This window comes from Lissotriton helveticus, chromosome 9 (assembly GCF_964261635.1).
Source record: "Lissotriton helveticus chromosome 9, aLisHel1.1, whole genome shotgun sequence".
Classification (NCBI taxonomy): Eukaryota; Metazoa; Chordata; class Amphibia; order Caudata; family Salamandridae; genus Lissotriton; species Lissotriton helveticus.
The window spans coordinates 635,575,618-635,690,080 of record NC_136070.1 but is presented as its reverse complement, the minus strand read 5'-3'; the positions used below and the strand labels follow the sequence as shown (position 1 = coordinate 635,690,080).

The 114,463-nt window shown below is 45.3% G+C and overlaps 2 protein-coding genes across 2 annotated transcripts; both read right to left on the bottom strand.

Annotated features, from left to right (window-relative positions):
- Nucleotides 1-23,541: 23,541 nt before the first annotated feature.
- LOC144782890 (transmembrane protein 272-like) lies at nt 23,542-37,198 on the bottom strand. The gene is made up of 6 exons (XM_078662143.1): nt 37,151-37,198; nt 31,682-31,811; nt 31,193-31,238; nt 28,301-28,363; nt 25,892-26,071; nt 23,542-23,765 (listed from the first exon to the last, which is right to left on the bottom strand). Exons 2-6 carry the CDS (start codon nt 31,712-31,714, stop codon nt 23,542-23,544), a joined length of 546 nt encoding a protein of 181 aa, XP_078518269.1. The 5' UTR covers nt 31,715-31,811; nt 37,151-37,198.
- An 8,239-nt stretch (nt 37,199-45,437) lies between these two features.
- On the bottom strand, nt 45,438-112,759 carry LOC144783233 (uncharacterized). The gene is made up of 6 exons (XM_078662317.1): nt 112,712-112,759; nt 107,398-107,527; nt 106,913-106,958; nt 104,018-104,080; nt 98,564-98,743; nt 45,438-45,601 (listed from the first exon to the last, which is right to left on the bottom strand). The coding sequence occupies exons 2-6, from the start codon at nt 107,428-107,430 to the stop codon at nt 45,438-45,440; spliced, it is 486 nt and encodes a 161-aa protein (XP_078518443.1). The 5' UTR covers nt 107,431-107,527; nt 112,712-112,759.
- Between the last annotated feature and the right edge of the window lie 1,704 nt (nt 112,760-114,463).

Below are 114,463 nucleotides of genomic sequence, written 5' to 3'. Positions count from 1 at the left end.
ATCTTGCATCTTTATGCTCATTGCTAACTTTTATTCTGCCTCTTTCTGCATGTTTCTGACCTTTATTTTCCATCTTTCTCCTCTTTCCCCGGGCCCCTGCAGTCCCAGCTGGCTCCCGACTCCTGTGGGAGCCGGCTACCACAAGCAGGGAGCTGCTTGAAATAGCAACTCCATGCTTACGGGAGAAATGTTTTTATCTGTTTCACTGCACACATATTTGCATGCAGGGAAACAGATGAAAACTCCGCTTTTTGCAAGTCTGAGCTATTTGACTGCTCCGGCTTGCAGAAAGTGAGTTATGTTTGCTTTTGCTTGGTGGAAGGAAGCAAAATTAAACAGCTACATCCAGATGGTAGGCACCTCAGGACATAGCAGGAGCTGGCCCTGGGTGGTCGTGGTGCCTAGGGCCATCCAGGGCTCCACAGGGGGGGTTCGCAGCCACCCAATGTTTATTTAAGCCCCGGGGAGCTGGTGGTCCCCAGGGCCAGGGACCTGCAATGGAACCACTTCATTATTTTCTTTGCACCCACATACATATTATATAGTGCCCTGTGGGGGTGATGGTCCTTGGAGCTGTGGGGGCATGGGCGCCCCCACATTTAATTGACATTGTTTGCCCTTGGGAGGTATTGATCCCCAGTCCCGCATGCATACATATTATACAGTGCTGAAAATATCATTCAAGGACTTAAAATTATAGTTATGATAAATCCAACAATTTGCCACTGTTAGATTTATAACTATCACAGAAAAGAAGTTATTAATCTTTCTTTTCTGTAAGCCAAAATCCAGCCTTCAAGCTGCTCTCCCCTGATTGGCTAGCCTGAGTGGAATTCACTTGTAACAGGAGTAGGGAATGTATTGTGTTTCTGGATGTGGAAATTGTGATGTCTAATAACCAGGTAACATCGAGATTACATAAGAAACTCACTGTGGTGCATTAAGCAATCACCCGAACCAGCTTAACTGGAGAATCCCCTATGGGGAACTCGTTTGTGCTAAATGTAATTTCAGCAATGAATGACATTTCTTAGTAAAACACAGGATCAGGATAGAAAGATTTTCTTAGCACGGTTAACCCATATAGTTCCTGGAGAAAGCACAACACAGAATCAGTACACAATCCAGAATTGAGATTTTGGACTGCCCCAAAAGTAAAACTGATGATGTAATCAATTAATCAATACATTTGTAAAGCGCACTACTCACCCGTGAGGGTCTCAAGGCGCTGGGGGGGAGGGGAGCTGCTACTGCTCGAATAGCCAGGTCTTGAGGAGCCCCCTTAAGGTTAGTAGGTCGTGGGTTTGCCGTAGGAGGATGGGGAGGGTGTTCCAGGTCTTGGCAGGGAGGTGGGAGAACAATCTGCCTCCATTGGTTGCTCTTCGGATGTGGAGCACGGTGGCGAGGGCGAAGTCGGCGGAGCGGAGCTGTCGATTCGGGGTGTAGAAGGTGAGTCGTCTATTGAGGCATGCCGGTCCGGTTTTGTGGAGCACCTTGTGTGTGTGGGTGAGGAGCTTGAAGGTGATCCTCTTGTTGACGGGAAGCCAGTGCAGGTCTCTCAAGTGTGGTGTGATGTGGCTGTGGCGCGGGATGTCGAGGATCAGGTATGCGGAGGCGTTCTGTATGCGTTGTAGTTGTGTCAGGAATTTGGCAGAGGCTCCTGCGTAGAGGGCATTTCCGTAGTCCAGCCTGCTGCTAATGAGGGCCTGTGTGACTGTTCTTCTTGTTTTAGTGGGGATCCACCTGTAGATCTTGCGGAGCATGCAGAGGGTGTTGAAGCAAGAGGAGAAGATGGCGTTGACATGCTTGGTCATGGAGAGTGTTGAGTCGAGGATAAACCCCAGGGTGCGTGCGTGGTCGGTGGGTGTCGGTGCTGTTCCCAGGGCGGATGGCCACCAGGATTCGTCCCAGGCTGAGGGTGTGGAGGCCGAGGATGAGGACCTCCGTCTTGCCGAGTTCAGCTTCAGCCGGCTGTTCTTCATCCACTCAGCAACGGCTTTCATTCCTTCGTGGAGGTTGGTTTTGGCAGTGAGGGGGTCCTTGGTGAGGGTGAGGATCAGCTGGGTGTCGCCGGCGTAGGAGATGATATTGAGGTCGTGCAGTCGGGCGACGTGGGCGAGCGGTGCCATGTAGATGTTGAACAGTGTCGGGCTGAGGGATGATCCTTGGGGTACGCCGCAGATGATGAGGCTTCGGAGCGGAAAGGGGGGAGGCGGACGCTCTCGGTTCTGCCAGAGAGGTAGGAGGTGGTACATTCCAGAGCCTTGTCTCGGATCCCTGCATTGTGGAGGCATGTGCGTAGGGTGCGGTGGCAGACAGTGTTGAACGTGTCTAATAGGTCCGGGGGATGAGGGCCGTGGTTTCGCCGTTGTCCAGCAGGGATCTGATGTCATTGATGGCAGCGATGAGGGCAGTCTCGGTACTGTGGTTGCCACGGAACCCGGACAGGGACGGGTCCATAATGTTGTTCTCTTCGAGGTAGCTGGTCTGCTGTCTGTTGACGGTCTTCTCAATGACCTTCACCGGGAACGGGAGCAGGGAGATGGGCCGGAAGTTCTTGAGGTCCCTCGGATCCGCCTTGGGTTTCTTCAGCAAGGCGTTGATCTCGGCGTGCTTCCAGCTCTCCGGGAAGGTTGCAGTCTGGAAGGAGATTTTGATGGTCTTGCGGAGATGGGGTACGATGGCGGCGCTGGCTTTGTTGAAGATGTGGTGTGGGCATGGGTCTGACGGAGAGCCGGAGTGGATGGTGTTCATGATTTTGATGATGTCGAGGTGAGCAGGGGTTTATGTGGGCGGTGGCCGCGTGGTCTGAGATGTTGGTGGTTGTCGGGGCGGTCAGGTTGTTGAAGCTATCGTGGATGTCTCTGATCTTACGATGGAAGAAGGTGGCAAGGGAGTCACACAGGTCTTGCAATTGTGGGATGTCGTTGGTGTTGTAGCTGGGGTTGGAGAGTTTCTTCACGATGTTGAAGAGCTCTTTGCTTTTGGGCGCGTTGTTGTCGAGTCAGTCCTTAAAGGAGGCCCTTTTGGCGGATCTGATGAGATGATGGTATCTGCAGATGGCGTTCTTGTGGGCTCTGTAGCTAGCTGTTGTCTGTTCGTGGTGCCATTTCATCTCCAGTGTACAGCAGATTTGCTTGGAGGTCTGCGGTGAACCAGCTGGCTTTCTTGTTGGTCTGTCTGTTGGAGGGTTTCTTGATAGGGGCGAGAGTGTTGGCGCAGTCGTCGATCCAGCGTCTGAGGTTGCGGGCGTCGGTGTCAGTGGGGTCGGTGAGTGTGCTGCGGGCAAGGGTTATGTTTAGCTGGTCTTCGGGGATTTTGCTCCAGCTGCGGCGGGGGACCTGTTGAGTGTGGTGGTGCGTGGTGGGTTTTCGGAAGGTGAAAGGGATGCAGCGATGGTCAGTCCAGTGGAGTTCAGTGGTGTGGCTGAAGGTGACGTGGGTGCTTGCGGAGAAGATGGGATCAAGCGTGTGGCCGGCAGAGTGGGTGGGCTTTGTGACAAGCTGTCTGAGTCAGAGTTTGGCGAGGTTGTCGATCAGGGTGGTGGAGTTGGTGTAGTTGTTGTTCTCGAGGTGGAAGGTCAAGTCTCCGAGGAGGATGTAGTCTGTGGAGGCAAAGGCGTGCGTGCTGACAAAGTCGGTGATGGAGTCGCTGAACTGAGGCCAGGGTCCGGGGGTCTGTAGACGAGAGTTCCTCTGAGGGTGGTGTTGGGATCGGTGTGGATCTGGAAGTGCAGGTGTTCGGCAGAGCTGAGAGTGTCGTCGCTGCTGGTCGAGACCCTGAGGGGGCTCTTGTGGATGATGGCGATTCCCCCTCCTACTCCATTGGTGCGGTCCCTGCGGGTGTTCTTGTAGCCGTCCGTGATGGCTATGACGATGTCGGGTGCCGAGGATGCATTCATCCAGGTCTCTGTCAGGAAGGCGACATCCGGGGAGGATGTGTCTAGCAGGTCCCAGAATTCGACGCCGTGTTTGCGTGCCGAGTGGGTGTTCAGTAGTATGCATTTGAGGTGGTTACGTCCTGTCACGGTCGGCGGTTTGGCGGCTCGGAGGCTGGTGAAGCCGCAGCTCCGGCAGGAGAAGGGTCCTTTGGTTTGCTTTGGGGCGTCCAGGAAGCAGGTGTGTGATCGTCCGGTGTTGAGTGCATGGAGGGTGCTGGCATCGTAGCGGTGACAGGCGTCGTGGCGTTCGCAGGGGCCAGGGGGTCTGGCGCTGGGCGCGGTCCAGGCGAGGACAGGCGCAGACAGGCTTGCCTTTGGCACGCCAGAGGCACGGCACGCGTGTAAAGGAGGGTCCCATTAGAATAATGACGACTTTTAACAGTGAGTTGAGTACAGTAAATAGTATTCTAACTAAGAACTGGAGTCTATTACAATGTGTCAGAAACTCTTACCTATGATTTCCACAGAAGTAGAATGAAGACTGTTCCCAATGCCTAACTTATAACCTCTCAGGCCTCCAATTAACTGGATGACAAGAGGGACCCAAGGGGGGAATGCAAATGGGGAGAAAAGAAGAGACGGGCTTGACTTCCTTCAGTTCCTTCTCTCGTCTAGAATAGTTCTATTCGCTGTGCGAGTTGGCACTGCGTGTTTGCTAAAGTATTTTTCCTTAAGAGAGTGTAAGAAACTGCATAAGAACAAAATATACATTACACATCCTTTTTAATCTTTCAGTAGCTGTAATCTCTAACTCAATTGAAAACACTAAATAGTTGTATATGCTACATAGGCCAAGCGTCTACGGCTATTGCTCATCTTCTAATCTGTGTTCTTCCTGCAACAATCTTATTAAATTTCGTTGTCAATTTGTTCTTTTTAATTACACATCACTCAACCTTCATGTAACCCTTTGTGCATAAGTAATTTCTCATTGATGTGCTCTTATCATTGTTAGTAACCTTTGCATAGATTTCTTTTCTTTTCACATTTAATTTGTGTGCGCCATGAAGAGATGAAATGAGATTAAGATTCCTCGGTTTCCTCAGGTAAGAGTTGTTTATTAAAATTCTTATTTAATTCAATCTCCTGACTTTCGTTTTAGAAACTAACCCACAGTCACCATTTAAACGTTTATACTGAGAGCTTTTTCCTTCACTCTACTTGCAAGGCATTTGACCATAAATATTATAATTAGAACTGTCACTTACCTATTATCCTGTCCAAATGTTCTAAAGGAGTTGAATGTAAGAAAGTGGCTCTGTATATACTGGACCAAAGTAAGGTACAGTGTGTACAGAGTCCACAGTCCCCAGAGGTTTGGCAGAGGCTAAAGTTAGATATAACCTAACTCTCTAAAGTGGTAGATTGGTCGAGCAGTAAGGCAGTATCAGAGGACAGCGTAAAGCATTTGTTGTACACACTCAGTCAGCAAATGGTCTCACACACTCAAGAACTGAACTCTAGGCCAATTGTTTGTATAACAATATATAGTTGCTTTTATTTTAGAACCAACAAAGTATCAAAGTATACTTTCTCAGAATGAGTTACTTTAGTTAAGTACTTTTCAAATAGGCAATAGACTTTTGAGTGCAATATTTACAGTTGTTGCAATAGGCAACACAATTTCAAACACAATATGACATTGAGCTCAATGGGAATTTCTAGTTAAATGCAATTAATTACTTTATGGATTACTTTTCTAACCACAGGACTGGATCCTAGATTCAGTCCTGGGACATCTCCTGTAAACAGTTGAGTAAAAGCGTTTTGGTTACAGTAGTGATTTTTAAAGAAATATTATTGTATTTTAAAAGTTGACACTTAGAAACTTTTTCACATAGAATCACCAATGTTATCCTATGGGAGGAAATTCACTTAGCAGGTAAGTAGTCTTAACGTTACTTTTTCTTACTCAGTGTTGGATCCTGGATCCAGCACTGGTGTATCTCCTGTAAACAATTGAAAGAATGCGTTTAGGTCACACAGGCGATGTTTAAGGAATATTTGTAAGTTTTCAAAATCGACACTTAGAAACTTTTCTGGTGAAAACCAGACAATGGATTCATACGGAGGAAAATTGAGTTAACAGTAAATCACGGTTATAGTTACTTTTCAGGTTCAGTGCTGGGATCCGCCCAGGTCACTCAACTATGGCCCAGTGCTTAAATCTCTATTTGATTATAGGGACGTACACCATGGCCCGATCTGGGTCCATCTTTATGGCCTTCATGGACCTTTCATCCACCTTCGATTGCATTAATCGGGGAAAGTTGTGGCGATCCATGGAGGCAATGGGAGTGGCACGCAACCTGGTGGACTTCCTGAGGGATCTCCATAGAGATACTAAGGCCAATATTAGATACTCCAATGACCTGAAGGTATCCAGCAATTTTGACATTGAAAGGGGGGTCACGCAGGGGTGTATATTAGCCCCCTTCCTTTTTAACCTATATATGAATGATCTGGAAGGTTCTTTGCTAGAAACAGGGGCCGATTATCCGTATGTGGGAAGGCGAGGACTGCCCGTCCTGCTTCACGCGGACGACGCAGTCCACTTGGCACGCACCCCAAAGGGGCTTCAAACCCTACTTGATGCATTTCACGGTTTTATGGACAAGCGTGATCTGTCCATAAACAATACCAAATCTTACGTGATGCAGGTAGGGCCGCGTCCAAAAAGACAGTACCCTTTTGTGGTGAATGGAGTGAGGGTGCCAAACTGTACAACATTCTCCTATCTGGGTGTTTTGCTAGATCACCGGCTTAACTGGGCTGCACTCTTAAACAAAAAAAGGGGTGAGGTTACCAGGGCAAATGCGGCGCTATTTGGATTTGCAGCCAAAATGGGTAACCGACCAGTGGCAGCTATGCTAAAAATGTATCGGGCCAAATGTATATCCATAGCAAGTTATGGAAGCGACCTATGGGGATACTGTGGTCTCGAGGGTCTCCAGGTGACAGAAAATAACTTTTTAAAGCAAGTACTGAGCGTCCCAAAGGGGACTGCGAATCTGTCAGTTCATGAAGAAACCGGAATGCCCTTCATAACTGACATTTTGGCCTTAAGTCCCCTTACCTTTTGGCTGCAATGTTGGCTTAATAAGCACCTAGGTCTCACTCATAGTAGTCTAAGAGAGGCCGTGAGCCTAGATCATATGACGAACATTCCCTGGTTCAAATATTTAAAAACTTGTTTTAGTGAGTTGGGACGTCCGGACTTGTTTTTAAAACCTGAAGGTATTAATAGAATGGATGTAGCGCTCGTAAAGTACTCCTTCACACAACTAAAAAAAATGGAAACAGAGGAGAAAGAATTGCTGAAACCTAGTGTGAGGACACATTTGATGCTTAAAACCTCCCTAGATATGGAGCCGTATTTATCATGGCCGTTGCCAGCATGCAAGCAATTCTTATTAACCAGGTTTAGATTGAACCTTTTTCACTTTTTATTGGCAGTTCCAAGGGGCAGTCATAAAGGGAAGGTGTTAGCACCCTGTGGCTGCGACAATAAGTCTCCACAGGACTTGCTTCACTTTATGTTCTTTTGTAAATACCATGAAATGCCCAGGACTTTTTATTTAAAATTTCTTTTAAAAAAGCTAAATTTTGTGCAAGTATGTCCCGCTCTTTTTTATTTGCAATTACTTAAACCTGATTGTATCCCTTTTTTGGCCGGTTTCCTGAAATGTGCAATGAACTACAGAAAATGTTTGGATTTTTAATGTTACAGTGTTTTAATGGTTTTATTAATGGTCACTCTAGACTCCCTCTTCTTTTGTGTTAATGTTGCTACCAAATCACCACTATCGTTTTTATCTAGGGTAACATGTATACTGTGTTTATAATTAGTGAATGTGCTGTATTTTAAAGTGTAACTTTTATGGTTTCTACCAAAAAATACCGAATAAAGTATTTTGAAATTGAAATTGAAAGGAATAAATGGTAAAGTACCCTGGGGCATATTATCAAGGGCTTTATCTCCGCTTTTTTGGCTTTAAAAGCCAAAGAAGCGGAGATACAAATATCGCCCTATCAATAACAGGGTGCTAACATGCAAAATCGCATGTTAGCACCCTTTTTCACTACGCTTCCCTTTGCATCTCTAATGAGATGCAAAGTGGGAGTTCCAGAGCAAAATAATAGAAATGTTGCTAAGCGACATTTCTCCTATTATCGAGCTTCACTCTAACCCTGTTAGAGACAAAAAAAGCAGCTCTAACCACGGTTAACGCTGCTTTTTTAAATCTGTTAATTTTCAGACTTAGCCATGTAATCCAATGGGAGATAAATTACATGGCTAAGATCACCCTGCCCTATCAGCAAGGCATCGCTGGTTGCAGTGTGATTATTGCTGGATTTCCAGCGATAATCACACTGTTTAGCAGCAAACGCATGGATTCCTATCGATTGGGAGATAAGCGTTGCTCATAGCACGCTATCTCCGCGATGGAATCCAGCGTTAGCCTGCTATAATTATCCTCGCGCTAAAAGCGCTGAGCGATAATTATCCCATGACCGTGCTAATATGCCCCCCTATTTTTATGCAGACTCTCAGGGAGTGTTCTAGTCCAGAATTCCTACAATTATTTTCCGCAAGAACAGTTTTTCTTATTCGATTGGATTTGCATTTATGTTTGCATCCAGACTTTTTTTATTTGAATCTTGACTACATACCGCAAAGAAAGCAAAAGGTTCGCTCTCTCCTTTCCTGAAACAGCATCAAATATATATCTCAGGCAAATATTTTCTATCACAGCCGGCAGACAATAGAAAAGTTGTTCTGTTTAATTTTCTGGCTCATCATTGCTGCCAATTTAATATGCAGCTGCCATTGAAGTTTGTACAGTACGTTACACAATTAGTTACAAAAGTGCATGATGCTTAAGTCTTACTTGAACCTCCAGTGACACCTCCCACTAAGTATTCAATGCACATTGCCCAAATCAAAACACACATTCTTAAATATCCGGCTGATCATTACTGCCAACGAAACCTACAGCTGCCGTTGAAGTTTGTACAGTAAGTACACACTTTGTTATTAAAGTTCATGGTGCTTAAGTCTTACTTGAACCTCCAGTGACAAATCTCCCACTAATTAGTCATTGCACATTGCCCAAATCAAAACACACACTCTTCCACATAAAAGCTGCTCTTAAGTTTCCTAATAACACGTTGTGCTTGTTCGCTATAGGGCCAATGCCCATTTGTAATGAGTGAGGTCAATCTAAACAAACACCTCTCAATCAAAGATTGTTGCACTTTGTTCATATATCGATAAGTGACCATAGCCAATATACAGGCCATAAGTTGAAATTCACGAACCAGTGGTGCAATACAGTTTTCTACCCCTTTAAGTAGTAGGGAGAAAAATTCCACAGGAACTTCCTGAAGCCAATTAAAGTGCGTTTGTATCAGACCCAGTGAAAGGAAGGTATATACATTTATCTTATACCAGGGAAATATGAATATAATCTTGGATTCAAATATTCAATTCTTCACCACCCACCCTCGAGTAAGGCTCAAAACATTACATGGAACATTGCACCAACTACTCGAATTTTCCAATGTCGACATGGAGGCTACCGACACCGAGCTCTCTAAAGTGATATGTGCCAAATTTACAACCAAGGATTGAGATAGAATGAACTATACAAATATACATAGTAGCATCTAGAATTCAACAAAGTTCAATGTGCAAAGATACATAGGTCATTGGGAAAACACGAAGGCAATAATATAAAGCAAATAAAATATATATGTAGCAGCATCTAACAACAATATGAAGCGCAAAACCTATATATTCACACAAAAAAACATAAGTTTCAGCCACGTTACAGTTAGGAATTAGCATTTTAAAAAAACCTTAGAAATTCATTGAAAAAAACATAGGTTTCACCCATGTTATAGTAAGCTGGACATTTCACTCATACAAAACCTTTGAAATTCCCCCGTTATAGTTAGTTCAGTTAACTATAACTCGCGCACCCGCATAAACTGCTGATGACATCACATATTACATCACTCATGACATGGTCAGTGACATCACTCATGACATCACTGATGACATATCACATGACATCCCTGATGACATCACTGATGACATCATCCAGTGAATGTGTGTCTTTCTGAAAAATAAATAAATATTTTTTATATATGTAGTCTAAAGGTCGATGGAAGAATAAATGGGTAAATAAGTGTCTAAATGGATGTTTTTTTGCGTAAAATTGATTGCATAACTGACTTATTAAGTATATCTTAGTGAATAGGTGTATTAGCGAGTAATCTTTAAATCTTTAAATATCTGTATCAGTGTCTCACTTAGTATATAAGTGGCTGCATGGGTTGGTCAGTAGCTACATGAGTGTGTATATGGGTTATTAGTTGTTTTTTTGAGTATCAGAATGAGTGTCTGTATGGTTCAGTGGGGAGTATTACTTAGCGCACAGATGCATGAATGACTGACTCACTGTTTGTATGTGCTTTGAAGACAGCATGTGTGCAGGACTGTATGGGTGGATGAGTGTATGTATGGGTGTGTTAGTGAGTGAATGACTGTCTCAATACTATCTTTATGAGTAACTACATATGTTTTAAACTAGTATATGTGAGTATTGATGTATATAAATGAGTATATGTGAGAGCGAGAGATTGTAAGAGTTCCTGTGTAAATAAGTATGTGTTTCTATAAGTGATTGTTTAAGAGAGTAAGTATGTGTACGATTCTGTAGAAATTAGTGTAGTGGTGGGTGTATAGCTGTATATGCAAGTAAATGCATGCTTGATAGTTTATTTGCATGTGTGAGTATGTGTGTGAGTAACTCTATAGATGAGTGTCGGTGTGTAATAAGATGTATAGGTGTATGAGTACATATGATGAGTGAGTACATGTATGAGTGCCTACATAGAACTGTTAGTGAATGACTGGATGTGTATGTAGATTTTGGAATTACTGAATAGGTTGTTCTAACTGGAATTGGTATCGCTATTTTTTTTGAAAATTTTAGTTTCTATTTTTGATCGTGTGTATCAAAGGTTATATTACGGTGAGAGGAGGTCTGCCACAAGGATCATGTCATCAGTGATGTCATCAGGGATGTCATTTGAGATGTCATTAGTGATGTCATGAGTGATGTCACTGACCATGTCATGAGTTATGTAATATGTGATGTCATCAGCAGTGCATTGCGGGTGCGTGAGTTATAGTTAGCTGAACTAACTATAACGGGGGAATTTCAAAGGTTTTGAATGAGTGAAATGTCCAGCTAACTATAACATGGGTGAAACCTATGTTTTTTTCAGTGAATTTTTAAGGTTTTTTAAATGCTAATTCCTAACTATAACGTGGCTGAAACCTATGTTTTTTTCAGTGAATTTCTAAGGTTTTTTAAATGCTAATTCCTAACTATAACGTGCCTGAAACCTATGGTTTTTGCAGTGAATTTCAAAGGTTTTGTAAATGATCATTTTAAAATGTATTAATTATTATATTTCTTTTTTTATAGTAATTTCCTACATTTTTATTATAAATACTTATATTTATTTTATTTTTGAAGTTACATTTCATATTTTTAATGTAAAATAATAACAAAAGTAAATTCAAAAAGAATGCACTGCTAGTGAAACTGCCTGGGTGAATTTGTAAGTGTTTGTTAGGGGCAGATTTACAACACCCTTGTGCCTCTTTTACACCCCCGTTGCATCACTTTTCTGATGAAGTGGTGGTGCAAAAGATGCGCCATGGTATATGGTATTTAGAATGTGACGTCTCTGGGAGGTGCGTCACATTGTAAATCCCTGTACCCGAAGGAGACATTCCTACATTAGGGAGGGTGGGGGGGCATCCAGCGCAGGAACACCTCCTTAAAGTGGCTGAATGAAATCTACAAGATTTCACTTTGTCACTTTTGGGCTCATGCTGTGTCAAAACCCTGCACTAGCTAGAAGCAGGTGTAAGGATTGACACAGCATTCTCTGCATAGGGCCCTCAGAGCATTGCTGGAGATGCGTTCCACTTGCAACCTAACTCAAACAATGCACCACCTTTCCAGCACAGATACATTACATATATGTGCTATTTTTGGCCCATGGTACACCGCATTGTAAATACGGCACATCCATGGTGGTGGTATCACGGAGCACAATAACTAACATATTCCTGGGGATATGCCAGTAATTATATATGTGCCCATTAGTGTTTTTATGTAGTGAATGGATTACTACATACCGATAAATGACTCACTACAAAACTAAAACAACAGTGACAGAGTGTTTGGAGGAAGTCTAAGGATACAGACTGGGAAATTGAAGGCATAAAGCACAAGTTTGCAGGTGCATACAAGATTGCATGTATACTCCATACGAATTTTAACCAATCCATACCCTCGGACCCACTTTGCATATTTTACATCAATACAAACATTTAAAGAATATATAACTGAATCTATAAGTGCTTCACTTTTAGTACAATAAATACATTAGTAGATAGTGCTCAAACGTTTATTATTTTTAAACAATAAATTTATTTTTGTAACATCTCATAATGGAACAGACATTCCAACACAAGTTCATCAGATATGTCATTCAGATCAATTGCCTCCTTAGCAGTTTCTGAATTAATTTGTTCTAAAATTTCAACATAATTTAATACTTCCAGAAAATCTCCATCAAAGCTTTTGTCTTCGAAATCACACCTCATTTCTCCAGCCCTAATTTCCCCTTCTTCACTCTCATTGCCTGTGACAGATACCATTAATTCTTCAATTATACTCAAGATAATATCCAAAATCTCCTCAGTATGAGCCTGTTCCCTTTCCATAATTTTTCCTTTATGTTCTTGATCAAATATAAACACTAAATGTTATCACTTTTCATAAGATATAATACAAAACTACTGTTTTCACCTATTTTGGCCTACAAAAAATACAATATAAATACTATGATCTAATAACATTCCATTACTAGAGTTTTACTCCTTTGCAAAGCTATATACATATAATTACATATAAGAATATCCTGTTTTTACCTTTTCTTAAATTTCGAAACCAGTCACTCCTTATGACTATAGGAAAAGACTCAGGCTATTATACTAAAATACACTACTAAAAAATGTAGAATATATCTATTCGCCCTTACCCATTCCAAAATAATACATGTGTTTTAGTCCTGATCTGGGTGGCGCCCGGGTCCCATTTGCCATCCAGTACGTGGAGGCGGATATACACGGCAGGTACCTGCTCCTGCGGGCGAAGCTGGATGGCAGAGATCTTACCATACTAAATTCGTACGCACCCAACATAGATGACCCTGGGTTCTTCCTGACCCTGCAGGAGGTCCTCATCCCTGACCTGGAGGCTCCCCTGCTTTGGCTCGGGGACTTTAACTGTGTACTGGATAGGTTTCCACCCCGTGCGGGCACAAAGCCGCGTATGACAGCGCAGCTTCGGGAGGTAATGGGGAACTTAGGGGCTAGAGATGTTTGGCGCCTGAGTAATCTGACGCAGAAACTGTACACATGTTTCTCCCCCACTCATAATACACATAGTCGATTGGACAGAGTTTTGGCTGCACACATAGACGCTGCTATTTCTCTGGAGATTACACATCAGGCCCGCTTTTTGTCTGACCACTCCCCAGTGGCATGCGTCTTGAGTTGGGAGAGGCAGTCCTCCCGCCCTCGGACTTGGAGGCTGCCGGCAGATCTCCTTCAGGACCAAGTGGCGAGGAACCATATAGATACCGCCCTTACCAACTATATAGATCTGAATTGGGAGGAGGGAGAACTCACCTTCGCTACCAGGTGGGACGCCCTGAAAGCAGTGATACGGTGCGAATGTATGGGCCTCACCTATGGGGTCCAGAAACAGCTTCTTCGGGACCTACAAGAGGCAGAGGATAATCTCCTGCGCCAGGAAACGTTGTTGGACCCTGAGGACTTGCATCAGGAGACGGAACAGGCAGCCCGGTCTTGTGTGCATGACATCTTAGACCGGCTAGACAAATACACACTTGGCCAATATAGGCAACGTCTTCACAGAGAAGGCGACAAATTGGGCCGACTGTTGGCCTGGATCCTTAGGCGAGAGTACACCCCGGAGCGGATCGTGGCCCTGCGGGGACCTACGGGTGGTATGGTCTACTCGGAAGTGGGCATTCTCCGAGTCCTCCAATCCCACCTACACATGGTATGTGCCACAGATCCCGCGGTCGCCGAGACCTCGTACTTACAGGGGTTGACCCTGCAGTCCCTCCCTAGGGCGGTTCTGGACGAGATGGATGAAACACCGACACTGCGTGAAGTGCGCATGGCGATGGCCTGCTTGCCGAGGACTAAATCTCCGGGGAGCGATGGCTTCCCACCTGAATTTTAGCAGACATTCGGAGATACCCTTTTTCGCCTCCTCTTACAAGTGTATTTTGAGGCGTTCGATCGTGAGACACTTCCGCCAAGTATGAACCAGGGCGAAATTTGTATGATTCTGAAGCCGGGGGGAGATAAGTGCAACCCTTAGGTGTATTGCCCCATTACCATGATTAACACGGACGTGAAGATTTTGACCAAACTCTTAGCCACTCGTCTGGCACCGCATATGGCCCATCTGGTCCACCTGGACCAGTGCGGGTTTATCCCGGGGCGCAACACTGCCATAAACCTGCGGCGGTTGAATCACATCATACACGAGGTTCGCGACAGGGAGGATCAGATGGTCTTGGTGTCGATTGACATCGCTAAAGCGTTCAACACTGTCGACTGGGGATATCTGCTAGAGGTCCTCCGTGGGATGGTGCTAGGCCCTAACTTTTGTCGATGGATCCGCATACTATATAAGGCCCCCCGTGCGAGGGTGAGACTAGGAGCGGCACGATCAGAGGAGTGGCAGGTGGGACGAGGTACACACCAGGGGTGCCTTCTCTCGCTGCTCCTGTTTGCCTTGGCAATAGAACGGTGATGGATCAAGCCCTGATCTGTTGACTGGGTAGGAGTGTTCTGATTAACTCAGATACTCTGTCCATCACCACCCCCTTTTTGAATTGCCTTGGCAATAGAGCCTTTGGCAGTTCGAGTCCTTACGGAAATGGCGCAGTGGGGCATAATGGAAGGGACACGTGCAATGTGGTTTCCTTGTACGCGGATGACACCCTTTTTTACTTGATGGCCCCGCAGGAATCACTGCCTATCCTGCTACAACACCTGGACCACTTCGGCGAGGCCTCTGGTCTGAAACTTATTTGCAGTAAGTCTTTAATCTTCCCTCTGGCGGGATATGGTCCGGGGCCGCTGACAGATCTGCCGAACCATGGGCTGCGCCTGGGAACAGGAGGCATTCCGTTATCTCGGAATTCAGGTGGCCCCAACGGATGCCCAGCTGTTGGACCGGAATGTCGATCGGATTCTTACGTCCTTACAGCAATCGTTGTCCTTTTGGAACTTCCTGCCACTCTCCCTTATGGGACGGCTAGCCGTCGCTAAGATGGTAATGCTACCCAGGACGCTTTACGTCCTCCAGAATTCACTGTGCCCTCTCCCCCCATGAGTATTCCACACACTAAACACGTTGCTTACGTCCCTACTTTGGGCGGGACGGCGTAGCAGGGTCCCCCTTCATACTCTTGTCCGAAGCTGGGAGGAGGGAGGTCTAGAGGCGCCGCGATTTGATTTATACTATTACGCAGCACAACTACTGCCGGCAGCACGGTGGTTCGCGGGCGCAGACACTTTTGGCCGGTAGAGCAAATGTGCGGACACTACAGGTTGCATTGATGCAGGGACGGGGAGCTGACGAGGCCCTTCCATATGTGGTACGCCACACGGCAAGCATCTGGCAGCGGTTTGTGGAAAAGATGTTACGACGGGCCCCCTTCCATAGGGAGCTGCCGGTTTGGATTCTGGCCCTTATAGTTGCCATGGAAGAGCACATGTCCTTTCGAGACTGGCGAGCGGGAAGCGGTGAGACCTTGGCTGACCTCTACCCCAGCGAGTCCTTCCTGTCTTTTGAACAGGCCGAGGAGAATTTTGGACTTGGAGGCGGGCAATACTTACATTACCGGGGGCTCCAAGATGTGGTGAAGGTGGCCTGGCCCCAATTCCCGGCCGCGCATCCGATGCCCCATACCCTGAACATCCTTATTTCCTGTGGTAGAGGGCGTAGATTGATCTCCCTACTGTACTCAGCTATGAGGCAGGACTCAGCCCCGCCGGTCCCGCCTTCCTGGGGGGCTTGGGAGGCAGATATCGGTACGGCTCTGGAACAGGGGCAGCGGAAGCGTATAGGGAGCCTCACGCGCAAGGTATCATGCAATGCGCTGTTCAAATGAATACACCTAAATTTCATGCATCGCACCTATCTGACTCCAATTTCATTGAAACGCTTTTCTGGGGATAGGGGGGACAGCTGCCCTAGATGTGGTATGGAGGGGGCGGGATTCCTGCATTTGGTATGGGACTGCCCATTGGTCAGGAGCTTCTGGACGGCGGTGGTGGAACGTATAACCTCTGCCAACGGCCTTCGGATAGTCTTGAACCCACTTCATTGCTTGCTGGATGTGGTCCCAAAGCCCAAGAAAAGGAACCTTTCCTACAAACTATTGCAACTAAGGTTAGTACTGGCTAGACGGAGGGTAGCGACTACCTGGATGAAGCGGAGGGCTCCCGAGGTGCCTGCCTGGCTTAGGGATGTGAGGGAGTGGTCCCTGGCCGAGGAGACACATATGCAGCTTACACGCAGGGACGAGAAACTACAGGATGATTTACTCATCTGGCGAGTCATGTGTACTTCGGGGTTGTCTCTGAGTGACTCTGATGGGACGAGTGATGAACTGTTTTCGCCAGAGAGGTCGGGGTCTGATGGGGAGGGGGAGGGGGAGGGGGACTGTTAGGTCTTTCTTATTGTGAGGGATTGTCTTGTGCTCAGTTGCTTCCTCATGCTCCTTTTCTGTTTATTTCACGCATCTGTCATTCCTAATGGACTCAACTTGTCCCTGTGACTCCTGTACCCACCAGTACCATAATGAGGTCATCAAACTGTCTACACGTGTTTTTATTGATGCCAATTGAAGGGGGGAATTTTTCTATACATGTTGTATAATCAAAAATAAAGTTTAAAAAAAAAATTATACCCACATCAAGCTCTTTGAAAGTTGATCTTTCATTAAAATCTCCCCCTACCACCAACAAAGCATCTGGATAATCACATATCAATGTTCCCACAGCATTAACCATACTCAAAAATTCACAATCTGGCAAGGGATGAATTGGAGGAACATACGCATCCAGACAAATTTGAGGCTGTGACCTAGACTCCCTTGAACTAGGACAAATCACGCCCATTCTCAAGAAACCAGGGGCCGACCCTAAGGATCTTAACAACCTCAGACCTATCTCAAACCTCCTATTCCTGGCAAAAACATTGGAGTCATGTGTTCTCCACCAACTCAATAAACACATTGATGAGTTCAATCGGGTTTCAGGAAAGGCTGTAGCACTGAAACAGCCATACTCAACGTCTCGGACGACATTCGCAAAGCCTTAGATGATTGTGATGCCTGCCTACTCATCCTCATTGACCTATCTGCGGCATTCAACACGGTTAAACATCCAGCTCTTCTGGAGCCCTTGTCGAAGGGCTCCGGCAAAAATGGCACTGTACTAAAATGGTTCACCTCTTTCCTCCAGCATCGCTCGCAACAAATTAAAATCAACTCCTGTCTCTCGAAGCCATCAAAGGTAACACTTGGGGTACCACAAGGCTCGATCTTCTCCCCGTCCCTCTTCAATCTCTTCATGGAGCCCCTCACAATCGTCTTGAAAAAAGCTGGAGTGAGTTACCACCTTTACGCGGATTACACCCAAATCTATTTCAAAATCAAGTCCCCCGATGACATGCAAACACCTCAATACCACTCTAACGGAGATCCAAACCTGTTTCAACGTCAAACACTTAAAGCTCAACCCAGATAAAACGGAACTGATCCTATTCTATCCAAAAAGCAACCATCGTCCTATCCAAAAGTGGCTCAAGAATCTGGTTGCCCTAAACTGCCCCCTCGTTCTATCCGACTCAGTTAAGTCTCTAGGCATCACCCTTGACAAGAACCTTTCGATGGAGGCCCACATCAAAAACTCTGCAAAAAGTACTCTATTTTCTCTAAAACACCTCAAGAAATTGAAACCTTTTCTGCCCATGAGGACTTCAAGATAGTAGTTCAATCCCTGGTTCCCTCTAAAATCGATTAAGGGAACGCCATCCTTACAGGGACTTCAAAAGCTCACCTAGCCCCTCTTAGGGCAGTGCTGAACACGATATCACGTCTTCATTCCAATAAAGTATCTGGCGTCAGATACTTTATTTGAATGAAGACGTGATATCGTCTTAGGAGGAAAATACCCAACTCATATTTATGTGGAACATAGTACCATACAGCTGTTAATAAACACGTTGGAAAACGCGGAGATCTGATTTATCAAAAATGCCAACCCCCTGCACACCATAGTTGGGGCGACAGGGAAGAAAGTATCACAGATTGAACTTAGAGGAAACAGCCTTGAAGAAGTCTGTGGCTAAACACCATTACAGACGAAACACGTGTCGGCTAGAGAATTTTGAGAACGTTTACCACGTGAAATAAAAGAAGAAAAGAAGAAAACAGCGACTTGTTATTTGTTCATCTTACTATTTTTTTGGTGTTAATACTGGGAGTATTTTTTGTGTATTTTCATACGTTTGTCCCCATAAACCTTTTTTGCCACCCGTGAACTTTCCTTGATTTCTTAAATTGTCCCACTTTCTTTCTCTGGAAGTTTCCCTGACCTCTCTATGTCTTTCTTGCCCAGCTTCCCCTTAGCGGTTAGTTGTTTTCACATCTTAGTTGGAGCCCTTGAAGCTGGCAGCTTGGGAGGATCTAGGAGCCTGGCTCATGAACTCCATTCCATGTGGCCTTAAACAGCACCTATGCTTTCTACCTACCCTCCTTTCCTGAGCTCTCCTTCTCACCCCAGGCCTCAACAACATAGTGAGGCGACACTTAGATAAGACCCTTTGTTGCCCAAATACACTACTCTTTTTTTGAAAAAAAGGAAGGGACATCTAGAAACATATATCTCATCATTTAAGGTGCGAGTAGATAAAGGGACCGCTCAATAGGAGAGAAGGAGAACTAGGATCAGTGATAACACCATTTAAATCTCCTTCTAAAATCGCCTCCCTAGAACCATCCTTTGGTGATTTACTAATACTTTCGAGTAGTTGGATAAGCTTAACATTTTGAGTACTGTTCAAAACCAGTGCCTTTAACATTCCCTGAAAGGTTGTTTGCATTAGGGAAGGGAGATTCCACATTGACAATTCTTGGGCAAAATCAGAAGCATTTTCCAGGAAATCAGTCTTGTTTGTTAGTTCATGCTTAACATGCTTATCATCATCAACGTCGCCGGTCCTTTTCCTGGGCCCAGGGGTCGAGTCCTTGCACTCCTCATACACGGCAGTAGAAATACAATCCGATTGGCCATTATACGGTGGCTCAGACATGGTTACACCAGACCCAACTCCCCTCCAAATTGTTCGGGAGGAAGAAGTTCCTGGGAGTCTGGCTCCTAGGGCTCCCCCTTCTGATACTGGAGGCCCTCAATCAGGTCGGAGAGACTTGACGATTCATGCCCCTCAGAATGTCACTGACTAAGCTATGCTCCTGATTGTATGTGGAAATCCTGTCAAATGTCCTGAACATTGGGAGTTGGGGGGTTTAGCACTAGATGTTCACTGCTAATAAAGGGCACACGCTGCCTCTTTGTACAGTAATGTTCCACTTTTCCTATTTTGCTGAGTAAACTTGTGCAGACCTCACATAAGCATACAAGTGGTCCGACTAATCTCTGACACCATACAGTTGTCCATGTCATTCTGCGTATTAATTTGTGATCATATAAAGTCTGGTACATCCATCAGTACCAGATATGGATTGTGTCCTGCAGTATTTTGTTACAATCAAAGGACACAGGCGTCCTGACAAAACTCTGTTGCTGTTGTCTGCAGGACTGTGGCAACATTTGTTTTCCTTTTGCACTGGCGGGTGTGAGTGGTGGAATCTCCTAATGCAGCCGACATCACATCCGGTCTCCTGCAACAGCTCCTGGGGTTTTCCCTGCTCTCTGTTTTAGCTGTAAAGAACATCACTGCATCAACTATGTTCATTCAAACAAGTGCACACACAAACATAGTATATTTCCTTGCCTTTGCAACCATGTCTCTCATTCTTGTTGCACTGGTCAAACCACTAAAGAAGGTTCAAAGGCAAAACCAGCTACACTCAGGCTCACTTGAGACCAATGGACAAACTGTAACAATTATCCAGCCCAGCACCAAGCCTACAAGTCGAGCATGATGCAACTCTGCAAGATCAACTATTCTTCCAACTCCAAATGTAAATCTAATAAATAATGCCTCTACCTTATTTACGTATGATTAACAATGGTTCTTAAGAAGCTGATCACATTTTGGGTAATTCCACCACTTGACGGCCAGTGGGGTATGTATGAAATCATGATATTATAAAGGGGAGAATAGTCATTTATATGGTCTGTTTACCTAAAACACTATGCATTAATGGTTTGTAGAAATCATCGACTTGAAAAAATACAATGGCATATATGATACATTAGCAGACGTTCTGCTCAGGAAGTAAAACGTCCAAGAACTCAAAAGAACATTTAAGAACAAAAATGCGACAGTGTCTGTAAAACGCAATCTTTTAATTGTATTTGTTCACCCCATTCAGATCTACATGTGAATTATTTAAAGGATGCCAGTTTTCCAAACAAATTAATTTATTGAAGCACAATAACAACGACAACAAATAATAATCATACCTTCATATATGATTTTGAATGTGTTAACTGTCACATTTTCTTTATTAGTAAGAGGAAGTGGGGTACTGGAAACATCTATTTGTTATGCATTTTCCTACCGCTAAAGTTGTATGTCAATCATTACCCTGTCGCAAAGACGTTAGACACCTGTGATTCCATGACCCCCAAATGTTTTAATTTTGACTTGTCACATTATGATAATATACTAAAAGGAAAAGCAATTTAAATACTATTGTTTTGAATAGAGAAATGTTTAACTTAAAGCATTCAGCAATTCGCCTTAGAGGTACTTTATCACTTTTTATTTCATTTTATTTTTTTAGAGTTTTATATAGCGGGAACTTGACCCAAAGGAATCAGGTATCAGAGCGCTTTACATGAGCACCAGTTACAGTACACAAGGACACATTCATTTCTAATTAGGTCTATTCTTATACCTTTCTTATTTGAAATACACATTTAGGGCCATATGTATCAAGGAACCAATTTGCGATTCTGTAATAGCGATTTTTAAGAAATCGCTATTTCAGAATCGCAAAATGGTATGTATCAAGAAAAATGCAATTTTTTAGCGATTTCTTGATATTCCTTAATTGCGAACTTGCAAATTGCGAATTCGCAATTAAGGAATACTTTCCCATTTCTTGCTATGGGCCAGGAGGCCCATAGGAAAGAATGGGACTTTTTTCTCAATTTGCGATTCGCAATTTGCGAATCGCAAATTGAGAATAATTTCAAGGGTGCAGGGGTGTCCGAAGGACACCCTGTTGCACCCCTGAAATAAGCATGGGTGCACATGTGGTGCACATACATGCCCTAAGGGCATGTATGTGCGTCACATGGCACTTTGAAAAATGCTGAAATGTGCATTTTTCAAGGAAATCGCAACTTACCACCAACTAGAAGTTGGTGGTAATTTTCGATTCCTTAAGGGCATTTTGGAATTTTTATTTGCTTAATACATTGCATTTAAGGAATCGCAAAATGTGCGATTCCTTAAATGCAATCGCAAAATAAGGAATGGCAAATTTTGCGATTCCTTATTTTGCACCCAAATTCTTTCATACATACCATTTTGCGAAAATGAGTTCGCAAACGCCGAAATTCTGCGAATTTCGGCGTTTGCAAACCCATTTGGCATTGATACATATGGCCCTTAGTCCCAAATGTACACATTTTTCACCCAGCGCAGCATAGCACCCAGTTTATTTTCGAATCTACCAAGATTGGCCTTAAACTGGTGTAGCTCCGTCTGATGAATCTCAAAGGGCTGGCTGCCTTGCGTGACGCCCAGCGTCACATCATGGTACATCTGTGAGTGTTCATTGTCTAGCATAGGGTTTATATTGGAGACATACCATTCCAGAACTAATTTCTACGTGTAACAAATTCAGAAGGCTCCAGTGCATGGGATATGTGTTGTGCACTGCATTCCATATGGAATGGAATGATTTTTCTGAAGAAAGAAAAGCAAATGTTACCTTGCTTGAGCCTTTTTCTGCTAGACAAAGCCTGGTCTTGAGCTTCATAGACGCGGCTTGGCGTCAGAACCTGTGCATGCTTGCATTGATCCACCCTAGTAATGCCACCTTCAAGCCACAGTTTGTGTGATCTGTAACGTTCACCATCCTATTGGAACACACCTTTTGCTCTGAATAGTAGATAACATGCGCCACTTTGTGGATGCATGCACAGGCATAAAGCCTTAGTAAACCTCTGCCTTCTTCTCTTTCCAACAAACGCTTCCATCTTACACTATTTCAACAGTGTGGCACATTTTTTTCTATTTCCCAAAATGTTGGCTGTCTAGGATCATCATACTGATCTGAAAAAAACCTTTGTTGTGAGCCGTAGGTGGTAATCATTTATTATTTACCATGGTAGTTCTCTGGTGCACCAACTTTTGCTCATTGTTGTGTGCCGTACCGGCAATTAACAAAACTACTCTAGAAGAAATGATTTCCTGTGCAAATCTTGGTGAAGAGTTTACTGATTTTGTAGTCAGTAAACTAACTTGAATCGCAACATCTGTTATTTTTTTTTTGTGACAGGCAGCAACCTTATATAAATCAGTATTAATCCTCCTTCAATAGGAAGAATGCAGTCCGAATTGCTGGAATACACGCCCTTTAAATGGAACAACAGCAAACCCAGTAAGTATATTAGTTCTGTGTCTCTAGGATGTTCAAAAAACAGTTAATTACTTAAGTGGAAAAATAGTTCATGCAACCGCAGCCCGTACAGGTATGTGTGGTGGGGTGGTGGGTCCGGGTTGGGAGGGAATCAACAGGTGACTGCGAGGGAAAATGCAATAAATAATTATTTTTCCCTTGTCTTCATCTGTCGAAATACCCCTCCTCCCCCACCCGGCCCCAGCGCTCTTACCTACACGGGCCGCGGCGGAGTTCATGCCATGTTTTCTGTTGGAGCTATACACGCTTGACACTCTCTCAGAGCTAAGGTTGACCTTTGACCCCTACATGTGTCCTGCTTTTGTGCAAAATCAGGATTCACAACACCTTTGGGTATCATGTGGTGCTTATTGTTACACAATGTGCCTAATAATAATTGTGTTGGGCCATCATCCTGGTGTCTAGATGATGTGTCAGTCAGAAGGAAGGGTCATCTATTAGCAATTGTGAATTTACAAAATAACCAATTTCTTCCTTGAGTCAGCATTGTGCAAATAGTCCATGGAACTGCAAGTTTTCTAACAAAATGTAAGGATTTTGGGGCCTTAAGTTCATCCTTTAGTAACACAGGAAACGCAAGAGGAGCACAGAGAACAAAGACAGCAAGAGGAACAAGAAGAACAAGCGAGGAAAGAGGAGAAAAGTTTGACAATGATCGCAGGGAGGGACAGCGCCAAGACGATCCACTGGATGATCAAGATGGAGAATGTAAATAGGTAGACGGTTCTGTTGCAGTTTGTGTAGTTGGGGTACAGTGGGAAAGTCCAGACGCTCCCTGTTGGGTGAAAAAACGGAAATTTATCATATCCCCAACACTGATATCAGATCCTTGCCGACCGATCTTTAAAATAATCCTACATTTTTGATTAACCCACATTTCCACAAAACCCATGAGTACAACAGGCACCATGTGTCACTTAAAACTCTACATATGTATATAACTCTCTTTTCCTGGCATAAGATGTAATCTCCAGAAGGTACATTGATACCAATGATAAAACTATGAATCTTTCAGTTAAAAAGTTCTATAATATAAGCTTAATGACAGTATATTTGATTTACATGAAACAATTTGACCAAAGACCTCTAACGCATGAGGGGGGGATTAGAGGACTATAACATTAAATATCACAAAATATACGTGTAACATTTCACTTTAAATATTTACCATGGAAATAACAGAAAGCATCAAGATGCATTTAGATAGCGTAACCTTTTTGGCGAAGAAATGATTTGCAATCAGGAAGTCCCAGGAAGCAGTCATGGGGTGGCTACAGTAAAACTGGTTGCACCTTAGCAGTACTAAATGAGATGTGTCACTGATTACAGAAAATCTCTCCGAAGTCCCTTCTTCAGGTGTTTCACTCACTTGGGCAATCTATGACCCCACAGATAAAAGTTCGAAACTTTAAGGTTATTTTTAATGTTAAAATGGCTTTTTATCAGTGGTGAGTATGGTAAGGCTCTGTTTGAAATACTTTTTGAGCAGGATACATCGTTTTTCCCTTTATCATGGAGCTCGGCCTACAACTGATGGTAAACTCCAGTTTACGATTTAGAATAGAATTGTCATCTCCGTGCTGGAAAAGCGCCTTGGACACTTCAGTCTGTATGGTAGAGACCTAGTCCAATTGTTTTGAGAAAACAAACTCACTCTAGCCCAGTGGATCACGTTGGCCTCATTGCTTAACACGCCACAATCTGCATCTCATGATAAATAACGTACTTTTCAACTGTTAAATCTGGCTTGCCAAAATTTTACGAACGGTGTGGACTATATTTCCACTGGTAATTAGTGAGTGCTGTAAACTCCGTACAACTCAGAATTCCGCCCCTTGCGCAAACTCTGACTCGCTCACCGCCAGGACCTGCAGAGGAACTACATGTTTTGAGCTTATGTTTGAGTTGTGATTGATGCTGGGTTCCTCCATTCCAGTAAAGGCCTAAGTAAATATGTACCTATCTGCCTTTATAGACCATTGAATAATAACTGAATGAGGGTGTCAAGATTCGAGAAACAGACAGGTGCCAAACTCCACTGCCCTTATCTCCACGAAAGAACTGAAACTCTTCACCTTCTCCATTTACTTCTCTCCCTACCCAGTGTCCCCTCCTGGCCAATCCACAGCACCTCCTATCAATGTATGCAGATCTCAAAGATTTTTCTTCTATGGATTTTACCTGCCCACACCCAATTTGTAAGTTAACCAGACATTGTTTTAAAGCTGCATCAGTCAGTACAAAATATCTGCCAATGTAAAGCATTGCGGTAGCCTCTGAGCCTACATAAACCCTATGTAAATAACGTCAATAAAATGCAAATAATAAGAGATCTGGAAGCAGGAAAATACAGGTATTTGGAATCAATTTATGGAACAACCTGCCCCAGGAAATTTGACTTGGTACACATATGTCATATTTTAAACGATGCTTCAAAAAATTACATCCATCCCAATTTTAGAAATCACTTTAAGTGCTCTTAAATACAAAGTACACTATGAATCTCAGTTTTTTTACTCAGATATAGAATGTATCACTTTTCTTACCTTGCCCACAAATTCTAATCCTGGTGGGTATTTTATGTTGTGATGTTAATAAATTGCACAACTAGCCATTCAGAAACAGGAGCCTATCAGGTCACTTTATCCGTAAGTATATTGATAATGATAATCAATATACCCACCACTTCATGCTCATTCACCATCTTGTAAATGGCTTATTGTGCTGTGCGCTCTCATTTTAAAACCCTTTTTTCATCTACCATCTTATGGATGGCACTTTGTGTTTACAAACTATCTTGCAAATGGACTGATAATTTTATTAGTTATCTTGTGATTGATAGCTTCCAATTGTTTGATTATGATTTTCCCTAGAACTATACGACATAATTAAAAGTATTACCTGTGATGAGCCAAGCAAACCAAAAGAGGCTCAACAGCGCAAGGATGCCATAGACAAGCTTATTTGGCCTCAGTCCAGCCACAATAGAGAGGAGGGACATGATGATGACAGTGACGCCATTGACGATGAGGTAGATAGGGATGAAGCGTTGCGCTGGGCATTGTTGCAGATAAACAGAACCTGTGAGTATGAAAACAACAGATCAGTGAAATAACTACATTAGGTGTTGCATTATAGAGCAATGCAAAATTGCCAAAGAAATCTTCAGTAGGGTGGCTCATATTAAGTTTGATCTTCTACCAGCAAATAACACATTGCCAGATATTCCAGACTCACCTGATAGAAGGAACTAGTCTTATTAAAATGTATAGAATGCAGACAGTATGGCCTCTGGTCTCCAAGACACTAAGCACAATCCTGGACAAAACCATGCTGGGATTTGCAGTTATGAGGTTTGTTGATGAAAGACTATGGACCTCCTTGCAAGTTAAGTCAGTTAAGGCATTTACCACACTTGGTAATACCATTATCCAAGGATGAGGTATTTACCACCCCAGTTATGGTAAATGCCTACTCTTCCTAGTTTTCATCTTGAAACAAACGTAAGATGGCAAAATATTATGGTAGCACAACAAATTCTGGTTTGCTTGTGTTTCGGTTCAGGGGGGGTCTGGCTTGGCATTTCGGACTGGACTGTTCCTATTGGAGCAGAGAAATGGTTGATTTGCATATAGCTGGGTCTAAACTGAGTCGGCATTGTGTGCAAAATAACAAAGGATTGGGATGCAGCCTGAGTGATTACCAGTGCCTTATATTAATTCAAGCATTCCATTCAGCACTGTTTTGTATGCACACAAAATTCCACATAATTTGGCATTACTAAAGGCATTTTCCTTAATTTAGGGAAAGCTGTGAGGGTATGTTTAAAACACACCCACCGAATCCCCATCCCTCAGTTTACATGAGATCAGAATGTATCAATGAACTTGTAATGGGGCCCTAAAGCAGTTTGGCTTAAAAACATATGATTTATAACACCTTCTGACTTGACTCTGGTTTTCCTTTAAGACCACCTGTGCCTTGTCACCTACTTTTTCTCATTCTTTTCTCCTCCCTTTCTCCAATCCTCAGCCTCACCTTTGCTTTGTTCTTTTGCTCTCATTCTAGCCCTCTTCCAATCAATCATTTTTTATTAGACCCTCTCTTTCTCTTTCTTTCTCTCCCTGTCTCTCACTCTCACTCTCTCCTCTCACTCACATTCTCACTCTGTCTTCCTACCGCTCAGTTTCATGTTCTAGCTAACTCTTTCAATCTATTATTTTAAATGTTTTTAACATCTTTTCTTATAACTCAGCGGATCATTTTGGGATCACATGATAATTCATGACTCACGCTACTGACTCAATTGTAAGTTGTGAGGCATTATATAACACGTGCAGTCACACCTCAAAGCTCTCACAAAAATGTGACACGAAGAGCTCATGCTTATCAGCAGAGTCATAGCATGAATGTCAAGAGTATATGTTTAGGTTGGTTGAATCTAAACACAGAAACCAACGTGATTCCCTTCCGATTAGTTACCTGCAATAATTTCAAGAGGTTAGGTGAGGTGAGTCACATCCTAAATATTGACAGAGGTTCCCTCAACCTCTTGCCTTTGGATAACAGTCGGGGAGGTGAGAACTATTTTTAAGAGACACTCAATTAACTCACTATGACAGATCTCTTTAGGCTATGGGGAAACATTTAAGTCCCTCCTGGCTACTCATACATGTGTCTCAGTGCATTTTGGTGCTGGATTTTTGTTCTTCCAAAAGAAAAGAAAGTGCTGAAGGGCGAGTAGCATTGGGGTTTTGGCCAAAAGAGGTATTTAAAAACGAACTATCCAGAGATGTTGTTTGGGCCTGTTTCCAACAGAGACTACTTTACATGCATTTATTGAGTTTCAAAACATAGCAAATGGTCAACAGTCCAGAGATATCTCCTTTAGAGGGTGAAATTAAGAATGCCTTAGTTGGTGGAGAGGTTGGGGTGGGCCAGTCACCAGAGATAACCCCTTGGTGGGGTGTAGAATGGACTTAATGATCTACCACAAACCAAAGTGTCAAAGCAGTTTGTCTCGAGTTCTAACAAAATCTTTCTTAAAAGAGATGGGCAAAGATCAACCATTTCCTAGTTAATGAGGTAGATACTAATTCACATGTCATACACCAAATAAGGCATTACTAGCCAACAGGTTATAAGTATGTATCCATTCAGCATAAAATAATCTTTCGAGGGGTGGTATATCCTAATCTCATGAGGTGAACTGGAAAAAGGGATGAAAAGAGGATAGAAAAAGGGATGCACATGTCAGGGTGTTGGGGAGACGAAAGAGTACAAGGAGGCAATGAGATCCTTTGATCTTACCAATGACAATCTCAGCGATGCTCAGCGCTATCCAAACAAGTGACATTAGACCAAGAAGCCATTCTGAAAAAAGAAGAAAACATATCAATCTCTGAAATGCCTACTGCTACTCATCTGTGATACTAAAGGTAGAAGCTATTTAGAAGAGCTAAATAAACAAAAAACAATTTTCAAATTAAATGTTCAGTCCCTAACCACCTCACCTTCTCGCCAACAACATGTTAACATCAAAAACAGAGCTGATTTAAAGGCCATTAGGACCCACTTATTTATATCATTCTCATCTCTTCCTGTTTTATAATTCTCACCCCTTTACTTCTTGTAATTCTCAGCGAAACATGTTTCAAGCCACACAGCAAGAGATTTTTCTTTTTAGTTCATTTCAAACATATTTTTTGCACATTTATTGCTCTTTCTTAATTTATTTGAAGCAGTGAATTATAATTTCCAATTGCAAAATAAGTTAATACCATACTGTTACTATACTTTGTAAGTTAAGAATTAATTAAAAATGTTTTTGCCAGCACTCGTTTCACTCTGGGTTTCACTACCTGTGTACTCTCTGAAGGCAAGTCTAGGCATCCGACTCAATATGTGCCTTTCGTTCCAAGAATATATCAAAGGAAACCCCAGATCTCTCTTTTATGTTGTTACCGAATCGGAAGATTGGTTTGCGATTCGGTTTGTGGAAGGGGAGTGTTTAGGGCATTCCTTCCAAATAGTGATTCACAGTGGTATGTAATAATGTTTTGGGACAAAATTTTGTTCACAAAACATAAATATTGCACCACTAATTCAATTGAAATGGATACTATGGGACCACTTTCCCTTTGAGAACGTAACACAAATATTTTTTAAGAGCGGGCAGTGGTCCCATAGACGACTGCCTACTCTTAAAAAATTAATTTTGAGCATTTCACTTTTTCCTTTTGAACTATCCCGTTTTTCATAAAGTTAAACAGCTGAATTTCAAATTAAAAAGTGTTGCTTTAACGCAAACGCAATCACAGACAAGGCGGACCATAGCAAGCCATCTTCCCTCCGATGGCTTTCATTCCTAATGGGTCGCAAGCTGCGACCTACCTCATTAACCTTTATGAGGTAGGTCACTTTACGCACAATTAGGAATCACTAATTGAAACTCAACAAGTTTCATATCATCGGAATAGTGATTTCCTAATTGCAAGTTGTAGGAAATCGCAATTAGGAAATCACTATTCCCAATATTTGTACATCTGGCCCATAGTGGACTCCACCATCCCCCTAAGAAGGCAATTCTCCATACAACCACCTGACTCAGTGTGACCACATCATCCCTAGCTTCTGGGCTCCTCTGTGGCTCCCACCCCCATTATGCATTACATTCAACTACTAACTAGCTGAAAACAACCTTCTTTCCAGGCCCCAGCCTCAACAAATAACTTCTGTAAATCATTGATTGAATACTAACACCCAAAGCAGTGGTATCCATTCTTCTAGAAGAAATAGTGTCTGAGGGTCAGCTTTCACTTTGCAAATGTGGGCTTTTGGGAATGGGAAGCAGCCAGAGTTCCAAGGTACTGCTGCATGCACCCAGCAAGGTATTTGCCAAATGCGTATTCTATTTTTTGATTGCAGCTCCTGTTCCTTTTTAGCGCAGGAAGCGGATTGATAAAATAATTTTTTTTTAAAGAATGTAAAGACAGGTTTGAGGTCCTCTGCCTCTTGCACTCCTCCATCCCTACCACTCTGCACCATTTGCAGGCTGAAACCTGCCTCATTGATGTTAATAGGACAGGATTCTGCAAATCCTACTGAATGTTCATTTTGTGCTCAAGAGTAATATATCTATTACAGTTGAAAAGGAAGGTATGGTAAGAAAGCGTTCAGTGTGTACAAACACCAACCTACTTGAAATTCAGCCCATAGTACATCTGGGCTCGTATAACAAATATGTTGGCTTTCCCTCTTTGTGCAACGGTGCACCTTTAAGTACGTGCGCCGTGCGCAAACAGGGATACCGCACAATATTTCCATGAATGCTCTGTCCCCAGGGCAGCCGCGAACTAGTGCTGCCCTGGGTACAACGCATTCAAGAGAAATAAAGCACAGCTGCTTCAAAGCCGCTCTGTGTTTCACTGTGCAGGTGGCACCCCCTTGCACTTTCAAGAGGGGTGAGAGATCCCCTTGCAGGTGGGTGCAGTGAGTGACTGCACCAGCCTACAAGGGGATGTCTTTGAGGTCCATGGGACCCCCTTTCTCCCCTCTAGAAAGCTGCCTTCCCCAGGCGCCTCCTATAGTCATGTTAGCCTCTTGTCTATGTCCAAAATAGCGCGCAGGGGCAGAGGCAAAGTGATTCCCTCATTTGCATGGATTCACGCCTCCGTGCACATGAGGAAACACCCTCTGATGATAGCGCTGGTGTTCCATGTGTGCCAGAGCTCTCTGTAATACATAATGGGCTGCAGACGCGTCTGATGCCCCTTCTGTAATACCAAAGTGTCCCTGGGTGCACCAAGCTGGCACACATGCCCTTTGCACCCCAAAGGCACTCTGGGTAATACGGTCCAGGTCCCCAAAACCACAGGGACCTGGAGACTGCAATGGCCGTTCATCTGTGAAGATGTGTGTGCCGCATGGTATGTCAAGGCATGAATGGAGATGAGAGTGGAGACTCCATCAGTGATCCATTCATGGAGAAGCTCAGCAGTGCCTAAGCGTAAAGGTGGACCTAATTCATGTGCATTTGTGAGAAAAGCAGTGACAGGAAACATATTATTTCAGAATAGAACATTTCCCTTTCCAGAGGAACTTAACCATAAATCAACAAGGATACCCCAACACCAAGAAACTCCCAAAAATAAAATGATAAACTTAGTTCATTTAACTGCAGTATAATAACCAAATACTCACTGAAACACTGAGTGGCACAGCAACAGCAACTCTTGACTGATGTATCCTGTGCAAACATAAGACATTGACTGCATTAGAACTGAGATCAAGCTTGGCATTTAGCAGCTTTGGGTCTGCTTTGTACTAGCAAGGGGCAGTGATAGGCGTGCATTGATGCTGCCTTTAACCATGAAGAGGCACTACTGAAATGCGCTACGAAGCCTCAATAAGGGTGCGCTATACAAACGCTAGTTAAAAATAACAGTAAAGAACGAGATGAATTTGCCATTGAGATATGTGTGTGTGCTCATGCTGTACCACACATCCTCTTTGTGTTTCATATTGGGATTTGTGAGCATCACATCTGCCCTTGCACAGCCAAGAATGAATGTTGTGGATGTGAAAGAGAACCACACTTCCAATCTTCTCTTTCAAGTATACCAGAAGCCCTTATTGATTCCATATGGATACTTTTTGATGTTTCTACGTTTTTTACATCTGTCTATTTACCTGGCAGTCCTGATGCACTCTGTCTTGGGCCATGACTCTGTTGTTTGTTGGCTTTCTTCGGATTCAGTTCCACAGCACACCAAGGATGTCCTTATGAGCTAATGATTGACTGTTTTTCTTGTTGGCCGACCTGTAGAAAAGTTAGGATTAATTAGTTTGATAATCCCAAATGCACAACTTTGTTTGACATATTTTGTTCAGCTCAACTCCATTCTTTCTTCCTTTTTATCTCCCTTGCCATCTCACTCCTCACTGCCTTGAAAACTCTTTCTTTGTTGTCAGTGCTTCTTTCCCTGTTTTATGCTGCATTCTGCCTCTTTCTTTCACTCCTTAGCTTGCTTTACCTTTCTTGCTCACTTTTCCTTTCACTTGTATGTCAGAATATCGACCAAAAAAATATCCTGCTGCAAGAATGTTGTAGCAAAAAATATCAACTACCAAAATATTGTGGAGGTAGTCCAGGGAGGAGGTAGAAAATGAAAATACCTCCACTTTAACCATAACTCTGATCACACCCAGCATGCCAAGTGAGCAAACATTCCCTTCAGTGAATGTTGTTTAGCTTCTCATCCTCCTTCCATCAATTCATAAATTCATGCTTTCCCCATTTAAATATTAATCCAATCATTCATCCATCCTTCCTTTCCTATCGATCCTTACAATCTTCCCCGTCTGCCCAGACTTCATCCTTCCCGCCATTCCCCTTTTTATCTGTTGATCATTTCACTTTTCCATCTATCCTTGTGCTCTTCCATCTTCCCACTCTTTCATGCTTCGATCAATCAATCAATCAATCAATCAGAGTACTTGTAAAGCGCGCTACTTACCCGTGAGGGTCCCAAGGCGCGGTGGGGAGTGGGGGGGTGCTGCTACTGCTCGAAGAACCAGGTCTTGAGGAGTCTTCTGAAGGCGAGTAGGTCTTGGGTCTGCCGTATGTGGGTAGGGAGGATGTTCCAGGTCTTCGCGGCGAGGTAGGACAAGGATCTGCCGCCGGAGGTTGTTCGTTGGATGCAGGGGACAGCGGCAAATGCGAGGCTGGCGGAGCGAAGCTGGCGGGTGGGGGTGTGGAAGCTGAGGCTGCTATTCAGGTAGGCTGGTCCGTCATTGTGGAGTACTTTGTGAGCGTGGGTGAGGAGCTTGAAGGTGATCCTCTTGTCGATGGTGAGCCAGTGTGGGTCTCTCAGGTGGGGGTGATGTGGCTGCGACGGGGGACATTGGCGATCAGTCTGGCGGAGGCGTTTTGGATGCGTTGTAGTCATCGTATGTGTTTGGCTGGGATTCCTGCATAGAGTGCGTTGCCGTAGTCCAGTCTGCTGCTGACGAGGGCCTGTGTCGCCATTCTTCTTGTTTTGGTCGGGATCCACTTGTAGATCCTGCGGAGCATGCGGAGGGTGTTGTAGCAGGAGGAGTAGACGGCGTTGACCTGCTTAGACATGGAGAGGGAGGAGTCGAGGATGAATCCTAGATTGTGTGCATGGTCGGTGGGTGTTGGTGCTGTTCCCAGTGTGGTCGGCCACCAGGAGTCGTCCCAGATTGAGGGGTGGATCCGGGGATGAGGAACTCCGTCTTGTCCGAGTTCAGCTTCAGACGGCTGCTCCTCATCCAGTCGACGACGGCCTTCATTCCCTCGTGAAGCTTGGTTTTGGCGGTGTGTGGGTCCTTGGTGAGGGAGAGGATGAGCTGGGTGTCGTCGGCGTAGGAGATGATGTTGAGGTTGTGATGGGGGGCCACTTGTGCGAGGTGGGCCATGCAGATGTTGAACAGCGTTGGGCTGAGGGGTGAGCCCTGGGGGACGCCGCAGATGATGTCGGTGGCTTTGGATCGGAAGGGTGGGAGGCGGACGCTCTGAGTTCTGCCAGAGAGGAAGGAAGTTGTCCAGTCAAGAGCCTTCTCTTGGATTCCGGCTTCTAGGAGGCGTGTCTTTAGAGTGCGATGGCAGACCATGTCGAAGGCGGCTGACAGGTCCAGGAAGATGAGGGCTGATGTTTCGCCATTGTCTAGTTGGCGCATGATGTCGTCTGTGGCGGCGATGAGGGCAGTCTCGGTGTTGTGGTTTCATCTGAATCCGGACTGGGACGGGTCCAAGATGTTGTTGTCTTCCAGGTGGCGGGCCAGTTGCAGGTTGATGATTTCCTTGATGACCTTTGCCGGGAACGTGAGCAGGGAGATGGGCTGGAAGTTCTTGAGGTCCTTGGGGTCCGCTTTGGGCATCTTGAGGAGGGCGTTGATTTCGGGATGCTTCCAGCTTTCCGGGAATGTCGCTGTTTCGAAGGAGATGTTGATGACCTTCCTTAGTTGGGGTGCGAAGGCTGCGTCTGCTTTGTTGAATACGCGGTGTGGGCACGGGTCAGACGGAGATCCTGAGTGGATGGAGTTCATAAGCTTGCGTGTCTCGTCGTCGTTGACGTTGTACCAGGAGGTCAGGCGGTTGGCGCTGGTGGTGTTCACAGGGGAGGTGGAGTCTGGCGTAGTCAGGGCGGTCGTGGTGTTGAGCTGTTGTGGATGTCAGCGATCTTGCGGCGGAAGAAGATGGCCAGAGAGTTGCACAGTTCTTGTGAGAGCGGGATGTCGTTGGCGTAGGCGCTGGGGTTGGAGAGTTCCTTTACGAGGCTGAAGAGCTCTTTGCTGTTGTGTGCGCTGTTATCCAAGCGGTCTTTGAAGGAGGATCTCTTGGCTAATCTGATGAGGTGGTGGTGTCTGCGGGCGGCGTCCTTGTGGGCTGCGTAGTTGTCTGGTGTGCGTTCGTGGAGCCATGTCTTCTCCAGTTTCCTGCATGCACGTTTCGAGGTCTGGAGCTCATCGGTGAACCAGGTGGCTCTCTTGTTGGCGTGGCTGTTGGAGGGTTTCTTGAACGGGGCAAGGGTGTTGGGCAGTCGTCGATCCGCTGTCTGAGGTTTCGGGCTGCGGCGTCTGGGTTGGTTGGGCCGGTGGGTGGGTTCTTGGCGAGGGAGGTGATCAGCTGATCTTCGGTGACTTTGCCCCAGCAGCGGCGAGGCTGCTGTTGGCTGCGGTGGTGCATGGTTGGTTTCTTGTAGGTGAAATGGATGCAGCGGTGGTCGGTCCAGTGGAGTTCGGTGGTGTGGTCGAAGGCGACGTGGGAGCCTGTGGAGAAGATGGGATCCAGCGTGTGGCTGGCGGCGTGGGTGGGTGTGGTGACGAGTTGTCTGAGGCCGAGGTTGGCGCGGTTGTCGATCAGGGTGGTGGAGTTGGCGTCGTTGTTGTTCTCAAGGTGGAAGTTCAGGTCCTCGAGGAGGATGTAGTCCGTGGAGGCGATTGCGTGGGTGCTGGCGAGGTCGGCGATGGAGTCGCTGAACTGAGCCTGGGATCCGGGGGTCTGTAGATGAGTGTTCCTCTGAGGGTGGTGTTGGGGTCGGTGTGGATCTGGAAGTGCAGGTGTTCGGCGGTGTTGAGGGTGTCGTCTGCGTGAGTGGTGACCTTGAGGGTGGACTTGTGGACGATGGCTATTCCTCCTCCGGTTCCGTTGGCGCGATCCCTGCAGGTGATCTTGTAGCCGTTCAGGATGGCTATGGCGATGTCGGACGCCGAGGAGTCGTTCCACCAGGTCTCGGTCAGGAAGGCCACGTCTGGGGCGGAGGTGTCGAGCAGATCCCAGAGCTCGACGGCGTGTTTGCGAGCGGAGCGGGTGTTGAGGAGTATGCAGCGGAGGTGGTTGGGTCCAGTCCTTGGAGGTTTGGTGGTTCTGTCGCAAGTGAAGCTGCAGGTGTGGCAGGAGAAGGGTCCATGGGTCAGTTTCGGGGTGGCCTGAAAGTAGGCGCTGAGTGCGTGGAGGGTTCTGGTGTCGCAGTGGATTCTGGTGTCATGGCGTTCGCGGGGTCCTGGGGTTCTGGCGCTGGGCGTGGTCCAGGCGTGGACGGGCACAGACGGGCTTGCCTTAGGCACGCCTTTGGTATGCCAGTGGGCGCCCACTGCACGCGTCTGCTGCGCTGCCGCTTCTCGGTCTGCATATGAGGTGGCTTGGAAGGGAGGAGCAGCTGGGAGGCGGGAAGGCGAATGGGTGTGCAGGGGGGCGGGGCCGCGGGGAAGCAGGGGCAGGAAAGTGCCGGATCGGGAGCGGCGGGTGGACGGGGGGAACTGGCACGCAGAGGGGAAGGGAAAAAAAACCCAGGAAACAAGGAGGCAACAAGGAGGCAGGAACCAGGCAGTCAGGTGACGAGCAGCGGCGTGGGGGCGACCTGCTTGCAAGCAGGGTCAAAGGTCGCTCATTCAGTCTTTCACCCTTCCATCCTCAAAGGTCGATCCATTCAGTCTCTTACCCTTCCATCCTACTTTTCTCCTTTTTTTCATTATATCTTTCGACATTTACTTCCATTCTTGCAACCTTCCTTTGCCCACCAGCTCTTTCCTCTTTCTTTCCATCTACCCATGTTTATGTCTGTCATCTCATGCTTATTTTGTTCTTTCTTAGTACAAACAGTGGAAAAGCTGATAGCCCCCCCATGCGTCGCTATCTAGGAGCCCGCCGCCAGTATAAGACAGCCTGGAGGATCTGTAGAGTAGGTACGTCCTCTGTAAAAGTTTCTCTGTAGGCAAGCATCTCGAGAGAATTTGGCCCAATCGGAGAAGAATCCTCTCTGTCCCTACTTCAACCAACCTAGGCCTCGGACTGGTCAGACACAAATGTACTTTAATGTATAGTGCGGTTTTATTGTTTTACTTAACTAGTGCTATTTTTGAGTACGTAATTCATCCATCTTAAATGAATTGTTTTTACTCTAACGATATCAAAGTTTAACATTGTACTGTTTGCGTTTATTGTTTTTATCAATCTAATGCTATTACTGAGAATGTAACACATCCTGAATTGTTTTCATCCTTTTATGGTATAATGTATTTGTACTTGCACTGATGAATTGTTACTTTAATGGTCTCTAACCGAAATAAAGTAACAAAATGAAATGAAATGACTAACTCAGATAGAATACAAACCACCTTAAACCGTGGGAAATAACTGTCTATATACTTCTGCTGTAGGGTTGAGACACTGGGTTACACTGAGAACATGTCGATTTTCTTAGATTCCACTGCATGTCTTAACGGACACTGAGTATATAGTTCACTATTCACTTTTCTAGACACACTACTTCTAACTCTGAACTAATCCTACCCGAGAGCTTGATATGAACTGCTTTCACCGGGTTCAAAAAACCTTGGAATACAGATTCACAAGAATATCCCCAAAACACTTTTAATAGCACGTGCATCTGTAGATATTACAGATCAATAAGATGAAGGGCGTTTTACTCACACTCTCATGAAAATTCTTCTCTTTGGAAATAGAAATTAAGCACGTAATTATCGTCTCGTCAGATTTTCAACACAACAATAGTACACATTCCAAATGTAGTTTGTTGAAAACTAAAAACAGTCGCCATCTTACATCAGCTTCAAATCCCAACATGGCAGCAACCCCACCCTCAGCAGACAGAGAGGGTACATTCAAGCACTTACCTTCCTGTGAGTTTGAGGATTGTTGGCAGAGAAGGTGCCGGGCTCTTTCAGTGCTTGTAAATGTGTGTCCTGTAAAGAGGTTTTATAGCACCACTGCCACGTTGCCCAATATGTAATTAACAGCACACACCCCACACGAAACCTCATGCATATTTATCACCTGCAAGGAAACAATGAAACATGTGGGCTACTGAAGTAGGAATGTTAAAGAGGAAAGTCACGTTTATACTATCAGCCCGACCAGGACAAATTCCGCAAATTGATTAGGTACAAAAAAATCCTAGAAACAATGGATTCTTAGATTCATCACCCACCGACACGTGAAACACGAGCAGCACATTCGTACGTCTCAAGCAGGGGCTAAATTCGAAATCTGTACTTTCTGTTAGACACTTTGAGAGTGACATAGTACCAGCTGTGAAATGAAGGCTTTTAGGAAAGAAGCAGGGTGATCAGGGGTTCTGTATACTTGTCCATCTTGGGGGCATGTTTTCTTCCTTCTGAGGTGCCCATGTAATGCCATTTGTTACACCACAGCGCACTGGAAACTGTAATTCCCATTTAAAACCTACAATGTCCTTGGTTCAGACAAGAGGGTGTATCACCACTAATTCTGCCCACTGTAATGGAGTGCCTACTCTGGTATGGTGGTCGTCAATAACACCATAGAGAGAAGAGTGTCCCTCCCAATGCATCGCCTCCTTTGAAAGTGGGGATATGGGAGATCATACAGTAGAGCGCCATGTTTACCCAAGTCCTAATGTTTTAGGAGCAACTTAGGGTTCCCATGAGGGAGGGTGCTGGCCTTGACTGATCCTCGCCCTCTGGAGGCCCTCAAGCTCCCTCACAGACTAAAGCTGTGGGTGCCTATGCATATGTACTGTGTGCACAGTCTAAAAAGTACTCACAGACTCAGTGCCCCTGTGGCCAGCCATCAGATGTGACTGAACCCATGTGAGGGGAGGGTCTTTAAGGGCACCTCACAGTCACACCAGGATGTTGGATGTTGGCAATGTATGTGTGATCAGTGTCTAGTTTGTCTCCTCTGGTCCTCCTTGCACATGTGAATGCTGCCTTACTAGGAGTATGCGCATGCGCAAAGTGAATTCCCTCATTTTCTTGGGGTACGGCTCCGTAAATCAGAGAGCACTCTTATTTCCAAGGCATGAATGGGCGCTACCCTATAGACTTTCTCGTGGTCAGTATTACTGTGAGAATTCTTGTCTCCACTTCAGTGATATCAGATGTCAGAGGGTGTGCAACCTGGGGTTCCACTCTGCACAATTTCTGCAACATCCAAGAAGAACATAACATTACTGCTTAGGTGCAATCATTTGAGTGCCTAAAGTTCAACGGTTAAACTTGGCGGTTTTAGAACAAAAAACATTGCCTTAGCACAACTGTAATAACGGCAGCCATTTTTTTATTCATTGCTAACCAACTCTGCCAAGTTCTGCCTTTCTCTGACATGTAAACCTGTATCTCATGTCTAACACCCTAGCCACACAATTCTTTTTTTTAACATCTTGTTATTGTAAAAGGGAAAAGAAAAAGGACTAAAGAGCACATGACAGCAGTGGTTATCACAGCCAGTGTCAGATCACAATTACGTGTCTTATAAATATCAGGACAGTCATCTCTAAGTTCTGACGCTTTGCTCACCCATTTCCCCCTTTTCAGATCTCAACAATATTGCTATTGTACGTAATCCTCAGTCCCTTCCAAACTGTGAGGTCTTCCAACTGGCTGACAGGGCATCCCTCTACTTCCATTCCAGCCCCCCAAAATGTTTGTCCATTTGTGTGGGCAACCTCTCCTTTCGTAAACCACCTTCTCTGCCTGCATGCACTAATCCATGTTGGTTTCCCAGTCCAGGACTGTGGGCCCCACCTCCGCCCTCTGTTTTCTATCTATGTTACGTTTGGCCACCATGAGGCCTAATGTGACCCACAGTCATTGCCCGGCTGTTAGATTTGTTGTCTCCCAAATATTTAATAATCACCATTGAGGAGAAGCCTCCTCCTATTCCCAACACAATATCATCAAACGTTTTACAATTGCCTTCCAGTACGTTTGAATCATTGGGCAATTCCCCCACTGGTGTAAAAACTGTGCCCTCCTGGCTGCAGTTCCTAGGACATTGTGTTGACTCGAGTTTTCCCATTTTTACTAGTGTTGTGCATGTACAATATGACCTGTGTAGGATGTTTAGTTGGACCAATCTGAATTATGACCATAGGCCACCTCCCAGGTGAACACAATTACTCAGGTCCCCAGATCTTCCCCATGTTTGGCCCGCACTTTCTCCAAGATGTTGGGGTATTGTTTAGTATTTTTGAATAGGTTAGAGATATTGCTTTTTCTTTCAGATAGTCATCTAGCAACCTATCCTCCAGAGGGGAGGAGACCGGGAGGTCGGTACCCTTTGGAATGGCAAGTTGTAGAGCATGCCTTATCTGACTATAGCGGAAGGAATTTTACGACACCAACTCATAGTCCCTTTGGAGGTTCACTCACATGTCACCTACCCTTGACCAATAAGGTCCCATTTATCAAAAACTGGGTGGTTTACTAGAAATCCCAAATGCGCCGTATCTGATAGGGGAGTGGCTTGGGTAATTTTCTCTCACCGCCCTAGAGCCGCTGACGCTGTATGCCATATCATGATTGAGCTTGATGTTGGTGTTTGCTACTGGTGTTCCTCATTTCCCCCCATAGATGGCCCTACGGAATCCCCTCAATCCCATATTGTGTTTATCCATCCTATAGGCCGGTTCGTCATGTAGTGTATGTACCCACTGATTGATCACTATAAGCTGCGCTGCCCAGTAATAATATTAGTCAATTAATTTAACGCTATTCGTGGAGTCCCTCCATCCCAGAGGATTGTCCGTACCTTCGCTTCAACTGCCTGAAAGTATGTGTGAGAGACCAAGTAGGGTGTATTTTGCAAAATGTATAAGAAGCGTGGAAGTGCCATCATTTTGCATAGGACCTGCCTATCAGCAACAAGGGCAAAGACCTCCAATGTTGTACATCTTCCCGAAGCAGTCTTAGTGGGGGACTAAGTTGAGGTTCATAAAAGACGATGTTGTCTCTAGTGACATAAATTCCCGGATATTGGAATCCTTCTGTTACAACTCTTGCTGTGCAGGTTCTGGGAAGATTTGGTCTTGGGCCATAAGGTACGTATATAGCAATTTATCCCAGTTTATGGTGTAACCGGAGTAATTTAGAAACAGGATAAAGATATGGAGTACCCTGTATAGGGAGGAGTAGGGTTTCGCCAAGTAGAGAAGGATGTCGTCTGCATGAAGGGAGATCCTATCCTCCCAATCTACATCCCTTTTAAGTCCCCTAATAAGCGGGTCACACCGTATCCACACCAGATAGCCCAGTCAGAAGGTATTTGTTTGAACCACCTGACTTTTTTGCACTATTGTTTTTAATTTTGGAGGTGCATGACTCCAGAATAAAGTAATAATTGTATGCACCATCCAATCTTACACTTATTATTTTTTACACTCATTTTTTGTGCACTGCTCACAGTTACGAAAACTCAATCTACCAGACATCCATCCATCACTCCGTGTCTCCAATATTGATCTATGGAGATAGAGTGGTGGTGAAACTACTGTGGAGTAGACCAAATGATGTACTGGGTGCCCAAAATCGCGTAACTGATGGACATTTTTCACAGTGGTTAACTGTCCAGTCTGTCTTCTATCTTCACAGGAGTAGCAGACACATAGCCAGCAACACTGAGCATGTTTTGAGCTCACTATTAGACCCACAGTTATTTGTTGTTCTTTAATACTTGTGTGGGGGGTATAACTGTGCTCAGGTCTCAAAACACATCCCTTGAACCCTAGAATAATTGTTAGTTGATTGTAGATCCTATCCTCCCAATCTACAGCCCTTTTAAGTCCCCTAATAAGCGGGTCACACCGTATCCACACTGCTAGTGGCACCAGGACCAGAGTGAATATCAAAGGAGGAAGGGGACATCCCTGTCTCGTCCCTCTTTGTAATTTAACAACAGCTGAATGCCCCACATTTACCTTCACTTGTGCTCAAAGTTCCGCATATCGCAGTCGGACAGAACTTCCCACCAAACCCCAGTCTCTCTCTCTCTCTCTCTCTCTCTCTCTCTATCTCTCTCTTTCTAAGACAGCAAATAGGAAGGGCCATTCTATCATATCAAATGCCATCTTGGCTCCCAAATACACCACAACGGCCACTTCTCGAATGCTGTCAGCTCTCCCAGTACTCCCTGAAGACGCCGCAAGTTAAGTGCAGTATTTCTACTAAGCATAAAGCCTGATTGGTCGGGTGGATTAACTTGTTTAGCATTGGAGCCAATTCGGTTGGTAACACTTTTGCTAAAATCTTGACCTCTGCGTTTAGCAAGGATATTGGTCTCTAAGGCGCACAGCTCTCCAGTGGTTTCCCGGTCTTATGTATCACTACTTTATTTGCGAGTCTTTGGTTTTCGGGTAATTTCCTGATTTTAAGACTTTCCTGGTACATCTTCACTAAGTATAGTTTGTATAGTTAATCGGTAAGCGGTTCGGGCCCATTGCTTTTCTGGCTTTTAATGATTCGATAGCCTACACTACTTCACAGTCTGTAAGGTCTGATTCTAAATTATCCTTGTCTGCTGCCTCCAGTTAAAGCATATCCAGAGTTGCTAATAGTTCCATCGCTTCATGTTCTGTGATACGAGCCGATAGTGTATATAATTGCCTATAGTAAGTTGCGAAGGCATCTGCTATTCCCTGCCGATCCCTCCCTGTCTCCCCCCATCTAGAGTGATCTCAAATACCCATATGGAAGCTTCTTCTCTCTTGTCCAACCACACCAGAAACTTGCCCGCTCTGTCCCCCACCTCGTACAAGCGATGTATGGTCGCTAGGTGTTTGGCTTTTGCCGCATCCTCGTCAATATCTCCATTTTCTTTTTGTTTAATTCATAGCCTATGTTGTGCGTCTGTTTGATCTGCAGTAGTAGTTCAGACTCAAATTTTTGGATTTCTCCTTTTATTTATTCCGACTGTTTCCACTTTTCTTTTTGATGTCTTGTGATCAAAGAAACCCCCTGGCCTCTAACCACCATCATGTAGGCCTCCCATAAGAGCCAGGCCGATTCTACTGATCCCTCTTTTTCTTCAAAATAACAAACCTTTTGCAGACCAGCACAAATTAGCCACACAAGCCTTGAATTGTTTGGTCAACTCTGAAAGTTTTCATTTTTCAATTTTTTGAATCTGCAACGCTTTTTGTTTTAGTTGCATGATATGATGTCTATTAGATTCCTCTGTAAGAAAACAGCTACATTTCCATTCTATACTAGTGTGCTTTAGCTTTATGCTACAGTTTCCCGTGGATGCCCTTATAACCCAGCTCTATGATTCACAGACTACTTTTTTTATTTAATACATATTTTTAGTCGTGAAATTGGCATGAGCGGGAGCTTTTTTTTTTAGCACAGTAAATAACAGCATGCCAACTATTGGCTGCAAATTTGAAACTACCTTTTTCACTAAACTAAAAACAGCCTTTAAGAAATTGGGTTATTGGTTGAGGGGCATGAAACTCTCCTCAAGCTGAAACCACAATCCTTGTCAAGGTGAAGTCACAAAAACATAATCTGTACTCAACCCTCTACTAGCTTGGCATGGAGCAGTCCGACTTAAAGGCAATGTGCAAAGTATTTGTGCAGCACTTCAAAGAGTAATACAGTGTAAAACACCACACAAAAAGGATTCCACACCAGATCAAAAATAAAAAAAATAGAGTAATTAAGAAATCACGACCAAACCGGCAAAAATCCAATTAGTAGAACTAGAGATATGCAAGTTTAAAGATGTCAGTAAAAATAGCACCAAAAAGCCCAAAGTGGCAACTGCGGATATATGGTTGCGCCAGACTGGGACAAAGCCACATGTTCAGGCTGACCGTGATGGGAGTATGGACCGGCTACAAGGACCCAGGTAAGCCTGACCCAGATAAGCCCACTGAAAAAGAGTAACTTAAATCCTGCTTTATGGAGTATAGCAAGTTCCCGCTCAGAAGATGCATCGCTCAGGCAACATGTTCCATTAGTTCAGAGAAGCGAAGCTGCGATGTGAGGTCCTGCATCGTTGTCGAGGATCCTCTCGACAAGGGCTTACGATGGAGAAGTCCGGCATGGAAGATGCGTTATTAAAGGTGATGTGTGGCTTCAGAAGAGCTATGAGGCTGTGATGCAAGAACCTGTGTCGCCATAGAGGCTGCTGTCGATGAGGGTTTTGTGATGCGAAGGCCTGTGTTGGGAACGGTTCGAACTAGTGACAGTTCCAATGCAGGCTGCGGGGTAAATGCAGAGTCCTTGGATCGGGAGAACCCTCAAAGCAAAGGCAATGCATCAGTTATGAAAGTGGTGGGTCAAACAGCAAAGTCGATGCTCCGGGTCTGCTGGTGTTGTAGCACGCCGTGGTGGAGATGCATCAGTTCTGCTGACTCCATAGATGGGCTTTGGGAGTGCGTTGAGGCCCACTTTGAAGGGGCCATGAGTGGGTTCAAGGTTGTTGAAGCATTAGTCACTGAAGCTCTAGTCAGGAGGCCAGCCATCTAGCCCTTGGATTCACTTTGGAGTCCTGGTTTCAACAGATACAGGTCCAGTCCTTCTCACACAGGCAACAGGGCAGCACAGCGGGGCAGCAGTCCTTCACAGCAGCAGTCCAGCAGAGTGGCAGTACTTTCAGCAACACAGCAATTCTTTTTCCTAGCAGAGTATTCACAGGACCAGAAATATACTGACGGGTTGGTATCTGATGTTCAATATTTTTACCTGGGCCTTACTTTGAAGTGGGAGAAGCTTCTAGAGGTTTTCATTTGAAATTCCCAGTCATCCTGCCTTCCCTGTACTGGCTCCAGGCTAACTACAGGGGGTATGCAGCCGTTTGTGTGGGGGCAGGACACACCCTATTCAAGTGTAAGTAGGGCTGTACCCTGTTCTGCTCTTCCATCCTGTCAGTGATGTCCCATCCAGGCACACCTAAGCTCTCTACGGTGTGTGGCCGTCTACGAGGAACAAAGCAAACACAAGGAGACGATGGACGGAGTGCTGAAACTTTTCAGACACTCACCCCCAGTCACACATCTTGGTTGAATCCTTCATCATTCTTAAGCTCACTTCGCCACCCCAGTTCAGACCCAGCCATATGCAAATCAGTCTTGACTCTGTGCCTCATGGGAACAGTGTAGCCCGAACTGCCAAGCCTGGTCTTCCCTGGACCGGAAACATCCATGGAATAATTCCAGGGTAACACCCCTCACCAGCTAGGCTAGCTTGAATCCAGTGGTAAAGTAAGCAAGGGACCCAAGTCTGGGCATGCCCTGTCAACTTAGGGGGAACAAAGCAGAGCAAAGTCATGTATAGGCTTGTGAAAAAGTCCACCACAATTCAAGTCCACCACACACTCAGGATAATGAAAGACACAAAATAGTCTCCGGACCTTATGAAGGAATATAGCCTTTGACCACTTCATTAATGTGGGTCACTTCCTTGGCTTTCATTTTTTAATGAGGACAGGGACGAGACATGTCATCCCATATATCAGTATATTTTACTCTTATTTTGGGGGATGATTTAACATACAGCTATAAATGAGCACTCACCCTTTCTTGTATGGCTTCGGACCCACATTCACATGAAATCTGGTGCACCAGAGTCACATCAGCATTTTCTGGAGGATCCATTTTCTCGAAATATCTCCCACTTCATCATACTTTGAAATTTACCTTGTAGTTTCTACTCTTACACTGTTATTTTGAGTGATCAGCCTTATAGGCTAATGTTTCTGAAAATGTACAAGGAACACTAAGCTGCAAACTGAGTTTTTATTTTTAAAATGAAATATGTATGATACTATAAATTAGAAAAGAGATTAACATTTGATAAGAACCACTTGCAAAATGTACTCTTCTACTTTGTCCCCCGGTCTTATCTAAATGACATGCTACTTCTCCCTAAATCGTAGTCTATAATTTGTCTGGATTGGGTTAATCAGCAAGACACACACCACTCCTGTTAGTAAACAAATCTATGCTTTTCCTAACTTGTGCAGACCACTGACATGCCTCTATGCCAAGCATCACTCCTGTGAAACCTGAGTTCAAAAACAAGTTTAAACCATTGTTATACATGTTTGACCATCTATACACCATGGGCAACCATAGTTTGTCTATGACCATAACAGGCCACACCCTATGTATTTTATACACCTCTTATGTTGTTGAAACAATTAACGATTAGTTGAGGCAGAGCAATCAGGGCACTGAGAAGGCTTAGATTCTCTGGAGTGCCGAAATGGCTTTCTCTCGCTGGCCTTTGGAGGCCAGCGGATGTGATTAACCTTTTCCAGGAAGAGGCCATAATGGTGGCAATGCTGCAGTGTCACTGAAAGTCCTGCAAGCAGAATGAGGAGAAAATTACCCCATGAAGGAGCACTTTCTGAATAGAAGATCTACTTATATATAAGGGAAGATAATAATTGCATCAACAAATACTTTTTTGTCTTGGAGTAGAGGGAGGAACAGGGTGAAGAACACTGCCACAACACAGGGGCCATTTGAAATGATGTGCCATTTCCCCCATAACTCCTTGACAGACTAAAGTAGAAACGCTGGAGAATACGGTGAAAGATTCATTTTGAGGACACTGGCCCCCCTTCAATCTACAGAGGGCGAAGATATTCAAGACATAACAGTTCTTTGACAGCGAGGTGCTAGGGATCAACTCTGCATTCGGGATTGAAATACTCAGGGTCTGAAAGCTTCCTGAGCTGGGCCCAGTAGGCAGTATGGGGAGGTCATTCTCACTATTGGTGCAGTTGTCTAACTCCAGTCAAAGATAAATGGTGACGATAGCAGCACTAAGGAAGCTCAACCTCCATTTTGATGGTAGAAAATTGCATGTATTAACTTTAATACATGGGATTCTGTAATCCCTGGATAAACAAAATCTAATTTCTTTATAATCGTTGCCTTGTGATGCACCATTATAAAAAAGAGAGGCCATAACTCAACTATTACTAGGTTATTACTATTACAAGGTTATTACAGTTGAGTTCTGACTTCACAATTCCTACTTCTTAAACCAGCATCCAAGGGGAAAGGCGGGTCAGGTCACGGAGCAAAGCTGAAGCAGCTGTTCAAAGCAAGAAAAACCGAACGCTACTTTCTTCCTTCTGCTCTACTCTTTAGTTTACAATGACAACCAGAGAGAACATGTTTATTTTGTACACTCCTTAGATAATTAGAGAAAAACTAGAATCTTTCTGCATGTTTCTACACATTGCAAACTAGTGCTGCTTTTTTTGTTCATTTTGCACCAGAGGTTAATTTGTATTCTTCATTTTTGTAAATGTGCTCACTCTTTCATATGAAAGAGTTACGCACCAAGATTTTAAGTTGTTTGTGTGAAAGGTAATAGTGTGACCCTGTATTATTATAGGGATAAAGTACCCCCTGGTGTACATGATAAGATAAGGATATTGGAGTTCCTTAACCTTATAAAGGAACTCAGCCATTGCCCTCATTCCTCTATATGGTTATAGAAGTCCTTGGTGACTTGCAATATCCTTATACGGTACAACAAGGGGGGGTACTTCATCACTTATGTCAATTTTATTGAGGAGAGAAGACCTGTAGGCGCTAAAAAAAAAAGATCTCTGAAGACAACAAGGCATCGCTGAGATTCCATCACATCTGCGGATAAAGGATGAAGAGAAGATCTTCTAGTTCGCTCATCAGGCAGCATCTTCAGAGTTTTTTAAATCCCACATTTTGAGTAAAATGGCGAGGGGGCGTCTCGACAGCTTATAGAGATATATTCATTACATTATATTGGTACAAGCTTGCTTCACTCACCTTAAGTGTCACGCCTGCCTGATAGTGTTCGTCTTTTTTTCCTGGATACAGACGCTATTCACAACTGACATACCCTTTTAGTTTTGGATCGTAATAGATCCAGTGTTATTCATGTTCCATTCTTCTTTCCCTAACAAAGTAGGCAGTACAAGAGAATATCTGTGGTGACATTTCTCATATGAATTTTTTTGTTGTTGCAGAAATCGATTGAGTTGTGTCTTTTTTCAGTTGTACAGGCTTACAATTTATCTGGCATGTGTATTCTTTAAAACAGATGTTTCCAAAACTTGCTTTATCTTATATTTAATGAAAATCATTTAAAAATAATTCCAATGTGTAATCCAGTAAATGAAGACATAATATTACTCAACAGCCCACCAGACAAAACATTCTAGAATTCCTGTTCTTGGTGACATTTAGAGAAGTAGTACTGGGGAAGAGAACTGTTATTTTCTCTTCACTGGATCGGTCATTTGAAATTGTTGGACGAGAGGTTTCAACTTCAAGAGCATGAGAAAAACATAACCAATGATGCTCTACACATGCTTAGACTGCTGAAGGGCATGACAAATGTCAACCCTGAGGCTCACTGCTTCTGACTAAATTATTATATTTACTTCTCACCAGAATTCCTAATATGGGCTTTGGGTCAGATGTACTATTTACTGTACTATTTTATGGGTCGCAATTTGCAAATAGTATTTTGGAGATCAATTCATTCATTTGTTCATTAGTTAGGTCACAAATTGTGGCTCAATCCAATCAGCCACTATTACAGGGGTGGTGGTCTGCATGGGTCAGCAGTCCACAAACTCTGTGATTGATTTTAAATAAAGCAAACTTTAAAGGAAAGGGGCTGCTTTAAAATATTTTTCCTTTTTTAAAGTTTATTTAAAGTTGACTGAGGTCCCTTGGACCACTGTCTACTCATCAACATACGTTTTTTATATTCATCATATTTTGTTTCCCCAGCATCCAAACATAAAATACTGATTCTGTATTTGGAGGGGATGCTTACAACACCCTTCATCGAGATAACAGATCAGTACAGTGGTGGCTTGCCGAGGGAGTGCTGCGGGGCGGTGAGGCAGGGGCAGGGTGGGGTAGTGGACTCGGACAAGCGACAGACAGAACTCTGAGTAAAGCTACTCTGAGTTCTGTCCGTCGTATGTCCGAGTCGGCAACCCCCCACCCTGCCCCTCCCCTGCCCACCGCCCCGCAGCACTCCCTTGGCGAGCCGCAACTGGATCTGTATCCATTTAGAACCCCTTTTTAGGGGTCTAAACAACTTTTCTAACTTCTAAAGGGAGAGGATTTGCACGTGTGAAAATGCTTAGTACATCAGGCGCTTTGTATCTTTGTCTGCCAGCAGTGAAGTTAGAGCCTCCTAATTCACAGCACATGTGATCAACAGCCTTGGACGAGTTTCAATCATGGCTAATGCTGTTTGAAAAAACACATAAGAAAACTTAATGGTTTATGCTACCCACTCTAGCTGCTCTAAAGGGTACTATGAGGACTGTATATCCTCATCTTACTGGCTACGATTCAAGCCTCTTCCTATACTTCCTTACTTAATATTTAAAAAATCTATTTTTTAAAACAATAAATACATTATTTAAAATAAATTTTATACATAACTTTTAGTAACTTAATAGATAAATATAAACTAATTAATTATTCATTCAAAAGTGCTGCAGGATACATTTTATTTGTACTACCTTTTTAAAAGAAATATATAACATTAATTAACATTAATATTTAACATAAAATATTTGAACTGTATTTGTTTTAAACTATGTTAACGTTTATCATTATCACTAGGCTTTACCTTACAGAGATCTCTGCTCCAGTTACACAGGTATCCACCAAGTGTGCGGAACGTAAAATACAGCTGTAAACTCATTAATAGTAGAAACCTTGGGTCATAGATGATGTTTTTATTGACTTCGCCGACTGTTTCGGGGAGTGAGGCCAATCTACACTTTTGAGTAACTTTAGACTTGGAAATGGTAGGCATGCAAAAGTAGTAAGATTACTCCAAAAGAGTAAGAGTAAATTTGTAGGTGTAGGCACACTCGTGTGTAAGTTTACCTTTGTGAATAGCCTTATCTGTTTTGGATATCTGCCCTTGCTTCCAGTAAATACTGCACTTTATGGTCTGTTATATGGACCCATGTTCCCCAGAGGATATTAGGATGCCACATAGTATTTAAACAAACCATATCCTTAGGCATAAATTTTATGTCAAAGTAATATAACGCAGAGTCCCTGCCCTCAGGTGGCTGGGGGCACATACATAGTACCAAGAAGGGCTCGAGCAATACTCTGAACTTGGTGTATTTCATCCACTGCAAAATTAGCGAACAATTTCTTGCCTTGTATGGTATCACTTGCCTTAGACCACAGTAAATGTAAATGTAGAGGTACTTGAATAGCGCACGACTACCCGGAGGCCTATCGGCGCTTGTACGAATACCACTGAGGAACGCATCCTGGCCTTTCCCTGTGAAGTGCCCACTCATGGGCACCCCGAAGGTGAAGCAAGGCATCCTAGCGTTGTTGGGGCCATTGTGGAGATTAAGCAAGCTATTGCCGAGAGTTGCAGAGTGGGACTCATGATTAGAATAGGCACCAAGGCGAGAATTATCAGGTCCGAGGAAAGTGAGCCCAAGACCCGCCTAGGCAGGAATTGAACCCTGGTCCCGGGCCAGACTTCTGCATCAGGGTCTGCCGCTCTAACCATTGAGCCACACTTCTCCACACTTCTCCACAGTCATAGGGCGAGTGGCTTCCAGAATAGTATCTTACTCATTCCCAGACCAGTGTCTAATATCTGAATAAGGTAAGCTAAATCCTGTTGGCATGGAGACGCCTCTTACAGATGTTTCAAGTAAAACACATCTTTCATTTTTGCTTATCCTTTAGGAGCACTATTGCTTAATTGATATACTCAAATGCTCTTTAGCACCCAAAGATATTCCTCGCAGTAAACTAATTTACACTTCCAAAATGGTTCTTGTCATTCATTGAGAAAACGTGAAAAGGTAACATTGTCAACTCTCTTTCTACACACACAGAACACCAGCCATCAAAGAATTTGGCAAGGTTTTTTCCCTGGTGCAAGCTCTTGAATCTGTATGTGAAAGGGCTGCCCTCCTCCCACAAACAGTCTGCAATTGCATCCAGCCTTTAAGCTGATGTCACTCATTTCTGGGAATGTCTGCCCCAAAAGACATTACAAGGGTTGTCCTTCTCTAATCTTTTGTGGGGCCCGGGTCAAAAGGTTTTGTGGGGCACCACGTGGCTTCCACCTGGTAAACAGAAAAAAAAATATTCTCTGGGAACAGAGAATAAAAAGTATTTGTCTCCTGCTCTGTCAGACCATCGCAGTAAGTTTTCCAATGACAGAGCCAGTGGCCCACATGACTGAGAACAGAGCAGGCAGATTGAGGAGTCCATCAGGTGTGATGGATTACCCTGCACGCCAAACTCTAAATCAGGCTCTAAGACTGGTATGCAGTTACATCATTTTCAGACTTCTGCCCTTGTGTGTACATGCCACCCTATTTAACTGCTTTATTTGGCATTGTTTAGTGGTTATCACTTAACTGTTTTGCATGGTGTCTGCGCCCTATTTTCACTCCTTTTTAAACTTTTGTAATGCCCATACTTGTGCCTTTATTTACTCTATCAAATGATATGTTATTACCCTAGTAAACGGTAAATGTATTATGCCTTTGTACAAAGCGCGTTGTCACACTCTGGGTTTTGTCAGCGCTATATAAAACTGCTTATAAATATAGAAAGAAATACTAACATGCCTGAAATATTCTCATGCTGAGTCAGAATACTACCCTTGTGAATGGAGTGGTTTCCGCAGGCTTAGATATCAGTCCCATTTCTGTTTCTTAATCGGATGCTCTCACATTCTCCTGGTAATCCGAATAACATCCCATCTGGTTAACAGCCAGAAAACGTAACAGCATGACTCACGACTGCACAGTGGAACGTGCACGCTGCGTGCCAGTGACATCATGGGCTGCAGTTTCATTCAAGCAGTGACGGCTTCATTTTAATAGAGTGACTCGGCAGAATGGCTCTGATTCAGAGTCAACGACACAACACTAGAAAGGCTATCACATTTCTGTCACTCCCAATTCCCATCACAATGTATTGTAGAAAATCTTTACAATACCAACAGTAAAAACGACTAAAAAAACACAGTATCACGTTCGAAACTATTACAATATGAACAATATCCAGAACATTACCAATATATGTTTTTGAACTGTAAAGCAGCCAGGTTAAAACACGCCTAACTGACAAAATCATAGGGAAAGTAATAGTTTTGCAAATACCTCCACTAAATGAATTAACATGTGCATATCTCCTGCACGGCCCCCTCCAGTTGGTACAACCTTGATTCACTTAGTTAAAATACATTTCCCAGATATTTGCCATGCTTCTCATGTAAAAAACTCTACTATCTTTATTCACTAATGATATGGTTTGATACTATAAGGCAACTGTATTTACATCTGGGGCCATATTACGCAAAGCGCTCTGGTGCGCAACAGGTGTATGTGCCCGATTTGCGCGTCCCGGGCACTTTGGTATTGCAGACGGGGCTGCAGATGCTTGTGCGGCCCCCTGCAGCCCCTTCTGTAATGCCGATAGACCTGCCACACATAAAGGACCAGCGCTATCTTCAGCGGCCTTCCCTCATTTGCATGGTGGCGTGCAATTCTTTGGGGTGCAGGTCAGGGTTCCAGCAGGGCATTCCTTCTTCTCCTTGTTGTTTCAGGCAGCATATCTGAGTTGCAATGCAGCTCTTTCATGTTTATTCACAGTTTCTGGGTATCAAGCAGGGGGCACCTCTGACCAATGAGAAACAGGGTGCCACCCAGGTGTTTGACCCCCTTCTTCCAAAGATTGTCATATTCTTGTCCCAGAAAGAACAAGTCTCAAAATCCAACATGGAGGAATTCGCTCCTTGGAGGTTAGGCCAGACTAAGCCAACCCACTGTCGTGTTTTCGATTACCTAACACTTCCCTTCCATCCCACTCCTTAGACTAATTACCAGGGCTTCTGTGTGGCAAGGGTAGAAGGATGTGGGGGTGAGCATGTGCTGTCCTAAAGTGCCATTCTCTCTTTGAAGACCAGTTTGGCCACCCCTTCTCCCTCGTGCCAGCTGCTTCTACAGTTTCAGTTCTCATTCCAAAGGAAACGCATTGGCTCTCTGGAAGGTTATGTCACACCTCATTAGGACAGAATAGTTCAGAGGTTAGCTATTGCATGAATAGGGTTTTTTGACCCTCAACAACCTTCAGCAGCCAAGAGGAGTTCATCCCCCAACCAGTAGTACGACAGGAGACCACTGTGCAGAGGGGTTGAGAAAGAGGGTGGGGCCTCTGATGCCGTCTTAGCAATCCAGCTGTGGGGGACTTACTTATCACAACAATAAGGGTTCTTGACCCCCAATGACTCTCAACAGCCAAGGGGAGTACTTCCCCCAACCAGTAGTATGCTTGGAGGTCCCTGTGCAGTGTTGTTGAGAAAGGGGGCGGGCCATTGGTGCAGTCTCAGAAATCCTGCTGTGGGGGACTTACTTATCGCAACAATAGGGGTTCTTGTCACCCAACAACCCTCAGTAGCCAAGGGGAATTCATCGCCCAACCAGTAGTACACCAGGAAGTCCCTGCAGAGAGCAGTTGAGAAAGGGGTGGGCCTCCAACAACATCTAAGTAATCTGGTTATTGGGGACTTATTGATCGCAACAATAAGGGTTCTTCGCCCCCAACGACCATCAGCAGCCAAAGGAACTTCATCTCCCAAACATTAGTATGCCAGGGGCCCCTATGCAGAGTGGTTCAGAAAAGGGGGAGGGGCTCTACCGACATATCAATGATCTGTCTGTGGTGTACTTAGTTATCGCACCAATAGGGATTCTTGGCCCCAAACGACCCTCAACAGCCAAGGGGAGATCATTTCCCAAGCAGTAGTACCCCAGGGGACCCCTGTGCAGAGTGGTTGAGAAAGGGGTGGAGCCTCAGATGAGGAGTCAACAAGCTGGTTTCTGACCTTTAATTTGCCTTTTTTCTGATCTTTTCTGACCTTAATTCTACCTCTTTCAGCTCATTTTCCACCTTCATTCTGCCTCTTGCTGATCGTTTCTGGCCTCTATTTTGCCTCTTTCTGCTCATTGCTAACCTTTATTCTGCCTCTTTTTTCTCATTGCTGGACTGAATTTCGCCTCTTTCTGCTCGTTTCTCACCTTTATTTTGCCTCTTTCTGCTAATTGCCGATATCTATTTTGCCTCTTTCTACACGCTTCTGATCTTTATTTTGAATCTTTCTGCTTGTTGTTGATCTCTATTTTGCATATTTTTGCTCATTGCTGTCCTTTATTGTCACTCTTTCTGCTCATTTCTGACCTTTCCTCTAACTCTTTACGCTTCTTTCTGAACTTTATCATGCCTCTTTCTGCTCTTTGCTGACTTTTATTTTGTCTCTTTCTGCTTGTTTCTAACCTTTATCTTGACTCTTTCTGCTTGTTGCAGACCTTTATTTTGTCTCTTTCTACTCATTGCTGTCCTCTTGCTGCTTGTTTTAGACCTCTACTTTGCCTCTTACTGGTTGCTGCTGACCATTACTCCGCTTCCTGGTGCTCGTTTCTTACCTCTATTTTGCCTCTTTCTGCTATTTTCTGACATTTATTCTGCTTCTTGCTGATATTTTCTGACCTCTATTTTGCCTCTTTCGGCTAGTTTCTGACCTTTATTCTGCTTCTTTCTGCTCATTTGTCATCTTTACCTTGCCTCTTTCTGCTCGGTGCTGATCTCTATTTTGCCCTTTCTCCTCCTTGCTGGCCTCTATATTGCCTCTTTCTGCTCATTGCTGACCTTTATTTTCCCTCTTTCTGATCTTATCTGACCTTTATTCTTCCTCTTTCTGTTACTTTCTGACCTTTATCCTGCATCTTGCTGCTCATTTCTGACCTCTATTTCCTTCTTTCTGCTCGTTGCTGACCTTTATTCTGCCTCTTGTTGCTCATTTCTGACATCTATTTTGCCCTTTTCTGACCTTTATTCTGCCTCTTTCGGCTTGTTTCCAACCTTTATTCTGCCTCTTTCTGCTCGTTTCTCACCTTTATTCAGCCTCTTTCTGCTTGTTTCTCACCTTTATCTTGCATCTTTATGCTCATTGCTAACTTTTATTCTGCCTCTTTCTGCATGTTTCTGACCTTTATTTTTCATCTTTCTCCTCTTTCCACGGGCCCCTGCAGTCCCAGCTCCTGTGGGAGCCGGCCCTGCTACCGCAAGCAGGAGCTGCTTGAAATAGCAACTCCCTGCTTGCAGGAGCAATGTTTTCATCCGTTTTCACTGCACGCATATTTGCATGCAGAGAAACAGATGAAAACTCCACTTTTTGCAAGTCTGAGCTATTTGACAGCTCCGGCTTGCAGAAAGTGGAGTTATGTTTGCTTTTTCTTGGTGGAAGGAAGCAAAATTAAACAGCTACATCCAGATGGTAGGCACCTCAGGGCATAGCAGGAGCTGGCCCTGTGTGATCGTGGTCCCAAGGGCCATCCATGGCTCCACAGGGGGGGTTCGCAGCCTCCCAATGTTTATTTAAGCCCTGGGGAGCTGGTGGTCCCTAGGGCCAGGGACCTGCAATGGACCCACTTTATTATTTTCTTTGAGCCCACATATATATTATATACTGCCCTGGGGGGGTGATGGTCTTTGAAGCTCTGGGGGCATGGGCGCCCGCACATTTAATTGACATTGTTTGCCCTTGGGAGGTTTTGATCCCCGGTCCCGCATGCATACATATTATACAGCGCTGAAAATATCATTCAAGGACTTAAAATGATAGTTATGATAAATCCAACAATTTGCTACTGTTAGATTTATAACTATCACAGAAAAGAAGTTATTAAACTTTCTTTTCTGTAAGCCAAAATCCAGCCTTCAAGCTGCTCTCCCCTGATTGGCTAGCCTGAGTGGAATTCACTTGTAACAGGAGTAGGGAATGTATTGTGTTTCTGGATGTGGAAATTGGGATGTCTAATAACCAGGTAACATCGAGATTACATAAGTAACTCACTGTGGTGACAGTTAACTTCATGCATTAAGTAATCACCCGAACCAGCTTAAATGGAGAATCCCCTATGGGGAACTCGTTTGTGCTAAATGTAATTTCAGCAAGAATGACATTTCTTAGTAAAATACAGGATCAGGATAGAAAGATTCTCTTACCAGGGTTAACCCATATAGTTCCTGGAGAAAGCACAACACAGAATCAGTACACAATCCAGAACTGAGATTTTGGACTGCCCCAAAAGTAAAACTGATGATGTTATCAATCAATCAATACATTTGTAAAGTGCACTACTCACCCGTGAGGGTCTCAAGGCGCTGGGGGGAGGGGAGCTGCTACTGCTCGAATAGCCAGGTCTTGAGGAGCCTCCTGAAGGTTAGTAGGTCCTGGGTTTGCCGTAGGAGGATGGGGAGGGTGTTCAAGGTCTTGGCGGGGAGGTGGGAGAACGATCTGCCTCCATTGGTTGCTCTTCGGATGTGGAGCACGGTGGCGAGGGCGAGGTCGGCGGAGCGGAGCTGTCGATTCGGGGTATAGAAGGTGAGTCGTCTATTGAAGTATGCCGGTCCGGTTTTGTGGAGCACCTTGTGTGCGTGGGTGAGGAGCTGAAGGTGATCCTGTTGTTGACAGGAAGCCAGTGCAGGTCTCTCAAGTGTGGTGTGATGTGGCTGTGGCGCGGGATGTCGAGGATCAGGTATGCGGAGGCGTTCTGTATGCGTTGTAGTTGTGTCAGGAGTTTGGCAGAGGCTCCTGCGTAGATGGCATTTCCGTAGTCCAGCCTGTTGCTAATGAGGGCCTGTGTGACTGTTCTTCTTGCTTCAGTGGGGATCCACCTGTAGATCATGCGGAGCATGCAGAGGGTGTTGAAGCAAGAGGACAAGACGACGTTGACATGCTTGGTCATGGAGAGTGTTGAGTCGAGGATAAACCCCAGGGTGCGTGCGTGGTCGGTGGGTGTCGGTGCTGTTCCCAGTGCGGATGGCCACCAGGATTCGTCCCAGGCTGAAGGGGTGGAGCCGAGGATGAGGACCTCCGTCTTGCCGAGTTCAGCTTCAGCCGGCTGTTCTTCATCCACTCAGCAACGGCTTTCATTCCTTCGTGGAGGTTGGTTTTGGCAGTGAGGGGGTCCTTGGTGAGGGAGAGAATCAGATGGGTGTCGCCAGCGTAGGAGATGATGTTGAGGTCGTGCGATCGGGCGACGTGGGCGAGCGGTGCCATGTAGATGTTGAACAGTGTCGGGCTGAGAGATGATCCTTGGGGTACGCCGCAGATGATCTCGTAGGCTTCGGAGCGGAAAGGGGGAGGCGGACGCTCTGGGTTCTGCCAGAGAGGAAGGAGGTGGTACATTCCAGAGCCTTGTCTTGGATCCCTGCATTGTGGAGGCATGTGCGTAGGGTGCGGTGGCAGACAGTGTTGAAGGTTGCTGATAGGTCCAGGAGGATGAGGGCCGTTGTTTCGCCGTTGTCCAGCAGGGATCTGATGTCATCGGTGGCGGCGATGAGGGCAGTCTCGGTACTGTGGTTGCTGCGGAACCCAGACTGGGACGTGTCCATGATGTTGTTCTCTTCGAGGTAGCTGGTCTGCTGTCTGTTGACGGTCTTCTCAATGATCTTCACCGGGAACGGGAGCAGGGAGATGGGCCGGAAGTTCTTGAGGTCCCTCGGATCCGCCTTGGGTTTCTTCAGTAAGGCGTTGATCTCGGCGTGCTTCCAGCTCTCCGGGAAGGTTGCAGTCTCGAAGGAGATTTTGATGGTCTTGCGGAGTTGGGGTGCGATGGCGGCGCTTGCTTTGTTGAAGATGTGGTGTGGGCATGGGTCTGACGGAGAGCCGGAGTGGATGGTGTTCATGATTTTGATGGTGTTGAGGTGAGCAGGGGGTTTATGTGGGTGGTGGCCGCGGGGTCTGAGATGTCGGTGGTTGTCGGGGCGGTCAGGTTGTTGAAGCTATCGTGGATGTCTGCGATCTTACGATGGAAGAATGTGGCAAGGGAGTCACACAGGTCTTGCAATGGTGGGATGTCGTTGGTGTTGTAGCTGGGTTTGGAGAGTTTCTTCACGATGTTGAAGAGCTCTTTGGTGTTGTGCGCGTTGTTGTCGAGTCAGTCCTTAAAGGAGGCCCTTTTGGCGGATCTGATGAGATGATGGTATCTGCAGATGGCGTTCTTGTGGGCTGTGTAACTAGCTGTTGTCTGTTCGCGGTGCCATTTCATCTCCAGTGTACAGCAGATTTGCTTGGAGGTCTGCGGTGAACCAGCTGGCTTTCTTGTTGGTCTGTCTGTTGGAGGGTTTCTTGATAGGGGCGGGAGTGTTGGCGCAGTCGTCGATCCAGCATCTGAGGTTGCGGGCGTCAGTGTCGGTGGGGTCGGTTAGTGGGCTGCGGGCAAGGGTGATGTTTAGCTGGTCTTCGGTGATTTTGCTCCAGCTGCGGCGGGGGATCTGTTGAGTGTGGTGGTGCGTGGTGGGTTTTCGGAAGGTGAAGTCGATGCAGAGATGGTCGGTCCAGTGGAGTTCAGTGGTGTGGCTGAAGGTGACGTGGGTGCTTGCGGAGAAGATGGGATCAAGCGTGTGGCCAGCGGAGTGGGTGGGCTTTGTGACAAGCTGTCTGAGTCCAAGTTTGGCGAGGTTGTCGATCAGGGAGGTGGAGTTGGTGTTGTTTTTGTTCTCGAGGTGGAAGTTCAAGTCTCCGAGGAGGATGTAGTCTGTGGAGGCAAGGGCGTGCGTGCTGACAAAGTCGGCGATGGAGTCGCTGAACTGAGGCCAGGGTCCGGGGGGGTCTGTAGATGAGAGTTCCTCTGAGGGCGGTGTTGGGATCGATGTGGATCTGGAAGTGCAGGTGTTCAGCAGAGCTGAGAGTGTCGTCGCTGCTGGTCGAGACCCTGAGGGGGCTCTTGTGGATGATGGCGATTCCCCCTCCTACCCCATTGGTGCGGGTGTTTTTGTAGCCGTCCGGGATGGCTATGGCGATGTCGGAAACTCTTACCTATGATTTCCACAGGAGTAGAATGAAGACTGTTCCCAATGCCTAACTTGTAACCTCTCAGGCCTTCAATTAACTGGATGGCAAGAGGGACCCAAGGGGGGAATGCAAATGGGGGGATAAGAAGAGACGGCCTTGACTTCCTTCAGTTCCTTCTCTCGTCTAGAATAGTTCTATTCGCTGTGCGAGTTGGCACTGCGTGTTTGCTAAAGTATGTTTCCTTAAGAGAGTGTAAGAAACGGCATAAGAACACAATATACCTTACACATCCTTTTTAATCTTCCATTAGCTGTTATCTCTAACTCAATTGAAAACACTAAATAGTTGTATATGCTACATACCCGAAGCGTCTATGGCTATTGCTCATCTTCTAATCTGTATTCTTCCTGCAACAATCTTATTAAATTTCGTTGTCAATTTGTTCTTTTTAATTACACATCACTCAACCTTCATGTAACCCTTTGTGCATGAGTCGTTTCTCATTGATGTGCTCTTATCATTGTTAGTAACCTTTGCATAGATTTCTTTTCTTTTCACATTTAATTTGTGTGTGCCATGAAGAGATGAAATTAGATTAAGACTCCTCGGTTTCCTCAGGTAAGAGTTCTTTATTAAAATTCTTATTTAATTCGCTCTCCTGACTTTCGTTTTAGAAACTAACCCACAGTCACCATTTAAACGTTTACACTGAGAGCTTTTTCCTTCACTCTACTTGCAAGGCATTTGACCATAAATATTATATTTAGAATTGTCACTTACCTATTATCCTGTCCAGATGTTCTAAAGGAGTTGAATGTAAGAAAGTGGCTCTGTATATACTGGACCAAAGTAAGGTACAGTGTGTACAGAGTCCACAGTCCCCAGAGGTTTGGCAGAGGCTAAAGTTAGATATAACCTAACTCTCTAAAGTGGTAGATTGGTCGAGCAGTAAGGCAGTATCAGAGGACAGCGTAACGCATTTGTTGTACACACTCAGTCAGCAAATGGTCTCACACACTCAAGAACTGAACTCCAGGCCAATTGTTTGTATACAAATATATAGTTGCTTTTATTTTAGAACCAACAAGGTATCAAAGTATACTTTCTCCGAATGAGTTACTTTAGTTAAGTACTTTTCAAATAGGCAATAGACTTTTGAGTACAATATTTACAGTTGTTGCAATAGGCAACACAATTTCAAACACAATATGACATTGAGCTCAATGGGAACTTCTAGTTAAATGCAATTAATTACTTTATGGATTTCTTTTCTAACCACAGGACTGGATCCTAGATTCAGTCCTGGGACATCTCCTGTAAACAGTTGAGTAAAAGCGTTTTGGTTACAGTAGTAATTTTTAAAGAAATATTATTGTATTTTAAAAGTTGACACTTAGAAACTTTTTCACATAGAATCACCAATGTTATCCTATGGGAGGAAATTCACTTAGGAGGTAAGTAATCTTAACGTTACTTTTTCTTACTCAGTGTTGGATCCTGGATCCAGCACTGGTGTATCTCCTGTAAACAATTGACGGAATGCGTTTAAATCATAAAGGCGATGTTTAAGGAATATTCGTAAGTTTTCAAAATCGACACTTAGAAACTTTTCTGGTGAAAACCAGACAATGGACTCATACGGAGGAAAATTGAGTTAAGAGTAAATCACGGTTATAGTTACTTTTCATGTTCAGTACTGGGCTGAAAGGTACAGCCCTGGGGTCTCTCCTGATAACAGGTGAGTAAATCGGAATTCGTTGTTCGGCTGATTTTAGATGAATATTTTAAAGTTTCAAAACTCCACACAACTCCAATTTCCAAGTGAAACCAGTCAATGTTACCATATGGAAGAAAAGTGAGTTATCGGCTTTAGGGTAAGTACTCGACTAGCAGAGTTAAGGTTCTGGGCATAGACTCAGGGGTTTCCCAGGGTCAGGTAGGTACAGTTGGTACATCCTCAGCGGCACAGGGGCAGCCGGGTTCAGAGGTAGTTAGGCCCAATGTTAGCCTATGGGCGGCAGGGAGCCTTTGGTTGGTGGCTGCTGGCAAGCAGGCCACGTGGCTGGGCTCCTGGTCACTTGCTTAGGGCAAATGGGGAAGTAGATTAGGACAAAGGTTGCACTATCAGGGGCTCTCGTGTGGTTGGGGGCAGGGTGCTTTTGAGCCGTCGGGAGCTCAATGTTATTCAATGGAAAACTTGGAAGATGAACAAAGGCTGCAGGCTCGGGGACGGAGCTTCTTCAGGAGCGACCAACACTTCGAGGGGTAAGTTGGGATCTTGGAGGATAGGTAGGCACCCAGGAGTTGGGCACAGGGGGCCGTGGGGCACCGGGTGCAGGGGTGTCTTTTGATGTTGGGAAATCTTACCCTCTGCTGGTCGCGGTTGGAGGGGTCCCTTGTTGTGAGGCTGCAGGCGTCGTCAAGGAGGTTCCTTGGGCACTAGATTTCAGGTCACAATCACCGGGGGGACGTCCTCAGGGTCTTTATCTACTCAGGCACAGGCCAGGCTCGGTGGGTGCAGAGTGTGCTGGATTTGCGGTTTCCGGCTGGCACCAAGGGTGATGCTTTTTGAGCAGAACCACTGCTCGTGGGAGTCCCAGTCTTGGTAAAGTCTCAAGGCAGTCAGGTCTTCCATGTTTTTTGAGGTTGCTGACCACTGAAGGTGCCAGAGTTTCGCAGGAGCAGGTTCAAGGATCAACAGGCCGGTAGGGCTGGTGCCAAGTCAGTTGGTGTCATCCTCTTGTTAGCAGCTGCACGGCAGGTCTTCTGGTTTCTTGATCTTCCTGCTTGTTTCAAATCGGGATCTGAGGAAGGAAGGTTCAGGGTGCCCCTAAATACTAAATTTAGGGGCGTTACAGGTAGGGCAAGGGCAGGGACGAATGGGTCCCTGTTCTGGGGTGAGTACACCCCTATCCTGCTCCTCTCCTGTGGGAGGGGGCAGGAGCCTTTCTCTGATTGGGCAGGGCTCCCCTTCCTCAAGTTGGCGAGAGCCCGGAGTTGTGCTTTACCTAGCCTCCCCCACCTGAGGGGTGGGGTTGGCAGAGGCTGGCACTCCCCCTTCCCTTCCTTTGTTTTTCCCGCCTGTCTTCCCACCAGATTGGGGGTCAGAACCAGTGGGGCCAGTTGCTGAGTACAGCTATTGGCCTGGGGAAGCTCACAAAGGCGGCATGCCTTTGAAGCTCCCCCTGCCCATCCTGGGGGAGGAGACTTAGCACCTCGTCCCAGGATGTGCATTGTTGCAGTCCCAGGAGAGCGGATGGCTCTCTACCCAGGGGTCCAGCAACATGTCTGCTGTGTGGCAGCATTGGCAGCCTCTCAGTCAGGACACTGGTAGTTGGTTAGGCTTCAGGGGGCATCTCTAAGATGCCCTCTGTGGTGCATTTTACATTAAATCTCACACTGGCATCAGTGTGGGTTTAATGTGCTGAGAAGTTTGATACCAAACTTCTCCGTCTCCAGTGTGGCCATTATGGTGCTGTGGAGTTCGCAATGACAACCTCCCAGCACCATATACTCTTTAATGGCATCACTGCACTTACAGTGCCCAGGAATGGCCCTGGGTACTGTAGGGGGACAGGGCTCATGCACCTGTGCCCACACCACTGGCATAGTGCACCCAGCTAGAGGGGTGACTGATGTATGCCAGGGCAGTGTGTTTGTGGGTATGGCACACAGGGGTATGTGCCATGTCGACTTTCTGTTTAGATCTGTACCAATACACTCAGCCTGCAATGGCAGTGTATGTGTGTCAGGGTACAGGGCCCCTAAGGGTGGCACAATAAGTGCTGCAGCCCTTAGGGGTCTTCTCTGGTCACAGTGCCCTGGGTACCTAGGATACCATTTACCAGGGGCTTACCTGTGGCCAGAGATGCCAATTGGGTTTAGGCTTTAGTACAGTGTTTAAGGAAGGAACACAGGCCCTGGGTACCTCATTGGCAGGGACCCAGGGCACACCAAGGAAAAGTGCATCAGTTATCAGGCAAAAAGTGGGGGGGGTTACTGCAACAGAAACCCACTTCCCTACAAGTTGCAGCCTGAAAACAGTTCCTATGAATGTTCTATCTTATAGTTGTTTGCCTCAGAAAAATGCTTCAAATTCCAGGCTCAAAGCAGAGGCATCAAATTCCTCTCAGGAGGTGGCACGTTACAAAGACGTTTCTCACAGTCTCTTCCCAAAAATTAGCAGACTCAAAACAGAGACACTGCTAGCCTTTATTTGGCCAATGGCATTCCGGCGTAAACTGGAGATAACATGGAGAACTAGTACGAAGCCTAAAAATCGAAGTCACTATCCTAAACTGACTTTCACGATGGAGGGCTGAGGTAAAGGCTGCTCATGGGGAAATTTCCTCACTGAAATGCGCAGTTTGAAAGCAGCATGCGCTGCACATTCTATTCTAAGCCTGCACTTGAAACACTGGGGAAAGGCACACCAGCAGCCATCTTGGAATTCCACAATCTCCATTTGCATTCCAATTATTGGATTTGATCTTCTTTTAGATTTGAACTGTTTAACAATGATTACATTTACAGTTTAAGGCCTTGCTTTTGGCACCTGCTGCTGGATCCTGACACAATGTGACCTGGTGATAGGTTCCTTTGTAAGGAGCAAACTTCGGTTACATACCGCAGAAGCAGGTCGCTAAGGAATACCTTGATTAAGGATGAAATTCTGACTCACACAGTAGTTAACACTATACATGACCTGAAAAGTTTTTACCAGGCCTGGTCATAGTTCGTTGAGTTTTGCTATACAGAACTCTGCAAGTTGACAAATAAACTCCTCAGAGTTATGCAAGTGGCGGAGTGCAGTGCGAACTGCCGTGCGAGCTGGTCTTCCTGCACTACACGGAGCAAAGTTTTCTGCACTTCACGAGCTCACGAACTGCAGCGTGCAGAAAACTCTTCAAACTCCGCAAACGGAGCAGAGTTCACTGCCCAAGGTGTCAAGGTGGGCTCTATTTACATTCAGTACCGATGTGCTGCCCACCTTGACTTTGCCTTTCCTACTAAGGATGTAAATATGCTTTTAGAAATACAAACTTGTCATCGATCCCACCAAGGTATTTATTTGTATTCACTTCAAGGGACTACGAAACCCATCATGCACTAAAAACATTGCACTAAGCAAAGCCAAATGGGGGAAACTGTTGATAAAAGCATGCCGGAAATGATAAGAAGTAAACTGTCAATGCCTGTTTGTTTTTGGAGCCCATGAAGAAGAGGTGTGTCAGCCTCGAAACACGTTGGCATGAGAGCGAAAAGAATGTCAAGAGAGAGGCGAGCTACAAAGAAGCAAAAAGACTGGATGGTTGGGAGCGCTGTCGAATGCCCCTTCAATGCTTCAGGGCATTTTGTTTGTGAATCTTTCCGCACGGCTGCACAGCCGTGGAAGGGAGCACCATTTCGCCAATACAGAAAGGCTGTGGAGTGAAACTGGTTTACTCCATGCAGCACAGCATTTCTGTATGTAAATAGAGCCCACTTTGACTTTGCCTATCCTACTCAGGATGTAAATATGCTTTTAGAAATACAAACTTGGCATCGAACCTACCAAGGTATTTATTTGTATTCACTTCAAGGGACTACAAAACCAATCATGCACTAAAAACATTGCACTAAGCAAAGCCCAATGGGGGAAACCGTTAATAAAAGCATGCCGTAAATGATCAGAAGTGAACTGTCCATGCCTGTTTGTTTTTGCAGCCCATGAAAAAGAGGTGTGTCAGCCTCGAAATACGTCAGCATGAGAGGCTGTTGAGTGCCCTTTCAATGCTTCAGGCAATTTTGTTTGTGATATATATATATATATATCACATATCGTAAGGCCACCTCCATGGCTGACGTATTGGTAAAAAGCAGTCCTGAGTATAAGGATTCCACAGGTCTATCTTTGGCACGAAAGGGATGTTATAAATGCCCTCAGTACAAAGCCTGCACATATGGAGTAAATAGGACCTCTTATCTCACTGCCTTCAACACGATACCACAAAGTATTAAACATCACCTTACTTGCAAAAGTGAGTATGTGGTATACGTGTTAGAATGTAGCTGTAATTTGAAATACCTAGGAAGTTCCAAGTTACCGGGCCATAGACGTATATTACAGCACATAAGGGCAATCAACAATAACGATCAGAGCTATCCGGTGGCCCGTCACTTTCATGATATGCATGGGGGAAAACCTAAAGATCTGAGATATTTCCTGATAGATACGGTACCGATGCAAAGAAGAGGAGGGGACAGAGAGGGGATGCTACGCAGATTGGAGACTCACTATATTCTTTTATAAGACACTAAACAACCAAATGGTTTAAATATGAGTGGCCGTGTACTTGTACACTTATCTTGAATAATAGATCAAACATATACTGACACAAAAGACTAGGGTACCAAGGCGTTCCATTTCCATCAAATACAAAAATATGCCTTCAGGATTAGAACATCATCAAACTTTGTATATAAGAAATGAAATAGGCAATCATGTTTAACATTTTTTACATTGTACATAGAAAGATATATATATATTTTTGATATTATATCTTAATACTATATTGAGATTTTTTAACAAGGATTTGCATTATATTTATGGATGAATTAATTAATGAAGTACTGATTGGCAACATTGATTAACTGTGGGAATCTTTCATGACTATGAATATGGAAATCTGTTGTTCAAATTAAGGAAATCCTGTTTTCTTAGTTTTCAAGCTTAATTCAAGCTATAGGGGTCTCTGTAGTGCATTATATGTATATATAATTTCTATATCAACAATTTTTGGCTGCACGTAATTGCCTTGATGACTTTTTGGTCTTATTCACTTTTTTAGGGAGCACTTTTTTGTTCGTTGGTTTTTAATTTAAAAAAAACAAAATAAGAAAAATTGGTACAAAATAACAACATAAGAAATGTTTTATTTAAGGGTTAGGTTCTGGGGATGCACTGTGTATATTTTATAGGCATTTAGATCAAACGCATATAACAATGGTTTAGATATCAAGGGTGATATTAGATTCATATTTTGATATTGACAGAGGTGAAGTGTCAAAAGTTATAAGCAATTTTGCTAATCTAAGTGTGCACTATTAGGAGTTTGGCCATTCAACATACAGAAGCCAAAAGATACTGCATTTAAGCACGGATATCACTTTAAATCATTTTTATAAAAATATAACGAAATTTGTATTATGTATTTTACATTTGCTATCTAATTTAGAAACGCTGTTAGATTTTTGGATCATGTATTATACAAAAATGTAAGATGAGAAAATACGGACAATAATTCTTCTATGCCTATTGTTGCACTATCACTTTAAAAGAAGGTGTATCTCACGACACTGTTGTCATGTGATCAAGGCAGGGATCTGCCGAAACGCGTCGTGACCATATGGCAAGCACAGAAATAAATTTGTAAAAAACTTGCACTAAATTTGGGTCTTCCTCGTCTTTTCGTCTTGTCAAAAGCGAGCCTTGCAGTATATATATATATATATATATATATATAAATATATATATATATATATATATATATATATATATATATATATGTACACACATATATATATATATATATATATATATATATATATATATATATATATATATATATATATATATATATATATATATATATATATATATCCAAACCATAACAGAACCCTCTTGGAAAAGAAGCCTCACAAAGGTAATGGTATCATCCCTCTTTATTAAAGCAACAGCCTGCCAGCAGGATTGTTCATGTAAAACTTCGTTTTCAGTTTAAAACGCCAGACGCGTTTCAGGAAATGAATTCCTTTCTTCAGTGGCGTAAATGGCAAGTATCAGCTGCGGGCGCTTTGGTGAAGAGCACTCAATTTAACATCACCCGCTCTGGTAGGCGTGGCCAAAGGCCTTCTGGGTGATGTAGTCCTCTTTAGTCTTACCACTGTGGGTGCGCCTGCATGCCAACACCAAGTGACAGCCAGTCAATGAAAGTTAGCGATGAAGCCGCCTGCTCGGCTTTGCGTGTCATTGCTTGGGGTTAGAAGCTGGAGTCCTCTGCAAGACCCTTCGCTTGCACCTTCGCTCCGTGAATGGAAACATCGGTTTATGCTTCCCTGGATCCGCTGGGGCGACAGGCTTCTCCTCCGCGACCGGGACGGCCGCATAATATCCAAACCATAACAGAACCCTCTTGGAAAAGAAGCCTCACGAAGGTAATGGTATCATCCCTCTTTATTAAAGCAACAGCCTGCCAGCAGGATTGTTCATGTAAAACTTCGTTTTCAGTTTAAAACGCCAGACGCGTTTCAGGAAATGAATTCCTTTCTTCAGTGGCGTAAATGGCAAGTATCAGCTGCGGGCGCTTTGGTGAAGAGCACTCAATTTAACATCACCCGCTCTGGTAGGCGTGGCCAAAGGCCTTCTGGGTGATGTAGTCCTCTTTAGTCTTACCACTGTGGGTGCGCCTGCATGCCAACACCAAGTGACAGCCAGTCAATGAAAGTTAGCGATGAAGCCGCCTGCTCGGCTTTGCGTGTCATTGCTTGGGGTTAGAAGCTGGAGTCCTCTGCAAGACCCTTCGCTTGCACCTTCGCTACGTGAATGGAAACATCGGTTTATGCTTCCCTGGATCTGCTGGGGCGACAGGCTTCTCCTCCGCGACCGGGACGGCCGCATAATATCCAAACCATAACAGAACCCTCTTGGAAAAGAAGCCTCACGAAGGTAATGGTATCATCCCTCTTTATTAAAGCAACAGCCTGCCAGCAGGATTGTTCATGTAAAACTTCGTTTTCAGTTTAAAACGCCAGACGCGTTTCAGGAAATGAATTCCTTTCTTCAGTGGCGTAAATGGCAAGTATCAGCTGCGGGCGCTTTGGTGAAGAGCACTCAATTTAACATCACCCGCTCTGGTAGGCGTGGCCAAAGGCCTTCTGGGTGATGTAGTCCTCTTTAGTCTTACCACTGTGGGTGCGCCTGCATGCCAACACCAAGTGACAGCCAGTCAATGAAAGTTAGCGATGAAGCCGCCTGCTCGGCTTTGCGTGTCATTGCTTGGGGTTAGAAGCTGGAGTCCTCTGCAAGACCCTTCGCTTGCACCTTCGCTCCGTGAATGGAAACATCGGTTTATGCTTCCCTGGATCCGCTGGGGCGACAGGCTTCTCCTCCGCGACCGGGACGGCCGCATAATATCCAAACCATAACAGAACCCTCTTGGAAAAGAAGCCTCACGAAGGTAATGGTATCATCCCTCTTTATTAAAGCAACAGCCTGCCAGCAGGATTGTTCATGTAAAACTTCGTTTTCAGTTTAAAACGCCAGACGCGTTTCAGGAAATGAATTCCTTTCTTCAGTGGCGTAAATGGCAAGTATCAGCTGCGGGCGCTTTGGTGAAGAGCACTCAATTTAACATCACCCGCTCTGGTAGGCGTGGCCAAAGGCCTTCTGGGTGATGTAGTCCTCTTTAGTCTTACCACTGTGGGTGCGCCTGCATGCCAACACCAAGTGACAGCCAGTCAATGAAAGTTAGCGATGAAGCCGCCTGCTCGGCTTTGCGTGTCATTGCTTGGGGTTAGAAGCTGGAGTCCTCTGCCATTTACGCCACTGAAGAAAGGAATTCATTTCCTGAAACGCGTCTGGCGTTTTAAACTGAAAACGAAGTTTTACATGAACAATCCTGCTGGCAGGCTGTTGCTTTAATAAAGAGGGATGATACCATTACCTTCGTGAGGCTTCTTTTCCAAGAGGGTTCTGTTATGGTTTGGATATTATGCGGCCGTCCCAGTCGCGGAGGAGAAGCCTGTCGCCCCAGCGGATCCAGGGAAGCATAAACCGATGTTTCCATTCACGGAGCGAAGGTGCAAGCGAAGAGTCTTGCAGAGGACTCCAGCTTCTAACCCCAAGCAATGACACGCAAAGCCGAGCAGGCGGCTTCATCGCTAACTTTCATTGACTGGCTGTCACTTGGTGTTGGCATGCAGGCGCACCCACAGTGGTAAGACTAAAGAGGACTACATCACCCAGAGCGGGTGATGTTAAATTGAGTGCTCTTCACCAAAGCGCCCGCAGCTGATACTTGCCATTTACGCCACTGAAGAAAGGAATTCATTTCCTGAAACGCGTCTGGCGTTTTAAACTGAAAACGAAGTTTTACATGAACAATCCTGCTGGCAGGCTGTTGCTTTAATAAAGAGGGATGATACCATTACCTTCGTGAGGCTTCTTTTCCAAGAGGGTTCTGTTATGGTTTGGATATTATGCGGCCGTCCCGGTCGCGGAGGAGAAGCCTGTCGCCCCAGCGGATCCAGGGAAGCATAAACCGATGTTTCCATTCACGGAGCGAAGGTGCAAGCGAAGGGTCTTGCAGAGGACTCCAGCTTCTAACCCCAAGCAATGACACGCAAAGCCGAGCAGGCGGCTTCATCGCTAACTTTCATTGACTGGCTGTCACTTGGTGTTGGCATGCAGGCGCAACCCACAGTGGTAAGACTAAAGAGGACTACATCACCCAGAAGGCCTTTGGCCACGCCTACCAGAGCGGGAGATGTTAAATTGAGTGCTCTTCACCAAAGCGCCCGCAGCTGATACTTGCCATTTACGCCACTGAAGAAAGGAATTCATTTCCTGAAACGCGTCTGGCGTTTTAAACTGAAAACGAAGTTTTACATGAACAATCCTGCTGGCAGGCTGTTGCTTTAATAAAGAGGGATGATACCATTACCTTCGTGAGGCTTCTTTTCCAAGAGGGTTCTGTTATGGTTTGGATATATATATATATATACATATATATATAATAGCAGCCCGTCCCGACCCTGTCCGGGAGCAATCAGGCTTCAGGTCCCCCGCCCGCCCCCGCCCGCCCCGACATTGTCCGTGGGTCCCCCGGAGTAGCAGCCGTCCCAACCTTTGGCTTCAGGGCCCCCGCCCGCCCCGACATTGTCCGTTGGTCCCCCGGAGCCTTACCTCATCCGCCGCACCTCCCCGTGCTCCTGAGTTCACCGGTCCGCCGCTAGCCATCAGGCTTCAGGGCCCCCGCCCGCCCCGGCCCCCGCCCGCTCCAACATTGTCCGTGGGTCCCCCGGAGTAGCAGCCCGTCCCGACCTTGGCTTCAGGGCCCCCGCCCGCCCCGACATTGTCTGTGGGTCCCCCGGAGCCTTACCTCATCCGCCGCACCTCCCCGCGCTCCTGAGTTCACCGGTCCGCCGCTCCTTCCCGCCTGTCCGCCGCTCCTCCCAGCCTGTCCGCAGCTCCTCACCGCTCCTCCCCGCCTGTCCGCCGCTCCTCCCCGCGCTCATGTCCGCCGTTCCTCCTCGCGCTCCTGGACGCCGCTCCTCCCCGCGCTCCTGATGTCAGCACGCACATCGCGGCCGGCGCAACTTCCATGGGACTACTTTTTTTTTTCTTGTACATTTTTTAACTAACTTATATTTTTTACATTTATATAGCCTATGTCCATCTGCACACCCTGACAATTACAACGATGTATCGGGTGTGTGGATTGGCGCTGTGGTTCCTGAGTTTACCCGCCTCAAAGGTTCAAAGTTCTTCCTTTATAATAGTAGTATATATATATATATATATATATATATTATATATATATATATATATATATATATATATATATATGTATATATATATGTATATATATATATACATATATATATATATATATATATATATATATATATATATATATATATATGTGTGTGTGTGTGTGTGTGTGTGTGTATAATGGTAAAATAATGAAGAAAATGTTTACATTTTTATAAACAATTATAAAAATTACTAACACTAGCTAGTAGTTCTTTTTAACAAAAAAAATTATTGTTATACTTAGAAAAACTTTAGATATGTATTAATTTTTTAATTCAATTCTTTTTTGCAACTTTTTGTGTTAAAGAGTTAATTACAATAAACTAAACAAACATGAAATGAAAACATAATAATTTTCAAAACATTATTAAAGAAGATGAAAATATTAAATTGAAAATAAAATACATTTTTTTGAAGCATGGTCAAGATTTCAAATCAATAATTGATGATATATATATATATATTTTAAATATGTAGTTAACATTTACTTAACATGTTGTTAAAAAAAAACTCTCACTAATAAACCCCCCAGAATGTGCCACTATAAACCCTTTATCCTGCTCACCACTAAAAAACATAACTTTAAAATATTACCTAAACACAGTACAATAATACTTCAACAAAGTACAATTAATAAAAAAATAAATACCACTCACCCAATCCCCCTAAAACCCAATAGTACATCTCTAAACCTTTTAAATCCTAATATTCATAACAGTTCAATAATATTGAAAAATATTATATACAATGATATTCTATATAATGTCATGTTTAAAAATATATTTAACAATAACACTAAAACTACATTTTATACTGCAATGTTCCTGGCAACGATATTCTGCTTGTCACAATATAAAGGTAACAGTATTCTTGCGCGACAACATTTTCAGCTTAATATTTTGGCCAAGCACCTTGTGAAATCAGTGTGTCCGATAAGTGGCCATTTCATCTTTAATTACCTCAAAGCCTTTGATGCCAAGCCATGCCCTTAGCGACCATTTTATAAAACCAGCGTGTGTCTGAATGAATATTATTAACTATGTTCTGCCATTTGTAAGAACATTTTGTATTATCAATCAATCAATCAATCATGGACATTTATATAGCGCACTACTTACCCGGAGGGTCTCAAGGCGCTTGGGGGGGGGTGCTGCTACTGCTCGAAAAGCCAGGTCTTGAGCTTCTTCCTGAAGGAAAGGTGGTCTTGGGTCAGGCGCAGGTCGGTCGGGAGGGAGTTCCAGGTCTTGGCGGCCAGGTGGGAGAAGGACCTTCCTCCTGTTGTCGATCTTCGGATGCGGGGGACGGCGGCGAGGGCGTGACTGGCTGATCGGAGGTGGCGTTTGGGAGCGTAGAAGTTGATGCGGTTGTTGAGGTAGCTCGGGCCTTGGTCGTGTAGGGCTTTGTGTGCGTGGGTGAGGAGACGGAAGGTGATTCTCTTGTTGACGGGGAGCCAGTGCAGGTCTCTCAGATGTCCGGAGATGTGGCTGCGTCGGGGGATGTCGAGGATGAGTCTGGCTGAGGCGTTCTGGATCCGCTGGAGTCTCTTCTGGAGCTTGGCGGTGGTTCCGGCGTAGAGGGCGTTGCCGTAGTCCAGTCGGCTGGTGACGAGGGCCTGGGTGACCGTCTTCCTGGTCTCGGTGGGGATCCACCGGAAGATCTTTCGTAGCATGCGCAGGATGTTGAAGCATGACGAGGAGACGGCGTTGACTTGTCTGGTCATGGAGAGGGAGGAGTCCAGGATGAAGCCCAGGTTGCGTGCGTGGTCTGTCGGTGTGGGTGCGGAGCCCAGGGCGGGGGGCCACCAGGAGTCGTCCCAGGCGGAGGGCGAGGAGCCCAGGATGAGGACTTCCGTCTTGTCTGAGTTGAGTTTCAAGCGGCTGGTCGTCATCCATTCGGCTACGGCTTTCATCCCTTCGTGAAGGTTGGCTCTGGAAGCGGCGGGGTCGTTGGTCAGTGAGAGGATCAGCTGGGTGTCATCGGCGTAGGAGATGATGTTCAGGTTGTGTTGGCGTGCGATGGGCGCGAGGGGGCTCATGTAGACGTTGAAGAGGGTGGGGCTCAGCGAGGATCCTTGAGGGACGCCGCAGATGACTTCGGTGGCCTCTGACTTGTACGGTGGTAGACGGACTCTCTGTGTTCTTCCGTCGAGGAAGGAGACGATCCATTCCAGTGCCTTCTCTTGAATTCCGACGTTGCTGAGGCGTTGCACTAGGGTGCGGTGGCAGACAGTGTCGAATGCGGCGGAGAGGTCTAGGAGGATGAGGGCCGCTGTTTCTCCGTTGTCCATCAGGGCTCGGATGTCATCGGTGGCAGCGATGAGGGCGGTCTCGGTGCTGTGGTTGGCTCGGAAGCCAGACTGTGACGGGTCGAGGGATCCATTCGTCTCGAGGAAGGCGGCCAGCTGTTTGTTGACGGTCTTCTCGATGACTTTGGCTGGAAACGGGAGGAGCGAGATGGGGCGGTAGTTCTTGAGTTCGGTGGGGTCCGCTGTTGGTTTCTTTAGTAGAGCGCTGAGTTCGGCGTGCTTCCAGCTCTCCGGGAAGGTGGCGGTGTCGAAGGAGGTGTTGATGATGTCCCGCAGGTGGGGTGCGATGATAGTGTCGGCCTTGTTGAAGACGTGGTGAGGGCAGGGGTCGGTCGGCGATCCGGAGTGGATGGAGTTCATCATGCGGACGGTGTCATCGGTGCTGATCGGAGTCCAGGCGCGGAGGGTGGTGGTGGGTGGCGTTGCTGCGGTCGTTGTGTGCGATGGTTGACTGCTGAAGCTGTTGTGTATGTCCGCGATCTTGTTGTGGAAGTAGGAGGCGAGGGAGTTGCAGAGGTCTTGCGATGGGGTGATGTCGTTGTTTCCTGCGTTGGGGTTGGAGAGCTCTTTCACGATGTTGAAGAGTTCCTTGCAGTTGTGTGCGTTGTTGTCCAGTCTGTCCTTGAATGCAGTTTTCTTGGTGGCGCGGATCAGTTGGTGGTGCTTCCGGGTGGCAAGCTTGAGGGTGGTCATGTTGTCCGGTGTTGGTTCCCTTCTCCAGACTTTCTCGAGGGCTCGGCAGTTCTTCTTGGAGCTCTTGAGTTCGTCGGTGAACCATGGGGCTTTCTTGCTGCCGGGTCTGCTGGGCGGGGTCCTCAAAGGGGCGAGTTCGTCCGCGCAGTTGCTGATCCACTTCGTGAGGTTGTCGGGCGCCTGGCTGGGGTTCGCTGAGCTGGCGGGAGGGTGCTGCCTCAGGGAGGCGGCGAGCTGGTCGGCTGTGATCTTGTTCCAGCTTCTTCGGGCAACCTGTTGCTGGTGGTGGTGGGTCGTCGTTCTTCTGAAGGTGAAGTGGACGCAGCTGTGGTCCGTCCAGTGGAGTCCTGTGGCGTGGCTGAAGGCGATGTCTTTGCTTGATGAGAAGACGGCGTCGAGTGTGTGTCCGGCGAGGTGGGTGGGGGTGGTCACCAGTTGCTTGAGTCCCAGGTTTGCGAGGTTTTCCAGCACGGTGGTGGTGTTGCGGTCGTCGTTGTTCTCCAGGTGGAAGTTGAGGTCCCCGAGGAGGATGTAGTCGGCTGAGGGGAGGGCGAGCGGGCTGATGAAGTCGGCGATGTCCTCGCTGAATTGTGTGCGTGGTCCCGGGGGTCTGTAGATGAGGGTGCCTCTGAGGGTGGTCTTGGGGTTGACGTGGACCTGGAAGTGCAGGTGTTCGGCGGGTGCGATGGTGTCGTCGGTGTTGGTCGTGATGCGGATGGTGGTCCTGTGGATGATGGCGATGCCTCCTCCTGTCTGGTTGACGCGGTCTCTCCGGATGATCTTGTAGCCGTCCGGGATGGCGATGGCGATGTCGGGTGCTGAGGAGGCGTTCATCCAGGTTTCCGTGAGGAAGGCGACGTCTGGGGCTGTGGTGTCGAGCAGGTTCCAGAGCTCGATGGCGTGTCTGTGGACGGAGCGGGTGTTGAGCAGGATGCACTTCAGGTGGCTGCTGCTGGAGTTCGGCTTGGTGGGTGCTGGTGCAGTGCAGGTCCGGGTGCAGGAGAACTTGCAGGCCTGGCAGATGAAGGGTCCGTGGGTGCGTCTCGGGGTGGCTCGGTAGCATCCAGGGGTTCGGCCGGCGTTGAGTGCGTTGAGGGTGGCGGCGTCGTATGTCTGGCGGGTGGGCTGGGGTCTGCGGGGGCCAGGGGTCCTGGCACTGGGCGCGGTCCAGGCGCGGACGGGCGCAGACGGGCTTACCTTTGGCGCACCTTCGTCGCTCATTCGGTGCTCCCGCTGCGCGCATCCGCTGCGCGGTCGCTCTGGGGGCGTCATAAGAGGGGAGCAGTGAGGGCGGGTCCGCTGGGAGGCGGGAAAGGGTTAACCAATCGTGTGGCGGGGGCGGGGCCGCAGGCAGGAGGCGCGGGAACGGGACCGGCAGAGCGGGCGGCCCAGCGGCGGCTGGGGCGCTGCTGGGCCGCCCGCTCTATGCTATTTAGGAGCCTACTGTTATACTATTATATTTGTAACTTTCTTCTATTTAATGTAGCACCCTCGCACAGCATCCACCTCGTCATGCACAGAAGGACGCAGCACCCCCAAAGAGGTAATTCTTCAAGGAATTAATTTCTTTTAATTTAAGCATACATAGCACCACGGTGAAATGGCCTACACGTTTCAGCCGTAGCCTTTGACAGGGCCATAAAGACATTGTACAGAGTGTACCTTTTTAAGGGGCAGACACCCCCACCCACACCTCAACAAAAACATTCTTAACAAAATTGGGACTCAAGCCAGTTACATATAGAAACACCATCCACATGGGTGTATGCGGCAAAAAGAAGATTTTCCATACTTTTTCTGAGTATCACCATATATATGCACTTTATATCATAAGAGAGAAGAGAAAATGTATATGAGAGGAAAGAAGAGAAAGGAATAAATGGTAAAGTACCCTGGGGCATATTATCAAGGGCTTTATCTCCGCTCTTTTGACTTTAAAAGCCAAAGAAGCGGAGATAAAAATATCGCCCTATCAATAACAGGATGCTAACATGCAAAATCGCATGTTAGCACCCTTTTCCACTACGCTTCCCTTTGCATCTCTAATGAGATGCAAAGTGAGAGTTCCAGAGCAAAATAATAGAATTGTTGCTAAGCGACATTTCTCCTATTATAAAGCTTCACTCTAATCCTGTTAGAGACAAAAAAAGCAGCTCTAACCACGGTTAACGCTGCTTTTTTAAATCTGTTAATTTTCAGACTTAGCCATGTAATCCAATGGGAGGTGGATTACATGGCTAAGATCACGCTGCCCTATCAGCAATGCTTCTCTGGTTGCAGTGTGATTATCGCTGGATTTCCAGTGATAATCACACTGTTTAGCAGCAAACGCATGGATTCCTATCGCTTGGGAGATAAGCGTTGCTCATAGCACGCTATCTCCGCGATGGAATCCAGCGTTACCCTGCGATAATTATCCTCGCGCTAAAAGCGCTGAGCGATAATTATCGCAGCACCGTGCTAATATGCCCCCCTATTTTTATGCAGACTCTCAGGGAGTGTTCTAGTCCAGAATTTCTACAATTATTTTCCACAAGAACAGTTTTTTCTTACTCGATTGGATTTGCATGTATGTTTGCATCCAGACTTTTTTCATTTGAATCTTGACTACATACCCCAAGGAAAGCAAAAGGTTCACTCTCTCCTTTCCTGAAACAGCATCAAATATATATCTCAGGCAAATATTTTCTATCACAGCCCCCAGACAAAAGAAAAGTTGTTCTGTTTAATTATCTGGCTGATCATCGCTGCCAATTAAATATGCTGCTGCCATTGAAGTTTGTACAGTACGTTACACAATTAGTTACAAAAGTGCATGATGCTTAAGTCTTACTTGAACCTCCAGTGACACCTCCCACTAAGTATTCATTGCACATTGCCCAAATCAAAACACACATTCTTAAATATCCGGCTGATCATTACTGCCAACGAAACCTACAGCTGCCGTTGAAGTTTGTACAGTAAGTACACAATTTGTTATTAAAGTTCATGGTGCTTAAATCTTACTTGAACCTCCAGTGGCAAATCTCCCACTAAGTAGTCATTGCACATTGCCCAAATCAAAACACACACTCTTCCATATAAAAGCTGCTCTTAAGTTTCCATAATAACACGTTGTGCTTGTTCGCTATAGGGCCAATTCCCATTTGTAATGAGTGAGGTCAATCTAAACAAACACCCCTCAATCAAAGATTGTTGCACTTTGTTCATATATCGATAAGTGACCATAGCCAATATACAGGCCATAAGTTGAAATTCACGAACCAGTGGTGCAATACAGTTTTCTACCCCTTTAAGTAGTAGGGAGAAAAATTCCACAGGAACTTCCTGAAGCCAATTAAAGTGCGTTTGTATCAGACCCAGTGAAAGGAAGGTATATACATTTATCTTATACCAGGGAAATATGAAGTTAATCTTGGATTCAAATAATCAGTTCTTCACCACCCTCCCATAAGGCTCAAAACATTACATGGAACATTGCACCAACTACTCGTATTTTCCAATGTCGACATGGAGGCTACAGACACCGAGTTCTCTAAAGTGATATGTGCCAAATTTACAACCAAGGATTGAGATAGAATGAACTATACAAATATATATAGTAGCATCTAGAATTCAACAAAGTGCAATGTGCAAAGATACATAGGTCATTGGGGAAACACAAAGGCAACAATATAAAGCAAAAAAAATATATATGTAGCAGCATCTAACAACAATATGAAGCGCAAAACCTATATATATATATATATATATATATATATTCACTAAAAAACATAGGTTTCAGCCACATTATAGTTAGCTGGACATTTCACTCATACAAAACCTTTGAAATTCCCCCGTTATAGTTAGTTCAGCTAACTATAACTCGCACACCCGCAATGCACTGCTGATGACATCACATATTACATCACTCATGACATGGTCAGTGACATCACTCAGGACATCACTGATGACATCTCAAATGACATCACTGATGACATCACTGATGACATCATCCAGTGAATGTGTGTCTTTCTGAAAAATAAATAAATATTTTTTATATATGTATATCTAAAGGTCGATGGAAGAATAAATGGGTAAATAAGTGCCTAAATGGATGTTATTTTTGTAAAATTGATTGTATAACTGACTTATTAAGTATATCTTAGTAAATAGGTGTATTGCCGAGTAATCTTTAAATATTTAAATATCTGTATCAGTGTCTCACTTTGTATGTAAGTGGCTGCATGGGTTGGTCAGTAGCTACATGAGTGTGTATATGGGTTATTAGTTGTTTTTTTAGTATCAGAATGAGTGTCTGTATGGTTCAGTGGGGAGTATTACTTAGCGCACAGATGCATGAATGACTGACTCACTGTTTGTATGTGTTTTGAAGACAGCATGTGTGCAGGACTGTATGGGTGGATGAGTGTATGTATGGGTGTGTTATTGAGTGAATGACTGTCTCAATACTATCTTTATGAGAAACTGCATATGTTTTAAACTAGTATATGTGAGTATTGATGTATATAAATGAGTATATGTGAGAGTGGGAGATTGTAAGAGTTCCTGTGTAAATAAGTATGTGTTTCTATAAGGGATTGTTTAAGAGAGTAAGTATGTGTACGATTCTGTAGAAATTAGTGTAGTGGTGGGTGTATAGCTGTATATGCAAGTAAATGGATGTTTGATAGTTTATTTGCATGTGTGAGTATGTGTGTGAGTAACTCTATAGATGAGTGTCGGTGTGTAATAAGATGTATAGGTGTATGAGAACATATGATGAGTGAGTACATGTATGATTGCCTATATAGAACTGTTAGTGAATGACTGGATGTGTATGTAGATTTTGGAATCACTGAATAGGTTGTTCTAACTGGAATTGGTATCGCCATTTTTTTGAAAATTTTAGTTTCTATTTTTGATCGTGTGTATCAAAGGTTATATAACGGTGAGGGGAGGTCTGCAACAAGGATGATGTCATCAGTGATGTCATCAGGGATGTCATTTGAGATGTCATTAGTGATGTCATGAGTGATGTCACTGACCATGTCATGAGTGATGTAATATGTGATGTCATCAGCAGTGCCTTGCGGGTGCGCGAGTTATAGTTAGCTGAACTAACTATAACGGGGGAATTTCAAAGGTTTTGTATGAGTGAAATGTTCAGCTAACTATAACATGGGTGAAACCTAAGTTTTTTTCAGTGAATTTCTAAGGTTTTTTTAAATGCTAATTCCTAACTATTAAGTGGCTGAAACCTATGTTTTTTTTAGTGAATTTCTAAGGTTTTTTAAATGCTAATTCCTAACCATAACGTGCCTGAAATCTATGGTTTTTGCAGTGAATTTCAAAGGTTTTGTAAATGATAATTTTAAAATGTATTAATTATTGTATTTCTTTCTTTTTATAGTCATTTCCTACATTTTTATTATAAATACCTATATTTATTTTATTTCTGAAGTTACATTTCATATTTTTAATGTAGCAGCGGACGCGAGCAGCGGACTCGCCGGACCTGCGCCGGAGTCGTGTCAGAGTCCTGCCCGTCTGCGCCGGCACGTCGCCTCTCGCCTGGAACCATGGTGACATGAGGAAGGACGTGATAACCTACTCTAGGCAAGAGGTATTAACTCTAAAATGTTCGGATAGCGAGTGTGTCAAACTTAACCTCTCACGTAGTAGAAGTTGTCTCACATGCCCTTGTGGCTTCGCTCTGCCGAATCCCACCCTACTGCCGTCCCTTATTAAAGCCAATCCCCAACAAATTAGAGTGGGCCAGCTTAACGTCAGATTTCATGAGCTACTTTCCAACTACTCCCTAGATATTCTATTCCTGACAGAGTCCTGGCTTCGAGACGACATGAATTCAGTCATCAACCTCGCCACCCCTATGGGGTATACCACATATACGCTGAATAGGCACTCCAGGGGAGGGGGGATAGCAATAATGGTTAAATCCGATTTCACTTGCCACCTATCGAGATTAGAAATTAAAGAATGTGAATGTGCACGCTTCAATATTAAAATTAACTCTCAACTTAGCCTCGTGGGTCTCTTGTTCTATAAGCCCCCGGGAGCAAGCATGAGCTTCACAACCTCACTCCTTGAGCATACATGCTCTCTGATCACCGAAACTGCGAATTTCACCATCATGGGAGATTTGAACATTCACTTTGATCTTACCACTGACACTAAGATCAATACCTTGCTAGCCGACCTCGCCGCCCTTCAGCTCTGCCAACTTGTGAGTGGTCCCACACACAGCGGCATGCATCTCTTAGACCCCATCTTTTCGAATTTGATCAATGTGAGTGTCGAACCCCCTATCCCTATAACCTGGTTTGACCACTGTTTGGTGATTATGACTATACCTCTCAGTGATGACCCCAACTTAATACCCGCCCAGCAAGTCCTGAAAAGACCGTGGAGGAAGCTTCGTCTCGAAGACTTCCACGCACTCCTCACAAAGAATCCTCCTCAACTTAGAGAGGACCCTGATCGAGGCTATGACCAGTTTTGCGAGTGGATTAGTAAAGCTTTGGACACCCTGATACCAGATAAATGGATCAAGGCGTGCTCCCACAAATCCAGCCCTTGGTTCAACGAAGAGCTCTCCTCGTAAAAAAAAGAGTGTAAAACAGCCGAACGAAGATGGAGGAGAGATTATGATCCGGCACTCAAGGCCCTCTATGTCCAATTACAAAAAAGTTACCACTGCAATATTTGCAGGACTCGAGCGGCGTATTACACCACTGAGATTAAGAATAGTAATAATGCCTCCAAAACCATTTTTAGAATACTAAAAGAGCTCAGCGCCAAGAAAACGATAGACAACTCCAATACGTCTCCTACATTTTGTAATAACATGGCGTCTTTTTTTATGGACAAAAACAAGAAAATCTATTGTACCTTCCCAGCGACTCCCCACCTCATTCCTTCAGTCGATCCGAACAGGCCCAATCTTTCTAATATCCCGGCACTCACCCAAGAAGATTTCCTCAAACTCTGTAATAAAATGAAGTCAGGTTCACCTGCAGACCCCCTGAAACCTGAATTATTTAGAGAGTCAGACTGGACTGTACTTGGCCCCCTTAGAGACATTGTAAACCTGTCATTTTCCACTGCTATTATACCCACAAGATGGAAGCAAGCCTGGGTGACACCCATCATATAAAAGCCCACGCTAGACCCTACCTTACCCGAAAACTTCAGACCTATATCACTCCTCCCCTGGCCAGCCAAAGTAGCGGAAGCCCATGTTAATTCCATCTTGACCAAATATTTGACGTCTAATTCCATTCTGGACAGGTCCCAACATGGGGTCCGCGCCGGTCACAGTACCGAGACAGCTCTCTTAAGTGTGACAGAACATCTCCGTACCATATTAGATTCTGGCGGGACGGCAGCACTGATTCTTTTAGATCTCAGTGCTGCCTTCGATACGGTGTCACACGAGATTCTGCTGTTTAGGATGGAGGAGATAGGGGTCACAGGGCAGGCTCTCAGCTGGTTTAAAGCTTTTTTGTCAGGCAGATCTTTCAGAGTCTCCACACCTCCTTATATTTCTAAAGAATGCCCCATTGAGCAGGGTGTGCGCCAGGGGTCGGCTCTCAGCCCTACCCTTTTCCATGTGTACGTCCAACCTCTGGCAGAAGTAGCCAAGAGTCATGGACTGTCACTTGTGTCTTACGCTGACGACACCCAGCTAGTGGTGGCACTGAAAAATGAAAGCGGTCTGAGTGCACAGAATTTCAAACAGACTCTCATAGACATCACCAGCTGGATGACGGCAAACTACCTCCAGCTCAACGCCGGCAAAACTGAGGTTTTGCTGGTTGGCAAAGAGACAACTGCCTGGGGGAACAGCTGGTGGCCAGAGACCCTCGGCCAACCACCCGAGAATAAAGACTGTGTAAAAAACCTGGGAGTCTGGGTGGATTCTGCCCTGAACTTTACCCACCATACAAAGAAAGTGGCGGCCACCTGTTTTGGAATTTTACGCGATCTCAGGCCGATTTTAAAAATTTTCGACCACCAAACCCACCAACTAGTGGTTCAGTCAGCAACCCTTTCGAGGCTCGACTACGCCAGCTCCCTCCTGTTAGGGGCAAACGTAGCAGAGAAATCTAGACTCCAGCGAGTCCAGAACGCCGCCGCCAGAGCTCTGACCGGCCTCCCTCGTCATAAGTCGGTGACCACTGTCCTCACGAAACTCCACTGGCTTCCCGTGGAAAAAAGGATTCACTTTAAAACCCTATGCCTTGCATTTAAAATCCTTAAAACTGCCTACCCCCCATGCTCTGTCCACTTCTCTCATCCTACGTTCCCCGACGCACGCTGCGCTCTGAGGGACAGAATCTAGCCGTAGTGCCTCGCATTAAATTAGTCAGGATGGGCGGCCGCTCATTCAGATACCTCGCGGCAAAGCTCTGGAATGAACTTCCAATTCAAATACGAGGAATAGAAGATCTGCTACCCTTCAGGAAAGCCATAAAGACTCATCTTTTCTGTTAGTGTGCAATATCTCTATTATGTCAATTCGAACATCTCCTTCCGCCCAGCTTCATGCAGCTAGCGCCGGGACGCCCCTTGGCTGGGGCAGCCGTGCGCTTTACAAGTCCATATAACATTAACATTAACATTAAAAGTGGCTGACTGAAATCTACAAGATTTCACTTTGTCACTTTTGGGCACATTCTGTGTCAAAGCCCTGCACTAGCTAGAAGCAGGTGTAAGGATTGACACAGCATTCTCAGCATAGGGCTCCCAGAGCATTGCTGGAGATGCGTTCCACTTGCAACATAACTCAAACAATGCACCACCTTTACAGCACAGATACATCACATATATGTGCCATTTTTGTCCCATGGTATACCGCGTTGTAAATACGGCACATCCATGGTGGTGGTATCACGGAGCACAATAACTAACATATTCCTGGGGATATGCCAGTTATTATATATGTGCCCATTAGTGTTTTAATGTAGTGAATGGATTACTACATCACGATAAATGACTCACTACAAAACTAAAACAACAGTGACAGAGTGTTTGGAGGAAGTCTAAGGATACAGACTGGGAAATTGAAGGTATAAAGCACAAGTTTGCAGGTGCATACAAGACTGCATGTATACTCCATACGAATTTTAACCAATCCATACCCTCGGACCCACTTTGCATATTTTACATCAATACAAACATGTAAAGAATATATAACTGAATCTATAAGTGCTTCACTTTTAGTACAATAAATACATTAGTAGATAGTGCTCAAACCTTTATTATTTTTAAACAATAAATTTATTTTTGAAACATCTCATAATTGAACAGACATTCCAACACAAGTTCATCAGATATGTCATTCAGATCAATTGCCTTGTTAGCAGTTTCTGAATTAATTTGTTCTAAAATTTCAACATAATTTAATACTTCCAGAAAATCTCCATCAAAGCTTTTGTCTTCGAAATCACACCTCATTTTTCCAGCCCTAATTTCCCCTTCTTCACTCTCATTGCCTGTGACAGATACCATTATTTCTTCAATTATACTCAAGATAATATCCAAAATCTCCTCAGTATGAGCCTGTTCCCTTTCCATAATTTTTCCTTTATGTTCTTGCTCCTTCTATAAAATATAAACAGTTAATTTGATCACTTTTCATAAGATATAATACAAAACTACTGTTTTCACCTATTTTGGCCTACAAAAAATACTATATAAATACTATTATCTAATAACATTCCATTACTAGAGTTTTACTCCTTTGCAAAGCTATATAAATATAATTACTTATAAGAATACCCTGTTCTTAGCTTTTCTGAAATTTCGAAACCAGTCATTCCTTATGACTATAGGAAAAGACTCAGGCTATTATACTAAAATACACTACTAAAAAATGTAGAATATATCTATTCACCTTACCCATTCCAAAATAATACATGTGTTTTAGTCCTGATCTGGGTGGCGCCCGGGGTCCCATTTGCCATCCAGTACCTGGAGGCGGATATACACGGCAGGTACCTGCTCCTGCGGGCGAAGCTGGATGGCAGAGATCTTACCATACTAAATTTGCATGCACCCAACATAGATGATCCTGGGTTCTTCCTGACCCTGCAGGAGGTCCTCATCCCTAACCTGGAGGCTCTCCTGCTTTGGCTCGGGGACTTTAACTGTGTCCTGGACCCTGTACTAGATAGGTTTCCACCCCGTGCGGGCACATAGTCGCGTATGACAGCTCAGCTTCGGGAGGTAATGGGGAACTTAGGGGCTAGAGATGTTTGGCGCCTGAGTAATCCAACGCAGAAACTGTACACATGTTTCTCCCCGACTCATAACACACATAGTCGATTGGGCAGAGATTTGGCTGCAAACATAGACGCTGCTATTTCTCTGGAGAATACACATCAGGCCCGCTTTTTGTCTGACCACTCCCCAGTGGCATGCGTCTTGAGTTGGGAGAGGCAGTCCTCCCGCCCTCGGACTTGGAGGCTGCCGGCAGATCTCCTTCAGGACCAAGTGGCGAGGAACCATATAGATACCGCCCTTACCAACTATATAGATCTGAATTGGGAGGAGGGAGAACTCACCTTCGCTACCAGGTGGGACGCCCTGAAAGCAGTTATACGGGGTGAATGTATGGGCCTCACCTATGGGGTCCGGAAACAGCTTCTTCGGGACCTACAAAAGGCAGAGGATAATCTCCTGCGCCAGCAAACATTGTTGGACCCTGAGGACTTGCATCAGGAGACGGAACAGGCAGCCCGGTCTTGTGTGCATGACATCTTAGACCGGCTAGACAAATACACACTTGGCCAATATAGGCAACGTCTTCACAGAGAAGGCGACAAATCGGGCCGACTGTTGGCCTGGATCCTTAGGCGAGAGTACACCCTGGAGCGGATCGTGGCCCTGCGGGCACCTAGGGGTGGTATGGTCCACTCGGAAGTGGGCATTCTCCAAGTCCTCCAATCCCACCTACACACGGTATATGCCGCGGATCCCGCGGTCGCCGAGACCTCGTACCTACAGGGGTTGACCCTGCAGTCCCTCCCTAGGGCGGTTCTAGATGAGTTGGATGAAACACCGAAACTGCGTGAAGTGCGCGTGGCGATGGCCTGCCTGCTTAGGGCTAAATGTCCGGGGAGCGATGGCTTCCCACCTCAATTTTATCAGACATTCGGAGATACCCTTTCTCGCCTCCTCTTACAAGTGTATCTTGAGGCGTTCGATCGTGAGACACTTCCGCCAAGTATGAACAAGGACAAAATTTGTATGATTCTGAAGCCGGGTGAGATAAGTGCGACCCTTCGGCGTATCGCCCCGTTACCATGATTAACACGGAAGTGAAGATTTTGACCAAACTCTTAGCCGCTCGACTGGCGCCGCATATGGCCCATCTGGTCCACCTGGACCAGTGCGGGTTTATCCCGGGGCGCAACACTGCCATGAACCTGCGGCGGTTGAATCACATTATACACGAGGTTCGTGACAGGGAGGATCAGATGGTGTTGGTGTCGATTGACCTCGCTAAAGCATTCAACACTGTCGACTGGGGGTATCTGCTAGAGGTCCTCCGTGTGATGGGGCTAGGCTCTAACTTTTGTCGATGGATCCGCATACTATATAAGGCCCCCCGTGCCAGGGTGAGACTAGGAGCGGCACGATCAGAGGAGTGGCAGTTGGGAGAGGTACACGCCAGGGGTGCCCCCTCTCGCCGCTCCTGTTTGCCATGGCAATAGAGCCTTTGGCAGTTCGAGTCCGTACAGAAATGGCGCAGTGGGGCATAATGGTAGGGGACACGTGCAATGTGGTTTCCTTGTACGCGGATGACGCCCTTTTTTACTTGATGGCCCCGCAGGAATCGCTGCCTATCCTGCTACAACACCTTGACCGCTTCAGCGAGGCCTCGGGTCTGAAACTTAAACGCGGTAAGTCTTTAATCTTCCCTCTGGCGGGATATGGTCCGGGTCCGGAGACAGATCTGCCAAACCTTGGGCTGCGCTGGGAACAGGAGGCATTCCGTTTTCTCGGAATTCAGGTGGCCCCAACGGATGCCCAGCTGTTGGTCCAGAATGTCGATTGGATTCTTACGTCCTTACAGCAATCTGTGTCCTTTTGGAACTCCCTGCCACTCTCCCTTATGGTACGGCTAGCCGTCGCTAAGATGATAATGCTCCCCAGGACGCTTTACGTCCTCCAGAATTCACTATGCCCTCTCCCCCCGCGAGTATTCCGCACACTAAACACGTTGCTTACGTCCCTACTTTGGGCGGGACGGCGTAGCATGGTCGCCCTTCATACTCTTGTCCGAAGCTGGGAGGAGGGAGGTCTGGAGGCGCCGCGATTTGATTTATACAATTACGCGGCACAACTACTGCCAACAGCACGGTGGTTCGCGGGCGCAGACAGCTGGGAGATGAAACTTTTGGCCGGTAGAGCAAATGTGCGGACGCTACAGGTTGCATTGATGCAGGGACGGGGAGCTGACGAGGCCCTGCCATATGTGGTACACCACACGGCAGGCATCTGGCAGCGGTTTGTGGAAAAGATTTTACAACAGGCCCCCTTCCATAGGGAGCTGCCGGTTTGGATTCTGGCCCCTATAGTTGCCATGGAAGAGCACATGTCCTTTCGAGACTGGTGAGCAGGAGGCTGCGAGACCTTGGCTGACCTCTACCCCAGCGAGTCCTTCCTGTCTTTTGAACAGGCCGAGGAGAACTTTGGACTTGGAGGCGGGCAATACTTACATTACCGGGGGCTCCAAGATGTGGTGAAGGTGGCCTGGCCTCAATTCCCGGCCGCGCTCCCAATGTCCCATACTCTGAACATCCTTCTTTCCTGTGGTAGAGGGCGTAGATTGATCTCCCTACTGTATTCAGCTATGAGGCAGGACTCAGCCCCGCCGGTCCCACCTTCCTGGGGGGCTTGGGAGGCAGATATCGGTACGGCCCTGGAACAGGGGCAGCAGAAGCGTATAGGGAGCCTCACACGCAAGGTATAGTGCAATGCACGGTTCAAAATAATACACTTAAATTTCATGCATCGCACCTATCTGACTCCAATTTCATTGAAACGCATTTCTGGGGATAGGGGGGACAGCTGCCCTAGATGTGGTATGGAAGGGGCGGGATTCCTGCATTTGGCCTGGGACTGCCCATTGGTCAGGAGCTTCTGGAAGGCGGTGCTGGAACGTATAACCTCTGCCACCGGCCTTCGGATAGTCTTGAACCCGCTTCTTTGCCTGCAGGCTCTGGTCCCCAAGCCCAAGAAAAGGAACCTTTCCTACAAACTATTGCAACTAATGTTGGTACTGGCTAGATGGAGGGTAGAGATTACCTGGATGGGGTGGAGGGCTCCCGAGGTGCCTTCCTGGATTAGGGATGTGAGGGAGTGGTCCCTGGCCGAGGAGACACATATGCAGCTTACACGCAGGGACGAGAAACTGCAGGATGATTTATTCGCCTGGCGAGTCATGTGTACTTTGGGGTTGTCTCTGAGTGACACTGATGGGACGAGTGACAAACTGTTATCGCCAGAGAGGTCGGGGTCTGATAGGGAGGGGAGGGGGAGGGGGACTGTTAGGTCTTTCTTATTGTGAGGGATTGTATTGTGCTCAGTTGCTTCCTCATGCTCCTTTTCTATTCATTTCACGCTTCTGTCATTCCTCATGGACTCAACTTGTCCCAGTGATGCCTGTACCCACCAGTACCATAATGAGGTCATCGAACTGTACACGTGTTTGTATTGATGCCAATTGAAGGGGGGAATTTTTCTATACATGTTGTATAATCAAGAATAAAGTTTAAACAAAAAACAATTATACCCACATCAAGCTCTTTGAAAGTTGATCTTTCATTAAAATCTCCCCCTACCACCACAAAGCATCTGGATAATCACATATCAATGTTCCCACAGCATTAACCATACTCAAAAATTCACACTCTGGCAAGGGAAGATTTGGAGAAATATACGCATCCAGACAAATTTGAGGCTGTGTCCCAGACTCCCTTCAACTAGGGCAAATCACGCCCATTCTCAAGAAACCAGGGGCCGACCCTAAGGATCTTAACAACCTCAGACCTATCTCAAACCTCCCATTCCTGGCAAAAACATTGGAGTCATGTGTTCTCCACCAACTCAATAAACACATTGATGAGTTCAACCTCCTCGACACCTTTCAATCGGGTTTCAGGAAAGCTGTAGCGCTGAAACAGCCATACTCAACGTCTCGGACGACATTCGCAAAGCCTTAGATGATTGTGATGCCTGCCTACTCATCCTCATTGACCTATCTGCGGCATTCGACACGGTTTATCATCCAGCTCTTCTGGAGACCTTGTCGAAGTGCTCCGGCATAAATGGTACTGTACTAAAATGGTTCACCTCTTTCCTCCAGCATCGCTCGCAACAAATTAAAATCAACTCCTGTCTCTCGAAGCCAACAAAGGTAACACTTGGGGTACCACAAGGCTCGATACTCTCCACGTCTATCTTCAATCTCTTCATGGAGCCCCTCACTATTGTCTTGAAAGAAGCTGGAGTGAGTTACCACCTTTACGCGGATGACACCCAAATCCATTTCAAAATCAAGTCCCTGATGACATCCAACACCTCAATACCACTCTAACGGAGATCCAAACCTGGTTCAACGTCAACCACTTAAAGCTCAACCCAGATAAAACAGAACTGATCCTATTCTATCCAAAAAGCAACCATCGTCCTATCCAAGAGTGGCTCAAGAATCTGGTTGCCCTAAACTTCCCCCTCGTTCTATCCGACTCAGTGAAGTCTCTAGGCATCACCCTTGACAAGAACCTTTCTATGGAGGCCCACATCAAAAACTCTGCAAAAAGTGCTCTTTTTTCTCTAAAACACCTCAAGAAATTGAAACCTTTTCTGCCCATGAGGACTTCAAGACAGTAGTTCAATCCCTGGTTCTCTCTAAAATCGACTACGGGAACGCCATCCTTACAGGGACGCCAAAAGCTCACCTAGCCCCTCTTAGGGCAGTGCTGAACATGGCCGCTTGTCTTGTATCCGGCGTAAAAAGATTTGAACACATCACTCCAGCTCTCAACTCCCTCAAATGGCTTCCCATGGAAGGGAGATGTATTTACAAGCTGGCCTGCATCACACACAAAACCCTCCACTCTCCGGCCCCCAACTACCTGAATAACAAACTGGTAAGAGCAGGTCAAACCAGAACCCTGAGAAGCTCCAACTCACTCCTTCTCATTCCACCAAAAATGGAAAAAAAAAACCACCCAATTCCGATCATTTTCTGGCAACTCTCCCAGGATATGGAACGCTCTCCCTGGAGTCCTCAGATGCAACCCCTCCTTCTCCTGTTTCAAAAGGGACCTCAAACTCCATTTCCTTAACAAATACTTTCCTGAACTACGTCAACTAACATAGACCTCAATGTTCCGAGTTGACTCCCATTCAAGAATTGTTGGTGAACGGACTATGCTAATCACCTTGTTTTTTTGTACAATTATTTACTGTTCATGCTGTATTCTTTATCCGTGATTTGCTTACTTACTGTCAGCCTTCTGGGTAATGTAAGCCCCTTCTGTTTTTCACAATGTGTATGTGAAGCGCTCTGATATCTACGGGTCTAGGTAGCGCTATACAAAACTTAAAAAATAAGAAATAAATAAGAATTAAAAAAATTGTTTTAACCCCTCGTCATTGATGAACAAATAAATGAAACAAGCGCAGGCCCATACGCAAGTAGTTTAGAGTTTCATTATCTTCTTCCCACAGCAGACAGATGCCAATATGAGCAGTCCCTCTTTTTGACCTAAGACAACAAACCCCTCCATTGCTTGGCACTCCAACAACCAGGTCTCCTGGAGGAGCAACATAGGGTAATTCATTAAGACCTCTCTGTGCTTTCCAATTTCTATAAACAATTTAAACCCATGAATGTTCCAAATCAGGACACGACCCGGCAGCGGATGCCTTGACCCCTACCAGTCCATTTCATCAGCCATCCCACTGCTCCAAGAAGAAAGTAAGTGATCCTTGAAGTTTTTGAGGAGGTGCATCTCTGTTCTATGAGGGATACACCCCATGCCACACTGTCCTCTTTCTCTCCTTGAAAGTGGTGAGGACGATGGGACCAACTTTGACGGCTGACATCGAGAGCTATATTATTATGGAACTTTATTGTAACTTTTCTTTCTTGCAAACTGTCTTGCTCCTGCCAACTCCTTCTAGCACCTATTCTCTGGCCTGCACCGGGAAGGGGCGCAAGAAAAACCTGGTTACATTTTAGGCCTCCATGTTCAACAGTACACTGGTTAGTTCTTACCCTGCAACCTTCCTTAAACCAACCAGGGCCAAATTCTTTTGAAGAAATCTTCCTAAATCTTTTAATATTGGCAAAAGCACTTAGCGGCATGGATCTATTTAGGGGATGACAAACTGAATGCTGCATTTTCCTTTTAGATTGCATTGGGAATAACAATGGTGGTGTAAATTGCCGACAAGCACCTCCTGCCTGAAATAGGGAGAAATTGTTTGTATCAACACAGGATTTTCTTTTGTCATCCTCACTACTCCAACATAAGGGTTAGGCAAAGATCGCCCCTTCAAAATTTTAATACTTTGAGTATTTTTGTGTGTATTTTCCTACATTTGTCCCCATAAACCTTTTTTGCCACCCTTGAACTTTCCTTGATTTCTTAAATTTTCCCACTTGCTTTCTCTGGAAGTTTCCCTGACCTCTCTGTGTCTTTCTTGCCCAGCTTCCCCTTAGCGGTTAGTTGTTTTCACATCTTAGTTGTAGCCCTTGAAGCTGGCAGATTGGGAGGATCTAGGAGCCTGGCTCATGAACTCCATTCCATGTGGCCTTAAACAGCTCCTATGCTTTCTACCTAACCTCCCTTCCTGAGCTCTCCTTCTCACCCCAGGCTTCAACAACATAGTGAGGCGACACTTAGATAAGACCCTTTGTTGCCCAAATACACTACTCTTTTTTAAATAAGGAAGGGACATCTAGAAACATATATCTCATCATTTAAGGTGCGAGTAGATAAAGGGACCGGCTCAATAGGAGAGAAGGAGAACTAGGATCAGTGATACCACCATTTAAATCTCCTTCTAAAATCGCCTCCCTAGAACCATTCAGCGACGAGTGCTGGATATTTTCCTCGTGGCTGCGATGGCGGCCGGGCGATCTCCGCTGAACAGCGTTGGATTGGTAACACGGGCATTCGGGCAATGCCCGAGGGGCCAGTGTCCGAGTGCTGCTGTGGGCTGCTTTTTTGAGCAGTCTGGGGGACCATTTGGGCGCTGTCCCTAATGTTCGAGCACAGCCAGTGGCCCAGTGGGAGTCTGAGCAGCCTTTCTATAGGCAGATGGGCGCTCATTTCCTCCGTTTTGCAACAGGCAGAGGTGTCACTCCCTTTGTCTCGCTGGCCGGCCCATTAATGTCTGCACATACTGAGCGGGGGCAGGGGGGCTGAGTAGAAGTGGCCTCACTTGTCTCACCATTGTAAACTAATGCGTGCATTTTTTACCCCCTCCCCTCCCAAAGTTGTTTTATAAGATTACGCCAAAGCAGTGATTTGACTGAGGAGTGATTATGCAAATGTGGGCCGATTTTTTTGGGGGCGTGCCCGGGCGATTTTCAATCCCAATCCAACCCTGCCGCTGAACCATCCGGCTCAGGGCTAGCCCTGTGAGGCGGTGTATGCTGTGCCAAGCCGTGGACTGAAGACGACACTGCCGACGCAGAGAGCTGCGCGTTACCCTCCCGGTGAGGTTTTATACTCTCTCATGCGAACACCGGCGGCCCCGGAGGTGTGCTCTTGCAGGGCCGTGCGGCATGCTGAGGGAGAGATCTGCGTGAGCGCCCGGCTCTGTGTTCAGAGGTAGGTCTGCACAGGGTTCCGAGCACCGCTTCCCCGATCAATGCTCTACCGGGCTGGGACAGAAGGTGGATATTTTACAGATCTAGACCCGAACTCTTCTGAGTCCTTGACACCAGCTGGTGCAGAGGGGGCTGCTGGGACTTGTGGGGAAGTTATGACCTATAACTGTGCTGTGGATTACTCTACTGCCTCCATTAGCGTGCCTTCACTTCCGTTGTGTTTTAAGATGGGCCGGCTGCATTATTAACTATTTGGCTAGTATCCTGATACTGCAAGGGGAGTTATCACCACCATTTTACAGAGGCTGGAATGAGAGCTGCGCAGGTAACAGGTCTAATCCGCTCAGCAACCCTTATGATACCAAAAAGTATCCAACAAGGTCGCAACTTGACATCGCGTCAGCCAATTAGGGCCAAACACATAACGAAGGGCAACAATATACTCAAAGACTTACCTGTCATGACCCAAATGGCAACGCAGAAAGACTTTTAAAAGAAACTGTACTCGGAGACTGAGCAATATGGCCGAAGCCCGGTGGAGCTGCCTAGACAGCTATAGAGGAGATCAGCCCTGGTTCACCCCCTTGGCCGTCACCTACCCAGCCGGACTTTGGACACTGTTTCTCCCTGTCTCCCTGCTGTGTCCCCCTTCCTCTGACTAATTACTGTCACATTGCTTCTATTTTCTTTATGTCTTACTATGCTCTTGTAACGTATGTAATTTGAAACTTGTAACTCGCTCGGAGATTGAGCAATATGGCCGAAGCCCGGTGGAGCTGCCTAGACAGCTATAGAGGAGATCAGCCCTGGTTCACCCCCTTGGCCGTCACCTACCCAGCCGGACTTTGGACACTGTTTCTCCCTGTCTCCCTGCTGTGTCCCCCTCCTCCCCCTTCCTCTGACTAATTACTGTCACATTGCTTCTTTTTTCCTTATGTCTTACTATGCTCTTGTAACGTATGTAATTTGAAACTTGTAACTCGATCAGAGATTGAGCAATATGGCCGAAGCCCAGTGGAGCTGCCTAGACAGCTATAGAGGAGATCAGCCCTGGTTCACCCCCTTGGCCGTCACCTACCCAGCCGGACTTTGGACACTGTTTCTCCCTGTCTCCCTGCTGTGTCCCCCTCCTCCCCCTTCCCCTTATGTCTTACTGTGCTCTTGTAACGTATGTAATTTGTAACTTGTAACTCGCATATCCTCATGTAAAGCGCTCTGATACCTCAGGGTCTAGTCAGCGCTATATAAAACTCTTTAAATTAATAAATAAATACTTTCGAGTAGTTGGATAAGCTTAACATTTCGAGTACTGTTCAAAACCAGTGCCTTTAACATTCCCTGAAAGGTTGTTTGCATTAGGGAAAGGAGATTCCACATTGAAAATTCTTGGGCAAATTCAGAAGCATTTTCCAAGGAATCAGTCTTGTTTGTTAGTTCATGCTTAACATGCTTATCATCATCATCATCAACGTCGCCGGTCCTTTTCCTGGGCCCAGGGGTCAAGTCTTTGCACTCCTCGTACACAGCAGAAGAAATACAATCCGATTGGCCATTATACGGTGGCTCAGACAAGGTTACACCAGACCCAACTCCTCTCCAAATTATTCGGGAGGAAGAAGTTCCTGGGAGTCTGGCTCCTAGGTCTCTCCCTCCTGATATTGGAGTCCCTCAATCAGGTCGGGGAGACTTGACGATTCATACCCCTCAGAATCTCACTGACTAGGCTATGCTCCTGATTGTATGTGGAAATCCTGTAAAATGTCCTGAACATTGGGAGTTGGGGGGGTTTAGCACTAGATGTTCACTGCTAATAAAGGGCACACGCTGCCTCTTTGTACAGTAATGTTCCACTTTTCCTATTTTGCTGAGTAAACTTTTGCAGACCTCACATAAGCATACAAGTGGTCCGACTAATCTCTGACACCATACAGGTGTCGACGTCATTCTGCGTATTAATTTGTGATCATATAAGGTCTGGTACATCCATCAGTACCAGATATGGATTGTGTCCTGCAGTATTATTACATTCAAAGGACATGGGCGTCCTGACAAAACTCTGTTACTGTTGTCTGCAGGACTGTGGCAACATTTGTTTTCCTTTTGTACTGGCGGGTGTGAGTGCTGGAATCCCCTAATGCAGCCGACATCACATCCGGTCTCCTGCAACAGCTCCTGGGGTTTTCTCTGCTCTCTGTTTAAGCTGTAAAGATCATCACTGCATCAACTATGTTCATTCAAACAAGTGCACACACAAACATAGTATATTTCCTTGGCATTGCAACTATGTCTCTCTTTCTTGTTGCACTGGTCGAATCACTAAAGAAGGTTCAAAGGCAAAACCAGCTACACTCAGGCTCCCTTGAGACCAATGGACAAACTGTAACAATTACCCAGACCAGCACCAAGCCTACAAGTCGAGCATGATGCAATTCTGCAACATCAACTATTCTTCCAACTCCAAATGTAAATGTAATAAATAATGCCTCTACCTTATTTACATATGATTAACAATGGTTCTTAAGATGCTGATCACATTTTGGGTAATTCCATCACTTGAAGGCCAGTGGGGTTATGTATGAAATCGTGATATTATAAAGGGGAGACTAGTCATTTATATGGTCGGTTTACCTAAAACACTATGCATTAATGGTTTGTATAAAAGATCGACTTGAAAAAATACAATGGCATGTATGATACATTAGCAAGCGTTCTGCTAAGAAAGTAAAACGTTCAAGAACTCAAAAGAACATTTAAGAACAAAAATGCGACAGTGTCTGTAAAACGCAATCTTTTAATTGTATTTGTTCATCCCATTCAGATCTACGTGTGAATTATTTAAAGGATGCCAGTTTTACAAACAAATTAATTTATTGAAGCACAGTAACAACGACAACAAATAATAATCATACCTTCATATATGATTTTGAATGTGTTAACTGTCACATTTTCTTTATTAGTAAGAGGTAGTGGGGTACTGGAAACATCTATTTGTTATGCATTTTCCTACCTCTAAAGTTGTATGTATAAAAATATAAAAAAAAAAAAAATTACCCTGTCGTAAAGACGTTAGACACCTGTGATTCCATGACCCTCAAATGTTTTAATTTTGACTTGTCACATTATGATAATATACTAAAAGGAGAAGCAATATAAATACTATTGTTTTGAATAGAGAAATGTATAACTTAAAGCATTCAGCAATTCGCCTTAGAGGTACTTTATCACTTTTTATTTTTTTAGAGTTTTATATAGCGTGAACTTGACCCGAAGGAATCAGGTATCAGAGTGCTTTACATGAGCACCAGTTACAGTACACAAGGACACATTCATTTCTAATTAGGTCTATTCTTATACCTTTCTTATTTGAAATACACATTTAGTCCCAAATGTACACATTTTTCACCCAGCGCTGCATAGCGCCCAGTTTAATTTTGAATCTACCAAGATTGGCCTTAAACTGGTGTAGCTCCGTCTGATGAATCTCAAAGGGGCTGGCTGCCTTGCGTGACGCACAGCGTCACATCATGGTACATCTGTGAGTGTTCACTGTCTAGCATAGGGTTTATACTGGAGACATACCATTCCAGAACTAATTCCTATGTGTAACAAACTCAGAAGGCTCCAGTGCATGGGATATGTGTTGTGCACTGCATTCCATATGGAATGGAATGATTTTTCTGAAGAAAAAAAAACAAATGTTACCTTGCTTGAGCCTTCTTCTGCTAGACAAAGCATGGTCTTGAGCTTCATAGACGCGGCTTGGCGTCAGACCCCGTGCATGCTTGCATTGATCCACCCTAGTAATGCCACCTTCAAGCCACAGTTTGTGTGATCTGTAACGTTCACCTTCCCATTGGAACACAGCTTTTGCTCTGAATAGTAAATGGCATGCGCCACTTGGTGGATGCATGCACAGGCATAAAGCCTTAGTAAACCTCTGCCTTCTTCTCTTTCCAACAAACGCTTCCATCTTACACTATTTCAACAGTGTGGCACAATTTTTTCTATTTCCCAAAATGGTGGCTGCCTAGGATCATCATACTGATCTGAAAAAAACCTTTGTTGTGAGCCGTAGGTGGTAATCATTTATTATTTACCATGGTAGTTCTCTGGTGCACCAACTTATGCTCATTGTTGTGTGCCGTACCGGCTATTAACAAAACTACTCTAGAAGAAATGATTTACTGTGCAAATCTTGGTTAAGAGTTTACTGATTTTGTAGTCAGTAAAATAACTTGAATCGCAACACCTGTTATTTTTTTTATTGTGACAGGCAGCAACCTTATATAAATCAGTATTAATCCTCCTTCAATAGGAAGAATGCAGTCCGAATTGCTGGAATACATGCCCTCTAAATGGAACAACAGCAAACCCAGTAAGTCTATTAGGCGCACATGCATCATTGGTTTTTGCATTCGCAAACGGTGCGAATCGGAAAAATCGGCCGTTTGCGAATGCAAAAACCATTTTTGGGATGCATCAAACATTTGTGCACAATTCGCTTTTGTTAGCATTTCTAAAAAATGCGAATGCATTTAAGGAATCGCATTTGTGCGATTCCTTAAATGCAATGCATCATTTTTTTTTTAAATTGCGAATTTGAAAATTGGAAGTGCAAATTAACACGAGGTTGACCCTCGTGTTAATTTGCGAAAAATTTAAAAAAAAGCAAAAAAATGCATTTTTTAAACTTGCATGTTACAGACACACATGTCCTTAGGACATGTGTGTGTGAAACATCCACTTAAAAATACATTTCAGGGGTGCAGGGGGGGGTTCCTTTGGACCCCCCCCTGCACCCATGGAATGCATGAACAAATTGCGAATTTGGAAATGCCTTCCCATTGACTCCTATGGGCCTTTTGGCCCATAGGAATCAATGGGAATTGCGAAAATGCAGTTAGGAATTCGCTATTTATTTGGAATTCGGCAAAAATTGCGATTTTTACCGAATCCCAAATAAATAGCCAAAAAAATGATGCATACCATTTAGCGATTCTTAATTTGCGATTCGGTAATTTTCGCAAATTAAGAATCGCAAAATCGTACAATGATGCATGTGCCCCATAGTTCTGTGTCTTTTAGGATGTTAAAAAAACTGTTAATTACTTAAGTGGAAAAAAAGTTCATGCAGCCCCAACCCGTGCAGGTATGTGTGGTGGGGTGGTGGGTCCGGGTTGGGAGGGATTCAACAGGTGACCACGAGGGAAAATGAAATAAATAATTATTTTTCCCTTGTCTTCATCTGTCGAAATACACCTCCTCCCCCACCCGACCCAGCGCTCTTACCTACACGGGCTGCGGTGGAGTTCATGCCATGTTTTCTGTTGGACCTATACACGCTTGTCAGTGACACTCTTTCTGAGCCACGTTTTACCTTTGACCCCTACATGTGTCCTGCTTTTGTGCAAAATCAGGATTCACTTCACCTATGGTTATCATGTGGTGCTTATTGTTACACAATGTGCCTAATAATAGGGTTGGGCCATCATCCTGGTGTCTAGATGATGTGTTAGTCAGAAGGAAGGGTGGTCCGTAATTGTCAGTGCAACAAAAATCATCTATTAGCAATTGTGAATTTACAAAATAACCAATTTCTTTCTTGAGTCAACGTTGTGCAAATAGTCCATGGAACTGCAAGTTTTCTAACAAAATGTAAGGATTTTGGGGTCTTAAGTTCATCATTTAGTAACACAGGAAATGCAAGAGGAGCACTGAGAACAAAGACAGCAAGAGGAACAAGAAGAACAAGCGAGGAAAGAGGAGAAAAGTTTGACAATGATCGCGGGGAGGGACAGCGCCAAGACGATCCACTGGATGATCAAGATGGAGAACGTAAATAGGTAGACGGTTCTGTTGCAGTTTGTGAAGTTGGGATACAACGGAAAAGTCCAGACGCTCCCTGTTGGGTGAAAAAACGGAAATTTATCATATCCCCAAAACTGATCTCAGATCCTTGCCGACCCATCTTTAAAATAATCCTACATTTTTGATTAACCCACATTTCCACAAAACCCATGAGTGAAACAGCCACCACGTATCACTTAAAACTCAACATATGTGTATAACTCTCTTTTCCTGGCATAAGATGTAATCTCCAGAAGGTACATTGATACCAATAATAAAACTATGAATCTTTCAGTTAAACAGTTCTATAATATAAGCTTAATGACAGTATATTCGATTTACATGAAACAATTTGACCAAAGACCTCTAACGCATGAGGGGGGGATTAGAGGACTATAACATTAAATATCACAAAATATACGTGTAACATTTCACTTTAAATATTTACCATGGAAATAACAGAAAGCATCAAGATGCATTTAGATAGCGTAACATTTTTGGCGAAGACATTATTTGCAATCAGGAAGTCCCAGGAAGCAGTCATGGGGTGGCTACAGTAAAACTGGTTGCACCTTAGCAGTACTATGTGAGATGTGTCACTGATTAAAGAAAATCTCTCCAAAGTCCCTTATTCAGGTGTTTTTACTCACTGGGGCAATCTACTACCCCACAGATAAAAGTTCGAAACTTTAAGGTTATTTTTTATGTTAAAATGGCTTTTTATCAGTGGTGAGTAAGGTAAGGCTCTGTTTGAAATACTTTCTGAGTAGGATACATCGTTTTTCCCTTTATCATATAGCTCGGCCTACAACTGATGGTAAAATCCAGTTTACCACTTACAATATAATTGTCATCTCCGTGCTGGGAAAGCTGCTTGGACACTTCAGTCAGTATGGTAGAGACCTGGTCCAATTGTTTTAAGAAAACAAACCCACTCTAGCCCAGTAGATCACGTTGGCCTCATTGCTTAACACGCCACAAACTGCATCTCATGATAAATAATGTACTTTTCAACTATTAAATCTGGCTTGCCAAAATTTTATGAACGGTGTGGACTCTATTGCCCCTGGTAATTAGTGGGTGCTGTAAACTCCATCCAACTCGGAATTCCGCCCACTGCGCAAACTCTGACTCGCTCACCGCCAGCGCCTGCGGAGAAACTACACGTTTTGTGCTTATGTTTGAGTTGTGATTGATGCTGGGTTCCTCCATTCCAGTCAAGGCGTAAATAAATATGTACCTGTCTCCCTTTATAGACCATTGAATAATAACTGAATGAGGGTGTCAAGATTCGAGAAACAGACAGGTGCCAAACTCCACTGCCCTGAAAGAACTGAAACTCTTTACCTTCTCCATTTACTTCTCTCACTACCCAATGTCCCCTCCTGGCCAATCCACAGCCCCTCCTATCAATGTATGCAGATCTCAAAGATTTTTATTCTATGGATTTTACCTGCCCACACCCAATTTGTAAGTTAACCAGACCTTTTTTTAAAGCTGCATCTGTCAGTACAAAATATCTGCCCATGTAAAACACTGCGATATCCTCTGGGTCTACCTAAACCCTGTGTAAATATCATCAATAAAATGAAAATAATAAGAGATCTGGAAGCAGGAAAATACAGGTATTTGGAATCAATTTATGGAACAACCTGCCACGGGAAATTTGACTTGGGACACATATCATATTTTAAACGATGCTTCAAAAAATGACATCCACCCAATTTTAGCAACCACTTTAAGTGCTCTTAAATAAAAAGTACACAATGAATCTGAGTTTTTGCTCAAAAGTAGAATGTATCACTTTTCTTACTGTGCCCACATTTTTTAATCCTAGTGGGTATTTTATGTTGTGATGTTAATAGATTGCACAACTAGCCATTCAGAAACAGGTGCCTATCAAGTCACTTTATCTGTAAGTATATTGATAATGATAATCAATATACCCACCACTTTATGCTCATTCACTTTCTTCGAAATGACTTGTTGTGCTGTGCGCTCTCATTTTAAATCCCTTTCTTCATCCACCATCTTATGGATGTTTTTATAAATTATCTTGCAAATAGACTGCTAATTTCATTAGTTATCTTGTGATTGATAGCTTTCAATCGTTTGAATACAACTTTCCCTAGAACTGTACGACATAATTAAAAGTATTACCTGTGATGAGCCAAGCAAACCAAAAGAGGCTCAACAGCGTAAGGATGCCATAGACAAGCTTATTTGGCCTCAGTCCAGCCACAATAGAGAGGAGGGACATGACGATGACAGTGACGCCATTGACGATGAGGTAGATAGGGATGAAGCGTTGCGCTGGGCATTGTTGCAGATAAACAGAACCTGTGAGTATGAAAACAACAGATCAGTGAAATAACTACATTAGGTGTTGCATTACAGAGCAATGCAAAATTGCCAAAGAATTAGCATCACTCGCCCAAATCACTGTCCCCACACTTTCCCAGGAAGCACAACTAGAACTGGACGCTGACCTAACCGAAACTGAACTCCAATTTGCAATACAGTCTTTGCAATCTGGCAAGGCACTTGGTCCGAATGGGATACCCGTAGAGTGGTACAAAGTGGCAGCCCCCCTAGTAAGCAAACCCTTACTGGATATGTATAAAGAAAGTCTTGTTAAAGCCGCACTCCCTCTGGATCAGCGCACGGCCACCATAGTGGCTATCCCCAAACCTGACAAACCACAGACACTATGCTCCTCGTACAGACCTATCTCCCTGCTCAATGTTGAAGCAAAGATACTTGCGAAGCTCCTGGCTAGCCGCCTGCCGGCGCACTTGCACACTCTGATACACCCAGACCAATCGGGCTTCATGCCGCATAGGAGCACAGCACTGAATTTGCGGAGGGTGCATGGGGTCCTGGCGAGAGCACATCTCCTTTCCAAACAGGCAGTCGTCCTATCCCTAGACGCCAAAATGGCGTTTGATCTTGTGGAGTGGGAGTACCTATTTGCAGTCCTGGCCCGTATGGGCTTCGGACCGAAATACATGGCGTGGGTCCGGTTGCTGTACGGGTCGCCAATGGCACAAGTGGTCGCGAATGGTCACATCTCACAACCCTTTCCGTTAGGTCGTGGAACGAGACAAGGGTGCCCGCTATCGCCCCTACTTTTTGCGCTGGTGCTTGAGCCGCTGGCCATTCTACTTAGGGCAACACCACTGTTTCGGGGACTCACGTGGGAGGACGGGTGGGAAGACAAAGTGTCACTGTATGCAGATGACATGTTGATCTATATGACCGATCCCAACGAAGGTATCCCTGCCCTGCTGACCCTATGCAACGAGCATGGGAAGGCATCTGGCTACACCCTTAACTGGTCCAAATCTATCATCTTCGTACTCAAGGGCCCGGAACCAACACTGCGAGATGACTGCCCCCTACAATTGGCGTCAGGCTCATTTAAGTACCTGGGCATTATTATCACCACTAATGCGACAGACTTTTATAACGCAAATCTGGTACCGCCTCTGGCACGTCTCCGTGCAGACGTTAAATACTGGGCCACCCTGCCATTAACCCTCCTTGGGAGAGCAGCACTATACAAAATGATGGCTCTTCCTAGATTTCTTTACGTGTTGGAGAATACTCCCTATATGGTGGACCCACGCTACTTCAGACAGGTCGCTGCACTTGTGTCTGCGCTGCTATGGAACAATGGCCCAGCTCGTATAGCCCGCGATAAATTAGTCAAAAGCTGGTACGAGGGAGGGATTGCATTACCCAACCTTCAATTGTATTACTGGGCCTCCCAGCTTAAGATAATAAATCAGTGGATCCACGTCCCGCGGGGGGACCCCGCATACCAAGCGGACTGGTCACAATTGGGAACGGACGGCATGCTCGCGGTACTATACAATCGCGCAAGGGCCCGTAGACTGATCGGTCCGACACTGCACACGGTGTCCCTGTGGCATACAGCACAGTCCCGACTCGGATGGCAGGGGAAAATTACGAATATGACGCCATTGTGGGACACGAAATCGCTAGGGAACTTAAGAGCCAGTAAGGGTTTCGCACAATGGGACCAAATAGGAATTTCGGTTGTAGGTGACCTTTGGGATAAGGGCTCAGTGGTCGCATTCACACAACTGCAACAACAGTATGATATGGGGCCCACTGAAACCTACAGGTATGTGCAAATCCGGCACGCCCTACTGCACGCAATCCCTCCCGACACAATACTCCCAGAATCCTCCCCACTAGAGGACAGATTGCTAACTGACTTCATGGAACAGAAGGCAACCTCCCTTACATACAAAAAACTAGTTAATAACCTGCCGGATCCCACACAGAAGCTCCGAGAGCGATGGGCCGAGGAACTCGGGGATATGGACGACTCAGAATGGAACGAGGCGTTGGCCTCGCCGAGGGAGGTGGGCATCTCAGCTAGGTTTAGGCTGGTACAACTCAAGATCCTACACCGCACCTACTATACCAGAACACTTTTGCACAGGATACAGAAGACACCACACCCCTTCTGTCTCAGGGGCTGCGGGGAGGAGGGGTCCCTGCTTCATACACTATGGGACTGCCCATTGCTTCAAGAGGTATGGAAACAAATTATGCGTACAGTCTCCCAGGCCCTTGAAATATCGCTCCTGCCTGAGCCCCGCAAATGTCTGTTAAACATTTGGGATCCTACTGATTTGAACAAGTATGAACAGTTATGGGCCACATTGGCTATGACAGTGGCAAAAAGGGACATAGCACAAAAATGGGGTGCTTCGGACTTGCCGACAGTGTCGGGCTGGGTCAGAAATATGGACCTCCTCATGGTGAAGGAACGGGCGGTTTATATGTTGCGGGCTTGTCCGCGTAAATGGAACAGAGTATGGACACCTTGGAATAAATATAGGGGGGAGCCATGTGACCCGCTGCCGGAGGATGAAGAACTGGAGTCAGAGGAAGAGGATGAGTAGAGGGGCGGAATGATGTGAAGATCTCTGATTTGTGTGGGGGTGGAGGGAGCAGCGACTGTAAACTATGAACCGGTGTGTGAGCTTTATGCAGTGGAGGACACCATTTTATGACAGAGCACAATTGTATATAGTGGTGATGACATTAGTTATGTTCCTTTTTTTTCTTTGAAGAGATCATTTTCCTTCCATACGCAGAAGTCACTGAACACTAACTACAGTATATAATAGGTGGGCAAAATACGAACTGGAACAGACTGTGGAATGTTGACCTATATGCTGTTATAAGGAAATTCTATGTACCTCATTCTTTTTTATACATTGTGTATAGTGACCTTGTACGCCGTTCTATCCTGTCACTTAACCGTCTACACAGCCATCATAACACAATATGTATCGGATACAAGCAATGAACATGTTGAAAATAACTTCTGCGCCAATTTGTCAATAAAGTTTTGTTTAAAAAAAAAAAAAAAAAAAAAATTGCCAAAGAAATCTTTAGTAGGGTGGCTGATATTTAGTTTGATCTTCTACCAGGAAATAACACATTGTCAGATACTCCAGACTCACCTGATAGGAAGAACTAGTCTTATTAAAATGCTATAGAAAGCACACAGTTTGGCCTCAGATCTCCTGGACACTAAGCACATTCCTAGACAAACCCATGCAGGGATTTGCAGATGTGTGGTTTGTTGATGAAAGACTATGGACCTCCTTGCAAGTTAGGTTAGTTAAGGCATTTACCACACTTGGTAATACCATTATCCAAGGATGAGGTATTTACCACCCCAGTTATGGTAAATGCCTCCTCGTCCTAGTTTTATCTTACAACGGAGACAAAACATGGCAAAATATTATGGTAGCACAACAAATTCTGGTTTGCTTGTATTTAGGTTCAGGGGGGACCTGGCTTGGCATTTCGGACTGGACTGTTCCTATTGGAGCAGGGTTGATGTTGATTTGCATATAGCTGGGTCTAAACTGAGTCGGCATTGTGTACAAAATAACGAAGGATTGGGATGCAGCCTGAGTGATTACCAGTGCCTGATATTAATTCAATTGTTCCATGCAGCACTGTTTTGTATGCACACAAACTTACTTAACATAATTTGGCATTTCTAAAGGCATTTTCCTTAATGTATTCCATTAGGGAAAACTGTGAGGGTATGTTTAAAACACAACTCAGAATCCCCATCCCTTAGTTTACACGGGGATCAGAATTTAGCAATGCACTTGAAATGGGGGCATAAGCAGTTTAGCTTAAAAACATGTGATTTAACACACCTTCTGACTTGACTCTGGTTTTCCTTTTAGACCACCTGTGCCTTGTCACCGTCTTTTTCTCATTCTTTTCTCCTCCCTTTCTCCAATCGTCATCCCCACCTTTGATTTGTTCTTTTGCTCTCATTCTAGCCCTCTACCAATCAATCATTTCTATTGGACCCTCTCTTTCTCTTTCTTTCTCTCACTGTCTCTAACTCTCACTCTCTCCTCTCACTCACATTCTCACTCTCTCTTCCTACCACTCAGTTTCATGTTCTAGCTAACTCTTTCAATCTATTATTTTAATTGTTTTTAAATGCTTTTCTTATAACTCATCGGATCATTTTGGGATCACTTGACAATCCATGACTCACACTACTGCCTCAATTATAAGTTGTGAGGCATTATATAACACCTGCAGTCACACCTCAGAGCTCTCACAACAATGTGACACGAACGAGCTCATGCTTATCAGCAGAGTCATAGCAAGAATGTCAATGAAATCCTATCCGATGAAAATTGTGGAGAATATGCTTAGGTTGGTTGAATCTAAACACAGAAACCAACGTGATTCCCTTCCGATGAGTTACCTGCAATAATTTCAAGAGGTGAGGTGAGTCACATCCTGAATATTGACAGAGGTTCACTCAACCTCTTGCCTTTGGATAACAGTTGGGGAGGTGAGAACTATTTTTAAGAGACACTCAATTAATTCACTATGACAGCTCTCTTTAGGCTATGGGGAAACATTTGAGTCCCTCCCGGCTACTCATACATTTGTCTCAGTGCATTTTGGTGCTTGCAGTTCTGTTCTTCCAAAAGAAAAAAAAAGTGCTAAAGGGCGAGTAGCATTGGGGTTTTGGCCAAAAGAGATATTTAAAAAAGAACTATCCAGAGATGTTGTTTGGGCCTGTTTCCAACAGAGACTACTTTACATGTATTTATTGAGTTTCAAAACATAGCAAATGGCCAACAGTCAAGAGATATCTCCTTTATATGGTGAAATTAGAATGCCTTATTTTGTGGAGAGTTTGGGGTGGGCCAGTCACCGGAGATAACCCCTTTGTGGGGTGTAGTATGGACTTAATGATCTACCTCAAACCAAAGTGTCACAACTGTTTGTCGCGAGTTATAATAAAATCTTTCTTAAAAGAGATGGACAAAGATCGACCATTTCCTAGTTAATGAGGTAGAGCCCAAATCACATGTCGTACACCAAATAAGGCCTTACTAGCCAACAGGTTATAGGTATGTATCCATTGAGCATAAAATAATCTTTCGAGGGGTGGTATATTCTAATCTCATGAGGTGAACTGGAAAGAGGGATGAAAAGAGGATAGAACAGGGGATGCATATGTCAGGGTGGAGGGGAGACGAAAGAGTACAAGGAGGCAATGAGATCCTTTGATCTTACCAATGACAATCTCAGCGATGCTCAGTGCTATCCAAACAAGTGACATTAGACCAAGAAGCCATTCTGAAAAAGAAGAAAACATATCAATCTCTGAAATGCCTACTTCTACTCATCTGTGATACTAAAAGTAGAAGCTATTTAGAAAAGTTAAATAAAGAAAAAAACAACTTTCAAATTAAACTTTCAGTCCCTAAGCACCTCACCTTCTCGCCAACAGGTTAGCATAAAAAACAGAGCTGATTTAAAGGCCATCCGGGCCCCACTTATTTCTATAATTCTCATCTCTTCCTGTCTTATAATTATCAGCCCTTTACTTCTTGGAATTCTCAGCGAAACATGTTTCAAGTCACACAGCAATTGATTTTTCTTTTTAGTTCATTTCAAAAGCATTTTTTTCCTCATATTTGTTGCTCTTTCCTATTTTCAGTAGTGAATTATAATTTACAATTGCAAAATAAGTTCATACCACACTGTTACTCTACTTCTTAAGTTAAGAACTCATGTAAAATCTTTTTTTCCAGCACGCGTTTCACTCTAGGTTCCATTACCTTTCTGCCCTCTGAAGGGAAGTCTAGGCATCCAACTCAATATGTGCCATTTGTTTTTAGATTATAAATATGGAAACCCCAGATCTCTCTTCTAAGTTGTTACTGAATCGCAAGATTGGTTTGCGAATCCGTATTTGGAAGGGGGGTGTATAGGGCTTCCCTTCCAAACAGCGATTCGCAGTGATATGTAATAATGTTTTGGGAACACATTTTTTTCACAAAACATAAATATTGTACCACCAATTCAAAGTTGGTAGTAACCCATTCTAAATGGGAATGGATACTATGGGACCACTTTCCCTTTGAGAACGTAAGACAAATATTTTTTTAAGAGCAGGCAGTGGTCCCAGACTGCCTACTCTTAATGAATTTTAAGCGTTTCATTTTTTTCTTTTGAAACATCACGTTTTTCATAAAGTTAAACGGCTGCGTATCAAAGTAAAAATTGTTGCTTTAATCAAAAGCAATCACAGACAAGGTGGTCTGCGAACCCTGGCAGAAAACCATCCCTGTGATGGCTATCATTCCTAATGGGCCGCAAACTGCGACTTATCTCATTAATATTTATGAGGTAGGTCAATTTACGGCCCATTAGGAGTCGCTAATTGAAACTCAACAAGCTTCATACCTTAGGAATAGTAATTTCATGATTGCAATTTGAAAGAAATCGCAATTAGGAAATCACTATTCCCAATATTTGCACATCTGGCCCATAATGGACTCCACCATCACCCCAAGAAGCCAATGCTACATACAACCACCTACCTCAGTGTGACCACATCATCCCTATCTTCAGAGCTCTTCTGTGGCTCCCAACCCCATTATGCATTAAGTTCAAAACGTTTTGTATCATAAAATCTAGCTAACCAGCTGAAAACACTCTTTTTTCCAGGCCCCAGCCTCAACAAATAACTGTTGTAAATCATTGATTGAATTCTAACACCCAAAGCGGCGGTATCCATTCTCATGGAAGTAGTGTCTGAGGGACATCTTCCACTTTGCAAATGTGGGATATTGGGAATGGGGAGCCGTCAGAGTTCCAAGGTACTGCTGCAGGCACCCAGCAAGGCATTTGCCAAATGCGTATTCTATTTTTTGATTGCAGCTCCTGTTCTTTTAAAGCGCAGGAAGTAGAATGATAAAATGTTGTTTAAGAATGCAAAGGCCTGGACAAGATGAGGTCCGCTGTCTCTTGCAGTCCCCCATCCCTACCATTCTGCACCATTCGCAGACAGAAAATGCCCCATTGATGTTAATAGGACAGGATTCTGCAAATCCTACATAATGTTGATTTTGTGCTCAAGAGTAATATATCTATTACAGTGGAAAAGGAAGGTATGGTAACAAGGCGTTCGGTGTGTACAAACACCAACTGCCTTCAGCCCATAGTACATCTGGGGCCGTATAACAAATATGGTGGCTTTCCCTCTTTGTGCAATGGTGCACCTTTAAGTATATGCGACGTGCGCCAACAGGGATATTGCACAATATTTCCATGAAGGCTCTGTCCCCAGGGCATCCGCGAACTAGTGCTGCCCTGGGTACAGCGCATTCAAGAGAAATAAAGCACAGCTGCTTCAAAGCCGCTCTGTGTTTCACTGTGCAGGTGGCACCCGCTTGCACTTTCAAGAGGGGTGAGAGATCCCCTTGCAGGTGGGTGCAGTGAGTGACTGCACCAGCCTTCAAGGGGATGTCTGTGAGGTCCATTGGACTCCCTTTCTCCCCTCTAGAAGGCTGTCTTGAGCAGGCGCCTCCTATAGTCATGTTTGCCTCTTGTCTACGCACAAAATAGGGCGCAGGGGCAGAGGCAAAGTGATTCCCTCATTTGCATGGATTCACGCCTCCGTGCTTATGAGGAAACACCCTCTAATGATAGTGTTGGTGTTCCATGTGTACCAGAGCTCTCTATAATACAGAATGGGCAGCAGAAGCGTCTGATGCCCCTTCTGTAATACCACAGTGTCCCGGGGTGCACCAAGCTGGCACACATGCCCTTTGCACCCCTGAGGCACTCTGAGTAATACGGCTCCAGGTCCCCAAAACCACAGGGACCTGGAGACTGCAATGGCCGGTCATCTGTGAAGATGCTTGTGCCGCATGGTATGTCAAGGCATGAATGGAGATGAGGGTGGAGACTCCATCAGTGATCCATTCATGGAGATGCTCAGCAGTGCCTAGGCGTAAAAGTGGAACTAATTAATGTGCATTTGTGAGAAAAGCAGTGACAAGAAACATATTATTTCCAAATTGAAGGATTTGAATTTCCAGGGGAACTCAACCATTAAACACCAAGAATTCCCAAAATAAAACAAGAAATGTAAATGCAGTAAAATAACCAAATACTCACTGAAACACTGAGTGGCACAGCAACAGCAACTCTTGACTGATGTATCCTGTGCAAACATAAGACAGTGACTGCATTAGAACTGAGATCAAGCTTGGCCTTGAGCAGCTTTGGGTCTGCTTTGTACTAGCAAGGAGCTGTGGTAGGCGTGCCTTGATGCTGCCTTTAACCATGAAGAGGTGCTACTGAAATGCGCTACGAAGCCTCAATAAGGGTGCGATATACAAACGATAGTTAAAAATAACAGTAAAGAACAAGATGAATTTGCAACTGAGATATGTGTGTGTGCTCATGCTGTACCACACATCCTCTTTGTGTTTCATATTGGCATTTGTGAGCATCACATCTCCCCTTGCACAGCCAAGAAAGAATGTTGTGGATGTGAAAGAGAACCACACTTCCAATCTTCTCTTTCAAGTACACCAGAAGCCCTTATTGATTCCAGATACTTTTTGATGTTTCTACGTTTTTTACATCTGTCTCTTTACCTGGCAGTCCTGATGCACTCTGTCTTGGGCCATGACTCTGTTGTTTGTTGGCTTTCTTCGGATTCAGTTCCACAGCACACCAAGGATGTCCTTATGAGCTAATGATTGACTGTTTTTCTTGTTGGCCGACCTGCAGAAAAGTTAGGATTAATTAGTTTGATAATCCCAAATGCACAACTTTGCTTGACATATTTTGTTTAGCTCAACTCCACTCTTTCTTCCTTTTGATCTCCCTTGCCATCTCACTCCTCACTGCCTTGAACATTCTTTCTTTGTTGTCAGTGCTTCTTTCCCTGTTTTATGCTGCATTCTGCCTATTTCTTTCACTCCTTAGCTTGCTTTACCTTTCTTGCTCACTTTTCTTTTCACTTGTATGTTAGAATATCGACCACAAAAATATCATGCTGCAAGAATGATGTAGCAAAAATATCAACTACCAAAATATTGTGGAGGTAGTCTAGGGAGGAGGTAGAAAATGAAAATACCTCCACTTTAACCATAACTATGATCACACCCAGCATGCCAAGTGAGCAAACATTCCCTTCAGTGAATGTTGTTTAGCTTCTCATCCTCCTTCCATCAATTCATAAATTCATGCTTTCCCCATTTAAATATTAATCCAATCATTCATCCATCCTTCCTTTCCTATCGATCCTTCCAATCTTCCCCATCTGCCCAGTCTTCATCCTTCCCGCCATTCACCCTTTTATCTGTTGATCATTTCACTCTTCCATCTATCCTTGTGCTCTTCCATCTTCCCACTCTTTCATGCTTCGATCAATCAATCAATCAATCAATCAATCAATCAATCAGAGTACTTGTAAAGCGTGCTACTTACCCGTGAGGGTCCCAAGACGCTGAGGGGAGTGGGAGGGTGGTGCTACTGCTCGAAGAACCAGGTCTTGAGGAGTCTTCTGAAGGCGGGTAGGTCTTGGGTCTGCCGTATGTGGGTAGGGAGGGTGTTCCAGGTCTTGGCGGCGAGGTAGGACAAGGATCTGCCGCCGGAGGTCGTTCGTTGGATGTGGGGGACAGCGGCAAGGGCGACGCTGGTGGAGCGGAGCTGGCGGGTATGGAAGCTGAGTCTGCTGTTCAGGTAGGCTGGTCCGGCATTGTGGAGTGCTTTGTGTGCGTGGGTGAGGAGCATGAAGGTGATCCTCTTGTCGATGGGGAGCCAGTGTAGGTCTCTCAGGTGGGGGTGATGTGGCTGCGGCAGGGGACGATGGTGATCAGTCAGGCGGAGGCGTTTTGGATGCGTTGTAGTCGTCGTATGTGTTTGGCTGGGATTCCTGCGTGGAGTCCGTTGCCGTAGTCCAGTCTGCTGCTGACAAGGGCCTGTGTCACCGTTCTTCTTGTTTCGGTCAGGATTCACTTGTAGATCCTGCGGAGCATGCAAGGGTGTTGTAGCAGGAGGAGGAGATGGCGTTGACCTGCTTAGACATGGAGAGGGCGGAGTCGAGGATGAATATTAGATTGCGTGCATGGTCGGTGGGTGTTGGTGCTGTTCCCAGTGTGGTCGGCCACCAGGAGTCGTCCCAGGCTGAGGGGGTGGGTCCGAGGATGAGGACGTCCGTCTCGTCCGAGCTCAGCTTCAGACGGCTGCTCCTCATCCAGTCGGCAACGGCCTTCATTCCCTCATGAAGCTTGGTTTTGGCGGTGTGTGGGTCCTTGGTGTGGGAGAGGATGAGCTGGGTGTTGTCGGCGTAGGAGATGATGTTGAGGTTGTGATGGCGGGCCACTTGTGCGAGGGGGCCATGTAGACGTTGAATAGCATCGGGCTGAGGGATGAGCCCTGGGGGGCGCCGCAGATGATGTCGGTGGCTTCGAAGCGGAAGGGTGGGAGGCGGACACTATGAGTTGTGCCGGAGAGGAAGGAAGTGGTCCGGTCAAGAGCCTTCTCTTGGATTCCGGCTTCTAGGAGGCGTGTCTTTAGAGTGCGATGGCAGACCGTGTCGAAGGTGGCTGACAGGTCCAGGAGGATGAGGGCTGATGTTTCGCCATTGTCTAGTTGGCGCCTGATGTCGTCTGTGGCAGCGATGAGAGCAGTCTCGGTGCTGTGGTTTCGTCTGATTCCGGACTGGGACAGGTCCAAGATGTTGATGTCTTCCAGGTGACGGGCCAGTTGCAGGTTTTCTCAATGACCTTTGCCGGGAACGGGAGCAGGGAGATGGGCCAGAAGTTCTTGAGGTGCTTGGGGTCTGCTTTGGGCTTCTTGAGGAGGGCGTTGATTTCGTCATGCTTCCAGCTTTTCAGGAATGTTGCTGTGTCGAATGAGATGTTGATGACCTTCCTCAGTTGGGGTGCGATGGCTGAGTCTGCTTTGTTGAATACGTGGTGTGGGCACGGGTCAGACGGAGATCCTGAGTGGATGGAGTTCATGACCTTGCGTGTCTCGTCATCGTTGACATTGTACCAGGAGGTGAGGTGGTTGGCGCTGGTTGTGTTCACAGGGGAGGTGGAGTGTGGCGTAGTCGGGGCGGTCGTGGTGTTGAAACTGTCGTGGATGTCAGCGGTCTTGCGGTGGAAGAAGATAGCACAGTTCTTGTGAGGGCGGGTTGCCGTTGGCGTTGGCGCTGGGGTTGGAGAGTTCCTTTACGAGGCTGTCTGGTGTGCGTTCCTGGAGCCATGTCTTCTCCAGTTTCCGACATGCGCGTTTCGAGGTCTGGAGCTCGTCGGTGAACCAGGTGGCTTTCTTGTTGGCGTGGCTGTTGGAGGGTTTCTTGAGCGGTGCGAGGGTGTTGGTGCAGTTGTTGATCCACTGTCTGAGGTTTCGGCTGCAGCATCTGGGTTGGTGGGGTCGGTGGGTAGGTTCTTGGCAAAGGAGGTGATCTGCTGGTCTTCGGTGACTTTGCTCCAGCAGCGGCGAGGCTGCTGTTGGGTGCGGTGGTGCGTGGTTGGTGTCTTGTAGGTGAAATGGATGCAGTGGTGGTTGGTCCAGTGGATTTCGGTGGTGCGGTCGAAGGCGACGTGGGAGCCTGTGAAGAAGCCGGGATCCAGCGTGTGGCCGGCGGCGTGGGTGGGTGCGGTGATGAGTTGTCTCAGGCCGAGGTTGGCGAGGTTGTCGATCAGGGTGGCAGAGTGGGCATCATTGTTGTTCTCGAGGTGGAAGTTCAGGTCCCCGAGGAAGATGTAGTCCGTGGAGGCGAGTGCATGGGTGCTGGCGAGGTTGGCGATGGAGTCGCTGAACTGAGCCCGGGGGGTCTCTAGATGAGTGTTCCTCTGAGGGCGGTGCTGGGGTCGGTGTGGATCTGGAAGTGCAGGTGTTCGGCGGTTTTGAGGGTGTCGTCTGCATGGGTGGTGACCTTGAGGGTGGACTTGTGGACGATGGCTATTCCTCCTCCGGTTCCGTTGGCGCGATCCCTGCAGGTGATCTTGTAGCCGTACGGGATGGCTATGGAGATGTCGGGCGCCGAGGAGTCGTTCCACCAGGTCTCGGTCAGGAAGGCCTCATCTGGGGCAGAGGTGTCAAGCAGATCCCAGAGCTCGACGGCGTGTTTGCATGCGGAGCGGGTGTTGAGGAGTATGCAGTGGAGGTGGTTGGGTCCAGTCCTTGGAGGTTTGGTGGTTCTGTCGCAGGTGAAGCTGCAGGTGTGGCAGGAGAAGGGTCCATGGGTCCGTTTCGGGGCGGCCTGGAAGCAGGCTTTGAGTGCGTAGAGGGTGCTGGTGTCGTAGTGGATTCTGGTGTCAAGGCGTTCGCGGGGGCCTGGGGTTCTGGCGCTGGGCGCGGCCCAGGCACGGACGGGCACAGACGGGCTTGCCTTAGGCGCCCGCTGCTCACTTACGCTGCGCTCCCGCTTCTCCGCCTGCATATGAGGTGGCTTGGGAGGGAGGAGCAGCTGGGAGGCGGGAGCGGGGAGGCGAATGGGTGTGCAGGGGGGTGGGGCCGCGGGGAAGCAGCTGCGGGAAAGTGCTGGATCGTGACGGCTGGGGGGCGGGGGGAACTGGCGCACAGGGCAGAGGGGAAGCGAAAAAAAACAGGAAACAAGGAGGCAGCAAGGAGGCAGGAACCAGGCAGTCAGGTGACGACAGGGGCGTAGGGCCAACCTGCCTGCAAGCAGGGTCAAAGGTCGCTTATTCAGTCTTTCACCCTTCCATCCTCAAAGGTCGATCCATTCAGTCTTTCACCACATCCTAGTTTTCACCTTTTCTTCATTATATCTTTCGACATTTACTTCCATTCTTGCAACCTTCCTTTGACCACCAGCTCTTTCCTCTTTCTTTCCATCTACCCATGTTTATGTCTGTCATCTCATCCTTATTTTGTTCTTTCTTACTACAAACAGTGGAAAAGCTGATAGCTCACCTACGTCGCTATCTAGGAGCCCGCCGCCAGTATAAGATAGCCTGGAGGATCTGTAGAGTAGGTGCGTCCTCTGTTAAAGTTTCTCTGTAGGCAAGTATCTCGAGAGAATTTGGCCCAATCAGAGCAGAATTCTCTCTGTCCCCACTTCAACCAACCTAGGCCTCTGACTGGTCAGACACAAATGTACTTTAATGTATGGTAGGGTTTTATTGTTTTACTTAACTGGTGCTATTTTTGAGTACATAAATCATCCATCTTAAATGAATTGTTTTTACTCTATCGATATCAAAGTATAACATTGTACTGTTTGGTTTTATTGTTTTTATCAATCTAGTTCTATTATTGAGTATGTAACACATCCTGAATTGTTTTTATCCTTTTATGGTATGATGTATTTGTACTTGCACTGATGAATTGTTACTTTTATGGTCTCTGACCGAAATAAAGTAACAAAATGAAATGAAATGACTGACTCAGTTAGAATACAAACCACCTTAAACCGTGGGAAATAACTGTCTACATACTTCTTTCTGCTGTAGGGTTGAGACACTGGGTTACACTGAGAACCTGCCGATTTTCTCATATTCAACAGCATGTTTTTACGGACACTGAGTTTATAGTTCACTAGTCACTTTTCTAGACACACTACTTCTAACTCTGAACTAATCCTACCTGAGAGATTGATATGAACTGCTTTCATCGGGTTCAAAAAACCTTGGAATACAGATTCACAGGAATATACCCAAAACACTTTTAAATAGCACGTGCATCTGTAGATATTACAGATCAATAAGATGAAGAGCGTTTTACTCACTCTCAGGAAAATTCTTCTCTTTGGAAATAGAAATTAAGCACGTAATTATCGTCTCATCAGATTTTCAACACAATATTAGTACACATTCCAAATGTAGTTTGTTGAAAACTAAAAAAGTCGCCATCTTACGGCAGCTTCAAACCCCAACATGGCAGCAACCCCACCCTCCGCGAACAAAGAGGGTACATTCAAGCACTTACCTTCCTGTGAGTTTGAGGATTGTTGGCAGAGAAGGTGCCGGGCTCTTTCAGTGCTTGTAAATGTGTGTCCTCGAAAGAGGTTTTATAGCACCGCTGCCACGTTGCCCAATATGTAATTAACGGCACACACCCCACACGACACCTGATGCATATTTATCACCTGCAAGGAAACAATGAAACATGTGGGCTACTGAAGTAGGAATGTTAAAGAAGAAAGTCACGTTTATACTATCAGCACGACCAGGGCAAATTCCGCAAATTGATTAGGTACAAAAAAATCCCAGAAACAATGGATTCTTAAATCCATCATCCACCGACACGTGCAACACTAGCTGCACATTCGTACCTCTCAATCAAGGGCTAAATTCGAAATCTGTACTTTCTGGTCGACACTTTGAGAGTGACATAGTGCCAGCTGTGAAATGAAGGCGTTTAGGAAAGAAGCAGGATGATCAGGGGTTCTGTATTCTTGTCGATCTTGGGGGCATGTTTTCTTCCTTCTGAGGTGCCCATGTAATGCCATCTGTTACACCACAGCGCACTGGAGACTGTAATTCCCATTTAAAACCTACAAGGTCCTTGGTTCAGACAAGAGGTGGTATCACCACTAACTCTGATACTGTCATGGAGTGCCAACTCTGTTATGGTGGTCGTCAATAACACCATAGAGAGAAGAGTGTCCCTCCCAATGCATCACCTTCTTTGAAAGTGGGGATATGGGAGATCATACAGTAGAGCGCCATGTTTACCCATGTCCTAATGTTTTAGGAGCAACTTAGGGTTCCCATGAGGGAGGGTGCTGGCCTTGACTTGACTGATCCTCGCCCTCTGGAGGCCCTCAAGCTCCCTCACAGACTAAAGCTGTGGGTGCCTATGCCTATGTACTGTGTGCACAGTGTAAAAAGTACTCTCAGACCCAGTGCTCCTGTGGCCAGCCATCGGATGTGACTGCCCCATGTGAGGGGAGGGTCTTTAAGGTCACCCCACAGTCACACCGGGATGTTGGCAATGTATGTGTGATCGGTGTCTAGTTTGTCTCCTCCGGTCCTCCTTGCACATTTGAATGCTGCCTTACTAGGAGTATGCGCATGCGAAAGTGAATTCCCTCATTTTCTTGGGGTACGGCTCCGTAAATCAGAGAGCACTCTTATTTCCAAGGCATGAATGGGCGCTACCTTATAGACCTTCTCGTGGTTAGTATTACTGTGAGAATTCTTGTCTCCACTTCAGTAATATCAGATGTCAGAGGGTGTTCAACCTGGGGTTTCACTCTGCACAATTCATGCAACATGCAAGAAGAACATAACATTTCTGCTTAGGTGCAATCATTTGAGTGCCTAAAGTTCAACGGTTAGACTTGGCGGTTTTAGAACAAAAAACATTGCCTTAGCACAACTGTAGTAACAGCAGCCATTTTTTGTATTCATTGCAAACCAACTCTGCCAAGTTCTGCCTTTCTCTGACATGTAAACCTGTCTCTCATGTCTAACAACGTAGCCACACAATTCTTTTTTTGTAACATCTAGTTATTGTAAAAGGGAAAAGAAAAAGGACTAAAGGGCACATGACAGCAGTGGTTATCACAGCCAGTGTCAGATTAAAATTACGTGTCTTATAAATATCAGGACATTTATCTCTAAGTTTTGACGCGTTGCTCGCCCATTTCCCCCTTTTCAGATCTCAACAATATTGCTATTGCACGTAATCCTCAGTCCCTTCCAAACTGTGAGGTCTTCCAACTGGCTGACAGGG

Coding starts and splice junctions, on each gene's coding strand:
- LOC144782890 (XM_078662143.1), bottom strand. CDS start 31,714: ATGGCCCAAGACAGAGTGCATCAGGACTGCCAG. Junction 26,072..28,300: donor CATCGCTGAGATTGTCATTG/GTAAGATCAAAG, acceptor TCATACTCACAG/GTTCTGTTTATCTGCAACAA. Junction 23,766..25,891: donor GTTTGCTTGGCTCATCACAG/GTAATACTTTTA, acceptor TTCACCCAACAG/GGAGCGTCTGGACTTTCCCA.
- LOC144783233 (XM_078662317.1), bottom strand. CDS start 107,430: ATGGCCCAAGACAGAGTGCATCAGGACTGCCAG. Junction 106,959..107,397: donor GAGTGCATCAGGACTGCCAG/GTAAAGAGACAG, acceptor ATGTTTGCACAG/GATACATCAGTCAAGAGTTG. Junction 45,602..98,563: donor GTTTGCTTGGCTCATCACAG/GTAATACTTTTA, acceptor TTCTGCTTGCAG/GACTTTCAGTGACACTGCAG.